This window comes from Meriones unguiculatus, chromosome 15 (genome assembly GCF_030254825.1).
Source record: "Meriones unguiculatus strain TT.TT164.6M chromosome 15, Bangor_MerUng_6.1, whole genome shotgun sequence".
In the NCBI taxonomy this organism is placed as follows: domain Eukaryota; kingdom Metazoa; phylum Chordata; class Mammalia; order Rodentia; family Muridae; genus Meriones; species Meriones unguiculatus.
Window position 1 is genome coordinate 66,013,438 of NC_083362.1, and position 144,179 is coordinate 66,157,616.

A 144,179-nucleotide genomic window follows, 5' to 3' on the forward strand; every position below is an offset into this window, starting at 1 on the left:
TTGTTTTCATGTGTCAGGAGGCTGATGAAAGATTTCCTAAGCCGGGAACATGAAGAAGAGATGGATGTGGGATTCAGTTTTCAACAGGAAAATGTCTGACGCTGTCTATTGGGTCTTCAAATGAAGGTGACAAGTAGACAAACAGGAGTTCTTCACACAGTGTGGAAGAGTGGCAGCAGGCCCTGCACTGCAGATGCCCTTCAGAAGGTCAAGGCATGCCGATGGAGTGTGTCTTGCAGACACTGGCAGCACCACAGGTGCTCAGAGGCTGGCAGCAAAGGGGAGGAAGCAAGTTCATTCTTGTTCTGAAGGCAGCAAGGTGGTTGAAAATAAGCAAGAAGGGTAATCTATAAAGAGTTGTTCAGAAATTCTGGTTTGGGGATGTAGTTTGGGTAATAGAGTTCTTGAGTAGTGTGCATGAGGCCCGGGACCACACAAAATGAGTGTGCTGGCGAACACGCCTGTAATCCCAGCTGTAGAGAAAGAAAGGTTAGAAGTTCAAGATCATTCTTAGCTACATCGTGAGTCTGAATCCTGCCTGGGCTACATGAGACCAGTGTCTACTCGAGCCTGAAGGATACTGGAGCACACAAAGCCAGCTCACCCACATCAGAGAACTTAACCCTTCTGGATTTGTAAACATGACTGAAACCTAACTTGACCCATTTCTTGTAAATGTCTGTAGCAAAGGAAAACAAAACTTAAGCTCAGCCTATCAGAAGCTGTCAGCAAGAGCTTAATTATACAACTAGAATTTTCCCAGTGGGACAGATCAAACAAGGCCACTTAAGAGCTGTGACTAACCTTTTTTTTATTTTAATTTTTTTTTTATTTTAATTTTTTTTTTTTTTTTTTTTTTTTATGATTTGTTGGCACTCACACTTTAAAAGCCTCTCTTCAGTGGATGCCTCCAAACCACTTTGGGTCCAAAGCTCCCTGATTTATTTTTGTTTCCTCAGATATACTCTTTATATGTCCTTAAGCCATTTTAGCTATACCTTGAAGGCAGTTTATAAAAACAAAATAAGTTCCAATTTTAGCTCCCCCTTATAAAAATCAGTGTTCAACTGCACACTAATTTTTAAGTATGTATCTTGTTCCTAAAATATGAGAATATAATTAAGTTCAGAAAAAAAATTATGTTTTATATATGTGTAAGTCAATGGTTCTCACCTTGTGAGTCCCAACCAATTGGAGTGTCAAACAACCCTCTCACAGGGGTCACATATGAGACATCTTGCATGTCAGATATTTCCATTAGGGTTCATTACAGTGGAAAAATTACAGTTCTGAACAATCAACAAAATGATTTTATGGTTGGAGGTCACTGCACTGTGAGGAACAGCAGCATTAGGAAGGCTGAGAACCACTGAGGAAGACAGAGTCCTTGTATATGTCAACATTTATAGGTTATCAAGAGAAAGACATCCCAATAAGAGGACAGAGGAGGAAGCCCCGTGAATTAGGAGAAAACTAGGCTAAGCATGTGCTGTTTTGGAGCCCATGGGAGAAGATATTTAGTTTAAGGAGGAGGGAACGGTCGGCTGTGGCGAATGATGATTACATAGAGAAGGTAGCTGGAAGCCTCTGGAAACGTCGAGGCAAAACCTGAAGAAAATGGATCCAAGCAGTGGCAATAGGCAATAATTAACAGGCTCTTGAAACTGACAGACTCCAGATACACAAGGAGAATTGATTTCTCAGTTGCCCCGATGAGTTAGCAGAGTCTGTTAATAATATTCCATTATTGATGGCCAGCCATGAGCTCTCAGCTGTCAATTTATCCCAGAGACAAAAGAGGGAGATCTTTAGAATCAGATCTGCTATTAAGTGGAAAGACATCTTCAGCAAGCAAGATAGCCTTTCTCGGAATCACATCTCTGCAGTGAAAATAGTATTAACTTTTTTTGGTGATGTAGGGAACAGAAGTCATGACTGACATTGGACCTCACCATTAATCATCCATTTTGTCATCACTTTTCCTAATTTTTTTTTTTTTTGTGTGTGTAATTCTCTTCTAACTCCTTGTGTCTAACACTGGATTTCCTGTGGGAATGCCTTTATAGTTTTACTGAAACGATAATAGTAATGGGTATAATTATTACTAATTGCTAGTTTTAAAGAGTTTCTACATTCAACATTTGGATGAATTAAAAGTATGTTAGCTTAATAGGTCAGCATTTTAATTTGGAGTTGAACTTTCACTCTTCACATCTTTGCTTCTTGAATGTAAAACCCTGCTAGTTATTCTCCTGTTTGCCATCCACCGTTTCCCAGCTCACTCTGTTGTAACAGGCTTAGTTCTGTAAACAGCCGTCCTAGGCTCTTACTAATTTGCTTCCTGATATGTCTGTACAGTGGGAAGCAGGTGTAGAAGACTAGACGGCAGGAAGAAAAGGGAAACCAGAATATTTCACCAGCTTTCTCTGTTCAGGGAGCAAAGTCATTCCCCAGCATCTCCAGTTCCCTCTTTTGTGGTAGCTCTTGTCAGGCAGTCTTGGCTAGGTTTCTGGGCTCTCTACTGAGATGCCATCTTTCCAGTCCCATCTTATTTAATCTCTAGTTTTCCTCCGTGACACCCTGCAGACCTTTCAGTGCTTTCAACGCCTTGTAACCAGCTCTTTTTATTTACTTCCTCCAAGGAGCCATCTGATATGGGTCCCATTTTCATGACTAGCATCAACTGATACAGTTACTGTGATGGTATGGGCATAGTAGTTCACACAGTAATATCAGCACAGGGAAGCTGAGGCACGAGGAAAGCCATGAGTCTGAGCCAACTGGAGTTAGAAAGTAAGCTCAAGAAAACACAAAAGACACTGTAGGGGGAAGGACGGACAGACCAAAAACAAAACAAAACAAAAACCAACAGTGTGATACTAATGAATTACCAATAGCATCATGAGGACTCTGTGGTGAAACCACTGAACTATGACAACATGTATTCACATTTAATACATTAAATATTAAAGTCTGTATAAACAATATAATTCATATAAATGATAAGCACCTAAAGAAAGGCTTATTTGCATAAAGCATTGAGGTTGTTTACAATTTTAGTGGCTAAAATCTGGTTAACTAAGAGAAAATGTTTAACATCTCTCTGCATTTCTTATATATACTAATAAATGCTTATCTGTCCAAGGCATGTTAAATCTGTAGCATAGATTGAAAATAGAATCTCAATATCATCTTGTCCCTGGGCTAACTCCTCTTAGCCTTGGTTTCTTCTGCCCGTTTTGCCTGTTCATGAACTGTTCTCTGAATAAAGCTCAAACCACCACTACATGCTTATTTACACAAAACAGAAACAACACACATGGAGTTGGGAGTTTTGAGATTATAGTCAACGTGGTTTGACATCTCCATGTCTCTCTCACCATCCACCTGTTTTTGCTTCTTGCTAATATTCCTGTTCCCACCATGGTCATCCTTCTTACTCAAGTACAAGTCCTACTCAGTTTTTAAAAGTTTTAAGAAGGTGGAGACACTGCACGCAACATCCCTATTTCTCTGTCTTTAGAGTTTGTTTCTTGAATGTTTCTAATAATAAGAAATAGAATCTGTAACTATGGGGGTTGAAGGGCAGGACTAATATCACTAGATGGAGGGAAATTTACTAATAATCCAAGGACTGTCATCTCAAATCCACTCTGCAATACCAAGAGAGCAAGAGAGTGCAGCAATACATGCTGGGAAGGACTGCTCGAATATGTCCTTGTCTAGCTAAAATCTCAACCTCCAATGACGTAAATAATCACCTTTTATCCCTTCGATGAGCTTCTATTAGCTGAACTCCTACCGCTGGGGGAAGCTGAAGTTTGATAACACACCTGGACAGGCATATCTTGTAGGTCATTGTCTTTGAGGGCATCACCCATTCTTCTCCAGAGAGCCACTTGCAATCTCTCGTCTGCATTTCCTGCCCAGGAAACTTCGCCCTGTGCCATCATGCTTCTCTAAGCCCAGTAAATTCCCCTACAAAACACCTAAACTTCCCTAAAGCTGTCTATATTCCCCTATATGTGAGAGGTAAGTACAGTCTGACTCATGATAATGGGGAACCATGCTTCATGATTTGCTTCTGTGAACATAATAAATCTGCATGTCATCTCAATTTGTGAATTCCTACTATCAGGGTTTAGTGAACTTTAGTGAACACTCCTTTCAGCCTTACAAAGTCTTAATAGTTCTTGCCTTTGTGACTTTGTACAAACTGCAAAGCATTAGTTTATTTTCTCATCTCCTCCACATTTAGCAAACCTGCATCCATCTAGACCCCGCCTTCCAATATATTTCTGGAATGTTACCATTCCACCCAATTGATTTGATCCCCAAGTAACAAATTGTTCTAAAACTCAGTGTCTGAAAGCCTAGCCTCCAAAAGCCCAGGATATGAAAGCAGAGTATCTGTTCCTGGGATTGCACTCAAGGTAAAATGCCTGGGACTGTTCACCCCACTTCTAGAAAGGCAACAGAGCTGTTTCAGGCAGAAGGTCTCTGTTGATGACTACTTCCACATCAAGACTTCTGTCGTATAATCATATGTTAAAGTGCTTACATCAGATTTACACTGACATTTATAGGTTTTTAAAGATTTACTTATTATTTTATGTGCATTGTATACCTACACTTCTGCCTGCAGAGGCCAGAAGAGGGCATCGGATCTCCTAGAAATGGAGTTTCCAATGGTTTGTGAGCTTTACTAGTTTTCAACTTTGACTATTTACAGTCAACTCTCCCAAAACTAGATTTTACAAATAAAACTTCAGTAGAGTGGATTTAATTCTTTATCAAGACTTAGGTACTCCAGTTTTTAAACAGTTTTAACTCTAGAAGTTTTATTTTTATGAAAATTATTTCTGTCTGCTGTTTCCTTCATGTAGTAATTTAAAGAACATTAAAGTAGTTAAAACTGGATCTAAGTCTTCAGGTAATACATGCCATTGACTAACTTCAAATGATTGAGATTGCTGGTGTGTAGACAAGGCTATTCCAGACCTCACCACCTTTGTTATTTTTCATTTTTTTGTGCACTGTGTTCCAACTGCCCATACCATCCCTAAAGGATTGCTTTAAGCCAGGTCCCCAATATAAAAACATCAAGGGTTAAAGTATTCACCAATAGTTAAAGTGAACTTCTATTACCTCACCTTCTCTTCTTCCTAAATATGACTGCCCACTGTTCACCGGATGTTGACCAATTGGAAACCAAAACGTTCACACTTGTAGAGCTTTGATCAAATTGGTATGGCTCAGCAGTTAAATTCTTCTGGATGTCCTAAATTCAATTCCCAGCACCCACATGGTGGCTCACAACCATCTATAACTATAGTCCCATGGGATCCAATTCCCTCTTCTGATGTGCAAATGTACATACAGACAAAACACTCATATACATACAATACATAAGTAAATATATATATATACATATATATATATATATCTTTAAAAGAATTAGGAATAACAGTAGATTAAAGGAAAATAGAGTTCTTAAGAGAAAAATACAACAAAAATGATTTTTCTTCCCTTCAAGTTTTTGGGCCTGGATCCTGCATCCAAGTATTCATCTTCTTATTATGTTCATTGAAACGTAACTTAAAAACAGCAAGTTTCCTATACTGAAATTTGTAATCCTTTCAAAGCCTACGTGGTAAAAGTTTGGTCCCCAGCCCACTGTCCTCCTAGGAGAAAGTGCAACCTTTATTACTTGTGGCCTAGTTAGAGGTTGTCAGTCGTTGGGGATGAGCCCTTGAGGGGATTCTGGTTCACAATTGACTCTCTCTTATGTCCTAAGCATGAAATGAACAGGCTTTGTGCTTTTATATACCCTGCCATAATGTATTACTGCCTTACCATGGGCTCAAGAGCAATGGCTGTGCGTGATCATGAACTGAAATATTGAAAACAAAACAAAACAACAACAACAACAAAAAAAAACCCTGAAAACTGTTATGAACCCAAATGTATTTCTCAAGGTTCTCTATGAGAACAGAACATCATACGAATCTATCTATATATAGAGAGCAGGGGATTATTAGAGTGGCTGACAGGCTCGTCCAGCTAGTCCAGCTAGTCCAGCAATGGCGGCCTACAAACAGAAGGTCCAAGAACCCAAAAGTGCTCAATCCACAAGGCCAGATGTCTCATTTTGTCTTCAGCATATGCTGAAATCCTGAAGAAGTAGGCTCTTATTCCAGTGAAGGTATCGACTTGCCAGCAAGAGCTACAGCAAGCAAAGAGAGGACGTTTCCTTCCTTCTTCCATGTTCTTTATATAGGCTGCCAGCAGAAGTTATGGTCCAGATTGAAGGTGGATCTTCCAATTTAAAATAATTTGATTAAGGAAAAAAAAAACCTCACAGATGTGCCTAGTCATTTGGGTTTTGGTTAATTCCAGATGTATTCAAGTTGACATCCAAGAATAGCCACCACACCAAGTAAACCTTTCATTGTTTTGAAGTGATTATACTGTCAGAACCTCAGAAAGAAGAACACAAACATAACTCTTGAGGTCTATGTAGGTCTATTAGTGGGAAAAGTTGCTTGAGACCTTACAGGTTTTTTAAATTTGAAAACCATGTTTTAGTTGTTTTTGCTGGGAGCCTCTGTGCATTACTTTAGTTTTACTAAGCTTGAGGTTACTGTTAATCCCACAAGATGTCAGGAGAAAGACCACTGACCCAAATCACCATTAATTAAAGAAAGCAATTTATTAATGCAAACTCTTTTTCTGTGTACATTGGCTGTCTCCTCCTAAAGGTGGGATTAAGGAGATCAGCATTAGACAGGAAAAATGGTCTTTTAAGTCTAGGAGTAGGGGGTTTCCAAATGAAGTATTTGACAGGCAAATAGGCAGGTTTACAAAAGCAGAGCACAGGCACAACAAGTTGGTCATAATAACCTCCTAAAACAAAGATATGATTGCAAAGTGGTCATAACAAGATAGTCTTAACAACAGGCGGTCATAATAACCTATTCAAACAAAGGCATGGTTATCATTTCCTAGAAGAGGCAGTAGAGAACCATTTGTAGTTAGGGTTACAGGTGGGGGATAGCCCGAAACAGAGATTTAATCATAAACAGATATGAAACTAGTTTATTTTTACTATGTCTTTCAAGCCCAAGATGGAAGCAGGTTGGTTCATCAGTTACATCAAACAGATTTAGGTTAATCCTCCCAGTAAATGAAATATTGCAGAAAAAGAAAATTCCCTGTAATTTCTTTAAATCCACTTATCTGATGGCCCACGGATTTTCAATACTTTTAATACCAACTGGATCTATTTTTATAGAATTTGCTTCAAGCACATATCTATTTGAAGCCCTTTTGTAAGTTTGAACATTCAGACTCTCCATCTTGAAGAGTTAATCTAAGAAGCTCAAACTGAGCTGCAGAATTCTAGTGCTGAAGATTCTCTCACTAGGCAGTAACATGTCTTGGTCTGTATTTCAAGAAGAGAGATACTAGTTTTCTTTGGAGGCCAATTACAATAGCCAGAAAGAAGCCGGAGATACCTGCCGTGAAAATAAATTGAAAAACAATTTAGTAACCAGAACAAGCTGTTTCTGAAAGCAGGCACAATTAAAGATCCAGGAGTCTAATCTGGGTGTCTGCAGGGGCATTGTTGCCTTAGAATGGTACCTCTAAGGGTCAAGATGTTAATCACAAAACTAAAAGCACTGAGGCAGAGACACTTCCCTTTGAGACTTCAGGCCTTCCATTTATTTATTTATTTTTTTAGGAAAGCTGAAAACATTGTTTTTTTTTTTTTTTTTTTTAAACACTCATAATTTCACTGTTAATATTTTGACACAACCCCCCTCCAAGTCTTTCCCCATAGTTAAAAAAAAGGTGGTTGTTTTAAGATACAAGTTTCAATTTTGGTTAAGTTATACACACTTCTAAACATAGGGCTTTTGAGAACCAGACTTTTTTGGAAAAGGGTGGGGTGAAATCTTGAACTTCGTAAACATTTACTCAGTAGTAGCTGGATTGATGTTCTGTGACTTTATTTTTATTTATTTTACAACGTATTCATTATATATCCCGGTTAAAGCTCCCTCCCTCAGCTCTTCCCAGTCCCTTCCTCCCTCTCTCTCCCCCACTATTTCTTTCCCCCAGTCCCCTGAAAGAAGGAGTTCTCATTTGCCATCTGCCCATGGCTTATCAAGTCTCATTACGAGTGCCTGGATCCTCTTCCTCCGTGGTCTGGCAAGGTCACACTGCCAGGGACAAGTGATTTTAAGGCTGAATGTAAACAAGAAATGTTTTCCCTTTTGAGAATTAAAAAAAAAAAAAAAAAAAAATTATTACGTTTTCAGTATTCTGCCTGCATGCCAGAAGAGGGCACCAGATCTCAGTATAGATGGTTGTGAGCCACCATGTGGTAGCTGAGAATTGAACTCAGAACCTCCAGAGCTCTTAGCCATCTCTCCAACCCTCCTTTTCAGAATTTAAGGGTTTTCTTTAAACCGAAAGTAAAACTAACTTTTACTTTACTTCAATGAGAAATAAATACAAATGAGACTGAAAGGGCGACCCAACTTCTTTCCACTAATTTCGGCACTCACAGTCGCAGACCGTGCAGACACAAGCACTTACGCATGCGCAGCTCTCTCGTGTGTCCTCTAATTCTCAGCCCTCCCTCTGCTGCACAGTTCCGGGGGAACTGTGTTCCGGATACACCGGTCCGGCTGACCTTCTTCCGCCCTCCATTGCCCGGTTCCTACCATGGCTTCTGCTGTGTTCCGGCTGCTGCAGCAGGGCTCCGGCCGCCTTTTGGCTCCGGCCGCCCCGACGCTGGCTCCTCCGGTTCGGGGAGTGAAGAAGGGATTCCGTGCCGCCTTCCGCTTCCAGAAGGAGCTGGAGCGCTGGCGCCTGCTGCGTTGCCCGCCGCCGCCTGTGCGACGGTAGGCGTCTCTCCGTAGACGAGCGGCCGAGGTGGCCGTGAGGATTTTGGGCTGCAGCTACCTGCCAGCAGCAGCGGTGGGGACGTGGCCGCACGTGGCCCGAGACAGGGTAAAAGGACAACAGAGGCCGTGCTGTCCCCTGCAGAATCTCACTAGCCGAAAATGGACAAGTGGGACCTGCTAGAGGCTGACCGCTTGGGATTTGGAATCGGCCCAAGTTTGTTTCTGTCCTGTGTCAGGGTTGGTTGTCCAACCTGAAATTGTTTGGGCACCTTTAAGAGGGGTAGGAGCCCTATAGTATTGCGAACCAGGGCAGAAGAATTCAATTCCCTGTAGAACTGTGTGTCCACTGTCCAGAGTAAGAGGGGGAAAGTTTAGTTGTTGTTGTTTTTAATCTAATTAATCTGTTGCTGACTGGTAACAAAATCATCAACAACAAAGAAACCACAAGTTTTTATAAAGTGCATCGTGCTTATGTGTAATCCTGTACGTTGCATTTTCTGTTTACTGTGTCTTTGTGAACAAAGATACACGTAATTGGACTTCATTCTTACCGTTGCACTGACATTTGGCCTCCTCCACATTGTTAGTACACCCCAAGAAGCGGGAACTGTCCGTAGTTAATTCTTTGGGAACTTATTCCTGATATGAAATTTTGATTATCACTTTAATATTGCTGTCCAGGAGAATATTGATCCCGTTTACACTTAATACCGGTGATGCACTAATACGCCTTCTGTTACAAATTTTTTTTTGTCATGATAAGCAAAAATAAGAACTCGTGCCTTAATTTACATTTCCTCGCTTATTGGACAGGTGTGCATTTTAAGATTTATGAATTAAAATTGGAAAAAACTATGGATTACAAATGTAGATTTATGAGTTTCAACCTAGATTGTGGTTGTTTTTTTTGTTTGTTTGTTTTGTTTTGTTTTCACTTAAAAGGGTTTTATTCTGGCATTATCTTTCTCCAGGAAAAGACATTTTAATTCTTGGAATTGTGTTTTTTATTCACCAGTTGTCCCTTGTGTCTGCCAGGCAGGCACTCTGTTACTGAATTAGAACAACTTCAACCCTCACCTATGGTTATGAAATTTTAACATGCCCATAATACTGATACTAGCCTATGTAGCTGGTACTTTAAGGGGACATTTCTGAACTTTAAATAAATTGGATACAAACTAAATATAATATACTTTTAGTTGGTGGCCTGACACTACATAGCTATAATTTGATCATATTTAGGTAGAAAGTATAATTTCATTGTGAAAGCAGAAAGAAGGAACTTAACCTAGAACAATATCCTGATCTGATATAAACCATCTCTTTAATATGGCAGTTAAGCCAAAGGGGGAAAAAAATTAATCCTAACCCTATATGGAGAATGTAACAAAGGACTGCCAGTGTCCATCTGCATTAGTTTTTGTATTTAAACTGTTAGACCCTGACATTAAGAGAAACACTTTATTTTGTTCTTTTATGTAAGTTCCTTTATAATAATAAAGTTTGAGCACAGTTATACATGGTAACATGCTATTCTCCTTACTATCTCTACATCCTCAGCTCAGAGAAGCCAAACTGGGATTACCATGCAGAAGTACAAGCCTTTGGATCTCGGTTACAAGAAACCTTTTCGTTGGACCTTCTCAAAACTGCCTTTGTCAATAGCTGCTATATTAAAAGTGAAGAGGCAAAACGTGATAAACTTGGGGTAGAGAAAGAAGCTGTTCTTCTGAATATTAAGGACAATCAAGAACTGTTTGAGCAAGGGCTGTCTTTTTCACATAAGTGTCTCACAAAATGTCTTGAAGATGAGTTCCCAGAATTGCCCACAGAAGGCACTGAAGGTGTAGTTAACTTTCTTACTGGTGAGGCAGTTGTCTGTCACGTGGCTCGGAACTTGGCGGTGGAGCAGCTGACCCTCAGTGCGGAATTTCCTGTCCCACCACCCGTATTACATCGGACTTTCTTTGCAGTGATTGGAGCCCTGCTACAAAGCAGTGGACCAGAAAGAGCTGCACTTTTCATCAGGGTGGGTAACTGTTACACTTGTTCAAACATGCTCAGTGTGGACAGAAGGAAAAATTTCTGTTTCTCATTCATTCTTTTGATATAGCTTTGTAGAACTGCCGCCCCCCCCAAACGACAAAGACTTAAACTATTTTTATGGTAATTTTGTTGTAATTATTTCAGTTTTATTTATTTATATTTATTATGGTGCAATATTCTGTCTGCGTTATGTGCCTGTATATCAGAAGAGGGCCCAATTATAGATGGTTGGGAGCCACTATGTGGTTGCTGGGAATTGAACTCAGGAACTCTGGAAGAGCAGACAATGCTCTTAACCTCTGAGCCATCTCTCCAGCCCAATTTCAGGTTGGTTTTTTTTTTTTTTTGTTGTTGTTGTTGTTTTTCTTTTGCGGATACCATGAAAAGCAAATAATAAATGCTTGGTTACAAGTTCTGAAGATTTATTTTTTTAAGCTTTTAGGTTTGTTTGTTTGTTTTTTAAAAGGAAAAGTTTATTTTTAAATCAAGGTCTAAAAAGGGATGTTGTCCCCCATGATGGAAAGCTGTGGCCTATGGGTGTGTCCTTAGTAAATAGACAGACACATGCTTGTCTTCTACTTTGAATTTCAGTAATTTGGTAATTGAATTGTAAGGTAGGAGTTTATCTTCCATATAATTTTGATATGTTATATTGCTTTGTATTGTTTCCTCGGGTTTAAAATTGAAAAAACTTAAATTTGTAATAAAAAGTTAAAAACACAAACAAACAACAGCCTATGGGGACATGAGGGTTTAAATCAGGTAGAGTGTTTGCCTGCCTTGCGTGTGTGAACCCCAAGGGGAGAAGATCAAACTGAAATTCCAAAGCCTAAAGGTGAAAATGCTCGATAATCTTAACTTTTGTAACCAACGCTTTGGTGCAGAAGATTTCAGATTTTGGAGGATTTCAGATTTTCAGCCTATAGATGATTACCATGTCCATTTGCCATTCATTTCCTATCAGTTTTTATGGTAAAGAAATGGATTTTGAATTCTGGTTGTAATATTCTTTGTTCTATTCTGATTTAAATGTGTAAATGTTATGCACAGGACTTTTTAGTAACGCAAATGACCGGGAAAGAGCTCTTCGAGATGTGGACCGTCATAAACCCCATGGGACTGCTCGTAGAGGAGCTAAAGAAGAGAAATATTCCAGCTCCCGAGCCGAGACTCACCAGGCAGTCCGGAAGCACAACTGCTTTGCCTCTGTACTTCGTCGGCTTATACTGGTTAGTAAAGACTTACTCTTCACTTCTGAACTTTGATTGGAAGCCTTCAGGATAGACTTCCAGTTTTCAAGTGTTACTTCTAACAGCATTAAAATTGTCTCTCTGAGCTGGCCATGGTTGGTGCATGCCTTTAATCCTAGCTGATCTCTGTAGGTTTGAGGCAAGACTTGCCTATAGCCAGGCCAGCCAGAGCTACACAGTGAGACCCTGGGGTGAGAGGGAGTTCAGTGGGCTCATCTCTAATTATCTGAAGCAACCCCCCCCCCCGAGATTAGTGGAAGACAAGTTTGTCTTTTGCTAATGCTAACTTTTGAAGAGTTTATGTGTGTGAGTGCTCACCTGTATGTCTGTCTGCACCACATGCATGTGGAGGCTACAAGAAAGTGACAGTTCTGGAACTGGAGTTAGAGATGGTTGTTAGCTGCCGTGTTGGTGCTAGGAACCAAACCTGGGCTCTCCACAAGATAACAGTTTATTTCTATCTGGTAGAAGTTCTACCTTAATTTATTCTTGGCAGAGCTTCAATTGAGCCTCAGAGTGAGTGGAAGAAAGGAGCTTTGATATTTTACTAAAGTGTCCATTTAGAGCCTTTTAGTCTTTTTAGAAATGGACCTGACTGAAACTGATTTCAGGTTTTAAGAGTAAAGTGGTAGAGAGGTGGAGCTCAGTGCTAGAATGCTTTTCTAACAGAGAGAGAGAGTGTGTGTGTGTTCAGTTAGAGGACTAGTTGTGAACACTGAGTAGCATAAGATAACTAGATTAAGTTTTCTGCAAAATTTTTTCAATCTTTGTATGAAGATTTTCTAATCTAAGGAACTTGTCATGTAAACCTAGCTGGTTCAGACTCAGAGATCTGCCTCCCTTTGCCTTCCAAATGCTGGTATAAAGGAGTGCACCACCACACCCAGCTTTAATCTCTGAATTCCTGATCCTTTTGTCACTTTGTGCTTTGACTTGGAAAATACTGGGCCTCCTAGGTTTTTATATTTATAGAGAATGGAAAGGAAAGTAGTGGAATGGAATCACATACTCTGTCTTTCTGTCACTGAGGACCACTGTCGGTTTTCTTTCTAGTGATAAAAAGCTGATTGGAGAAGGACCTGGGGAAACAATACTAGTTGCAGAGGAAGAAGCTGCGCGAGTAGCACTTAGGAAACTCTATGGATTCACTGAGAACAGACGGCCCTGGGACTATTCCAAGCCCAAAGAGAGCGCGAGAGCAGAGAAAACCAGCATTGCCAACTAGACAGCTCACGTCTGTGAGAAAAGCAGTGAGACAGTGTCACAGGCATTCCTGGGTGAACAGCATTCGTGGGAGGAACATGCCTCATTGTCCTCACTGTGTTCCTACAATTAAACAACAGTTTATCAGATGACGGGCATTTGTTTCATTTTTTTTGTTTCTCACATATTGGTTTATTATTGTGTATAATTTGTATACCTAGGTGTATTTATTCCCCTCCAGCTTTAGAGTACAATCAGGTGCCAGGTCTGGGGACCACTGTAGCACTAAGTGTCTGCCTCTTCTAGGATCCAGGTGAGTGCTTTTGGGCTTGAAGTTGATTTTGGCATGTGGAGCCCTAGAAGAGCAAAAGAGTAATGAGATCAGATTTTTCTTTGCCTACTGCCCTCCTTGCCTATGCATCATGAGCTAGCTGCCTCTACCCAAGGTAGTAAATCCTGCTGGCTGGCCGTTTTCCTCGGTCTAGTGTGTTATCAGTAGTCCAGGTTGTTGTTTGGACTGGCTCTTTCCTGGTTCTAGTGTTCACTAATGAAATAAAAACCCACCCTGATCGCAAAGTTCTAAAAAATTTTACTTAAAACAATAAAAAAGTCCAAAATAACCTGTAGGGAGCAGCAGGCCACATGAGGGGAGACACTTGGAGGTCATGATTATTGCTTGGGGTTTCCCATTAAGGGGCCCAAGAGAAGGAGGAGCTGACTTGCTAAGGGGCGTGCTTGGGCATATTGTATGGAGAGGGGTGGGTATACACAGTACATAGGTAAAGGGGCTAGACATCGAAGTGCACTATTAGGAGAGAAAGTTCTTCATGACCCACCTAAGTGGAGTCCCAGGATGCCTTTCTATCTCGTGTCCAGTAAGTTCCTGGGTCTGGTTTCCCTGGCGGGATTTTAATGTGCCAATGTGCCCCTGTTGTCTTAATTCACTCCCAATAAATTATACAGTGGTGACTTCTGTTCACAGGAATAAACTTCTGTGTTCTTGGAGGTGCCAGAGGGATGGTGCCATTCATGTGTCCACACAGGAGTACAGTCATACTCCATCCTCAAAATGGAGCCAAAATCTGATGGTGAAATAGTCTCTCGGGAGCTGGAGAGATGGCTCTGCAGTTAAGCGCACTTACTGCTCTTGTAGAGGACCCACACTGGGTTTCCAGCACCCACGTAGTGGCTCGCAACCTTCTGAAACTCCAATTCCAGGGGGTCTGACACCCTCTTCCGGCCTCCTTGAGCAGTGCATCATGTGCACATGCGCATGTCTTCATACATGAGTGAATAAATCTTTTGAAACAATCGAGTCTCTCAAGACCTGGCAGGCTTTGCAACTTTTACGCAGTAAGAGTGGGGTAGTTTACAGCAAGACCCCTGCTTCATCACCAGCTTCCGGGCCCATCTCTAGCAGTACAAGGTTTGTGTGAGAAAATCTGAGAGGTGAGGAGGGAAGGAAATAATAGCTTTCAAGTGCTCTAGAGGAAAGGAAGGGAGGAAGGTTGAAGTTTTGGTGCTTTGTTGGAGACCACGGAGGGAAATCCATTTCCACCTGACAAAGTCTAGTAGCTTTAGAACCTTGTGTTTTAATCTGCCCTGTTACTTCTGGAATCAGTCTGTGTGGAGACATGACTTTCTGAACTGCCCTAAATGTCTATCAGGGAACTCTCCAAGGACAAAGAGACCATATTTCCCATTCCTGACCCTTTTGCCCCCTTAAGAGTTAATTCAAAAGGGCCTGTTAATGATGTGGACTGGAAGATATGCCTCAGGAAAACTGTTCCTGACACTAGAAAATACAGTATCTAGCAACTTAGGCATGAAGGTCAGCATAGTGGTCTAATTAGGCAACCGTCTGTGAGAGTACTTTTCTCCACAGCAGCCCCTTTGGTCACTTTCACCCTTGACAGTGTCTCATGTCATTCTGTAATGATCCCTGTCAGTCTTCTACATGAAGCCCTTTGTTTCTTCTGAGTTAATGTGACAGATCACAAGGGTAGGGGATAACTGCAGGCCAGTGACAGACTGTACTACCATTCGGACCCTGAGTCATAAAGCTTTCTGGTATCTAAAGCTCTGCCCCCACCCTTTGAAAACAAGAGCAAGAGTCCCCAGGCCTATGACAGTCTACACAGCATTCATTTTGAAGCTAGAAAGATAAATACCTCTATGAGGCCCAAGATACTCTGAGATGAGAGAGAATATATCCTGAACCCTCGGTCTGTTTAGAGTAAGAGAGCTCTCAAAATGAGTGCAGAAGGAAGCTACCTCAGCAGCTTCACCCTCTGCCCAGTCACAGCTCAGCCCACCCAGAAAACAAGCCTCATGCTAAGACTGGCCAGAAAGGTGGAACTTGTGTCTTGTGTAACACAGGATCACAGGTGACAAGACTGTTTCCAGAGAGCATTTGAGAAGTATCTGGTTGGCTATATCAGTAGGTTTAATAAAAACCTTTCTTTTTTACTGGTTGACTCTCGTTAGTAGGTGAGGCTAGCCTGGAACTCATCTTCCTGCTCCACTGTTTCCGTTTTCCTTTAATTTTTAGTTTTTTGAGCTTTAACTTCAGTTTCAATTAACCACAAAGATAACAGCAGCACAAATTCCATGTGCTTGTTCTTCATGAGTAAGCCTCGTGTAAGGATCCCGGTAGCACTGTGGACTCAGATAATGAAACTCAAGACAAGTGTGTCCAGCACCCACCCAGCATGTGCAAAACGCCAGACTCTGGCTAGAATCTGTTGCATGTTTGAGGTGAGCATTCCTTCTAGTCCTTGGTGAACTCACTGGCAAACTCAGTAATCCTTTTCTCCCTCCCAGAATTCTGTGGAAAAAGCACTATCTCACTTCTTGTTTCGAGCAGTTTGCAAGACGTTAGCCTGCAAGGCTGATTGGGAACTCTCCTTCTGTTACCTACAGCAGTGCCTAGTGACCTAGCTGAATGTCTACCCATACTCACCTTGATTATCTTTAAGAATAAGATCCCTGTTTACTTAGGCTGGAATGACTACCTATCTCTTAACTCCATTATGACCTCATCTGCATACTAAACAGCGTGCCTTCCAGTGGGTCACGACCCTTTTGGCAATCCTCTATCTCCAAAAATATTCATATTACAATTTATAATGGTATCATAACTACTGTTATGAAGTAGCAATGAAAATAATTTTATAGTTGGGGTCACCACAACATCAGGAACTATATCAAAGTGTCACAGTATTAGGAAGATTGAGAACCACTCAGTCTGTAACCTTCCAGGCCCTGAGGGATGAAAAGTTGATTTTCTAGTTTACTTCCACTTGCTTGCTGTTGGCTGAATTCAGAGAAAGACAAAAGGAACCAGTTTGGGGGCAAAAACTGGCTTGTGACACTTCCCTTCAGCTTTCAAGCTTCTAAATCATGTATATGGATTGATTTACCTAAGGAACAAATGTAGATTTAGTACATAAAATAGCCTGCAATTTAAAAGATCCATTTTTTTCATAAGGAATATACTTTCAACACACTTCTAAGTAAATCTTTGAACTCAAATTGTTAGGCTATGTTTATTTTAAGTCTTTTTTAAAAAACCCACTGAAATGTGATGATGGGCTGGAATGTAGGAAAATCAGCATATTTCTATGGTTCCATATGTAATAGCTTAAAATTTGGAATCACTCTCTGCCCAACTCTTACTGGTCCCATAAAAATAAACTTTATCCATGCAGCCCACATGTTCAACTGAATGTGAGACTAAACTAATCCAACGGTCATCTGGAGTGCTAGCTATGTGACAAATGCCTTATCCACGTTGTATAGGCAATCATAAGAACATAAGGGAAGCAGGGCGATGGTGCCACGTCTTTAATTCCAGCACTTGGGAGGCAGAGGCAGGCCGACCTCTTTGAGTTTGAAGTTAGCCTGGTCTACAGAGTGAGCTCCAGAACAGCCAGAGATGCACTGAGAAACCGTGTCTTGAAAAACCTGGATAGATAGATAGATAGATAGATAGATAGATAGATAAGAATGTAATAGAATTATTGAGCTATAATGGCCATTGCTAGTTTGGCTTGACTCTTTCTCCTGTCTTTTCTCACTCTATTTTGTAAAGGTCCTTCACCAAAAATAGAAGACTGAACATTTAAGGATAGCATAAGTCATGCTATTTTAAATTTAGCCTATGTTTTACTATATGTGTACATAAAAGGGAGAAAAATTCTCTCAAAATCTTATGTGGCCACAAGAGAATGTACTAGGAATTACAGTTCTGGTTAAGAAGCTATGGGCAGATGGCAATAGTGGACAACTCCCCCTTTCAGTGGACTAGGGGAAAGGGATGAGGGGAAGGAGGAGGGAGGGTGGGACTGGGGGGAGTTGAGGGAGGGGGCTTCAATCGGGATATATAAGGAATAAATTGTGAAGAAAATAAAGAAGAATATAAATAGATAAAAATTTTGAAAGAAAGGAAAGAAAGAGAGAGAGAGAGAGAAAGAAAGGAAGGAAGGAAGGAAGGAAGGAAGGAAGGAAGGAAGAAAGGAAGAAAGAAAGAAAGAAAGAAAGAAAGAAAGAAAGAAAGAAAGAAAGAAAGAAAGAAAGAAAGAAAGAAAGAAAGAAAGAAAAAGAAAAAGAAAGGCACTTTTGTAGTCCTGGCCTGATCCTGACCACAAGATGGCGCTCCAGCCTTACTGCACAGCCTAGGATGTATCAAACCTGGTGGGGACCACTGTCTTCCTCCTACACGCACTTGATTGTGATGTGGCTTCTCCAGGCTCCACGCAGCTTTGCAGTTCGATGAAAGTGTCTGCCCAAGCTGCCCACTTCCTGCTTCCCATCAGGATGCTGTAGCTGGGAATCTGATGTGTGCATACTTCAGCTTCGTCTCTGATATGAGTGTTTGGTTTTTCATTCCCTCTTTCACTAGGAAAAAAAAAAGCACAGATGCTGAAAATTTAAAAAAGAAAACAAAAGATTTTCTATTTACTCTTCTACTTGAAAACCCACTCAAACCTCCTGCAGTTGGCAGCGTGCCATCCAGGCGCTGATGTCCACTCTTTCCAGTCCCTTTCAGATAGCTTGTGCCATCTGTCTAATCTGCAGTTTGTAGCTGCAGACCTGAGCTCTTGACTGTGGGTACGAGGACATAGGAAGTCTATGGTTCTCAGTAGAATAGGGAGGATGGCTTGATTTAGGCTCATCTTGCAAACTAAAACCACCTCTCACTCCTTCCCCCCAACCCCGCCAACCACCAGAAGAAAATCCATGCAATCAAAAGCTTCAAGCCAGGAATGGTAGTGTATGACTATCACCACAGCATCTAGGAGGAAAAGGATCAGAGTTCAAGGCCAGCAATGGCAACACAAGTTGGAGGACTCCCTCCCCATTCCTTATCCTGACCCACTTCCAAAGTCTCAATCACAGACCACAAACTTTGTGTGGTGAATGTAATCTCAGCCCTGAGAATGAGAAATGCTGAGGCCATAAGATCACAAGTTCAAGGCCACCTGGGCTACTTAGTGAGACCACATTTCAAAACGCAAAACAACACCAACACTAAATTAAACAATTACAGAAGGCACAGACTTTTACAAACAATTATGCAGGCACAGACTTCTGAAAAAAGAATGCTTAATTGGTATTTGCATTTCTCCCGACACTTGTATATTCAGCTGTCTGTCACTCACTAACAATGATACAAAGCTAATGATTTAAGAAACATGTTCTCGGTCAGTGTCTGCCTAGCCAAGGTCACTGAGAGCGACAGCTTCAGGCTGAGCCCTGGCTACTGAGTCTAGGAATCTTCCCATTGCCCTATGTGTGCCATCTGTTAGAGCAAGCTAGTGTTTCCATCCGGTTAAGCCTGATCAAGATGACAGCCTCTCAAAAGCACCAACTTCATGGCAGAGGCCATAAGGGAAAAGCCAGTGAGGATTCTGGCCGGGATTGGTGATGTCCTGGGCAAGAAGCTGGAAGAAAGGCATTGACAATGCTTATGTGGTCCTTGGCCAGTTTCTGGTGCTAAAGAAGATGAAGACCTCTTACAAGAATGGCTGAAAGACCCATTTGTTGCCAATGCCAAGGAGTTCCAGGACTGCTCTGGGTGCCTTCAGTAACAGTGTGATGCTTTCTTGCAACGTTCCCTGGGGATCCGCAGCCCCCAGCTACATCATAGTCTCCAGCATCTGCAGCCGAGTGGGCTCCTCCCTGTCCTCCATGAAGGGAAAGATTGCTGTTGTCGCACTTGCCTTCTATACTCCAGGGTCTTTCGGGCGTTCACTCCCCTCAGCATTTTAACCTTTTTGGAATTTTTGTCCTTACATGGCCTTGTTCTCTCTCCTCTCCCTGTAGTTTCATGGCAGCAGTTACCATGAATGGATTCCTGGTCCCCTTCTCCCTCCTTCAAGATCTGTTGGATGCCCTTTGACTCTTCTTTCTTTCTTTCTTTCTTTCTTTCTTTCTTTCTTTCTTTCTTTCTTTCTTTTCTTCCTTCTCTCCTGTCCTTCTTTCTTTCTTTCGTTTTTTTTTTTTTTGGCAAAAACAGTCACTGTCATTATAAAGATATTTAGATAAAGTCAGTGGCCTTCAAAAAACAAAAGAAAGAAAAAAGAAAAGAAAGAAAAGAAATATATTCTTGGAGAAAAAAAATAATTGAGCAAACTAAAAGTCCTAAATTCACTGTCACTGGCACTGACGAAAGACCTACATGGCTTGATTGTTCTCTGGGTCATACACATGAATGGCAAAATGTTCTAATAAGTTTAATCTATTCTCATCTTCTGTCTGAAGAAGAGATGAGTCATCATTCTCTCTCTGAGGAAAAGGTCATCCACACATGGAGAAGGTTTTTTGTTTTTTTTTTCCCTAAACCTGAGAACAGCTTGGTGAAGATGATTCCCCTACACAAGCACCTTCACCTCAAGACAGCACATCACCAAGGGCCTGAAGACATTTAACAGAGGTGAACAGCTTATAAGAAAAAGGTAGCAAGTGTTCAGGTGACTGCCTCCTGTGAACTGACTGGATAGAGATGTTTCTGGGGAGCCTGGTGGGTGACCACTAGCATTCCATTCTTGACTCTAAGACAGTCACCACACCCAGGAAGGGCTGTTCCTAAGCTTGCCAGGCCTCTTACCTCACTGACTCCAGATGGAGACCGGGCTGCTAAGTTTAAAAGTTCATGTCTATTTTGCAGCAAGATATTCAGTTAATCACATTTGCAAGCATCAATCAACAGCATTCTTGGTGTGTTGGAGAATTTTGATTTCTATTTGGCATGCATCTCATTTAAAACATAGCTGTATCTCTCCCCAAGATTCAAGAGACAAGACAAAAGTAGCTTAGCAAATGCTGGAGAGGATGTGGGTCAGTGAGATTGCAAATGAATTCTCAAAAACTTAACATAAATTTACTACATGACTGAGTCAGACCATTCTTGGACACATGCCCAAAAGACTCAATGCCTTACTCCACAGACTCTTGCTCAGCCACATTCACTGCTGCTCTGTCCATTATAGCTAAGAAATGAAGACAATGGCCTTCACCCAATGAACAGACAGTTAAAATGTAGTACAGATACACTATGGACACAGTTGACTACCACTCAGCTGTAAAGAAAATGAACTCCTGGACAGGAAACTGCATGTAAATGGATGGAACCAGAAAGTCAGACTGATTGAGGAAACCCAGAGAGAACATTCTGAGGCTCCTAGGTCCAACTATTCAGACCTGAATATAGAACCTGGAGTAACTGCAGAAACCAGGAAAGGAAAACGAGATCATTGTGTGGGTAGGGGGAGCAATGGAGAGGGAGAATAGCAGGGATCTGTGACCTAAAGTGGGAAACGGGGACAATGGGGTAGCAGGGTAGTTAGGGACAGAAGAGGGAGATGAGTACAGAGGGAGGAAGGTAAAATAGCAGTCTGAGAAGGTTATGAGGAATCCTAGTGTTATCTATCTGCCTAAAAATACCTATAGCACATCTAAGTCGACATACATACATACGTACATCCATATGTAATATACACATTTCTTTATTTACCTATGTATTTTCGAGACAGTGTTTCTCTGTGTAGCTTTGGCTGTCCTGGAGTCCTCTCTGCATACCAGGCTGGCCTCAAACTCGGAGGTCCGTCGCGACCGCCTCGACCAGCAAGGAAGATGCAACCACCAGCTCTTCCTCAAGCAGTTTATTCAGGCCTTTGTAAGCTTCTTCTCCCCCCCCCCCCATACCCCGGGCACTTCCCAATTATATAGGCAACCGCATCAGCCAATCACAGCCAACCACGCTCACTCATCAGACCTGCAGCAGGCAGCCAATGGGCCAGTGCCACGCTCGCCTTGACCAAATATGGACTTGTTTATCAGCAGTCTGTACATCCGGCAGGCGCCATCTTTTAGGCACGGCAACTTAATAGCCTAATAGCCATGGCTTGCCACAGAGATCCATCTGCATCTGCCTCCCAAGTGCTGGGATTAAAGCCCTAGGCCACTCCAGCCAGCTACATATATAGTTTAAATAAAATGTTCCCAGGAAGGCATTCCTTGGCAATGGCCAGTGGCTCTCTAATTGGACTTAAGACCCACCCAATAAGAGGCATATTATGCCTGGTTCTGGAAACTTAGCCAACTACCTAGGGTTAGTGAAGTTGTGGATCTTGGAGAACCAACAACTGCCACTTTACTAAACCATCACAATCTACAACTATACTCTAAATTTTATCCTAATACCCACAGACAAGGGGAGACCTCACCCCTCGTCAAGGGAACTTCTCTTTGCAGCAGAGGGAGCCCACTACAGAAAAAAAAAGCCCACAACCCAACAGAATGCAGAGCCATGGAACCTAATCATAACTGATACATCTACAACACAACTGCACCAAAGATGCCAAGACCAATATGGAAGATAGAGCAGAAAGATTAAGAACCAGAGGAACAGAAAGTTTGCTATGATGGTGTGTCTCTTAGAGGTGAAGATTCAACACCGCGGTTGCCTAAACATGACCTGAGCAAAGAAAACATCAATAGACCTGCTAAGTGTAGGAGAAAAGCTAATAAGGTCTCAATTGCATACAAAGACCTACAGGCATCAGAAGGAATGCTGAGAGTGGGAGGACGTCTCCGCGAAGAAAGACCATACCAACTGGTTATCCAATACCAACCAGTCAGTACTGAAACATACATGCACATAATATTATACAGACCAAACAGGTTGTATTTACCTATGTAGGAATATACACACACACTCACACACACTTAAAGAAAAAGAGGTAATAAATTTGAAAGATGACAGCAAGGATGGTTTAAAGGGAGGAAATGACATAATTATACCATCAAAAATTTAAAAATAGTTTTAAAAGACCAGTAGTTTAGGAGTCTTCAGAGAAGGCTTTGTGGGCTGAAAATGTAACTGGAGAATGTCTCCCAGTGTGCACAAAGCCCCTCGTACCACATAAGTTGAGCAAGATGACATGGGGTTATAATCCCAGCACTTGTGAGGTAGAGGCAATAGGGCCAGAAGTTCAAAGTTATCCTCAACTACAATAGATTTTGAGGCTACACGAGATCCTGCCTCAAAAGAAACAGCAATGGGGCTATTCACTCTATGGCATCTTCTAGCAGATTCTCAGCAGGTCGGAGACACACTCTGTCAACCCTCACAGGAACTGAGGACACAGTCATCACCCACAGCTTAGCCAGATCTCATCTCTCCCCAAAGGCACATGGTGGGTCCTTGAAGGCAGTGTTCAGTGCTCTGTTGACTACCTAGTCCCTGCAGTTCTTCAGACCCCTTCATATGAAGCTCAGGAGCCACTCAGTTCTTCATTTTCAGAACACACACACACACACACACACACACTGACAGACATAAAGGACACTCCTTTGACCCCTTTTGTAAAGTTCTGGATGATTGGAATCTTTTTTCTGGGTCACCTATCAGTGCTTCCTTTATGGGACAAACACTTGATAAGATATCAGAGCATGTAGCATATCTGGGTCAGCGTCTGCTCTCATTTTCCAGTGTCTCGGGCAAAATTGAAAGTACCCATCTCATTATTTGACAGAAGATGATTTCACTGGTAGTTGTCTCCATTTTCCCCATAGGTCCACCATTTTGTTACTTTAAGAAAATTGCAGCCTGCCTCCTGCTCAAACTCAGTGTGGCATCTAATCTGTGGCAAATAATTTGCCCATCCATGTCTACAGAGTGAAAGTAGGCTCCCACAGGCCTGTAATTTTCCTAGCAGTCTCCATATCTTACATTTATCCCAGTTTCCCACCAGGAAAAGAGCTTTCAGAAAATTGATATTTTTGAAGACAAGGCATGCAGACTCATTGGCTTAAATACATCACAAGGGAAAAGGTTAGACATTAAAAAAAGATGAGAGGAACATTTCCCCTCTGGCCCAGGGATTGCAGATGTGATTCCAAAAACCAGCTAGGAGCAGAGTGTGGGTGTTGAAGGATGGTAGAGATGGCAGGGTTGGGAGAACAAGGAGAAGGAGAATAGCCTGGTACCTTGATACCATGACTTTCCAAGTTCTGTGCATCACTGAACGTTAAGATTTACCAGGCACTTTAAATTTTAAATATAACCAGCGAACTGTGGCCAGCACACTCTTGGAGAACATCCCATCTCTATACTACACACTAGGACCACTCCAGCATCCAACAAACTCTCCGATCTTTTTTGGAGGGAGCACGGATAGGGAGAGTTGGGAGTCCAAGGACTGTTTGACTCTGTAGACACCTGACCGTCTTCTCTCTTGGACTCATTTCCATATTGTCCTGCTTCTGTATCTCTCACAAAGGCACTTGAAACAGGCAAGTACATTGCTTTGCCAAGACTGTGTCTGCCCATCTGCAGATTCATTAACACCCCCCCCCCCCCAGCATTTGACACCTGGTAGACACTTGTGAGGTTTGATTTTAGGTGTTGCCATGCCTGGAAGAAAGGCCGGACGCCCATGTAAGTTGTGAAGCATTGCTTTTGGGTTTGTCTCTGAGGGTTCTTCCAGAGTACTGGCACTTGCGTTAGTGGACAAAGATACCTTCACTTGGGTGGAGGGGTGTGTGTGGGTATCATCCCATCCACTGAGAGCAAGCTAGAGCAATATAGGAAAGGCAACATTTCCTCTCTACTGGAGGTTGAGACACCCATCTCCTGACTGTTCGAGCACCAGGTTCCCGAGGCCTTGGCCTCTGATAAAGTTACATCATGGTTCCTCCGCTGCTCAGACCTCAGGATTCAGACTGAGCTGTGTTGCTTTCCTGTTTGGTTTCCCAGCTTACAGATGGTGGTGCTCTTCAGGAGTCCTGGCCTCCATCATCACAGGAGACAATTCCTGCACATAAACTCCCTCTCATGTGTCTCTCCTGGCATCACACTAGTTCTTTCCCCCAGAAGCTCCAAACAGTTCAGCAATTAATGGCACGTGGCTGAAGTCAGGTAACTAACTAATTCTCACTTCACAGCCACTGGCACTGCAGTTGTAAGTAATTCACAATATATTCCTGACTCAGGGCAGAGTAAAACCCACCAAGACTGGCTCTAATGGGCATTACTAACAAGGGGCATGTTTGCTAGAATGTATGTGGCGTGAGGGAACCATTCAAAACGGGCTTTGGCATTCACTTCCCTCTCTTCTGTGGTTGTGAGTACACATAATTCAGTAGCTGCAAACAACAGGGTTTAGTCCATTTAACAAGCAACAATTACAGTAACCGACAAGGTCAAGTAGTGCTGAATATTGACATTTTGATGTAGCACAAAGGGTGAAGCTTCTGGGTTTAAAAAAATAACTAATTCTTAGGTCTTGACAAGAAGTGCTTAAATGATCTTGAATTTTTAAAAAATTACCCTTGTTAATCAGTGCATGCACGTGCACTTGTGTGTGTGTGTGTGAAGGTCAGAGAACAACCTGTGGAAATCAATTCTCTTTTCCCTCAGGTGGGTCCTGGAGATTGAACTCAGGTCATCAGGCTTGGCAGTTGAGCCATCTTGCTGTTCCAATGTTTTCAACTATTCTGATGGTAGGCGATACAAATCTTCCAGAAACTAATTTTAAAATGCCCCGTAAATGGCAACATAAACACCATGTTTAAATCCTATGTGAAAAATTATCCCCCTACAAGAAGCAAAAATTATCAGTTCAAGAACAACCGTTCTAGCCAGTCACCAGAGACAAACTGATCACTGTGGCTTGGATTTTCAAAATACACAAGTCTCCAGAAATTTCTTTCTGTACTTTATGGAGAGTAAAGTCTGTGGAGAATCCTTAGCTACTGCTCAAGTGAACTGAAGCTGAGATTAGAGCTGCGATTACCATAACAGTCACTGCTGGAAGAGCTTTGTAAACTAAGAAGCGCTGAGGCAAGAAACAGCAATTGCTTGTCAGGTTGCAAGAAAAAGAACAGAAAAATTCCAGGGGCTTTGAAGCTGCCTAAGTACAAAGGCTTACCCTAAGAGGTTGAGGTAAGGCTTTAGAAAAGGCTGGTTCTTTTGATGTCATTTTTTTTTTTCAAACAAAGAAATGGCTTTCTTTTAAATTTTTACTACTTGTAACACTTTATTTTTTTTTTACTTTATACAAAATACAAAAATGCCGATCCAAAGAGCACAGACCAGTAGTGACAGGCACGTGGCTTGACAGCAAATTGTGTCCAGCAAGACGTTAGTTCTCAAACTTTATTTTAGTGAATACATGCATTATATAAAACAACAATAGCAACAACAACAGAAACAACACACGAAGAGGCTACAGCTTTTGCTAGCTCCACCCCTCACCACCTTCAAGCCTTTGGGTGGAAGTGAGAGAAAAAGAATTAAAAAGGCAAATGATATTTTTTCCCATAAAACTACTATAAAAGGTCAGATTTTTTTTTTCTCCTGTCACACTGATTAAACTTCTCCTGGAAAGTCACACGTATAAACGAGAATGAAACAAAAATCCTGAACTGGACAGACAGCAAATACTCAAGAGGGTTGTTAACCTAGGTAACTGATCAGTAGTTTAAAGAAATCTTTTAGATATCCTGAAGCCCTCCTGTTCAGCCTTCAGTACAGCAGCCCAGCCTTCCTGCCCTTTCTTCTGACACAGCCCTGACCAGAAACACTTGCGTCACTGAACTGTTGCTATGAACCAGTTTCAAAAAAGAAAGCAGTGTACAAAAATATTTAACAGAACTATGAAAGATGTGGGGAAAGGAGTCTTTCTTTACAGCAAAGTCGTCTTTGCTTTGCATGGGTTTCTTTCATCCGTTCTTCAGGGCTTGTTTATCTGCCCCAGGAACAAGACAGCACCTAGAGGAGAAAGAGAGATAATGTTGGACTTCATAAAATGAATTCATGGTGCAAGATGAAAGGTGCTGTGAGGTGAGGAGGGAAGCAGCCATCGTTAACCTCTTGCTCAGCTGTGCCATTCTGCAGAACTCTCTCCAAAGGCAGAAACTGTCCCCACCTTCACTGGGCAATCATATGGTATCTACTACTTAAGTGTGGCAGCTGAGTTGAGGACAGTGTGACTAAGGAGTATCATTTTAATAAAGTTTCGGTTAAATAGCCACAAGTGACTAGAAGCTTAAGTGTTGGGTGGATCATCTCTGATACACTAAGGAGGACATATAAAACAAGAGGTAAGAGAATAAGGAACTATGCCTTCTGATTAAAATAATAGCAAAAATAAAACCTGTTGCAAAATTTAAGGTACTTTTAAAACTATATAAAAAAATTCAATAGATGTTAAGAGTTTCAAAGGGCATGCTGAACCTTTTCATATGTTAAAAACTACCACCTCCCTCCCAACTACAATCGGGGTAATATTTAAAAGCTCCCATCAAACTCCATAACACAGACTCGATTTTCCTCCCTCTTTAAAGTGGGTGCTTGGAGTATCCATAGTGTTTCCTATAGTTGACAGTGAAGAAAACGGATTGAGGGCCACACTAATGGGTACAATTCTGGCTGGAGGGCACCTTTCTGAACATGAACAGCCAGCGATGAAATGGAAGAACCACTCACCTGTGGGATTATGTCGGATGAAAAACAGGAAAGGCCTGTCTACTATGAACCATGGAGGCGATGACCTTGCAATTAGGATTGCAGCTATGGACAGAAGAAGTGATGTGTTATCCACTCAGTACCAGGCCAGCCAATGACAGCACTCCCAGATGCTGCTGTCTGAGGCTACAGTTGCTTTGTTTTGTACATTGGCATGCTATAGTGGTCTCAACAATCACCATTTATTGAACACTGGGCCAGGCTTTTCACAGTTACTGTCCTGCTTATTCTGTAGAAGCCCCGTCTTGGCAATAAAACAACTTAGTCCTCATAGATTTATGAGGACTGGATGACATAAAACACACTATAGCTCTCAGGACAGAGACTGCCACCAAATGAGCATACAGTGCATATTTGCTGTTATTATAAGCTATTTTTATGCACACCATCTGCTGTGCTGGTGAAGCCTCTGGACCTCTTTAACCTACCCACATCCCTTCCCACAGCTCAGAGGCCAGCTCACAAGGCTTAACTGTTGGTTCTGTGCCTTCCCTTTCGGTATATCATTTAGATGCCCTTTGCCACGGCAACATGGGCTGCTCGTCTGCACCTGCTACAGTGCACGGCTGCTCAACTCACTAGCTGCAGATATCTCACTTAGAAAACAACTTTTTGTTATTCTTGTAATGCTGGGGATAAAACCCAGGACAGCTAAACAAGTCCTTTGCCACTGAACTACACCCTAGCCTCAAAGAAAACTTCTTTAGACACAAAGGTCTTAGATCTGCCTACTTTGACTAATGGCTGGCCCCTTTAACAAGACCATGGAAAAGCTAGGGGAAGGGAGTAGGGTGGTTTAACTCCCAGGGTCTGGTACAATGCCTCAGCACTTTCCTCAGTCTTCTGAAAGACATGAATGACATAGGCTTGCTCTTTGAAAGGGAATACTCGAAAGTTATACTGGGAAAACCACTTCATCCAGAATTATAATTAGACAGCAGGCAGTATAGATCAACTTAGGTACCCCTGAAATAACTATGTTGGGGAACTAAGCTCCTAATATGATTACACTTGGAGATAGGGCCTTTTGGGGGGGCTTTTAAGGACACACACACACACACACACACACACACACACACACAAAACCCATACAGGTGAGGCCTTACCTAATAGGACTGACATCTTTATTAAGATGGGGAAGAGCACCAGGGATGTCACAAAACCATTCGCACACAAGCCTCATGAGCACACAAAGACCTCGAGAGGAGCCAGGCCTATTGACACTCTGACCCTGGACTTCTGGCCTTACGAACTATAGGAAAATAAACATCTCTTGTTTAAGTTCTCCTTACGGTCTCTGGCATTGTCATGGGAGCCTATGCTGACTAATTACGCAGCCACAGGTTGGTGACAGAGAGCCTCAGACTTGGCTTAGTACTCTGCGTAGTGGTCTTGAAATCCCTAGTACAACTTAGAACAAGGGAGTATATATTTGTATTCATACAGGGCTCCTCTACAGAGCACGTTGCTGGCCCTGACTGGACATACTGCTAGTTGGCAAAACAGACAAATCACTTTGGTCAAATTTAACATATAGCAATCACCCAAAGAGGACAAACAATATTTTAAAAAGTACCAAACCTTGTATTCTAGGTCTTTATCTTAAGTGCTATTTTCAAACGGACAGAAAAAAAGTGCATTTATTTGAGAGGTTATAGGTTGATTCTATAGAATAAATGACAACTTTGTTTCATGACTAGAAATAGTTGAGCAACCAGCAGGATGTGCGGTGGAAGTTATTCTATGAGCTTACAATGTCCTAGCCCAATCTCCTCATCTCATTGCGTATGGATGACTGATGACCGTGACGGTGCTGGTGGGGACAAACTTAACTCTTCTTCCTTGTAAGCTGCCCAGAGGACAGCTGCAGATGTTCTAACAATCAAGGAAGGCTGCACAACAACCCTGGTGCAGTCCTGTCGATGATGCTGACTCTTCACCCTGTGCTGGGGAGACCCAAGGAGCTATGCTCCTGGATTTGCTAACATGTCTCAATCTATAGTTGAGACTTTACTGCAGGTAAATCAGCCAGATGTGCTCTGTCCCCTGAGAGCAGGGACTAGCACACACGACGCTTGGGTGAAGTCTGGTTTGATAAACAAAGCTTTATTAAAAGACTGAGGGAGTCACACCCACTCAGTTGCACACCTGTGATTGCTTTCTTGTTGTATATGCAGAATTGAGGAGTTGTGCAGAAGACAGTGAGGCCCACAAGGCTGAAATCCTTGCTATCTGGCTCTGGGGAATGCTGATTCCCTTCCTATATGAAATTCCTACACAAACATGAGTTTTCCTTTCTCGGTGTTAGTGTTCAAATACAAGGCCTTGTGCCTGCTAGGCAAGTACTTTCCTACTGAGCTATACCTCTGTAATTAACATTGTTGTCATCATTATCATTGTTGTCATCATTATCATTGTTGTCATTATCATCATCAATCATCACCATCAATCAATCAATCATCATCATCATCCTTATCATCATGAAATACTTCATTTACCCATACTCACTGCTTCCAAGGGTCAAACCCCACTTTCTGTGTCATCACCATCATGAAATACTTCATCTACCTATATTCACTGTTGTATCCCAAGGGTTGTTCCTCCCTTCCCACCTCCCCAGTGCTCAGTGAGGAACAAGAATCCCTAGAATTGTGCTAAGATGGTGAGTGAACTGGAGTGTGTCTCCTTTCCTACTGGAAGTGGTCTTGCCACGCGGCCCACCACTCACTTGTTGCTGCTGAAGCTTTGGTCCCGTCTTCACTGACTTCAATTTTTGCTTTTTGCAAGATGTGAGAGACGTGAAGGCTTTCTGACCCTGTTCCCAGAAAACACAAAAATTAGCACTTCTTCGATGGGCCTGCCATCTACAGTGTTGGAAGTAACCTCAAAGCCATGGCGAATTCTAATTGATATAAAGGGTCAGACATAACCCCTGATAGTCCTGCTGATTGAAGGCTGCGGGTGGCTGTCACTTGCAGTAGATTTCAATTTCCGCCAAATGATCTGCAGTTGTTACTTCTGGGAGGGATTCTCAGAGCCCAAGTGTGTTAGAACCTCTACTCCTTCATTTCAGACCACTCTTAATTTTATACCAAAAATGAAAAGGACAGAAATTTGTAAAGATGTCATTTTTTTTTTCCAGAAGAAAAAAAAGACATTAATATTGTCAATTTTAGACTGTCCACCCTAGAGAGGATCTCAGGTGGGAAAACTGCTGCTCACAAGGATGAGAAATATGCCCGTAGTTACCTGGTTGGCTGGGCACAGGGAAGTGCTGGCTTTCATAGCCCCAGCCACTCACCCACCAGCACAGCAGAAGGAGAGGGAAACTGCTGGGAAGGGCAAGGCACAGAGCTGCAGCTGTAGCTTGGGGATCCTCCAGTGAACTCATTCCCCATCTCACCAGAGTCCAAAAAAACCAGACAATTCTCAGTGGGAGGCATTGTCCAAGAGTACACCAACTCTAGTCAGCATGGGACACAGGCCCGGATGAAGAGATCGAGAGAGCTTTTGGGGGTCACCTGATTTTGCCCTGTCTGTACAAATACCCAGCTCTAATATGGCTCGTTGTGACCAGGTGCATGCTCATACGGCTTGGGTCACTCTCGAGGTAAAAGAGAATAGCTCACAGAGATTCAGGGCCCCTGCTCCTCCTGTTTAGCATTCAGACCATAGTAGCTGATTCTGAACAAGAAGTGCATCTTTCTCAAACTTTAGGAGGCCAAGGATCCCATTAAAATAAAGGTGTGACTCAGGAGGTCTGGATCTGAACCACGATAACCATTTCTAACAGGTCATGCTGGGGACCAGGCAGGAAAGGGGAATGGGAAGATCAGAGGAGCTACGGTTTCAGTGAAGGTGTATGCATGTGTATGTGGGGGGGGGGTTCACGATAATGTAGAAGGTGCCTAGCCCACAGGAGATACTCAGATATTCTTGAGCATGCAACTGGAGTTGGTAACGAAACAAATTCTCTACCACTGGATAAAATGCACACTGGAGTACTTCGCGTATCCACGCTATAGCTTTTCATTGGAAATTGTGTTCTAAATGTAGAAGCCAGAGATCTGACCCATTCAAACAACTCCAGGAAGAGTTGCATCAGATGGCAAATACAGGGACATGATACTAAGCATGTCTTAGTCATGCTTACTCATGGGAGAAGGACAGTCTTATTCAGACGTATTGAAGTAGTTATTTCAGACATGGCAAAATACATTTCTGGATACAAGGCAAGCCCACAGTTGCTCTATGGAAGTAAGCTAAAGTTTGAGAATTCAAAAAAATCTTCAGTTTTTTTTTTTTCAAACCTAAGAGAAAATTTGTATTCGAAAATAAAGAGCAACCAAGTCCTAACTAAGAGCAAGTTTTTGGGTAATAGGCAATCATGTAGTCCTTTCCCTTGTAGTCTCTCGGGCCTCATATGAAATGTGGGAGCAAATGATGAAAGCTGATTGATTGACACGTTCGCAATCAACAGCATCCTTCGGCCATGCATTGAGCTAAACTTTGCATAGGTTTAGGGCAACATACTCCCGATTTTGACTTTTCTTTTTGCGCAAATAAAGACCTGGAACATTTTCTTGAAGTTGAAGTTTTAAACTCGACATACTTGTTATTTTTGCAAAGTTTGCCTTTGATGGCTCAAACATCTCAGTAATGCCAAGGGCTTTCAGTGGCTCCTTCAAATCAGTTTGTGCCACAGCTGTGAACCTACATGAAAACAGAAAACATAGGAGAGGATCAGGATCAAAATGCTGTAAATGACTCAAATATGACAAAAATAGTACATATTTACAAGTAGATTTTTTTTCCAAGATGGGGTTTCTTTATGTAGACGTGGCTGTTTTGGCTGGCTTTGAACTCACAGAGATCCACCTGTCTCTGCCTCCCTGAGTATTGGGATTATACGCGGCTACAAATAGATTCTTTAAGTAAGACCCCTTCACCACTCTGAACTGTAGCCTGACTTCTAAGCCTAACAACTTTTTATAGAGTGTGTATGGATGCATTTAAGATCATCCCACACAAACAGGCACGGCAGGGTCTCAGAGAAGGCTTTCAGGAAACACTGCCTCGTTTTCTCCAAAACGCACGTCCTAGGAAACCATCCTAGTGCCTTCTTTTTACTATGCAGTCTGACTGATATCCCCTGAGCAGTGCATCCTTTCTTTTAAGAAAAGGGGCACTTACTTGGGCAGGACCAGCTGCATCCTCTTGGGCACCATGGTGTTCATCCAGCTATCAATGGTCTTGGTGCTGATGTGGGGGATGATGGCAGACAGCGGGGTGGAGCTCTCCGTTGGCAGGGCGATCAGCATGCTGATGCTTTCACCATGGTAGGGCAGCTCAATGAAGTTGTACCATAAGCCATTCGGGGTGCTGGTAGACCCTAAAGAAATCAGAGGCAGACTTAGTGTGTGCCTGATGATGGGGCACAAGTAGCTGGCAGTCACCAGAGAAGCCACAGGGGGAAGACAGTAATTCAGCCTGTAATGCTCCCTTTGCTACAAATAGCTTCCTCAGAAGGACGAAGATAAGGACAATGACTTCTTTCTTCCCTGGGGCTGAATTCTCAGTCTCCAGTCTAGACAGAATGCCTCTGGGCATCGGGAGACTCACTTTAACTCTGCTGAATAGAATGTAAGTAGATCATTAGGTACTCAGCACACAGTGCTTTAGAAGAAGTTAACCTTTATGTAGGTAAAAGAATAAATTAAAGGTACTTTTTGAGGTGTTTTTTTAAATTTTTTTTACATGTTACCTTGTTTTAGAAAATACGTTATATTGTGTTTAAGGTGTACAATACAATGGCATAGGCAAGACACAGCAAAATCATTTCTATAGTGAAGCCAGTTAGCACATCCATCATTTCACATAGTTACTGATTTAAAAAAAAAAAAAAAAAAAAAAGGAGCAAGCTAGCTGATTTCATCAGATTTCACCTCTGTTCCCCAAGTGCAAACGCAGTATGACCGGCTGCCTCATGCTACTGCCACTGTTAATGTCCCACTATAATGGACTATACCCTCAAGCCGTGAGCTGAAAGAAACCCTTCCCATCTTCAGCTGCCTTTGTCAGGTGTTTTTTAAAAGAGCAACAAGAAAAGTAACTAATACAGCAACAGAGAATGGATTAAGGCAGCGACCGCACAGTACAACCGAGCAGTGAAAAGGTCTCTGCTTGCGTTTCTAAATTGATCGGGGTTTCTAAAGTGTTGGCTGAACACCAAACCTTTAAAGAGGAGCTCTGTGAGCCTGATGAGGGGTCACGGCATCCCCGTGCCATCCCTCCATATAGATGGAAATATCAGCATATTAAAGTACGGACCTTGCAAGGTTGTGGAGATGACAAAATGAGAAAAAAAAATATATATATCCTATGCAGTAGCAAGGCAGGTGCTTATAGGGTCCTCTGCTTCCTCCTCTACATGAAGCACAACATAAGAAAAAAGAAGAAAAAAGCTCCTGTGGTTTTCACTGGATCTTTCTTGGTGGATGGCCTGTTTTGTTTGTTTGTTTGTTTGTTTGTTTTCTAGACAGGGTTTCTCTGTGGAGCCCTGGCTATCCTGAAACTCATTCTGTAGACCCGGCTGGCCTTGAACTCACAGAGATCCACTTGACTCTGCCTCCTGAGTGCTGGGATTTAAGGGCATGCAACCCCACGGAGTTGAACAGGCCACAGCTCCAGAGAAGGAGGGCAGGAGGTCAACGAAAGAAAAAGACAGAAAGAGAGCAAGCTTTGTTCTGTCACAAGCACTTTCATCCATAAAATATAAACAGTTAAAGGTGCTAGGATACCTGATATCATAGAAATTGCTGGTATATCTTTCTCTTCCTAACCATAGGCTGCAGCGGATGTAGCAGGATATAGCCTAGGAATCCAGTGTGGTCCGACTCAGCTTGGAATTGCTATAAGCTCACAGCAGCCTGGATTCTGGGTTGGGACTACCCATGAATCAAAGTTAATATTCTTTATTTTTAGCCTGAGTAATAAAACGGTCTCAGTAGAAACTGAAAAATCAACGAGAAAGTGAGGAAAAAAAATTACTTCCTAATGAACCCTTTAATCCTTGAAGAAAACATCAAGTGTCTAGCTCTAATGGGGCTAATTTTTAGAAACTGTGAAATGCAGGAAACGGTTACTAAATTACTGCTCTGGGGCCGAAAACAAAGACCTGGAGAGATTAATTGCTACAGAGGTGGGTATAATTCAGCTAAGGAGGGCTGAAGCTATGAATGATGAGAAGTATGAGTTGGAGTGTGTGGGAAGTGGGGGGGTAGGCAGGCTCCCAGGTTAACCCAACCTTGACTGGATACACCACTATTAACCAGTAGAACCAGAACGCCTTAACCATTCTGTGTAGTCACACATCTGCTGGAGGTTTGACCTCTTTCCACCTGTGCGCTGGACCCCAGGACTGGGTAATTATGGCTAGTAGGCAGGCTGCATCTGTCCATACCTACGCTGTACTTGGCAGCTTGAGAAGTAGGGAGACGGATGGACACCTCTGTTCTCTCTTTCCTCCCAGGGACTTCCTTACTGCCACCACCCCACCCCCTACAGCCTTTTACTCAGGGCAAATGTGAGGTTTGAGAACACAGGCTGGAGTCCTAGAACCCGGATTCAAAGCCAATCTGAATAGCTAACTCAGTCAATGACTTCAGTAAAACCCTGCCAGACAGTATACATACCTAACACTCAGCTCAAGTTGGCAGACGGCACAAACGTTCATACTGATGGGGGGCAGCTTTGTAACCGCCCAACCTACTTTTGAAGCAAGATCTTGCCATAGATTCCAGGCTGACCTCAAGGGCAAGATCCTTCTGTCTCAGCCAGATACAGGGATCACAGACCACAAGCCGGGGTGATACCCAGCTGCCTTACTTCTCTAACAACTGGTTTCTCCTCAGAGCTTAGACACAGAGCTGAGTTACATGAGAAACCACACCTGAGGGAGTGGGTATGATACCTGCCCATTAGGACAAGTCACACAGGAAAGGATATTTGGGAGCTGGGGTCAGGGCATGGGGCCTCTGGTTTCAACTGTCATATCCTAAGCCACCTAAAACTCAGCGCCTGCAAAGTACATTGTGTGCTCTTCTGTGAGGAAGCTATCTGCAGTGTATAACACAGGAAGCAGGAAGCCTTTTCTATTAGATGAATGACATAATTAGTCAAGAGTCAAGTATGAAAAAAAATGTGAAGATTGGAGACCTTTTAGAGTGAGAGCTTTTATTCTGGAAAGGCCTTTGTAATAATCATTCCTGGGGTAAGTCCTACAAGGAAGGACATCACTAAACTCACTGAAATGCTACAAATGCTTTATGGTCTGTAAAACCAAGGAGAATATTCTAAATACTATCCGGAAAGAGTTATAGACAGCTGTCCTTGTAATGACATTTAGCTTACAGTCAAAGAGGATTTCCTGATCCCACTTGAATTGAAACCGAAAAAAAAATGTGGGTGGAAACAACAAATAGATCCTCTTGAGTTTGGTTGTCTACATTACAGACTGAAGTCCAAAGTAGGCTTGGAGACAACTGGTGGGGAAGAAAGGAGGCCTAAGCAACTGGGTGAGTCAATAAAACTTCTGTGTCAGGAGAACTGGCAGGCAAGGACAAGAATAAAAATAGTCTTGGGAACTACAACCAAGCAGACAGCCAAAGGGGAAGAACAGTGTTGAATAAATAGGAGTTGGACACAGAGAAGAAAGGAAACTAGAGACAGGTGGACTGTGCTACACAGGCATGGGGACCCCAGGCTCAATTCCCAGTAGCCATATACAAATCCAGATATGGTGGCAAACTTGCAATTCCACCTGTGGAAGCAGAGACGGGGGGGGGGTGTTCCTGGAGGTTCAGTGGCCAGCCATCCTAGATGAATCAGTGAGCACCAGGTTCAGTGAGAGACCCTGCCTCAAAAAATAAGGTGGAGAGTAACTGAGGATTATTGCCAACGGGGACTTCTGGATTCCATACACACCCTTGGACACAGATGCTCCTGCATACATATGAGCATGTACACACATATACACACAGAGCAGTCTGGTTATCTGTTGGGCCCCTCCCCCCACCAGGGTAAAGTCTCCACCGTATAAATTCAAACATTTACTCTGAACATTTATAGCAACTTTGATCAGCAATTCCTATTTAAGCAAATTTCCTCTAGGAATAGTGATAAAAGCTTTCACAAATTTATGCATAAGAAAACTCAGTGATTATTTATTAGAGGAAAAAAAAGTAACTGACTAGCCGGAAAATATTATGTAAGTTTATATTATGAAATAATGTGTAGCTAAAAAAAGGTCTTGTATATTCTAGCAAATTGATAAAAAAAAAATGTTCCTTGATATGAATAATGAATAAAACAGTTTATGGAATAAACATTGCAGTGTAATCCTATGTATGCAAAAGCCTTCAAATATATTCTATATATTCATAGAATAGGTCAAAAATTATATGTCTAGCACTTAATAGTGGTTTTTATCCCTGGAAGTCGGATTACTGGAATGTGTTTTCTTTCTGCTTTTATATGTGGCAGCTGGCTTTGCAGTGAGCCTGAGATGCCTTTCCACTAGAGAACACTTCAAAGCTCTTCCTAAATAAGTAAATAAATAAGTCTAACCTTGAAGGATAGACCAGGCAGGCCTCAAACTCACAGAGATCCACCTGTGTCGGCCTCCATGAGTTCTGGATTAAAGTTGTGCACCACCATGCCTGGCTGCAGGCTTATTCTTTAGGAGGCACAAGTCAGAAGCATTTCTCTTCCTCTTTTTTTTCCACTATCTTGCCTTGACGTGACCAAGTGGGTCTCCTCAGAGATGCCAATGACATAACATTCCAGAGATGCCACATAATCCAGAAAGAAGCCAGACGCCAGGCTCCGGGATTCCAGGTAGACCCGATGACGGGCACGGAAAGGAGGATGAGAAGGATGCGTGCATGCTGCTGGCTGTAATGACTTGTAAGGAAATGGGATAGAGGAATGAGGAACACTTACATGCTCTGTCCAGAGCCCAGCACAGCAGTCACAGTGCGCACAAAGCAGGCGTGCCATCAGACTGGTCATGGAAGCAGAGCTTAATGAAGGCATAGAAAGCATGGGAGGAACACAGGGAAACAGGTACAGATAGGATGTGAACAGTGGTCACCATTCCCAGCCTTAGAGGGTGGGGTGACCTGGAGAGAAAGTGCACCTGATCACATGATCACACTCAGGAGCTGAGACTCTATAGGGTAAGAAAGCTGCAGCCGTGGTGTCACTGTGAGAGACGGAGGGGGGATTAATGTCCCAGTCCTTCTCTCCTCCCTCACCTGCTGTTCCTACACTGGCCACTCCCTTCAAGCCAGGGAGCAAGAGGCCTCCAAAAGAAGGCAGTGCCCGTTGCAGACAGGATGAAGGAGGTGGAAAAGGAGAGAGTGAATTAGGGAAGGCAGAGGGGGTTATTCTCCCAGCCTTCTTTCATTCTTTACATGATTCTCATAGTCTGTCAATGTGTGTGTGTGTGTGTGTGTGTGTGTGTGTGTGTGTGTGTCTGTCTGTCTGTCTGTCTGTCTTGTCTCTCCCCCCCTCTAACCTCACTAATAAAAAATTTATTTATATCAAGGATGCAGTTCAATAGTAGACTGTCAAATCTGCCCAAGGCCCTGGGTTTGATCCTCAGCACCACAAAAGATGCACAAAAAGTAGGCACCTGAGGTAAAGCACACATGTATGTTCTTGGACAAAACAATTCTGAACTCAGAACAGGCCCTCAGGTGTTTCTCTCTGAGGATACACTATATACTCAGGAAGAGCCTATAAAACCTTGCATGTCTGAATCTTCCAGAGGGGTATCTAAAGAATCTTTGCATCTTAACCTTCTGTTTTGTTTCTAATAGAATGCAGACTGTATACAGATCCATCTAAACTAAAACATTTCTGTTTGAATCCGCTCTGGGGGTGCTGCCAGCATCTCAAGGGTGTTCCCGAGCAGCACAGCCCAGGAGGGGGAGGTCAGTGGGACTGGAATGACTTTCAGGCGAAAGGAGCTATTTACCATGCTCAGGCACTTGCAATGACTCCCTGTGGTGTTCTAAGTACACACTACTTCTCAGTGAACATTTATCGAATAGTAAATTTGGAAAATTTGCTCCTACAAGACTGGTGACTGACAAGATAAAGTGTTCTGATGGGACATTCAGGCGCCATGACTGAACTACAGCAGGGTCTCCTGTATAGAGGATCACATCTAAACAGGCGACTGAATCTGAAAAGGGGGTATTTAGGGGCTGGAGAGATGGCTCAGTGGTTCAGAGTGTCTCCTGTCCTAGGAGAGGATGGGAGCTCAGACACTCCAGCTCCAGGGTATCTGATGCCCTCTTCCGGCCTCTGTGGGCACCTGCACACCGGCATACACAGAATTTAAAAAGAAATAAAAGTCTCCAGAGCCTGACATACAGACAGGAAAAAGAGATTTAAGGTGGATCAAGAAAGCGCTGATGAAGTGAAATGTTAACAACAGTCATAGTTATCTGCGCCACGGAAAAAATGCTATATATGTGAGACTCTTCGCTCTGGCTTTAAGGTTGATAATACGTGCTCACTAAAAAGAAAATTCAGGGGCTGGAGCGAGGGGAGGAGAGCATGAGGACCTAAGTTCCAATCCCCAGCAACCATATAAAAACTGGGAGACAGGAAGTTTGTTGGAGTTTTTCGGCCATCTCTCCAGGCTCAGTGAGAGATCTTGTTTCAAAAGAATGAAGTGGAGTGTGACAGAGCAGCCCTTGCTGTCCTCCTCTGCCATCCACAGGTAGGCACACCTGTTCACACACACACCACACTGACATGCATACATCCACACACAGGAAATTTCAATTTTAAGTAAGGAAATCAATGTGAAGTCCTACCACTGCGAACATTTACCGAACGTTCTCCAAGACATATCTGTATAGACAAATGGACAGAAAGTATTTGGGTAACCATTGTTCATCAGCATCTACTGTTTTATAACCTGCCTTTGGAAATCAGACACACTCCACATCATCTTGCTATTTATGTTGATCTAAATCTAATTATCACCTGTGTTCCAGAGCATAGACAGGTCTCAGGGTCTACAGTGTTCGACATGCCAAAACCCCTCATACTCAATGTAGTCTTTCCATGTAGCCTATATCAATTCTACTGAATATTTTAAACCATCTGTTACTTAAAATACTCAATGCAATGTGAATTGCTGTTTTGTTATACTATTTAGGGACAGTGACAAGAAAAAAATATCTGTATGTTTGATCTGCAGCAAACTTTCCTCTTTTTAGTATTTTTCCATCTGAGGTAGCTTAAATCTGAAGATGCAGAACCAAGGGCTCTGAAAGTAGCTTTGTGCCGGGCTTGTGTTCATTTGCCAGTCTGTGATTATCTTCGTAAAGTAAGTTCTCTGGAGTGGGGCTGCTGGGATAATGACATAGACAGAGCCCTTCAGATAACAGGTCCACCCCACCAGCACTGCTCAAGAGGCACGACCATCCCATGAGTGGACATAAGTGGGTTTTATTAGCCTTCCTAATTTCTGATAACATGAGAAGTGAAAAAGAAATAATTTTTACTTAGTAATGTAAGTTTGCTAATGGTGACTTGACAGGTCCTTTCATATGCTTAATGTCCATTTGTATTGGTTTTTGTTAATTATCTTTTCATGCTACATTTTTATCCCAGAATCCTATGTAGGTCACATGTTAATACTTTTTTCTTTCCTTTCCTTCTTTCTTTCTTTTTCTCTTTTCTTCTTTTTTTTGAACGGTACAAAGACTTATCACATGCTTTCAGAACTCTTGCCTCCTAGAAACCTCCCATGCTCTTGCATCCTGGCATTCCAGGTGTGAGTCACCTCTAGCAGCTTTTATTTTCCCCTCAGCATAGATCTGCTTTTGAGGAGAGAACACTTGAGAGTCTTGCCTTTCTGCTACTAGCACGTTCTAGAATAGACTTCACCCAATGCGCACTCACCAGAGCGGAACACAGAGAGCTGGGCCAGCATGGGCACTTGGTAGGGCTTCCCATCACCTGCCACGAATGTCCGCTTCTTCGTGCTCTCGGGTTGAAACCGGGATTTCCACAAACCCTTGAAATACACTGCATTGATGAGGACCAGTCTGGTAAGGGTACTATCGATCAGATTTGGGGAAAGCAGGTTGTCAATCATACCTGTGAAGAACACGGGAAAATATCAGCAATGGAAAGTGCATTGAGGGCAAATGGCTGCTAGCTGCAGAGTCATGGTGAAAAAAAAAAAAAAAACAACTAAATTTTTAAAAGAGACTTAAATCATTCAGAAGGGCAAACAGAACAGACACCAGCAGTGTTGCAAAGAAGGAACAGGACAGGAGCCTACCAAGAGTACCTCTGAAAGACTCCACCCAGCAGGGGATCGAAGCAGATGCTGAGACTCATAGCCCAACTTTGGACAGAGTGCAGGGAATCTTATGGAAGAAGGGGGAGAGAGAAGGACCCAGAGGGAGCTCCATAAGGAGACCAACAGAGCCAACAAATCTGGGCCTGGGGTGGGGGGTTCAGTGGAGACTGATGCACCAACCAAGGTCCATGCTTGGGGAGGACCTAGGCCCCCTTCTCAGATGTAACAGCTCAGATAAGCAGCTCACTCTCCATGTGGGTACCCTAGTAAGGGGAACACGAGCTGTCTCTGACATAGACTCTGCTCCCTGCTCTTTGATCACTTTCCCCTCTGGCAGGGTGGCCTTGCCAGGTTACAAAAGAAGAGGATGCAGGCAGTCCTGATGATGCTTGATAGGCTGGGGTCAGTTGGTAGGGGAGGAGGGCTCCCTCTTTCTGAAAACTAGGAGGTGATAAGGAAACAGGGAGGGAGAGTGGGACTGGGAGGGGAGATGGGAGGGAGTTATGACCAGGATGTAAAGTGAATAAATTAAAAAAAATTAAAATTTTAAAACAGAAAAAAGTACTTCAATTTTACAATTATAATAAATGTAAAAAATAAAATAGATTAATGTTTTCATCGAATGCAAAAGAACAAATAAACAAACAAACTTAAATGAGACATCTGGACTCCTATAGCTTCAATCTAGCCTCAAACTCCCTACGTAGCTGAGACTGCCTACCTTTTGACTCTCCTGCCTCCACCTCCTAAGTGGTGGGATTTCAATGTGTGGCACCACATCCACTTTGGGTGGCACTGGAAGCAAACACCCTACCAACGATCCTGTAAACCCCTTGTTTTAGAAAACTTTCATACATCTAAAATAAGCTATATTTAATTAAAAACTCTTAGATTTTTTTTTAACTGATACTGTCATGTGGCTGCTGCTGCGGGTCCTTGGTGCTCAAGAGATGAGCAGTTTTTGCCTTTGTCTGTCTTTAAGCCACTAGGTTCATGCAGTCTCTATCAAAGTGCACACTCCAGCTTGTGGAATGTCAGAGCTAAACTTCATTTCTTCTAAGGCTTCAGAAACACTTGGAATCAATCCCTGAGCATCATAAGCCTCCTACTGCCTCCAACAAGATCGGGAACTGAATAGCATGTCCTCATTTAGGAGCTAGGCACCAAGCTAGGCTCCAAGAGCGCAGAGATGAGAAGAAATGGAGTTAGCCTACAGTAGATTACTTTGAAGGCAGTGTTCCCTTGCTGGAATGCCAGAATGCTCCATCTCATTCACATCAGTAGTGAAGGAACAAAAAGGCTCTTCTCACTTCAGAGTATTGGAGGGATCCTCCAAAAGCTTCCTGCATGAAGCTCAGGGTCCTTTGTGTTTGGTCTTGGATGCATGGTTTAAAGGTGTGTGTGTGTGTGTGTGTGTGTGTGTGTGTGTGTTTAAAAAGGGTTCCTTACCTAATACTCTGAAACGAGCTGGTAATTAGCATAGCACAGGGGAAGTTTTGGGTACCTGACATGTAGTGTCTTCAGTACTCTTCCACAAGAGGGCATCAAAGCCACCAAGCCTGGTCCTGGAACAAATCTACAGGCTATAAATAGCCATCATTCATTCAGTTCAGTACAAGGCTGGATTCTGCAAAAAGGCTCCTCCACCAGCACTCCTTGGAGCTAATGCTCAGGACTTAGGGTGCTGTTTCTGCCCCATGCAGAGAGCACTACACAACTGAATCCATCCCTCTCTTTTCTAACCCATGCCCCTTGCCCCTCCTCTTTCTCTCCACCTTGCCCCTCACTTTCCACAGAACCTGAGGGTTAGTGTCCCCAGTCATCATGATGGTATTTATTTTAGCCAGTTAGAATACGTCTGCTCACCCCCCCCCCCAAAAAAAAAAGCCTGTATTTCTTTTTCTCTTAACACTAACATCATGTAGTCAGGGGCTCAAGAGGCAGAAGAAACCTCAGCCCATTTTACAGAGATAAATAGTGATTCAGGGCTGGGTGTTGGGTATCACAGTACAAACCTGTAATCCAGGCACTCTCAGGAATTGGAGGCAAAAGAAATCAGGAGTTCAAGGCAAGCCTCTGCTAGATAACAAGTTCAATACTACCCTAGAGTACATGAAACCTTGTCTTGAGAAAAAGTAAAAACAAACACAGAAATATATTGCCTTATATCACCACATGCAAGGTGATTATGTGTTAGGATGACAAGATGAAATAAAAAGAGAAACGACAAAGAAAAAGCAGCAAGAAATAGGTTAGAGGTAAGAGGACACATGAGAGACTTGTTGTTGGTGTTGCCATAAATATATATTGATTATCCTCCATCCATCTACTCAGCATGCACCAGGTGTACTCCTTAATAAGAAAACAAATTTCTCCCTCAAAGACCTCAGCATTACAACTAGATGCCAAAAGGATTTGGAAAAGCATAAAGCTTCGATTTTAACAGACACCCTGAAGTGAAAGCACTGAAGTCTGTGGCAGCAAATACAAGTTACATCTGAACTGACAGACAGACGGCCTCCAGCAAGCAGGACTTCCCAGCGGTTCTCAGCCTCTGGGCTGCAACCCCACGGGGGTGAAACTACCCAGTCACAGGGGTCACCCAAGACCATCGGAAAACACAGATATTTACACTACGATTCGTAACAGTAGCAACATTACAGTTATGAGGTAGCAAACAAAATAATTTTATGGTTGGGGGTCACCACAGCATGAGGAGCTGTGTATTAAGAGGTCACAGCATCAGGAAGGTTGAGAACCACTGAGCTAGCCACTGTGAAAACAGCTCACGCTTTGTGAAGGGGCCAGACCCTATGCTCAATGCTTCCTATGTCTCACTCAAAACAGCTGTCATGGAACTTTCCTCCTGGCACTTATAACTAATATATCAACGGCCACAAAATCAGGAGCTGGGGCATGGGGTTGAGGGGACACGGGGTGTGAAGACACCTTGCCAAGGTAACACCGCTGATTCGTAAATGGCGGAACAGAACATTGGTTGAGAATGAACGGAGTGGAGCCTGCAGCACAGACGCGTACAGGGGCTGTGTAGGGAACCAGGATGGGAAGCATTCCAGACTGCTGTACGCATGGTGGAGTGGGGAGAGGGTCTGTGATGGCTGGATGAGAGAAGCCTTTGTGGCAGGGAGAAGCCGAGGCTGCAGAGACCCCCACGTCAGACCTGTCACAGAGTGAGCAGAGGACCCTGGTGCTAGCTCTCTCTCTCTCTCTCTCTCTCTCTCTCTCTCTCTCTCTCTCTCTTCTGCAGAAAGCTCATCTTCTCAGACGAGCTGGGCAACTTGAAGACAGAGGTTGTTTGTCTGGGGCTCTGTGGGAGTGTTTTGGGTGAGCTGGCAGTGGCCAGGCACGCCACATGTTTTGTGCTGTTCAAAACAGCCCTGAGTAATGAGGAACGCCTCACTTAGAGAAAAGATGGACTTTTACTATTTTAAATCACGTCTACACGTTTATGTGTCTGTTCGGGAACGTGCACATGCATGTAGGTACCTGTGGTAGCCTGCGGCTGCTGGATTGCCCTGGACCTGAAGTCACAGGCAGTTGTGAGCCACCCAGCATGGTTGCTGAACTCTGGTCCTCTGCAAGAGCAGCGAGTGCACTGCTGAGCCACCTTTTCAGCTCTCACCTCTAACTATTTCCATTTTTGTTTGCTATGAGACAAGTTCGGAAATCTACCAAGAATTTTACACCATTATTTTAAAAAATTGCATCAGGTAATGATGACAGTGGTAGCTAAGAGCTGGGAGTCACCGTCTTCGCTGAGCCTTGTGTGGTTCACTGATTCTCAGTTATGTCATGATAATTGCCAATGACAAGAAGTGAAAGATCGGTCTGTTTGTTATTAAAGCAGAAAAGTCCGGGTAACAGCCTGTTTGGGCTTATTATAATTGTGAGATACATAATGCTTTGTGCCTAATTCTTTAAAAATTGCTTCAGCAATGGTGACAGCTTGTGTTTCCTTATGTCATGGAATAACATACCTGACTTAGTCCACTACTGCCAGATCACACTTACCATGAGAACTCGGCAAAAATAGCAAAATAAAAAATATGTATCATGCATTCACGTGAACTTGAACCCAAATGTATAGCTATTTAACCACAACTATAAATTCCTTTTGTTTTCCTTTATATTACTTTTTAATTTTTTAACAAAAAATTGTTTATGTGTGTAATGGGAATACACACACACACACACACACACATATATATATACATGTGTGTATACATGCATATAAAATCTATGAAATTCATCTCAAGCTAGGAGGAGGGAGTCAAAGGCTGAGGACGTAGCGTATTGGTTGAGCATTTGTTTAGCACGGTGCAAAGCCAGTTTTCCATCAGGAATGCTGCCAATAAACCATGAGCAAACTACTGTAGGGATCTGGGTTTGACAGAGATGAAAAACCCTGCTTGAGGTTCCCAGAACAGGTGGTCAGGGGCCCCATCAGATGGTACACCCACAGGATGCAACGTTATCTTTTCACAGGTAAAGAAGGCCACAGGATACAAAGACATGATGTCACACAGCCAGCATCAGGACCAGGAGCCATTCCTGTGTGTATCTGTTGCCAGCTGCTGCCACCAGAAGTGCAGGATCCAGCACCCCAAAACTAGCCCCAGGCACACACGCTATCACTCTTCTGATAGCAGTGTGGGTTTTGGGGTAGACTCCAGTTGCAGAACAGTTGAGAAAGTCTTTGCTTCTCTTCCACTTCCTACACACCTTTCTTCCCGCTCTCCATTAGCTCTTCTGAGATGATCAGTTACATAGGTGTAAGCAGGATGATGGGTGATCAAGCCCGACTAGAGGTACCTTGTGTTGGTATTTAAAAAAAAAATGATGCCACGTATATGCAACAGTTATGATATTAAACAGTTTATTGAATGAGGATGGAGAGAGAGACAGAGAGACAGACAGATAGACGTGGGCGGAGAGGGTGCCCTGACAGAAGAAGGGGTGAGAGCAGAGAGGAGAGAGACATACAGACAGTGAGAGAGAGACATGGTGGGGGGAGGGGATGCCCCGACAGAGAAAAAGGAGAGAGCAGAGAGAGACAGACAGATAGCGAGTGAGAGAGCAGACAGGAGAGAGACAGACTGAGAGAGAGAGAGAGTCGCAGTGGCCAGACTGGTTATACCTGAAGTACCTGGCCCAGATGATGTCATAGGACCCTAAAGGCCCCTGAGGGCAGGCCAGTAGAACTGCCTGCACACAACATAACACCCTGCCCCTCCCTCAGAGATTCTTCCCCAGTAAGTCAGGGCCCAGGGAACTCTACTCTAAACATGCCCTTGGGTAATGCTAGTTCAGGTGCTCCAGCAACTAGCTTCAGAGACGCTTGTTCCCCAAAGACAAGAGTTTACCCTACTGAGTCTCTGACTCTTTTATGACTCTAACTCTGAGAGCACATTTCCTCTCTCACCATCTGTGAGTTTAACTGACAGCTGAACACACCATAGAATCATAGAATCATCTGGGAAGAATGAATCAAGAAAGGACCGTCTTGACAGCTTTAATTGATGCAGGAGGACCCAGTGTGAAAACGAACAGCGCCATTTCCTGGTTTTATGGCTCCAGACTGCGGGAGCTGAGTACTGAGCATGCGTGCATTTATTTCTCTTTGCTCAAGAGAGTAGCCGGGATATGACTAGCTACTTTAAATGTTGGCCCCGTCATCCATGCAATGATGGTCTGTAATCTGGAATTGTGAGCTAAAATAAATCCTTTCTTCCCTAAGCTGCTTTCTATCAGGATATTTTATCACAGCAACAGAAACGAAGCCAGAACAGCTTTGCTTTGTTGTGATAGGCCCTAAGCTCCAGCTTGATGTCCCTGAGACTTCCGGCTAATAAGTCAGCAGGTTTGAAACACCAAATCCTGGAAAACTCCATTTAATGAGAAGAGACATAAAAACAAGTAGTCATTTTGTGACGTTGAAAATGGAGGGGTTCAAAACAATGTAACCACAGGCCTAACAAAGCCAGTGAGGGGCACCTACAGCTTAGCCATCACAAACAAGGCCGGAGTCACAAGGAAATAATGCCCAAGCCTAAGAAGGCTGTTCCAGGGGCTGGAGAGATGGCTCAGAGGTTAAGAGCACTACCTGCTCTTCCAGAGGTCCTGAATTCAATACCCAGCACCCACATGGTGGCTCACAACCATCTATAATAAGATCTGGTACCCTCTTCTGGTGTGCAGGCATACATGTAGGCAGAACACTCTATACATGACAAATAAAAAAAAAATCTTAAAAAAACATTAAAAAAAAAAGAAAAAAAAAGGAAGGCTGTTTCAGGTCAAGGGAACACTGGGTGCAAAAACAGGGGATGCAAGTAGTGAAACCTGTTGAACAGATAAGAACCTGTGGGTAACAGCTCTGGAGGCAGGGTATGGCAGGCAAAGGAAAGAAGCTGAGGGCTGTGTTCTTACACACTGTTCGTCCTGCAGGAGAAAACCCCTAGAGCGTGAGCATCAACTGTGAAGTGGGGAAGGCAGGCAGACTGAGACCTGGCCCACGGTGAAAGCCTGCCTAGGTCCAGCTGGTTCCTAAGGTCCACTGGTCTTGAGGACTACAGCCACAGCCCCTGCATCTCACCCTTTCATTCACAAAATGTGAACCCACACGAAATAGGAGAGCCACTCACCCCTGGTTTCATTTTTAACCCAAAAATTGATGGAGTCACAGGCAGAGACGGGGTCCTGAAAGTTCACATTCTGCACTTCGCACTGAAACACCTCCTTGTTCCTAGCTGCAAAGGGCGCTTCCATTTTAAAGCCATTCTTGACGAACACAGCATTGGCTACAGTCACAATGTCTTTATTCTTCTTGGAGACAATGGCCTTGTTGATCTTCTTCAGCACTTTACCAACTCCTGAAGGAGAAATCAGAAAACATGGCAATATTTTATGACAATTTACATATTAAAAAAAAAAAAACAAACCTCTTGTTGGGCATAGAGGCTCGTACTTGTAATTCTAGGAATTAGGAGCTGAGGCACGAGGCATGAGTTTACGTTGAGATCACCCTAGGCTACAAAGCAAGACCCTGTTCAGATAACAAGGCTCCTTGGAGATGGCTTAGCAGGTCAAGTGCTTGTCCTGCAATCCACAAGGACTAGCGTTCAGATCCCCAGCACCCACAGAAATGCTGGGCAGGCTCGGCAGCCCACCTAAAATTCCAGCACCCGGAAAGAGGTGGAGACAGGAGATTCACTAAGAAGAGCTGGCTGGCTAGACAGGCCAATTTGGTGAGCTTCGGGTTCAAGTGGGAGACGCTGCCTCAATATTTACAGTTGGGAACAAGCAAGGAAGAAACTCTGTATCAGCTCCTAATCTTCATATGGATGCACATGTGTGCTTTTTTTTAATTAAATTTTTATTTTTTTACGTTAATTACAGTTTATTCACTTTGTATCCCAGCTGTAGCCCCCTCCCTCATTCCTTCCCAACCCCACCCTCCCTCTCTCTTCTCCTCCCATGTCCCTCTCCAAGTCCGCTGATAGGGGAGGGCCTCCTCCCCTTCCATCTGACCCTAGTCTATCAGGTCTCATCAGGACTGGCTGCATTGTCTTCCTCTGTGGCCTGGTAAGGCTGCTCCCCCCTCAGGCAGAGGTGATCAGAGAGCCAGCCACTGAGTTCATGTCAGAGGCAGTCCCTGTTCCCCTTACTAGGGAACTCACTTGGAGACTGAGCTGCCGAGGACATGTGTGCTCTTAAACTCTCACAGACAAGTAGACATAGTGCACCAAAAAAAAATCTTATCATTTGTACCACAGCATATACAAAACAACAAGACAGGAGTTACGAGAAACTAATTTGCCTTGAAAGGGGCCTCTATCTCTGGGGGCTCGGACAGTGCTAAAATAAACCATGAAAGTTCTTTGAAGAACCAAGCAGGTATGTCACGATGTTGTTCTTATGGTCAGCATGAATGCTGGTCTCCCCTGGACTCCCCTCCTCCATGGACTGGCAGCCATGGAAGAAACGAATGGCAGCCTCCTCATCCAGACCCCTTTGCCTAGCATTCTGAAGCACTATTTCCTTTCTTGCCAAGGATTTAACAATGTGATTTTTTTTTTTCTTTTCTATTTGGAGAAAAGAAAATGAATAAAATAAACATTAGGAAGACTATTACAAATTGTCATGTGCTGCCAACCAGAACACTGTGATTTTTACTTGATATTGAGCTTGGAAAGTAAAGAAATTAATTTTATGGCAACATAAGCTTTATTTTACATGGGCCATTCATTCATGCTCCATTTAGTTTGGGGGCATGAAAAAGAGAAAAAAAAATATGCCATAAGGATGAGACGGATTTCCACAGGGAGCTGAATTCCAGGACTATACTAATTATCTGGGGTCTTTTCAAAATCATATTGCCCTAAAGCACCCTGCAGAGTCACCTTGATGGTGCCAGAGGGCTGCCTTGTCATTCTTAATGTGCTCATCCCTCAGATTCCATGAGTGCCAGGGCCAGGGCAGCCCCTGGTCCACAAGGAAGGCTTTACATTGTGGATGGGGCTTCAGAACCTTCACTCAGCTCCGCTCCATGCTACAGGGAAGCCGTTTTATGCAGAACAGCAGGCTTTGGGGGACCAAAAGACACCTCCAAGTGCCAGCCTTGGCACTACAAGTACAGTGTCTCCTTGTGATAACCAACTACCAACTTGGCAGGTTCTAGATTTACCTAAGAGCCAAACCTCAGGGCTTGTTTGTGGAGGAGTTTCCAGATTAGGTTAACGGAGGTGGTAAGACTTACTCTATACCCAGAAGATACCTGCACCTGGGAGGTACCGTCATGCAAGCTGGGGTCCCAGGCATAATAAAACAGGACAAAGTGACCTGAGCACCAGGTATTTCTTCTTTACTTCCTGACCAGCTACCTCCAGTTTCTGCTGCCATCATTTTCTCTCCAAATTGCGACCTGAGATAAATCCTGCCTTCGTTGAGTTGCTCTTTTCAGGCTGTTTTATCCCAGCAACGAGTAAGAGTAATGACTACACTACACATTTCCCACACCCCCATATGTACCCCCATAGGCTCACTTCTTCCTAGGTGAACATCACCACAGTGAATCCTTACAGCCCCAAACATGGCCTCCAGCCTGAATGAGTATATCATGAAACCTGACATCACATTCTACATATGACTGTTGGCAGTTCTGGAGAAGAGGTGGAGGTGGATTGGAAGCCAACAGGCCAACGTCATGAAGGTGCAGATCTAAAATCATAGTGGAGCAACATTAAAACCAGACTAACACAGAGCAAGGCAAACAACAAGACACAACCCCAGTTGCTATTTTGGAACTGTGCTGGCTGACAGGGCAGCTGGATGGGCTGACAGGGCTGGATGGCAGCAAGAAAGGACATAAATTTAAGCAGTGACTCATAGAGGTGGTATAAATCACCAACAGCCCTGAACTTCCCGGGCAGGGACAGAACACCATGTCCCAAGAACTCAGCCCTTCCTCACATCTAACAGGGAGGCAAACTACAAAAGCAGGCAAAATTCACCCCTGCTGACAGAGGGCACCACTGGGCGCATGGGGATCTCAGCCCTGGTGAGGGTCACACTAAAACACAAAGGAAGTGAAAACAGCTAGAGCCAAGGAAAAGTCTTTCTCCACCACCCATTTAGCTATTTCTTGGCCACAGGAGCCAATGTAGTCAAGAGCCTTAGAATTTCATCACTAGAAGAGAGAGGAAGGATATGGTGAGAAATCTCCCTCACTTTCCAATGAGGTAACTGCCACCTTCATGTCAAACATGACTTGCTCTCACTCGGTGTGCCTGACAGCAAAGAAGAGCCCAGAAGCAGTCAGTCCTGTTCCCTCAGGTGCTACGGCTGTGGAAAGGGAGAGAAGGCTGGTAAGAGCTAACCTACAGGGAAATACTGCCTGCAAACGCGGCTAAACAGGTGATTCAAAACAAGCTTTCTTTCAATCACACCAAGCCTTTCTCACAGTGCCTTATCTGTATTTGTTAATATTTTGTTTGTTTGTTTGGGCTTTTGTGGAACTAAATATCAAACCAGGCCCCCTAGCACTGAGCTATGAAGTTCATTTCACTGTTTCGAGATAGGCTATAGCCAGACTGGTCTTGAAGTCTTGATCCCTCTGTTTTGCTTCCCAAGTGCTATGACAACAAGCATATGTTAGTTACCACGTCTAGTGACTGGGCCTTAGATTGTTTGTTTGTGTGCTTTGTTTAAAGTCATTTAGCTTTCCACTTCAGATTTACAAGTGGCTTTAGATCAGCAGACAGGGTAGTTTGGGATGATGACTCAGTCAGTAAAGTGCTTCTTGCCACATAAGCACAAGATCCCTAGCATCTATATAAAACCAGGGTGGTGGTAAATACCTGTGATCCTAGCACTGGGGAGGCAGAGGCAGGGGGAATCCCAGGGCTCAGGGGCCAGCTAGTCTCACTGCATTGGTAAACTCAAAAAATAAGAAACATGATGGAGAAAGATGCCCCACATGTGCCTCTGGTCTCCACACATTTCTGCACCCACATACACACGAACTTATGCATGCCACCCCCCAAAATTAATGAGTTTTTAAAAATTAAAAAACACAGAAAAGGGATATTCCTTGTGCCCTTAATCAAGTTTTTCCCAATGTCATGGTGACCACATCAGGAAACTAATGGTACAGTCTACAGAGCTCATTCTGATTTGACTCACTTTTCATATATGCTTGGTGCATGTTCACGCATACGTGTGTGAGCAATTCTGTACACTTTTATCACACATAAAGACTCACATCACCCCATCACCACCAGTACAGGGCAGCTGTGCCACCAAAAGTGTCCCACACTGCCACACTCTAGTGTGGACCTGTTTCATAAGGACGCTTATAACACAAAAGATTTCCCCCAAGGGATGAGAAAACAGTAGTGCTAGCAGACAGAGGGAGCACAAAACCCAGCAGCTACAGAACCAAAAGCACAATGCCTAACATCGGGCATGCCATCTTTCCTTTAGAAGACCCTGGCTCTGTGTTCCAGATGGCAGGGCATGACTCCTCTTGGCTGTCCTGCTTTTCAGATTAAGCAGAGACCAAGCTATGTCCCTTGGCATGCAGGACGGCTGGCAAGGCCTCAGGAATGAAGGAATCGGGCACACTCACCATTCACGCTGTATCTCATTACTGTCGTGAGCTGCTTCTTCGTCCTGCCATCGGCCCCCAGCTGCAACATGCCCAGGATGGATGCGATCCCGTGTGGGGAGACAACGATGTTTTCATGAGGCCGTGACTTAACGATCTGATTGAAAACCTGGATCCCTGTGTCAGAGCCTAGTTCCTCCAGCGACAGAGAGTTGAATTGGGAGTACACGGAGGACAAAGTCACTGTGGTCAAGACGAAGAAGGGGAAATGCCAATTCATGGTGCCTTCCAACAAGGACAGCCTATTTTAAAATAAAAAAAAAAAATCAGAAATAGATCACTCTTTTGTGAACACAAAGGGGTGTGTACTCTGTACTCAACTAGACCTGAATTTTTGTGCTCATGATCACTGAATGCTGTGTTAAGTCAGCCTCTAAAGCATGGACAAGGCTGGAGAGAAGTAAAACTTCCATCTGCTAGGTCCTTAGTATATACCAGACATTGGGCTACAACCATTATTTAATTCTTATGGACTGTCAATCATTTAAAGCATCATCTCCAAGGGTCTTCTGTGTGCCAAGCTACTTTATAAGTACTAGACAGACAACTGTAAAGCTTGTGGGTAAATCTGATGGGCATGACCCTGGCCTTCTCAACATGTCCTTCTAGAGACATGGAGAAAAGAAGCGAGCAAACTATTAGGTAACTTCAGAGAAGACCAAAAGCCAGGATCATAAAGCAAAGCAATGTGGGTGAATGAGGGACCAGGGGAGGGAATCACAGGGAATGTCACCTCTGCGTTAGGAACATAGACGAGGACAACTGAAGATTAAAAAAAGAACCAGCCCTGCATGGATGAGGGAAGAGCACGCCAAGCAAAAAGAAAGCAGTACAAAGGGACTGGGTTGACAGAGGCCAGGAAGACCCACAGCAAGGGACACAAGACACCACTTGGAGGGTTTTAAACAGAGGGAATGGGTCAGGTTGTCGGGATTTTCTTATAACCACACAGACTTGATTCTTTCACTGTACCACATACAACTTTTTTTTTTTTTTTTTAATCACAGGCCTGTTAATTAAAACAAATTTCAGTGGCAGCTTTAAAACTATAACAGGGCAGAACAATTGGTAAATCCATAAACTGTGCCTGTGGCATTGCTTACACTGAGAATTTCAATTACAGCCATTTGCTTTAAATATGCTTCATTCCTTGATTGCCACTGACTGAGCTTTCTCTGGCTATGACAAGAGGTAAGAGTTTACACGTATTTATGGGAAAGCAAACACTTCCATTAAGTTAGAACTCAACAGCAGCACTTAGCAAAAACAAAGGCAGGATTTGTGATGTTACTAATTTGATCCCTACTTTAGAAGCCTGAGGTCTCACTAGGCACAAATCTCCCAGGGAGCCATTCTGACCCCTTTGTCATCTGTGGAAGGTTACAGAGGGAAGCACTGAAAGAGACAGGTGACCTGGAGAGAGGAAATCCGTGCCCACACGGGAAAAGAATGAAGTGTAGGCAGGGCTGGGCAAACTGTGTCTTCTTGACTACCCTTCCCTGTTTTGGGAACTTCCCACATCAGGTCATGCATGCATGACTGATGCTCAAAAACTGTTTGTGAGACTGAGGCCCCGGGGTTATGAGCTCCAATTTCCAATTTTATTATTTTTCATTGCATCAAACTAGAGTTTACTGAATGTGGTTGAGGAAGTGCTTGTGTCCTGGGTGTCACAGTGAACTCCAAAATTTGCCCAAGAAAATGCCAGCATCCGTGTAAAGCAAGGAGTGTCAGCACAAATGGAATTCCCCACCTGGCTATCCAGGTGCAATGAGAGCCACTGAGGACATACCATTTTAAAGCACATGCTGTGATTTCCTTACACGTTGTGAAATAGGTGACTTCAAAACATTCAGAACATTTGGGGTTTCTCCAGAGCTTAGTTGTAAAATAATTGTGTAAACTCAGCCCGTCTAAATTCAAAATGTGTAAGTGACCTACATACACTCCCACGTGGCCGTTTGCTGTGGTCACTGGTGGCCCTTATTTTGACTCTGGCACCTTGGACTGCCTCTAATACCATGACAATTGCCCGAGTTTCCTGGAGCCTGTTGGACCTTTGGAGGACTTCCAAGTCCTGACCATGGGAGCTTTCCTCACTCCTCCTACGAGTGAGCTCTGATTCTCCTCCTCTTTCTCCCTCAGGAAATGCATTTCTCCTTTGAAACTTAACATACCACGAAGTGATCGAAAATACAAAGATTGTTTAGAATCTTTGTACCCATCGACCTCATCAATTTCAGTTAATGACTCCTCAGCAACTCTGCTGGGTGAGGGGATATTTGAATAAGTAGCTGGATTTGTACACTCAAAAGGCACAAAAGGACATCATGTTGTCTTGCCAATGGTAGCTGAAAGCTGGAGAGAGAGAGAGAGGGGAGGAGGAGGACAAATGAAAGTAAAAACCTTAACAGCCCTAATATCTTGCATCAGTCTCCCAAAGTTACTTTAGTTACCAGAATGTTGCTCAGTTATGATCCCTCACCCCCACCCCACCCCCCAAAAAAAGAAAAGGGCAGTGTTTTTCTTGGTTTCTTTGCCTGGGGAAGTTTTTGAGAGATGTCCATGCTTGGCTTCATAAAAGCACACTGGGCAGTCTCCAGGCTGTGTGGAACTTGGAATCAGGACTATTTTTGATGAATGTTTTGGGCTAACTTCTGCTTGGCCAAATTCTCTCAAATATAAACTCACCTGGCTTGTACACACATCTAAGAATAAGCTCATGAGCATGAAGAACAGCTGTGGATCCATAAATCACTTCTGGCTTGAGTGAGTCCAAATAATGAAATATACTCATACCCCAATAGACAGTATTTTACATGAAATAAGTGTGGCTGGTTTTAAAATGCTTTGTCTCTAGAACAAGCAGAATCCTGCAATGGGAAGAATATAGCATCTCTTTCTTTTTTTCTCTTTTTAAGAAATCACTCTTCAAACTTTGGGATGAGAGAAAGAATAAATGTTTGGCCCAAATGTATTGGGGAACGTAGATATACAGGTTCATAAATCTGTTCGAGTGTTTCAATTTCGTGAATAACATTTTTTTCAACAATAAAAAGCAATTCGCGTGCTTTAGGCCATCATTGAGGGAGATCATAAGCCTACCAATAAAGCTACCGCCACAGGCACAGCCTTCCAAATGTTGGCTTTCTCCTGCTCCAAGCCCTTTGAGTTTCCAGCGAGGGGAATGTTCCTGAAGTAATTGGGTACTGCTCTGAGCGCTGAGCATGGTTTAGCGTAGTAAATAATGGGCTGCTAGTTTTGCAAACGCCAAATTCAAAATGCATACTCAAAAATGTGTCACTTGCTGATGGCAGACGGGAGAGAAACACATGCCACAGACCCAATGGCTTCAACTGTCACTTTTACACGGGCAAAGCTGCAATTTCTGCTAATTTCACTGTCAGGCTTTCCACCTGATTGTTCCTGACACTCTTTTGGTCTTTAAAAAAAAAAAAAAAATTCTCCTTTGGTGGGCTTTGGAGACCATTCCCCTGCAAGATTTCCCAGTTCTCCTCCTTCAGGGCTGTTTTCTATTGATGGCCCTGGCCTTCCCTTTGCTTTTCTATCGTTTACTTGGTGACCATCAGAGCTTTCCCAGATCTTCTGGATAGCGTCTTAAGCCTTTCCAGATTGCCTCCAATGGGTTCTTCACTCCCTTCTCTGAAGATATCATCCCTCTCTGCACCTCTCATTTGGCTTATTTTCAAATTATCCCACCCGCTTCCTACTAGACAGGAAGCTCACAGAAAATAGAACCAGGGGCCTTTAGAGCCCTGGAGCCCACAGGGTCTATTTAGAGCCTTACCAACGGGTACACACTATATCAGAGGCAGAAAGCAAGCGAGGGCCTAATCCCACTGCTCAGGGTTTTGTGTTCCAAAAATACTTGAGGAAACTGAAATTCAGGAAAGAGCACACGCAAGTCTGGGTTTAGAGTTATTCACAGGAAATGTGGAAAAAAAAAGTGCTGGTGCTTTGGGCGTCAGTCTCACCACACATGTCCTGCTTCAGTGCCAACCCTCTGGGGGCTGGTCATGGGCAGCTCTGCAGCTCTCTCTGCCTCTCACCTGAGAAGCTCATGTCCGTCACTAGTTTGCACTGCATAAGGACTTGCAAACAGACCCCTAGAAGGACTCATTGCCGACTGACTAAATAACAGAAAATGAAATAGCCCTGCAAACAGCGGCATTTTTTTTCTACTTAACAAGCTATTTTTATATAAAATATACCTCATCTACAGCACAGGCAAGATGATAAATGCCATGTCCACATGCTCTCTTCAATACTGCAAGTTGTATGTAAATGTGTTGGTGTGAATGGACCATGACAGAAGTCCACAGGTTTGAGTGAGACTTTACAGTTGTTTCTTATCTGCTCTGAGGGACCCAAGAGTGTCTAAAGAAAGGACATTAGTCTGTCCTCCATCACTCACTAAAATATGTTGGAAGAGCCAACAATGTAAGCTACATGTGTGTATGCCTACACACAAGTATACACACCATATCATGGAAGATCTCAAATATACATAAAATATATAGAAAATGTAAGTCCATAGTATTCAACATTTAGCAATGATAATGACCAACAATTTGTGGCTTGTCTTTTGCAAGTCAAAAATTATTCTGAAACAAATTATAGGCATCATATAACAGCATCCAGGATAATTCTAATATACATCCTAGGTAGGATATAAAGCCACAATATCCTTATCAACTAGCAAAAATCAGTAACTCTTCACTCTGCCAATTATCCAGTGTTCACACTGTCCTAATTGTATTCTGTCATATGTATCATTTTATTTGATTCAAGATGGCCATGAGCTCCAGCAATTACAAGTTAATAACGCTCCAGATTTTTCAGAAAAAAAAAATTGTTAAGTTGCTTTCTTTTTAACTTTGGTCCTCATTACCCACTGGATAACTGCATTCCTCTATCTCAGATAAAGTTGGTAGAGTCAGACAGTATGGCCTGAAGAAGAGAAACATTATTTCCTGGGAGGTTATCAACAACCCCTGATCAGCTCTACTGATTCAGTTCTTCTGAAGACCATGCTGTAACAACACAGTATAAAGTATTAGGGTCGGGAGACTGGTTAATCGTTCTGCTTTTGTGTCATGATCATTGCACGAACACATTTCTGTTTGTTTGGCCTTTGGTTTTTCAAGACAGTATTTCTTTGTGTAAAGCTGGCTGTCCTGGACTTGTTTGTAGACCAGGCTGGCCTCCAACTCACACAGATCTGCCTGCCTCTGCCTCCCTAAGTACTGGGATTACAGGTGTGGACCACTGCTCCGGGTACAGGTACCTTTTTTTTTTTATAAGGGGGTCCAACATGGTAGGTGCTATAATAACTAAGTTCCTTCATTCACTAGTAGGATAAAATACAGATAAAAAAAGAGGTTTTCTACCTCTTTTTTTCTAGCTCAGGTAGTTGACTACCCTGCAATTCAGTGTGTGTGGGGGGGGGGGAAGGTGGGACAAACATGCAGAACAGTCCTCAATTCTAAATGACTTTGTTATACATTCAGAGTTTACCAGAGTGTTCTGTTTTGTTTTCTTGTCATTAAAAATTCATGTTCTTAAAAAAATATCTTCTAGGGGCTTGATCCACTGTAAATATTAATCTTGTTGAGACTCAAAATAAGTCACTTCAAGTTGATTCTTGAAACATTCAATTTAATTGTGTAGTGTCCTCAGCTTCCTTGTCTTCTGATTTGACAAGATGTCCCTAGGTTCATCTGCACATTTCCTGTACCACATACAGCCAGTTACTTCTCTGGCTCCTTTTAGAGTAAACAGTATTTAAAGATCACATCTGAATGCCCCATCTCATAAATCCTAAGAAAACTGCAGCAATACTGGGAGACAGAGACAATGAAGAGCCCACGTTTATTATATCATTCTCTAGGGTGTATCCAAGTCCTGAAAGCAGACTGCTTGCACGTAAATTGGCTTGTCTCCCAAGGCTAAACAAGCCATAGGAGGTCATTGGATGAAGCCAGGCTGGGGAATCAGCTGATATTAAAAATTGGTGAACTGATTAAAGTATAGCACTGATGGGTAGAATCAAAGAGTCTCTTTAACTGTGCCTATCATAAAAAGGAGGGTTACAACAACGCCAGGACTGAGCAGGTAACAGTACTGAAGGTGTCCCACCTCTCTGCCCTCCGTTTCTCTCCATAACGTCTTCTCAGTCCAACAAACAGCCAACTGTGAAGGCTCTGGGGTTCTTCTGTTTCTAGCATGTTGCCTCCTCAAACCTACATGCTCCCTTATTGATCTCCCCTTATACCCATTCTTCTAAAGGGGCCGTGATTGGTAAGAACACACCTGCAAATCACACTGCAGGAGAAAGGATCCCCTCTTCCAACAGCTTTCATGGAGGCTTCCGTAAAGGAGAAGTTGTAGTTTCCCAAAGGAAAAGCTAAAACTTTTACACAGGTCTCTGATGTTCAGTTGTCAGACCAAATACTTCCCACCAATGTTCTCTGTCTGTGGAGAAGCATTTCCAACTCTCAAGAGCATGTCTCAAGAGGCATTCCAGGGACCCTTCAGGAGCTGGTTGGTGAAGGTGTGAAGCTCCCTACAAAGCAGTGTTAACTGCTCATTCACATGTAGCTGGGATTAAGATCATGAAACCCAGAGGCTGGCTTTAAAGATGGTCCCACTGAAGCATGAAGACTAGATTTGAAACCTTTGCAAGCCATTCCTGGGAGCATGTCCCTCAGGCTCTGTCTTCGTTTTCCAAACAAGACCACATTTCCTTAAGATAACTAAACCTGAACAGCAAGCAAGCTAGAGCACATCAGGGTGTGCATCTCTGATAAGTGCGCAGCCTCCGTGTGATTCAGCAGCTCTAGGGAGAATCAAACAGGAGTCAGTAGCTGGAGCTGATGTGCCTTTAAAATGCTTTTCTGGGTTACCGTAAAGAAACCTAAGTCCTCTGAAGTTCTTCAGAATTTTTTTTTTTTTAATCTGAATCCAACAGGTATGCATGTGCGTTCCATCTATGACACCAATTAACTGGGTTAAGAACCAACGCAAAAACTCTCAGGAAAGACATTTCCAACCATTGAAATGTAGAGCAACCATGCTTAAATGAAAAAAAGAACTGGCTTCATTGATGAAGTGTACTCTGACAACCTAGTGCCTTTTACCCACGTTTTTCATTCCGAATTTTTTCGCATTTGTGACTGTTTGTACGTGTGTGTGTGTGTGTGTGTGTGTGTGTGTGTGTATGAGTGTGGAAGGGGGGCTAAATAAGAAGATAGTGGGAATTTGTTCATTGTCTACTTCCAAAAAATACTAGCTCAGGAACATTTCCCCCCCCCATTTCCTTCAAGGTTTCAGACACATCTTGCTTAGGACTCAACTCTAACTTCTCTCATCCGCTCCCCGGCAGATGCAGAGTGAGGGACCCTCTCCCACAAGCTTGCTCCTCCTCTGGTACTTCTGTGCATGCCTTTACAGTTTCCTTGGTTGATTTGACGTAAGAAATAGAGTTGGGTGACGTATTTTTAAATGAGGTATAAAAAAGAATAAAGTTGTAGATAATGGTGCGTTGATGGAGGGGGTGTATCTTCTCCCCTCCCCACTGGAAAGAAACAATCATAAAGGGAAGCTATGCCTTTCAGTATGTGGACTTAGGTCATTAAATCTTTAATGCTTTAGACGGGCAAGGTCCATAGTACCTAAGAGAGGACTCCAGTACTACAGCAATACAGACCAGTGACTCACAGTCTTTAACAAACAGGAAAACAACTTTGTTTCATAAGAAGAAAATAAAAAAAAAAATAAAGTAAAAAAAAAAAAACGTGTAACAGAAGCCATATTTGGGGAGATACAAAATAATCATAGATTCACGAATACCTTAATAAAAAAGCTTCACATTTCAATTATTTGTGTGAGAAGGGTGTGCCATGACATGCTAGTGGAGATCAGAGGGCGATTTACAAGAATCAGTTTTTTCCTTCTGCCATGTGGTTCTGGGGTTGGACTTAGGTCATCATACTTGGTGACAAGTGCCTGGCTGAGCCTAAAACATGTTTGTTTGTTTGTTTGTTTGTTTGTTTTGCCCCCTGCCCCATCTCCTACTGAGACATTATTTATTTAGTCTATACTCAAAGCCAGACTATGAACATAACTTCACTGGTCCTTTGAAATAATACTGATGCTGTCTATAGGTCTGCTATCCACTGATGAGAAACCAGTGCTCTTTAAGTTGATCCTGGCAAACTATGAAGGCCAAGGGCTTTAAGAAAAAATTGATTTAAAAATATTTCTGAAATAAAGATGTATTCTTAAAAAAAAAAAAGCATTTACCAGTTAAACAGCAAACTCCATCAACCAACGGAAGAGAATAAAAGAAGATCTGGGTCCAAAACTGATTATTTCTAGAAGCATAATCATTGCAATAAATTGCTATACTGGCAATTTTAATTGCAACCTGAATCTCCGATGGAAGCAGCACTGTGGGTAGCCTTTTAGCAGCTCCGCATACTCGCCCTCGAGCTTTTGTGTGCTGTTGCTAACTGTTTGCACCTGCTACCATTGGACAACTGCCAGGGGGAAGCAAAGCCCACTTCTCTTAGTGGGCCTTAAGTGTTTACAGACACCATTTCCTCCCAGAAGGCTAATAGCCATTGACTCCTGGTCTCGCTGTAAATGACTCCAAAATGCCCAGGAGCTCTGTAGTGGGACTTGGCCCTGAAACCATCTCTTGCTTAGCTTCTTCCTTTTCTAGTACCTTCTTGTCCCATTCGGCTTCTGGGGTTGCCTGGCAGGGTTTTTATTTTTATTTTTATTTTTTATTTTTATTATTTTTTTAACCAAACCATCTTGTTGCTTCTGGGAGAACAGGACCTGGGAGAACTATCACTGAGTGATCGTTAATGGCATCCACCCAACAGTGTCACTCACTGTGAAGAAAACTAAGTAGTAATATATCAGCAGTAATTGATTCTGTTTATTTTTGTTGCTGAGACACTTTTGCTTAACAGCCGAAGCTGGATTCAAAATGCTCACTCCTGAGGCTCAGCCTTCCTAATGTTGGAAGAGACATATTTCAACTGACAACAAAAACTATTCATGAGATATCAGCTGTGCAAAAATTATACTTACATGCAAAAAGACTAATGAACATTATACTGAGTTAGCATTATTCAACTGTTTTTGATGACAATTTTACTCTGCATGTTGTTGAGTATTTTGAAAAGTTTCAGGAAAGAAACAGGATCTTTTTTTCTGCTTATAAAGGCATGCATGACAGGAGCTTGGATTTCAGCTGCATGGTGAAAGCTGGGTGGAAAGAGCATAGAAAGCTGCAGAGCACAGGGACAGTAAGTCAGAAGACCATGAAAACTGTAATAACGTGTTATCTACAGGAACGAGAAATGTGGGGCACATAACACAGCCAGCCCCTTTCTCATCCACTAAGGCGAATGCTCACACAGGCTGCTCTTGTTCTTCTGTCAATAAACAGTGGCTCTGCTCTGATGAGCAACTTGATCTATCTGCCTCTCTATCCCCACATCAGACATTTAAAGACAGAGATGATTATTTATTAATATCTTTTGCCATGTATTTAGTACAGTGCCTAGATTATAGAAGGAATTCAATACATGCTTATGAAACAAATTGTAATTCAATAGAAGTTAACTGTTCCATTCCTATTATATGTGACAGCGGCAATTAAATTCTTCTCCCCAGTTCTAACTTGCTTAAAATCTATAGAACACACTCTTAAAGTACTTGAGAATAACAGCCATCATTAACTGGATACAGACTGCTATGGTCTGAATGTTTGTATCCTCCCAAAATTCACTTATCGAAGCACCTGCAATGTGATGTCATTGGGAGTTGGTTCTTGATAGGCATGGTAGTACACACCTTTAGTCCCAGCCACTCCTGGGAGAGCCATCTCTCTAATGAATTCAAGGCCAGTCTCATCTACATGGTGAATTCCAGGTCAGCCAAGGATATACAGTGAGATAATCATTATTATTATTAAAAAGATTATATCTTTGAGAGATGATTAGAGCTTCAGAGTAGAGTTTCACAAATATTAGTGCCATTATAAAGGAGACCTCAGAGATAGCTAATTCTGCTTGACATATGAGGACTCAGCTAGAAGGTACCTTCCACAAACCAAAAGCAAGCCCTTACTAGGCACTATATACGCCAGTGTCTTCATCTTAGACTTCCCCTGACTCTAGAACTGTAAGAAATAAATTCCTGTTGTTTATAAGCTCTCCTGTTATTGGTATTTAATTACAGCAGATTAAACACACAAGACAGCCACTAAGTGCCAGACACAGGACTCTGTATTGAAAATGCAATTTAATCCTCCACGTAGGAAGTAGGAATTAGTTGTCCTGTGTACCAAATGGTAGAAACAGGGGATCAGAAAAAAAAACAAACAAACAAAAAAAAAAAAAAAACAAAGCAAAACAAAAAACCTGAATGCCATGGCTAGAGTACACCGCTCATACTCGGTGGAGAGATCGGAGGTTGAGAGCCTGTGCTCTTGGCTCATGTGCCACACTGCTTCCTTTGGTGCAGTTTAAAGGCCGGTGGAGTAAAGACGAAGAAACACTGTGTTCCTCCACCTGGGCCTACCTCAGCAAACACTTGGAGCAAACAAGTGACCACAGCTCTCAAGAGTGCCAACCTGAACATAATGTTTGTTACTCTAGGGCGGTAGCCTTCATCCAGGGTGGGGGTGACTCTGTCCCTAGGGGGTATTTGGGGACACTCTGTTGTCACACTTGGGTAAGTGGTGTTATGCCACGTGGTGGGAAGAGAGCAGGGATACAGCTTCTTAGAGATACAGGCTTCTCAGGGCATGGGTCAGCTCCTCGCGCCTCAGGATTCCAAGAGAACCTATGCTCTGAATGCATAGAACACACATTCCCCCTCTGCCCAGGTCACTGCACGGTGCCGCTGGCGCATAGAACACACATTCCCCCTCTGCCCAGGTCACTGCACGGTGCCGCTGGCTTCTCGTCACTTAGAGTCACAGCCGAAGCCATGGCAGCGCTGACACCAGGTTACATCACGACTCTCTCTGGAATTTCTAACTTGCAACTGGAAGAGGAAGAGAATCCAGCCAATTACTTGTGTGCATCCTAGAAGGGAAGGCATCTTAGGACCTTATTGCGGCTTAAGCCTGACTGCTCACCCCATCCATCCAGTGTGTCAGTTTCAGTTTGCTGAGGCCTGTGGAGGAGCTCTGAGGCTGCAAGCAGGGGCAGAGGCGTCCTAATGAGCTTCTGCTTCCAGCCAGAAGCACCGGGAGGTGATAAGACCAGGGCGAGTCACTGGGCAGTTATTTCCAAAGAGCAGCAGCAGGGAGCCAACTGGTACCACTTCTGCCCTTGGTCTGTCCTCCTGCCCACCAACTGTCAGTTCTCTCCCCACGGCTGCCTGTTTTCGCTAAACCAAAGCGACTCTCATTCAAGTTCGGGAATCGGAACTGCCAAGCCCGGAGAGAAGAACCCGAGCACCCACACATACCCTACGCTCTGTTCCCCACCTGGGGACTTAGTTCCTGGTGCTTTCTGAACCACGTCTATCCAGTACCTGCTGAGCCCCACACCCTACTTCCCTCCCTCCTTCATCTGAGGGGACCTGTCTGGCTAGCCAGCAAAGGTTGGCCAGTAGGTTCTGAATTAGGTCTCAACATCCTCGTGCCAAATTACCCTAAAAAGTGAAGTTGTTTTTTTTTTTTTTTTTTTTGGGGGGGGTCCATCACAGAGAGGGATGGAGAAGGAGAGACCAGTGCGTGGCTAGGTTACAGCTGAGCCCTGCAGAGCACAAGGATACTTTTACTGGGCCCTGAGGCACAGCTCTGAGGGCACTAATAGAGGATGTGGGCTTTAATCAGTCAGGAACAAGAAGGCCCTCGTGCTCCTATTTCGGTCTGTGGGGGTAGTGGGCAAGGAAACCGACATTCTGCAGAGAGGAATTCAGACTGCTGGGGCTCAGTTCCACAGCTAAAGCCTCCTGGCTCCCCTAAAGTCAAGTAGTATTAAGAATTTTTTGGATATTAAGCACAGCCATCTACAGTTCTGTTCTACAAACACGAAGGTAGTGAGGGGGAGGGTTCCCTCAGTGCTGGGCTGCCTGGTGTGACCGCTCTTTATTGGCATGTGATAACGGCACTAATGAGGCGCAGTTGCTGCTTCAACACGCATACCAAATCGCTGATCAAGTGGGGAAAATTAGCATCTCCCCTCGTTGTTCTCAACCCATGTGGTCTGGACGCTTGCACATCATCGTTGAAGACATCTGTGTTTTTCGGAAACGTATAAGGGTAGGGAGAGGAGTGGCGTGGCATCCTCGGGAAGGAGGCGGGGGCCACTGGTGGCCACGAAAAGGTCCCTTTCCCCTGACAATCAGGAACTGCACGGTCCAGTCTGTCAGTAGAAATGAGGCCGGGATGGGCAGCTTTTAGAAACAGACTTTAACCAAACCCTCATGTTACTGAGGCAATACTTGAATTCATTCTTACCTATCCTTGGCACTGTGCTGTACTGGTACTGTGCTGAAAGCAAGGTTGTACAGCAAAGGAAGCCAAGGCTCAGTCACGCAGAGAAGGGGGTGTGGCAGTCGGAGGAAAGCCCCGCCCTCCTAAACTGAGACTGGAGAATGAGCTGCCTGGGGCACGGGAGAGGTTGGAAAGTCCTTCCTTTAAGAACGCCAGAGGGTAAAATGCCTTCCAAGGTTTAGGAAGTTTTGTTTCTTTAGTTTCATGCCGTCATCATTTCTCTGTCTTTACTAGGCACAGGCGACCCTGGGGCAGAAACCCTGCTGAACAGGCAGTTCCCAGGCAGCACACCCCAGAGCCCAAAGCAGAGGGGAGCTGAAAGAACCTCTCATCCTGGTGTCCACCTTCCTGTAGTGCCCTTTCATGGTCATCTGCCATTGCACATTGTAAGCAGGAGGACCAAAATCCCAGTCTTCCTCAAAGTCCACACTAAAACTATCCATTATCAATAAAAGGTTAAACTGATAAACTGAAAAATTAATCAATATTAAAAACTTTTGTTCTGGAAAAAAAAAAGATCCTGTAAAGATGCTGGGAGATAGCTCAGCTGCGAAAACATAAGGACCTGAGTTGGCTCCCTAGCATTCCCATAAAAAGCTGGGTATGATGGTGTGGGCTTGTAATCATACTGTGTTTGCTGGCCCCCCCAGTTAGCCTAGCCCATGTGGTGAGCCCCAGACCAGTAAAATACAAGCTCCTGAGGAATGACACCTGTGGTTGACCTCTGGCCTCCACACACACACAGACCTCTCTGTAAAAAAAAAAATAATAAATAAATAAAAAAATAAAAAAAAAATAATAATAATAAAACAGGAGAAAACTGATATAATATGAATGAGGTACTAGACTGCACATATCAATGTCAGTTTGCTGGTTACACTGTTGCTCCATTGTTATGCAAAGTATCAGTTTTGTATACACCTGGTAAAGGTTTATGAGATATTGTAGTAATAAGGAAACAATGTGTCTTGGGTTCACAGGCTAGCTCTTTTTTTTTTTTTAGTAAAATTAAGTTTAATTTTTATTTTATATGGATGTTTTGCCTGCATTCATATCTGTGCTCTACTTGGATGTCTGGTTCCCACAGAGGCCAAAAGAAGGCATTGGATCCTCTGGACCTGGAGTTACGGGTGGTTATGAGCTGCTAGGTCAGTGCTGGGAATAAAACCCACATTCTCTGGAAGAACAACCTGTACATTTAACTACTGGGCCATCTCTCCAGCGTAGGCCAGTTCTCAAGGACTATAATGAAAGATGGCTTCTGCCAGCACTACTGTTTATCACCACGACCACCACAGAGAGGATTCATTCTCCGAGGTGTCTCCACAGCAGACCACCTTACCCTGAACTACAGAACACTCACACTGGGATTCCTGAGAACGAAAAGAAAGTTACTCTATTTGCTGTTGTCTTACTTTTCCATCGCGGATACATTTCCTATACTTCTTCAATGCAAGAGGGTTTCGAAAGTGCAGGGTGTGACATTATGAGACCTTTGAATTTGGGCACGGACCTCTAGGATGATAACATGAGGGCCTTTGTCCTTCCTGGGGTGGCATCATGCTGTGCTGCTCCATCTACCACAGTCCCCATGACAGGGTTAGAAATGACCCCTGGTACCTGGTCATCTTGGGAAACGGGCATCAGGATCTGGCAATTTTCCTTGTGTTTTTTTCCAAGGCTGCCAAGCACATGAATACGAAGTGTTTTCCTACCAGCCTGAAACTGAAATAGTGTGCTATTAGGCTCAAGCGATTTTTGAAGGTTTTAGACAAACCCAGTCTGAGTGGTCACGAGATTTAATGGCAGCCGTCTGGATTTTAAGATGACTCTCAGAACTGTTTTGTTTGTTTAGATGGGTGGAATAACACGAAACAGGAAATGCTTGATTACTATCCAAAGAGAACACTTACAAATAATGTGGAACCACACTAAAAAGCCTCTTAGGGTGACCCCAGAAGAACAAGCAATCTGGGAGAAAAGGCTTTAAGTGTTTGTGAGGCAGACCCCCAAAACAATGTTCCTGCATACAGTCCCTTAGCAATTTTCAGGGAAGTTCCAGGAAGGGGGAGGGGCTAGTCCTACCTGCTAAATAGGAGGCACCACCCACTACCTTCTCCCCACCCAAGGATCCAAGCCAAAAGTCTGGGTATTTTTCCCCCTTATCCTATTAGAATCATCAACAAATTCATCCTCCCACTGTAATACATCTCAAATATTCTCTCCCTCTCCTTGTCCTCAGTCTTAGCCACCAACTTCTCTGGAAGAGAGCACTGACTTCCCGTACCCAAGTCACCAACCACACTGCTCTTGGCTATGGAGAAGGAAAGCGGTCCATGGCCTTTTGCACAGGATCTGCACCAAACTCTCCAATGGCTTTCCAAAAAGTCCTGTTAGCAACTGCAGGTCTGTCTTGAGGCCTGGGTCTTTCTCCAGATAAACTGAACCTGCAAGTCAGTTTTCCGTATCAGTTTTCCATGTTAACGTTCTTCCCAAGTGAAACATTTATCTTCTTGTTCTTCCCAAGTGAAACATTTATCTTCTTGTTTCCTCCTGGTTCCTTTATCTGCCCTGTCCATCACTGTAGCCTAGCATCCAGAATGGCACATGGATACCCAGGTGTCCAATATACAAACAAGGCATTAAAGAAACGGTGAGGCCTCTAAAGACCAATTTAATTCAGTGGTACTCAAGGACCATTTAATACAGTCTAACATATTTGAAAAGTGCTTGGCAATCTGCCTGTGCTAGGCTGGATGATTCTTGGCTGTAAGGGGCTGTGGATTATACACTGTTAAGGAGCATCTCTAGGCTTTACTCAAGTGATGCTTGTTGCATCCCCCCCACCATGTAGCTGTGATAACTACATTCCTAGACACATAGACAGGCATCCCTGGAAGAGGGAGGGAGGATTGGCAATCACTACTGTAAAGGTTAGAAATAAATGCATAACATTTCCATTCTGGGCACAAAACACCTAATTCAAACATTGGCATTGTTTGAATCAGAATAATGATGGGTTTTAGTACAATGTGGCTGAACGACCATCCACACCGTTACTTATTTCAGTAGGAGCATTTGTCATAACCCCGTAGGAGATGTGTGTGAACAACCATGGAAGGGTAGGTTAGTCCATCCCGACAGCCTCACCTTGCCTTCTGCATCACTGTTCTGGGTGGTCCCTGAAGTGAGATGGTGCTCACAACAGGAAGGTGTGGGGCAGGACTCAGAACGAGTTGTACTTCTTCATATCCCATCCGACTTTTATTGTGTTTGGCACATTTTTTTTTTTTAAAGGAGAAAATGACTAACACCTTAGAGTGTCGGGTTCTTGTTGAAAGTAACATATCACAGCTAATCATTCTCCTTTCTGTAGTGGCGCAAAACCTAGGTAGGTATGAAACATGAAGGACCAAGTCTCTGTTGACACAGCTCCCCATCCAGCCCACTCTAAAAGGCACCATTGAGCCCACAGCTACCTCTTCTGGAATGCAAAATGACTTCCTGGTTTCACCTGCCACCCTGCAACAATATTTTCAATTATTGGTTAAATTGCAAACACCCCAAGAGTCATTTAAATAAATCTCACATATATAAAATAGTCAATTGAGCTCTGAGCAATTCCCAGTTGTAAAAATAGAGCCATACTAAAGGATTTTTTTTCTGCAGCTAATTGAAAATACCGCACATATAATGCATGATTTAAAGCACCCAGGAGGAATTTCAATTTGCATTCCCTATTTTAAATGTACAATCAAGTGCTGTCTTAAAGTGCTCTACACATTTAATTCAATATAGCTTGTCTCCAGTCCCAGCCACACTCCTAAATTTTAGCACTGTGAATTAATGATTGGAGGTTTTTAAGGCTCCAAGTGACTTTTTAAAACAATGGCTTGAAAAGGGCTCTTTTTCTTGAGAAAACAAACATTTCATAGATATGACAGGTTCAAACCTGTGAGACCCAGAGAAGAAAGCTGAAAATGGCAACAGGATGGATGCCTGAGAGGAGGAAGGTACCGGATATAAGAACATCCTCACCAAGGAGGGAAAACTGAGTTCTCAAGAGTGCCCAGAGCTATATGATTCAAGATACAAAAGCCTGGTGTGTGTGTGTGTGTGTGTGTGTGTGTGTGTGTGTGTGTGTGTGTGTGTAGGGGGGCATTCCAGATCAAGGTGGCTGATGGCAACACATATAGGGATGAAACTGGAGGTTGGGGACTTAAAATGTGCTATTGGGAGAAGGGCGTGATCACCTTCCACTTCTGAGAGCTTTGCAGGTGCACTTCCCAAGCTAACAATGCAGTTATTGAAGTCCTACACCAAGAGAGGATGAATGACAGAAGTCCTTAAAGGGAAAAGAAGCAAGACAAAAAGTGACAGGTGGTAAGAAGAGCTTCAGGCCAACAAGCTACTTCCCTTTAAAAAATGGTCACACTGTTTGATTATCAGTGTCTCGCTACGCAGTAGAGAAGACCGTGAGAGCAGGAGGGGAAGCCATTGCCCTCCTTAAGCAGGAGGGACCAGTCGTGGTGGCAACTGGTAACTAATAACGACCAGCATAATAACAATCATTAGAATCTAAAGTCGGAAACCCAAGGGACGTCACATCTACATCTACCGAAGGCATGGAAGTTACAGTCACACTCCGAACCCTCATCTTCACTCTACAAAACAAGAAACGAAATTGGGATGAAAGAACTCAAAACCTAGGCACTTCGATGACCTGTCCCCAGGCGCAAGGCTCTCACATCATCTACAGCTGTGTATAAAAATGTGTGTAACTTTTCATAACCTGTGCCCGCTGACTAGGAAACAGTGTACATGGAGCTACGTTGGGTTTTTAGTTCTATGAATCGGGCCACTAACGTGCACCATCTCTTTTATTTTATTTTCTGATGTAGCCTTGGCTGTCCTGGATTTTGCTGTATCAGTCAGAATGCCCTTCCAGATCTGCCTGACTCAGGTGCTGAGAATAAAGGTGTGAGCCAACACAGCCGGCAACTTGCACAAACTCCCCAATCACTCCTAAAAACAAGTAGCTCCTCCTAGAGATTCCATGTTGTTTTGCTTTGGTTTGTGTTTGAATTTTTTAGATAGGTCTTGCCATGCAGCCCTGGCCTGTTTGCAAGCCAGCAATAGGCCAGGCTAACCTTAAATGTATGGCGATCCTCCTGCCTCTATCTGGGAACCATCACACCATGGGGTATGCATGCTATTCAGCCAAAGGACCCTGTTGGTGGGTCGTCTGTCATTGAACTGTTGTTTGTTAGTCCCTCTAACTCTAAAAACACTGGGTCCTGACAAACTCTGAGCTTCTATTCCATACCTCATGCTGCGGACCCCAGTAGGAAACGTCACCTAAGAAGCCACTTTTTCTGACATGCAGGGAAAATGGAGCACCATTTGATCGTTTACCGCACGCCTTTTCCTACCCCCGGCACCAGAGAGTACACATAATCTTTTCCCCAGGGTGAACTCAAGGAACATAAGCAAAAGCTGAGCCTGTAATGAAGCTGAGGGGGGCGAGAGGAAAGAAAGGATCCTTGTAGCTAAATTAGACTCCTAAGACACCCATGTTCCAGAACAGACACAGACACGAAAATTCAGGTATTGAAGAAAATGCTCTCTAACTTCATTAATGACGTCACACTAAAACCAAACAACCAAACAAACAAAAAATCAATTCCACCAGGAAACACGAGCCAGTGTTTCCCACTTGTTATTGTGACTGCAATGGCACTGACTGATGTGACCATGTGACATTCAGAGTCTCCTTTTTTTCTTTTTTTCTTTTTCAGGGTAGTTCTCATAACAAAGTCTCCTGTCCACCCACCCAGGTTTGTTACAGCCAAACTTCCTGAGCAGAACTTTCTGGTGAGTTCCAGTAAACAAAACACTTGGGAAGAAAGTATTACCAACATATAAGTAGGTGGAAGCAAATTATATGAGCCACCTTCCAAAAATGAATTAAACACATAAGTAAATACATATGTGTTCAAGGGCAAGGATCTGGAAATATTTCTAAATAAAGAAAGGGGGTAAGCAAGGGGACGGGGTGTGTTTCCTGTGGGTATGAGGACATAGTTCAGTGGTAGAGAGCTTACCCCTGTGTGGGAATTTGCCCTGGTGCTACAAAAGGGTAAAGGAAGGTTTTCATCTCTTACTTCCAAGACTCACATTACAAAGAATATGTGAACAAATAAATTAGAATAATGGTAAGAAAAAGAAGGGTTAGAAGCATGGGAGGAGGAGGATATGCTTTGGTTGTTTGAATGAGGATGGCCTCTCCCAGGCTCATATATTTGAATGTTTGGTCCCCGGTTGGTGGAACTGTTTGGGAAGGATTAGGATGTGTGGCCTTGTTGGAGGGGGTGTCTCACTGAGGTTTTAAAAGATTGGTGGTTTGTATCATTCCTAGACTTTCCCCCTCTGCCTTCTACTTGTAAGATCCTAGCTCTCAGCTCTACCCCCTGGCATGCCTTTGTTCCCCATCCTGGACTCCTAACCCTCCAAGACTGTAATCTCCAAAGCAAAATGCTTTCTTTTCTGAGTTTCCTTGGTCTCCTGGCTTAATCAAAGTGCTAGAAAAGTAACTAAGACAACATTCATTGTATAATAAATACTTGTATGAAAAATAAAAACAAATCTGGACAGAATATATATATATATATGTATATATATATATATATATATATACACAAACATAGTTCTATATTTACAAGTTATCCCCACTATGAAACCAAATAATTCTCCAAAGTTTAGAAACCACCCGAAGTGATAGGAATCATGGTCTCAGACTCAGTTTCTTCCCTTTACTTGTCTCAACTTCCCTTGCTAAGGTGGATGCTTACACCTTCTGAAGGTATCTTGGAGGAAATCAACAAGCAAGCTATCCTACAAGAAGTCTAAGTTCACTTAATACAAATGTGGGAACAGAGCAGCTGCCTCATCTTTGCCTGTTTTCACAGATCACACACCTGCTCAGTGACTCAGTTTCCCTGCTTCATAGTGAGTGCTAACCCTCCCTCTCCACCCTATACCTCAGAGAACTGCCATAGTAGGAAATGATGACATAAATCTGAGAGCTTTTCCTCATAGTATTGGCCACTTCTCTCTGCCACATCCAACCTATGGCAGAAGAACGAAGATTTCTAAAAACAAACAAACAAACAAACAAACAAACAACTTGTAAAATAGTGCACTAGGGAATGGGTAGGGTAGACAGACTGGCTGAGCTTCCTTTCATAGCTGCATGTTATAAAGAAAGGATATTCCTCAACAATGAAGAAAGGGATGGTTTCACTGGAGACTACAAAGTCCCTATGGGGTACACAGCCTTGCTGACACATTATGTCACACATGAGATGTGCAGATGATACAAACCCTGACCATGGCACACAGCCAGAGAGACAGATGTAAGGGAACATGTAGGGTGTGTCTCCCTGAAGGCTGGCATTGCCAGCGCATCTTCCAGAAAGGGTGACCTGTCTCCACCCATCTAACTCCCCCTGGTCCTTTCCCAGTCCTCAGATGGAAAGAGTACACGTGGCTGGGTGAAGATGCCACTCCTAAGCGTTGTCTCTAATTTCCCTCCTAGATAGCCCAGGTGCAGAGCTGAATCTCCAGCACACTGAACACCCTTTCCCACACTGTTCAGAATGCGGGTCCTCCTTCCAGAAGATGCACTATTCCATGAATGCACTTTTAACTACTAAGTGTAGATAACCTAACTCAGTTCCATCTTTTCCCAGTGAGAAGAACCTTGCTGTCCTCACAAGTTTGGGTCAACCAGACTAAACAAACTTTATGACTAAGACATGAAATCACCCCAACTGAGAAAATGCCTCCATAATATTGACCTGTAGAATTTTTTTTTTAATTAGTGATTGGTGGGGGAGGGTCCAGCCTAGTGTGGGTTGGACTACCTCTGGGCTGGTGGTCCTGGGTTCTATAAGAAAGCAGGCTGAGCAAGCGATGAGGAACAAGCCAGTGAGCAGCACTCTTCCATGGCCTCTGCCTCAGTTCCTCTCTCCAGGTTCCTGTCCTGTTGAAGTTCCTGTCCGGACTTTCCTCAGTGATGGACTGTTACCTAGAAGTGTAAGCTGAAATAAATCCTGTCCTTCTAAGTTGCCTTGGTCATGGTGTTTTATCACAGCAATAGCAACTTTAACGACTGTATCAGCAAATCCATTTTCTCATCATCACAGCCCCAGGGCTGGATGGCATATCTTGGCCTATGATGAAGGTGTAAGTGAACTGAAGACTAAATATTTAGCAAAAAGGGAGAGATGATATATTCTGTTCCCAGACCTGCCCCAACCCACTATCCTCCCTGATCTGTGTCTTGCCACCGTCTCAAAACCGACCAACACAATGACTGACCAGCACAGGTTAATAAAGTGAAGCCATGAAGTGTTAGAAGGCTGAGTTTCACATAGCTATTCCCACTCTGCACTTCAGGCGTGTGGAAAGCAACCTTCCAAGGCATTTGAACGATGCTGCATGTTTGGGCATATCTGTCACAGCAGTGAACATGACCATAGGTAACAGCATTCAATTACTTGGCAATTGTGGTCCTACGACGTTAGTGATCTCACTGCCTTCTCTAAAAAGAAAATAACCGCCCCCCCTTTCATCATGCAAACTTCAACAATTCTTCACAGTAAGTGATGACTGGCAGAATGTCTGGCTGATGGGTCTCTCTCCTCTGTTCTCAACCAGTTGCTCATGAGTTTTACCCAGCTAGCTCTCTCTGTAAACACTGAACAGCGCGCTCAGCGTTGAGCACAACACTGTGACGGGCTGCACTGGACAGTCACCCCCTTTTCTCTGCGGAACAATCTTGGGGAAGCCCTCCACATCCCACCCAGGCATGGCCCTTAAGTTTCCCTTGCATTGCCTTTGGATGGCTTACGGTGACACTGGTTAGGTGTGATCTGCTGCCTGTACACCCTGCCCGGAGATAGGCCTTCTGAGTGTGCTCCCAGTTTCACATGTTCTTGGAACCATGCATACTGAGGGGAAGTACAAGCTCCCCACGAACAATGGCTCATACTTTCCAAACTCATCCGCTAAAACATTCATCTTCTGTGTGCAAACTAATTTCTCCTCTGTAAAGGAGTTGTCTGCTTATAGTCAGCCACAGAGAGCCCAAAAAGCTATCTTGGCAGAAACAAATCAATTAAAACAAAAACAAAAACAAGACTAACTCTACAAAGTTTATGGCACGTGGAATTTTTTGTGGGCATACAAGTAAAATAAGCAAAGACCGTATTATCCACAGGGCGTCTAGATGCACATCCGTCAGCTACATCCTCACCCTTCACCTGTGCATAGACTTACCTCACAGGCATCCTTGTGACATTTAAGTCACTTCTCTGCATGATGGGTTTCTCATAAGCACCACGAGGCCTCCCAGCCAGCTGCCTAAGAACTGGCTATCACTGCCCTCACGCCACAGAGGAAATCCTGTCACTTGCCTGTATTTTTCAGTGGGGAGTTTGGGCTCCTCATCTACAGAACCACCCTCAACCACAATCCCCTCCAGACCACTGGACAGATGCAGCAAGACCCTCCCAGCCTATGGCTCCCAGGGATACCAATAGGCTTTTCTTCTTCTCAAGGTCACCAACTACCTTTTTAGACTCCTTTTATAAGAGACATAGGAGGGAGAGGCTGCAGTATAGCCTTCTCAACAATCCAATCCACACTCAGCACTAACCAGTCTGATCTGGTTATGGTACCTCATCAGTTCTGGCAGCTTATGATCGACCCAGTGAAAGACTAGGGACCAGAGGTCTGCCCTGGTGAGGGAATACTGATCACCACAGTACATGTTGACAAAAAGCAAAAACCACTCTATGGGACATCACAGTCTTTTGAGCACAGGCATCTGTATATACTCGTGTATGTTTTTGTGTGGTGTACATGTGTGAATGTGTAGCCATGCTTGCCTATGGGTCTACGTGTAGAGATCAGAGATCAATGTCAGAAGTCCTCCTCTCTTGCTTGCTATCTTATTTTTTGGTACAGAGTCTCCTATTGAACCTGAACCTTAACCATTTCAGCTAGAAGGGGTAGCCAGCTAACCCCAAGGATCTGCCTATCTGTCTCCCCAATTCTGGGAAGAGAGACACCCACTGCAGATTTTGCATGAACACCGGGGATCCAAACCCAGGTCCTTGCACTTCGGCAGCTTCACTGACTGAGCTATCTCTCTGGCCCCTTCACTGTCGCATTAGTACCCTCTACAGCACTCTGTGGTTGTTTCCCTTCTACCACTGTGAGATGCCACTGTTGTAGGTTAACCCGAACACAGAAATGTTTAAACAGAAGAGGATGAGAACCTCCAAGGCTGATGCCAGTCCTATCCACACATACCAACAGGGACTTCCAAGCACCTATTACAGAGTAGGTGCTCAAAACTGAGCTCTTAAATGGAATTTAAGCGACAGCACTGTCATTCTATTTCTGGATGTTACCGGAGGGGCACACACATCAAGAGCTACTTTGTAGAACCTCTTCCACTCTTAAGACAAATTTCTCTTCAGGATGATGGGAGTGATTACAGACAGCGGGGACATGAGTTGGCCATATTGCTTTTTTTTAAAAAAAATATATATATTTTTTACAATTTATTCGTTTTATATCCTGATTATAGTCCCCTCCTTCATCTCTTCCCGGTCCCACCCTCCCTCCCCCTTCCTCCCTATCCCCTTCCCCTAGTCCACTGATAGGGGGTGTTCTCCTCCCTTGCCATCTGCCCCTAGCTTATCATCTCATCAGGTCTGTCTGGATCCTCTTCCTCTGTGTCCTGGCAAGGCTGTATAGCCTGGGGGAAGTGATCAACGAACAGGCAACTGAGTTCATGACAGAGGCAGCCCCTGCTCCCCTTACTCAGGGACCCACATGGAGACTGAGCTGCCTATGGACTACATCTGAGCAGGGAGTCTAGGTCCTCTCCATGCATGGTCCTTGGTTGGTGCATCAGTCTCTGCAGGGGACCCTGGGCTCAGATATTTTTTAGCTTTGTTGGTCTCCTTGTGGAGCTCCTGTCTCCTCCGGGTCCTCCTATCTCCAGTGAGATGGCCATATTTCTAGGGAATACAAGCAAAGGGGTAGGAAGCAGGCAGGGCACACTGTTGAAAATCTGTGCCCAGACTTGACATACGGAGAGCAGCAGGTGAGAGTAATGAGAAAAGGGGAGTTCCGTCACAACCCTCACCATGACATGGAGTTAAACGCCTGCATTTCCCAGCTCCATCAGTGTGCAATGGGACAGACACGATACGAAGAGGGGAAGATCCGCACCACATGTACTTGCCACCGTGGAAGTGGAGCACAGAGATGTACTGAATATTTGACGTGGGCTGCACCCGCACAGCAATTACATGTGGAGCTGGGATTTAAACCCAAGTTCATCTGACTCCCAAGGTGACTCCCTGCCCAGCAAAGTCCTGACCGTTTATCCTAATGGCCTTGCCTTGCTGCTCAACCACTGAAAACAGTGATTCCGAATAAAAAGTTTCCTCCAAGGGGACACATGGTCCTAATATCTTTGATCCATGCAAACTGCTCTGCACATATAAGTCTCATGATTTCTCACCATAAACTGTGACCCTCTCCCACCTTATGATAAGTGTCATTAAGGTTCATCAAAGTAAGGATAAAAAGTGCCTAACAGCACTTGACATACTGATTATCTGCAATTTTTCACTTTCTTCTTCTCCTCGACCCCTCTTTTCAGCTCCTCTATGCCAGGCACAGTAAAAGGAACTCAGAAGGCCATGATAGATTTGTGGGTTCTCTCAGGATAGATAAGATACCCACAACTGGAACAAGAAAGGAGGATATATCATAACATCACACACAGAAAGGATGTACTTGTCTTATGAAAAAAAAAATCTAGTCAAATAAGTGATGCATGCCCGTAGGAACAACTGTCTTCAGCACAGTTCAACTATGTTGAATTAATTCACATTTGTACAATCAGCACTCTGATATTCATAATTTACCACCTTGCTGCACAAGAATAGGTTTGTTATGAATACCTGAGCAGCTGTGGCCAATCTTCTAAATTGCTATCTTAACCAGTATGTTGTATTCAGAAACTAACATAGATTTGGCAGAAGGTGATGTGAATCTCCTAGTAAATTAATTTCAGAAAGAAAATTCTTGTCCTTAGGAAAAAAAAATCTCTTTTTATAATTAAGTTAGCCACTACACCAAATCTCCATGGCATCTTACATGCCATTGTCAGAGCAACAACTCAGATGCAGGCACATACTCAGAGTGTTCTATTAAGTCTCAAATGGCTAAGTGCCAGCAAAAGCCCAAGACAGCTCTATCAACTACAGCAGAAAATGCATGTCTGATCTAGGAACACTTGCAAGCTAAACGTTCTTAGAACTCTCGTATATTTAGGGACTCCAATCATAATTAAATGACAGCATGATCTAAATATATTTGGCACATCTCTAATATGGTCATTTCTCAGTTGGGTAGATAATTGCCGCAGAAGTGTGGACTACAGTTGAGATCCCCAGAACCCTCTTAAAAGCCTACAAGAGGTGGTCCACATGCCATCTCAGCACTCACTCGGGCTACACACTTACAGCATCCCTGGGGCAAGCTGCCTAGCTGGATGAGCCACAGTCAGGTGCAGCGAGACACTCCACCACAGGAAAGTGGAGAGAAATGGAGGAAGACGCTTTGGTTGACTTGAGGCTGACCACAAGGAGCGCTGCCCACTAAGCATCACAGGATGGAAGACTAGAGAGAAAGGGGTATCAAATACACAGAGCGAGTAATGCATTGGGTCAGAGACACATAGAAATCTTGGGGAAGTCAAACACTCACCTACACCCCTGTGGCAAATGCAATGAAAAACTAAGACCATGGTCACCTCTTGTCCTGTTAAGAGTCCATTCCTACTGCTATGTACTGCACCAACCTACAACATTGTCTCCACTCTGTCCTCTCAACACTCAAGAGCTTCATGCCCAACTCAGACAAAGCTGGGGCATAGAGAAGCTTAGAAACCTAGCTATGTTCTCCTGCTTGCAACCGTTGGGATCTAGACTCAAACCAAAGTCTACCAGGCTCCAAATCTAGAGGAGGAAGATGAGGAAAAGTAGGAGAAAGAGCAGAGGAAGGAGGGAGGGCAAATCTGTGCTATGCAGAAGGGACAAGTTTTGAATAAAGTATAAAGTGAAATCCCAAACAGAGTTGAATTTAAAGAAATCACATTATCCTCATTCTTTGGTTCTGTGAAAATTTTATCCAGCTCAGGCTAAATTGGTCCTTAGGACTGTGTGTAAATGTATTCTACCTTTTCCATCCAAAGGTCAGCACTAATTTTAGACTCAAGTCTCAGGGTAAGTGGGGGTTGGGGCCCATGTCTAAGGAAAAAACTTGGAGGCCAACTGACATCAACACATTACTTCAAACAACATCAAAGTGTGGGCCTCTTCCTGCTTTATGCACATGAGCTGTCATGCCCCGTGGGAAAGAAGGCAGCAGCCTGAAAGGAAGGGTGCGATTTGGAAGATTTTCTTTTGGAGAAGACAAAACGCAGCTGAGAAGTGATCTAAGTCTTTGTGACCCATGCTATCAGCTCACAGTTCCCTTACAGAGCTCACTCTGTCATGGATGAACACAGGCTGCATGACTACGAACATATCAGCTTTTCCACTTTTCTTCCAAAACTGGAGGAGTGGAAGCGACAGTTGCACCTACTCTAGTGGTAGATAGCAAGATCAAGGAGCCCACAGAGCCTCTTCCATCTGAAGATAACTGCTTAGCACAGCCTATGCAAGCCTGACCAGTAGCATTGGACAGCTGACTCAGAATCAAACACTTTAAAGAGGCCCATATCCGTAACTGCAGCCATTGGTGCAGAGAAAGGCACGTGATCAAAACCGAGCCAATCAGATTTTCTCCCAGTGATTTTTCCTGTCCTCAACTAGAACTGGCAGGAAAGCGCCTTCCGTCTTCATCAAGAGGCTCTGAAGAGAAAAGCCTGGGGCTAGATGCAGTCATGGTAGGTGAGGAAAAGAAGAGAGAAGAGTGAGGAGAACAGAGGCAAGAGGTGAAGAGGGAAGAGGCACTGAGTCTCTGGTTCCAACTTTAGTGTCAGATCTGAGGGTCAGGAAAGAAAAGGAGAAACCCTTGTGGAATACATTTCTGCTGGAGTTGATTAGGGTTTTGCACTATGAAGAAAAAATAATGCGGGTGTTAATTGCAACTTATACGATCTGAACAGAGACCAAATCCTCAATAAAAGAACTTCTCCAGTGAATCCATATTCAGAATATGAAGAAAAAACAAACAAAAAGATAAATTTTACCAGAAAACATCTCCATTATTCCTTACCGGGCCCTCCTGGAAGGAAGATGTAACCACTTGCCTTTGTAGTCACCTAAAATGCTTTTAAGTCTCTCCTTTGGTGTTTGCTAGGGCTCAGTAGGCTAGATTTGCTGCATTCCACAGAGGAGGCTTGGCAGAAGGGTGGCAGGGTCCTGATGCTCTTTTTGGTATGCTCGCGAGAGAAATTTGTTAAGTAACCAAAATTCTCATTTGGTGCTGCCGGGGAACACAGAGGCAGATGTATAAAAACCAAGTGTCTCTACCCAGGTTTCCAGCCACAACAAGAAATGCCTGTAGCTTTTTCATTGTGTGTGTGTGTGTGTGTGTGTTTTAATGTTAAATTTTTGACTGTGTTTTCTTACAAGAATCGGCTGATAAGAACAGAATGGCACAGTGGAGTCCCATTCTCCAGTTATCTTCCAAAGTAAAGATAAAGGCTAAGGTCAAACAGTAGCATGGGTCTGGGTGTTCCTGATCTGATCATGAACTAGGGTGCTCACCCAATCCTGAGAGAGATTCAGAGATGAAACAGAGTACGTGCTTGTCAGAATACACAACTATACCCACAGGATTACAAATGAGGAGGTTGCTCAGGCTTGGTGGCCATTCCTGGCAAAATGGAATTCAGGAGGAGTCCTGACTTCTCCAGCCTGGGCTTAAATCCAGACCTAAAAAACCACACAGGAAAAACAAAGCAGAGACTTGTGGGCTATGTAAAAGATCCCGCCTATTCAGTAGAAAATGGCGCTTCTCTAAAGAATAATAAAATAGCACTGAGCTTTCAGCATCCTTAGACAAATTGGGAACTTACAGATAAGAAATAACCTTAAGATGCAGTTTGCTGTGCTTGACTCCATTTGGTCCCCAAGGGTATTTTTTTTTTAACCGACATTGATTTCCTCCTCAGGCACGCAATCTATTCATGAAGAAAGATGGTTTGGAAGAGAGAACTGGGAACATTTATATATGAGGGGCAGGCTCACAAAGAAGATCCAAGCTTAGGGGTCCTAATTCATTTAACAATTTCATAACTGCCTCCGAGTAGAAACATCAACTAAATCTTCGCTATTTCTAAGTTCTAATGCTAAATGATGACTTCACAACACTATAAAAGAAGGAGATAGAAGGGAACTTCATGGTGTGTAGGCACAGAATAATATGCTCAAGGAAAATAAAAGTCATCCAGACTTGATAGTTATGAGAAAGCTAGATTAGAAGGGAAAGCCATGAAGTTATAGATTTTCTAAAATCCATAAGACATTTCATAAGACACCATGGGTGTCGTTTATTTCAGTGGCAGCCACTGTATACAGAAGGACACTGAGTTCTACATAGCTAGACTATTAGCAGCGCAACCCAGATCCTCTACAGCCCAGGGGTCCTTTTCACCAAATTTGGCTGAAGAGAAACAGCACCATGACAAAATAAGCTAAAAAAAAAAAAAAAAAAGCTACCAGGAAGGCACGCATCATCATCATCATCATTACCACTGAGGATCATGGAAGTAAACCATTATGCATCCTCCCACCTTATACAAGCCACGAGAGGCAGAGCGCAGCTCAGCCCGTGGATCTCAAGGAAGACCAAGAACAATCAGGAGGGTAATCAGGAGTGGACACAGGGCAGGGCAGCACTTTTGTATGGACTGTGTTCCCTAAAGCTCTACCTCAAAACACACAGTCGCTCAGAACATTGTTTGAAATGTGGAAACAGGGGTGTTGCTCTGCAAGCTTAAGGACCCAGGTTCAACGCTCCAGAGCACATGGTTAAAAAAAAAAAAAGCCAAGCATGGTGGCATATACCTGTAGTACCACTTAGGGAGGTGGAGACAATCGGATCCTTAGGGCTCTCTGGCCAGGCAGTCTTGCCTAACTGATTATCTCCACGTCAATGAGAGACTCTCAAAAAGCTGGCTACCACCAAAGAAACATCTGAGGTTGTCCTCTGGCCGTCACACACACAAGCACATGTACACACGTATCCACACAGAAAAGTATGAAGACATATGTTAAAAGTAGGAGGACCACAACCAGAAGCTGGGGTCTTGTGAAGAGGTCCCTTTAAGCTTGAACAGCCACTGTTCCACGTAGCGTATGAAGCAAGCGGGCTTCTTAAAACATGACGATGGTTTAGTTCACACATCTGTTGAATGCCATTAGGTTGCACACCCTTACTGGTACAAATACAACTAAAATAAGGGGCAGGTAAAGCATTTGACTACACACACACATACACACACACACACACACACACACACACACACGTGTGTGTGTGTCCCCAAAGACTGTAAACAGTGATTACCAAGAGTGGCTTTTGGAACAGGAGATAACCAGATCTGGGTTTGAAAAAAAGGTGAAATTATCCAGACAGTGAGAATGGAGGAAGAGAACTAAAGGCAAAGGTACAGTAAGACCAGGGCAGGAGGACTGTGCGTGTCCTGGTGTGTGGACCCATGCAGCCCCGTTCGTGGAAGAAACACTGTTCTAGAAGAGGATGTAGCAGGGAGGCAGGAAGGCCAGCAGAGAGCACAGATGTGGTCAGGTAACCGGCTGGCTACCAGCCTAGCGAGTTCCTGGAATGTTATGGGAAGTTCCCTGAGCGCCACGGCATGGAAAAAGGTTCTGGCTTGGACAAGTGAAAGGTCTGCATGACCGTGGGAACTGCATGTCTCTGGGACTGTGTGTCCATACTTAGTCTCTCCAGTATGGCCTGAGGTATGAGTTGACCAAACCCTATGTCCTCCTGAAATGTGTGTGTGTGTGTGTGTGTATCCGTGTCTGTGTGTGTACATGTGGAGGGGTTACATAGAACGGCGAAGGGGTGATATATGTGGAAACAGCAGAAGCTGCAGTGTGGACACAGGGAGGGTGATACCAGAATTCTGTAGCGGCCACAGTGAAAGCGTTCTGAGATGCTCAGGGGTAACGCTGAAAAACTTACCACTCACTGAGCGCTCACCTTTCAACCTGAGGAATCTCCCCACACAACACCACCACTCCAGAGGGCTGTTCAACTCCATCTCAAGAGGGAGGGACCGGCAGGCAGTTGGAGGGAGGCTACAGTGATCTGAGCCAGTAAGAACGTGGAAGGCAGACAGGATGCAAGGCTTGATGCAGGAAACTTGCAATAAGCCCCCGAGACTTCCAGGCTGCCAATGGCTGTCCCAGCCCAGTTAGTTACTCGTGCCAAAGCCACAAAGCTGATGTCAGTGTGGGGGTGGGGAGGGCACAGTTCCATGAGGACCAGAAAGCAGCTCTCCATCACAGGCAGGTGCTAGGACCTTAGCACCTGCTGATGGGTTCTAAATTCAATGGAAACCTCATGGTGTTCCACATCTTCTGCCTTTAAGAAGCAGTACAGCCAAGGTACCTCCAGATTTCCAAGTATTAGTTCATTTTCTGTATATTTCATTCAGGGCAATAAAGGTTTGCCAGGCGAAAGTGGTGCACTGGCCACCATTTTGTCATCTCTACACACTAAAGCAAAATAGAGGCAAGCAAATAGATTGCAATCTCATGAGACCCCAAAGCACAGAGAAGTACCAAGTCTGTCTCTCGTCAGAGCACGATATGCAGAAACTAGGAATCACCTATATGCCTTGGGGGATTACGGAGTCATTTAAAAAAAGAGATACTAATGAGATAGTAATGGCTAATGAGGTACATATGAGGTGCACATAAAAACTAAAGTCAGGGGCTGAGGAGCTAGCTTAGATCAGCACTTCTCAACCCATGGGTTGCGACCCCTTGGAGGGTCAAACAACCCTTTGACAGGGGCCACATATCAGATACCCTGCATATCTGATAGTTTCATTACAATTCATAAGAGTAGCACAACTGCAGTTATGAAGTAGCAATGGAAATAATTTTATGGTTGGGGGGATTACCACAACACGAAGAACTGTACTAAAGGGCCGAAGGTTGAGGAAGGTTGAGAAGCTCTGGCTTTGAAGATAAAGTGCTTGCCACCCAAGCACAGGTATGGGGATGTGAGTTCAATGCCCAGACCAACACACACACAAAACAAGAGCATGATAGTGTGTTATTTGTAATTGCAGAGCTGAAGAGGGAGAGATAAGAGGATCCTTGAGGCTTACTGGTCAGCCAGCCTAGTCTGCTTTGTGGAGCTCCAAGCCAGTGAGAAAGCTTATCTCAAACAAAACAAAATAAACAACAAAAGCAAGATGGCCAGTATCTGAGGAATGACACTGGAGGCTGTTCCCTGGCCTCCACACGCATGCAAACACCTACATGGATGCCTGCATGCCACAAACAAATGCATGAAGTTGGCCCCAGGCCTCCAGGCTGATAAGTAGCTCAAATGCAGGAGAATGCTTTTAGCTCAGATGGTAACCTGGGACTCACTGCATAGCAGTGATAAGTGAAACTGGGAGACTGGTTCAGTCAAAGATTCTACAGGTCGCTTGACCGGGGAGAGGCAGAGTATTGGGAAACCCCAGAAGGTAGATGAGATGACAAAAAGAAAGCCAGAAGGGAAGAAAGCTAGCTACAGAAGGGCACGAAAGAAAATGCCTAGGATCAAATGCCACAGAGGTTAGCTGAGCACCCAGGAGATGGCAGAGGCCAGCTGAGCACCTAGGAGATGATAGAGGCCTGCTGAGCACCTAGGAGATGATAGAGGCCTGCTGAGCACCTAGGAGATGCCAGAGGCCAGCTGAGCACCTAGGAGATGCCAGAGGCCAGCTGAGCACCTAGGAGACACCTCATACAGGAACCCAGAGGCTTTTCTGTTCTGGAGAGACTTGCAGGGATTGAAATGGAAAAGTGGAGAAGTGGCAACTAATTTTAGAAGAATGGAGCAATCTGGTGATCACCAAGGGTATGGTGAAAATGCCAAACAAGGGAAGTTAGAGTAATGCAAAATTACTGCTGAGGTAGATAGGGTTGCTAGTGAGAGAATGAATAGGCAGCAAGAGCAAGGAGATTCCCCGAGCAGAGGGAGGCTTGGGATTCATGATACAGCTGGGGACATTAGTCACTGACACAAGGAGCCTTCTCTCACATCTTCAACAAATTCCCAGTTCATCTTGATTATTTTCTCTGCCTTTCTACACCACAGTATTTACCATAGATACGCTTTTCTGCCTGTCTCTCTCCCCACCCCCTCCACCACCATAAGAATGATAATCTTAGGAATGCAAGAATCTGTTATATTCAGCAAAGGTGAAAAATGTCCCAAGGAAATTTAAGGTGCACACAGGCCTGGGGACACTGAGAGGATAAGTGGGTGAATAAGGAAATGCTTATAGGTTGGCCCATGGAACACATCTGGTGGCCTTTATTTCCTCTGGAGCGTGGGTCATTGGGTCACCTGTAGAACCTGAGGCATGGAAGGCACAGGGAAAAACCCTTCCTGTTGAAGACCACAATGGGAGAGGCAGTTTGCAACCTGGGGCAAGGGGAGGAGCCTAGGGTTTAAAGATAATGGATAGTGTGTTTCAGAGAGGGTGTTTCTATGTAGCCCTGGCTGATCTGGAGCTCACCACGCGCAGGTCAGGGTTACAGGGATCCCCCTGCTCCAGCTTCCCACACGCTGGGATTTTGAGCCAGGTGAAGGCAAGTCTCCAACATGTTTAGAGGCCTGTGTAGACGGAGTGGGTGGAAACCCCTGGACCCCAGATGGCCACGGAGGTGAGAGCCCGCAGCACTGCAGCCACAGGAGGGAAAAGAGGCCAAAGACCCGGACCATGCGAGAGAAGAACTGGCTAGATGAGGGCAGCAATATGGAGGGCGGCCAGGAGCCTGGGCAGGTCACCAACTCACTTCCAACTCTTCCATCTTAACCCATCTCTGACTACTGTCAAATCACCTATGTGTGAAGTTGAAAATCAACATCCTTTGGAGATCCAGCAATTTCCGTCTTTTCAAATTTGTGCTAAGATGTCAAGTTTATGGGAGGGATTTTTTTTTCTGCATAGATTCTTTTAAAGAGAGAGAGAGAGAAAAAAAAAAGAATGATGACATCCTCTCCTGACCTTCAGGAGTCACCCTTCACTGAACAAAAATTTCAAACCCTATTTTGAAAAACAGCCAAAACTCCAGAGATGATGGTCACATAGCTCGAGAATTTTTTGCTTAAATGTTGCCAACAGCGTATACTTACTGTTTTAAAGCCACAGAAAGTGTTGAAAGCACCTTCAATTTTTAAGTGTGCTTTAGATACACAAATCGGCAATGCTGACATTTCTCCCAGCTATCTGGATTCCCATTCCGATACAAGATCTCCAAAGTACAAAATTATCAGATTAATCGTACTAGAACGGTTCAGAGAAATAAACTGCTTTTCCCAGCTTGAAAGAGAAAGTCAAACCTCCAAACACCTTTTTATATTCATGCTAAATATAAGAACGTTCTCTGCAAAGTAGTCAAAGCAAGATCCAGCCGCGTTTGGAGATTTCTCAAGAGAGACACGCGGAGACTCTGTTTTGTTCATTAAAACACTAAAAATCCTCAACAGCACCTTCTCTAATACCTGAAGGTGGAGTGCTGTCTTATGTAATAGCAGCTTTCCCTCTCTGCTCATCTTGGGGGCAAATTAAATACCTAATGCCGCCCAGGATTTCTGAGTACTTTCACCTTACCTGGAGTCACTCAGCGGCCTCGCAATTCCCTAGTCTACAGATGATAAAAATAAATAATAAACAGCATAGGGCTGCTACCGCATACGAGGGATATGCCTGTTGCAAAGGCCAGTGTGAACTGAAACCCTCCCCCAAATCGCTGCCCACCTCCACACCGATCAGGCAAAGGTAACAAGTGAGAGCCGGTCTCCTGCTCCCTGTCCCGGGCGCGCACTAGCAAAGTAAGGGGTCGGGGGATACTCGTGAGTGCCCAGACGCCTCAGGTTCAGGGTCACGGTTGGCAGCCCTGCCGGACCCACCGCAGCTACGCCAAGCTCCGCGAGCGTTCCTCCAGCTTCGAGCACACCTGGACGCCCGAGCCCTCCGGGATGGGGACGCGGGAGCCAGGCGCGCTCGCAGCGTTGGCCCGGGCGGTCGAAGAAAGTTCCCGCCCTGGCGCAGCCCGGGGGACAGTCCCCGGCTCCCCTCCCAGCGGCGGGGACCGTGTAGCCGGTACTCACCCGCCCTCGCTTTGATCCCCAGGTGGCGGCCAGAGCCGGGAGTGAGGTCCGCTCGGCGGTAGGGGGACAGGCGGCGGGGACGCGTGCAGCCTGCGCTCCCGAGCAACCACAGCACTAGCCGGCCCGGTGCCGCGGGGGCTTTATCGCCGCCGCCACCGCCGCCGCCGCCGCCGCCCCCGCCCCTTCCTGCCTCCCCCGCCCCCGGCCCGCCCCGCCCCGCCTTCCCGCCGCCGCCTTTGTGTGAGCCGGCCGCAAGGTCCCTGCACCGCAGGGAGCTCCGGGACGCCCCCCACCCCCCGCCCGACGCGCGGTCGCCCTCTCGCGGGGGGGTCCGGGTCCCCTGAAAGCGCCGGCCAGACGCGCCGGGCCCGAGGTGCGGCGCCAACCTCGGGTCGAGCTGCACGTGGGTCGTCCGGATGGGCGTGTGGGGAGTGGAAAGGAGTGGGCTACAGCGAATCCAGGGGTGTGTCCCCGGGACGCAGGACGCGTCGTCTTGGCTGCCCTCGACCTGGGGGGCGGGGGGAAGGCCGGGGGCGGGGCCGACAGTGTGCAGTCCTGCAGATGATGGGGGTGAGAGTGCCAGGGCGCGGGGGTCTACAACAGGTCCTCACTCTCCAGGTGCCCCAGAGCCAACTTATCCTGCTTAGGGGACGAGCCTGCGTAGGACTCCTAGGGACATGACAAGCAAGGGCATCATCCAGAAAACTGACCCCTTGCTTGTGGTGACAGCATGAGGTACTCTTACAGCTCTGGGAATCCGGGTCTTCTGAACCTAGTCCTTCAGCTCCTGAGACCTCATCAGTAGGAGACTGCTGCAGACCCGGCATCAGCAACACATGGCCGTTCTGCCCCACGGCCTGTCCCTTGGGTCTCCCTTTCTGCCTTCTTCGGTCTTCCTCTGTTCAAGTTAGGTTTTTAGGGACTTTCATGGTAATTTCTGTTGCCTTTGGTTCAACGCCTCCCCAGCAGGCCCCACGTTTGGCCCCTGTGGAGAATAAAAGGTGGCATATCTTCCTGGGAGCCTGAAATAACCTGCATCCGCTCTTAAAGCAACTCAGAAGATCCCAGTGTGGCCGCCTTGACACAGCTATGTCCCTGACAGACTCCTCTCTCTCTCTTTACCTCTCTGTCTCTCTCGCTGTGGTGTGTGTGTGTGTGTGTGTGTGTTGTGTTTCACAGTTCCTCATCTAGGAACGAATGCTATGGAAGGTTTGTTCCCCGGAACAAGGAAATGCAATCTACAAAAAAGACACCCACCCCACCCTCACCCCCGCGCATTGCTCTACAGTCATGACAGTTTACAAATCCCATTCATTTTTCTTGCTCCCTGGGTCGCAAATGCTCCTGAGAGACTGCCCTCTCATTCTTCAGGCCACAAGTCAAATCTTACCTCCTCTGGGACCCCTTCTTTGACTATTGGGTTAAAGTCACTTCCTTCCCCGTTAGTTTCCTCATAAACCTCATTATGATTTGATTTTCCCCCTTCTCTATTTGCTTCTTGCTGTTTTTCTTCTCTCTCTCTCTTTTTTTCTCTCTCTCTACCCCCCCTCACGATATGTCACCAGAGAGCAGCAGAGAGAGAGATCAGTGTCACATGGTTCCTGGCTCAGGGCATCCCCAGTGTCCAGACTGCTGTTCCACACTCGGCAGTTGCTCAGAAATGTGTGTGGACAAGGTAAACAGATGCAAGGAGACTCTCCGAAGTGGCAATGCCAGGGTGGTAGCTTGGTTGCACTGGGAGGTTGGGCTGTGGGTACGGAGAATTCACATGGAGGCTGGGGATGAGGGAGGTGAGAGAAGAAAGCCCAGTAGTACCCCAACCCCCGTGCGTGCGTGCGTGCGTGCGTGCGTGCGTGCGTGTGTGTGTGTGTGTGTGTGTGTGTGTGTGATTTGAAAATCTGAGAGCTACTTTCCTGATGAGGGCATTAGGGGCTGAGGGTGTAGCTAGGTGGTGGAGCACTCACCTCCTGAGACCCTTCAGTGCAGTCCCTCAGGCTGTGGTGACCTCCCCTCCAATCATAAAATTATTTTCCTCGCCACGTCACAGCTGTAGTTTTGCTACTGTTGTGAACTGTACTGTAAATACAGGTGTTTTCCGACGGTCTTACGTGACCCCTGTAAAAATGTCCTTTCACCCCCAAAGGGATCGCAACCCCCAGGTTGAGACCCACTGTGCTAGAGAGACAAGCTAGAAGTGTGAGTGAAGAAGGTGGGGATAAGAAGGGGGGTTCTCTCATCCATGTCTGCCTCTCTGTCTTCACACTGACATTGCTGATTGAGACAGTTTTAGGTGTACACTTCTTCCAGTTTCGTTTTTGTCCAGTGATGGTTTTTTGCAAAGTGATTTCATAATATCGCTCTCATGATGTTAACATGGATACAGTGGTTCGTATCTCAAACACTATTTGCAGCTCTAAATTTTCAGGGAAGTTCCCCAAAGTGAGCTGTTTTGGGAGAAATGCACAAACCTTGAAGGATTTGGGTGTCTTGTAATGCAGCTGACGCGGTTCTGAAGGGGAAACCCTCTTCTTTTCCCAGTGAGCATAAGCAGGGTCTGGCCGTTCTCACCTTGTGGGCTGTGAACCCTTTGGGGGTAAATGACCCTTTCACGGGAGTTGCATATCAGATATCCTGCATATCAGGTAATTACATTCCAATTCCTAACAGTAGAAAAATTACAGTTATGGAGCAGCAACGAAAATAATTTTATGGTTGGGGGTCACCACAACATGAGGAACTGTATTAAAGGGTCACTGCATTAGGAAGGTTGAGGACCACTGCTCTGGCTGGACAAATTATTCAGGAGTCTTTAGGATTTGCCTCTTTTGTTTACATTTTCACTTCCCTATTCTCCCCAGTGGTGTCAAAGGAACATTTTGAGCAATACTGTACTTGACTTGTCAGTTCTGAAATCAGGCATGAGGCAGTGTTAACTAATATACTAAAATAAACCCAGGCACGAATGCTCCTTTCTCTCTCCTTGGCCATTGGACGGGATGGATTGTGAACTTCCCCCAGAGGAAAGGATACCAAACAAAGCCTCATTCTGCCAGTGGGATCTGCTAGGAATACCAACGACATTCATTACTGAGTGTGCGTGGCTGCTTGTTGGCCCACCTTCCTCATGCCCACAAGGCAGGACAGAGGCAAAAAGCCAGGGTACACTTTGTATGCCATTCACACAGCCAGGCACTTTGCATCACCAGTGCATCTTTGCACAGGTCCAGAGAAGGTGTGTGCCTACCTCTGCTGGAGGGCTCAGGCTGCAGGTTTGCCTCTCAGCATCCGAGCCTTCTTGCAAGTATATTTCTCGAAGACGTGTGCTTCCATGTGCTACGGCCTTCCCGCCTCTGTCTCTGCTTTGTTTGAGCAATACAAATCACTTAAACTCTACCTGGCTTTTCCTTCCCAGCTTCACATTCACAGTAGAATTTCATTTCATCCTTCAATTGTGTGCCTTGCCTTAATCTGCAGCTACAGCTTCAAGCTGTTTAGTCCATATATATATATATTGACCTGGAAGTTAGCCAGCTCCAGTCAGGGCTCTGACTTTGGCTTTGTGTTCATAAGCTGCAGTTGGGAGGGATGCAAGAAATTCCCAAACAGAATAAAACAAATGATCTATTTAGTCTCGTTTCGTCTCTTGGATGCGGTCCAGTGCTGAGTACCATGGAATAAATGTGAATCCCCCCACCCCACCTCCACTGCTCCCCTGTGGACCCACATAAAGTGACCTTGTATTTGAGTAAAAGCTGTCCTCAGCTCCCGGCTGGGTATAGTGTTTTGTCTGGAAGACTGAGGGAGATTATGGTAGTAAGATGGCAGTTACCTCTCTTCTATCTACCCTCTGTTTAAAAGATATTAGACCACAAAGCTGCTTGTTACACAACATTACAGATGCAAATCCTGTTTTGTAAGACTGTTCCAACCCAGAGAAAGGAGACCGGTTATAACAGTTCACTTATACAATTACCTTCTGCAGCTCTTGCACCGCTGTTTTGTCCCTGTTGTGCTTATAAAAGACATTTGTCTTTTTATTTCCCTTTAAAGTTGGCTTTCAAGTAAATCCAATTTCCTCTTTCTGTAACTTCTGAAACTGATTAAGCCAGAAAGTCGATTTGTTCTTTGTTATTGTCTACTTTTCACCGACAGCTTTGGAGCGCAGGCATTACTAAGTGCTAGGCTAGGTATTACTTTCTGCTTAGATCTCTATGAAACACAATAGAACGCACAGGTTTTAAGAATCACGTGGCCCCCAACACTTCAAGGAACCTAGCACTTCTTTAATCACAGCTCAATGGATGCTGCCTGCCTACTTCCATGAGTTTAATCTAGCCACTCAGACCCATCACTGGTCTCTCCTCTCTCTCCTCCCTCTCCACCAGCCGCTCACTCCATCTTTATCTTCCCGGAGTTACCGGCAGCATTGCTAAACCCAGTAGATTTTTATCATTCCTCACGATCTTCCAGCAGTATTAAATTCTCGGGCCTTGCCCGTCTTTTGCAACTCTTCTAATTCCTTTGCTTTCCTGTACCTTTCTCTCATCATCTTCTTCCCACTGGCGGAGCTGCTTGCCCTTGGCTACACCTTTTCTACTCTCTCAGAGTGGGATGCACAGTGATGAGTACGTAGCCAGCCATTACCCATTCTCCCCATCTCTCCCTTCCAGTGAAGCGCTTCTCCTGTTGCATGTACCATTTTGTTGGGAATAGAACTCAAACTGTCCCTGCTTCCCTTAACTTAGGGGTGGGCATACAACCGAGTTAACTGGATTCCTTCCCAGTACTTTGAGTCTTCCAAAGATTGGAAAGAGTGGTTAGGGGATTGCTCAACCCAGCTTAATGAGATGGGAGTTCTCACCTGGATCTCAGCACTGGCTTTGTCTTTGCCCTTCTGAGTAGAAGCTCCAGAATGTGTGTTTCTGTGAGCTCTTCCTACATTATAGGATCTTTCACTGCCTTACTGGATACCTGTGAGTTGGTTAGATCTGGATGAATTCTAAAACATGTATTTATAGCTAGTTTGGATCATTGTCCTGAGGGGATATAGATATAGATATAGATATAGTCACTAAAAAACCTCCACTTACTATTTCACCATCACACCCCACCTAAAAAATCTAAACACACATGCTCTCTCCACCCATGTTTTATTATTTATCTTGCTGCTGTGACAAAACGTTAATGGAAACAAGGAAAGGAAGGGTATTTTGTTTTGTTTTGTTTTGTTTTGTTTTCTCACCGATCAAAGCTACAGCCCACCATGGCAGGGAAGTCATAGCAGCAGGAGCCCAAGGCAAGCTGGTCACATTGCCTTTGCACTCAGGAGGCAGAGAGCAATGAATGTTGTTGCTCTGGCAGTCTTCTCTATTTTATTAAGCCTGGTTCCCTAAGCGCATGGAATGATGCCACCCACATTTAGGATGAATCTTTGTACCTCAATTAACCTATTCTAGACAGTCTTTTACAGGCATGTGTAGAAGTCTGTTGCCACGGTGACTCGAAATCTCATTAAGCTGACTATCAAGACTGGTTTGGATCCCCAAACCAGTTCCCCATCGCATGCTTGCTAATAGGAATGACTGAAGCCATAAAGAAAAGAATGAGGGGGCTTCAGAGATGGCTCAGAGGTTAAGAGCACTGGATGCTCTTCCAAAGTTCCTGAGTTCAGTTCCCAGCAACCACATGGAGGCTCACAACCATCTATAATGAGATCTGGTGCCCTCTTCTGGCGTGCAGGCGCACACACAGGCAGAATACTGTATAAATAATAAATAATTCTTAAAAGAAAAGAATGGTTCTCACTCCCTCTTGGCCTTCTCGTCACCTGATACTCTGCTAGTCCTTGGGTGCTGTTTCTTCCCCAAATCTGACTTGTTCATTTCCTTTCCATATTTTTTCCCTATTACATAACATCTAGACCACACCATGACCCCTGTCCTAATCTTGCAGCTTCCAGAATCTGTCTACAGCTGCTTAGACTTTCTAAGGCGTTGCATCTGTTATTTGCTGAGACAGCACCTTGTTGTCCAATCCTTGCACAAACAATCTTCTGCAGAGGTGATGTGTGCGTCACCTGGAAGCTGAATGCCTGTGCTCAGCTCTTAGCTTCATAGCTAAGTAACTGTAACTTAATTTCTGCGCTTTTTTTTTTTTTTTTTGGAATAATGTGGAATAACTAGAGAATGGATAGGTTCAGGTGATGACGAGTTAACCCACGGAGAGGGTTTAGCGGAGTACCTGACACATCCTAACTGCACAGAATAAAAAGGGCGGTGAAAGCCCGCAGTCTATCCTCGCCCACCTTTCTAGTATCACCTTTTTGGTTTTTTTTTTTTTTCTCTACTATATTCTTTGAAGCCTTATCAATCATAATTATTTACCTATACTTACATTACTTTTTTTTTTCTATCAGTGTGCCATTGTTCAAATCATTTTCTCTGTCCTAAATGGCCCATTTTCTCACTCATGAAATCTGGTGTTGCTTTGCCAGTTAGCCCAAACCTCCATAGGTCACGTGCTGGTACAGGTGCAAGTTGAAGGTGGCTTCCTTCACATGCTCCTCGGTGGAGATAAATGGAACTCTATCTTCTGTCTTCTCTACTACTGTTTCTCATCTTTGTGTTCCTTTTTCCATCCAGTCACACTTTACATTCAAAGGCATATCCTTTCCTGTGGTTCTCACAGTCATAATTAGACTTTGTGTTATGGTTCAAACCCCCAGATGGTGAAAACCAAAGCTGAAAGTTCTCTTAAACACTTGTCTTGAATTTGGCACAGTGCCTCAATTCAAAGCAAGCCATGAGCTATCTAAGATCTGTAGAGGAAAAGTTGATTTTACCTTTTGCTTAGAGGTCTGTCCATCTGTTCATGCTATAGAGTGAGTGGCATAAGAATGGACATTCATTTTTGGTAGCTGGAAATCTAAGAACAAAGCATTAGACATTCAAAATTTTCTGGACTGTGTACTTTACAAGTGGCTGCTTTCTCATTGTGTTCTCACCTGTCAGAAAGGGAGGGGGAGGGGAAAGGGGGAAAAAGAGAGAGGGAAGGAAGGAAGTAGGGAAGGAGGGAGGAAGGGGAGAGACACAGAGAGAGAGAGAGAGAGAGAGAGAAAGAGAGAAAGAGAGAGACAGAGACAGAGACAGTGATTAGAAACAAGTTGAGGTAGGAAAAGTTTCTTTTGGCTCTTGGTCTGCCATGGCAAGGGAGGCGTGGGCGTGTTCATTTCATTGAAACCATCTGCCTGTTGAATCTTCTCACATCTCAGCAAGACAGAAAGCAGAGCTCTCAAGCTAGAAACGGGGCTGGTCCTAATCCTCACAGGTCCACACTCAGTGACCCAACTCCATCAGCCATGCCTTCTTCCCCAGAAGTTGCAACATAGCTGCCCAAGAAAGCCTGTACTACCAACAGGGAACAAAGTATGCAAGCAAAAAAGTATGCAAGCACATGATCCTGGGAGGGCCCATGTCTCATGCAAACTGTAGGACCACTATTTCTGGGTTAAGGGCTAACACTTATGCCTCATTTAGCTTTAATTACCTTCTTAAATGTTCTATCTTCAAGAGCAGTCACATTAGTGAGTTTAGGGCTTCAACATATGAAATTTGGGGGGACCAGAAATTGAGTTTATAATAAGGTGAATCACAAAATCACATTTCAAGAGGATATGTGGCATGAAACAAGCAGGTGACTTTAACCATTTGGGGGCACAATCCACCACCTTTCACTCACTAAAACCATCACAACCTTTCTTTCTCAGCCAGTAGCAATCACTGCTTACTCAACAGTCCCATAGCTCTGAACATCAGCCACACAACCATATCCTGTCTTCAGTTCAAAGATTTGCTTCTAGATATCTCCACTTTTTCATACAGTTCCTTCAACTGAGAAGAGTGTAATAATTTTTCTTCTATTCTTTATTTCTTTTTTTTTTTTTTTTTTTTTTTTTTGAGACAGGGATTCTCTGTGTAGCCTTGGCTATCCTGGGCTCACTTTGTATACCAGATTGGACTCAAACTCACAGAGATCTACTTGACCCTGACTCCTTGAGTGCTGGAATTACAAGTGTGTGTCACTGCGACCAGCAAGTATAATAATTTATTATGAAATAATATTGTTACAAAAGACTATAACATGATTATTGAATGAATGGGGACAATCCAATTAATTTCACTGTTCTGAAGGGGGACAGCCACTCAGTGACCAAGTGAGGCTTGGCACCTGTGTTATTTGCATATTTTTGTTCCCTCTTTTATACTTTAAGTCTTCCACCTTTGTAGCATTGAATTATGGAAAGAACTCAAAAGACTAGACACATGGATGCAGAAGATCCAGATTTCTGTCTATTTCTGTTACTTTCTTGTGATCATCTGGAAGCCATTTAATGTCTCTGGGCTGCTGTTTTCTTAAGTCTGAAAGAAGAATAACAGAAGGTCTTTCATGAGCTTAGATGAAACATACTGTAAACTCCAAAGCATCATGTATTATTATTATTATTACTATTATTATTATTATTATTACTATTATTATTAATTATCCAAAAATACACAGTTGTCTTTCCTAACCCAAATGACTTTTTGTTAGATCTGTTCTACACCAACTTTTATGGTCTGTTTATTTGTGTTCCTTTAAAGTTCGCATGCTGAAACTTGATGACCAATGGATGCTATTAAGAGGTAATGTCTTGCCAGGTGGTGATGGTACACACCTTGAATCCCAGCACTTGGGAGGCAGAAGCAGGTGAATCTCTGTGTTCAAGGTCAACCTGGTCTACAGAGCGAGTTCCAAGACAGCTAGAACTACACAAAGAAATCCTGTCTCAAACAAACAAACAAACTCAAACAAACAGACAAACAAAGAAATGAGGTCTTTAGGACATGATTAGACCATGAGGATTCTTCAGAAATGGACTTATATGCCCTTGTACAAGAGGCCCGAGAAAGACCTTTCTTTATTCATCTGCCCTTTGCAGCTATAGACTCTATAGTATAGCGAGGAGATGAAGATGGACATCTGTGAGGCAGGAAATGGACCCTTACCAGACACTGACTCAACTGGGACCTTGCTCTTAGATCTCAGCCTCAAGAACTGTAAGGAATAAATTTCTCTTCTTCAAAGGTCATTTAGTCTAGGGTATTTTGTAATAGCTTCCCAAGCCAACCCTTCACGTGCACCTCCTATCATGTCTGAAACACTGAAGAGTAACAAATGATAACATTTATAATGGTTTTCTCCAGATCCTATTGACAGTTGCCAGAGAGGGGAATTATGATGAAGACAAGTGTCGTGAGATGAGACGTCTAGTTCTTTACAGAAAGAAAGAATTAGCCTCTTAAGTTCTTGACTGTGTCATGCCAGACAAGAAAAGCTTCCTAAGAACTATGTTGTTTCATAAATAGATGTTTGGGCAGACCCCATGGACCCTCAGATTTCATTCAGGTCAAACAGAGAAGACAACCTAATCACCAATACAGCTTCTGAGTTAAGAACACTCATCATCGACGTAAATGAGTCAGTCTTTGATGATGAAGCTCTTACGCAGCTCTAGCAGGCCACAGATCACAGCTGGTCTGTGCTGTTAGTCTTGTGGCACTGCCGTGCAGCAGCTCTTACTTTTCCAGGCCACCAGAGTCTCAACTGTGAGAAGGTACCCGGCTTCCACTTATCACCTCTACTTGAACACCATTTTGGCTTTAATGAGGGTAACATTGACCCCATGTTTATGAAGCTCTGAGGAAAGACTGGCTCCTATTAAGGAATAGAAGCCAATTATTGTTATACCAGACATAGGAAGCCATGGTGACGTTTAAAGCAATGATCACATAAAGAGCCATCTAAAGGACCCTTTTCAGCCTCTACAATCTATTTTGGAGACTTTTGCCCTAAAGGGCTTAGGGATAAATAACTAAGCATCAAGAATGCCAGTGAGAATCATGGAGTAGCTGTATCTATAGCATCTGAACAATGAGTATATCTTCAAAGACTTCTAGAATGAGGAAGGAGCCTTACAGATGACTCAACCTACCGGGTTAGCATGTACTCCATAGGGAGTCTGCAGGATCATCTTTGAGATTCTCGTTGAAGGATGCGCTTGGGAATCCATTCTTCACATCTACTCACGAGACGGTCCTATGATCTGAACCTGTTAACAAGCCTGTTGCTCAGGCGTACTAACCCAAATTGATGTGGTTCCAGGCCTCTGCTCCTAAAGATGTGCATCCCAGGCTATCAGCCTCAGAAATGTGCCTCCTAGGTGACATCTCAGATCCTGCCACACCCACTGTATTCTAAACCTTTTTTTTTTTTTTTCCTTCTGGAGATAGGGATCTTATTAACAGCCTTGGCTGGCCTGGAACTCACTAGGTACACCAGACTAGTGGCGAATTCACAGAGATGCACCAGCTTCTGTCACCTGATTACTGGGATTAAAAGTGTGAACCACTACTCTGGGCCAACAGCCTATTTCTTTCTTTCTTTCTTTCTCTCTTTCTCTCTCTCTCTTTCTTTCTTTCTTTCTTTCTTTCTTTCTTTCTTTCTTTCTTTCTTTCTTTCTTTCTTTCTTTCAGACTTCAGTTGAGCCAGGTGTACACTACAGTTTAAGAAGACTGATCTCACTTGCTAAGGGCCAAAACCTAACTGACTTCTGCTAGGATGTGGGTAAGCCAAGAAGAGGCTGAGGAGATGAGATAAGAGCCTGTGCCTAGAGCCAGGAGGATAGTGCTCACATCCAAGCTCTCTTCTTTCCTAGGCTGCAGTCTTAGGCAATTCCCGAATAACTCTCCATCTCCCATTATTTGTTGTTGAAAGAGCAGTCGTACTACCTCACAGGCTCACAGATGAGTTGGAATGAAATTATGTAAAACAAACAAACAAAAAAAATCCCCAAAAACCAACCAAACAAACAAAAAGCTCTCAATCAGCAGTTATTATGACCATTATTCTAACTTACATTTCCTGATTCTGCACTGCCTCCTAAATCGCAGGCGACAAATGAGAAATGGTGCTTTAGATGAATCTGGTCTTTTTGAGGCTATTATAGCTCATTTAGAGTCTATAGTTTGAAAGAATGGGGACCAGAGAGGGAGTGTCCCGAGGAAGTAAACAGACTGTGGAGCAGCAAGCTTTTCAGGCTCTTGTTCTGTGTCTCTCCTTTGCTTGGCTGGTCCACAATAGTTTGCAGAATCAACCAGCTGCCTGACCAGGGACAGTCCAGGTGGGCGAGGCTCCTACCCACAGCCCAGTTTCCTCAATTTCCCAGTGCTGCTCACTGCTGGGAGCCTCCTCTCTGCCCCAGCCTTATGCAGGCTCCTTCAAAACAGTCTCCCAGGAGCCCTGAGAAGTGCTGGGCTTCCACCCATCAAGCCATCCAAATTGAGGCTTCTTCTAGAAGCCTGCCCAGCTGAGGTGATAAATGAGGTTTAACGCTGGCTACACTTCCCTTCAAATGATATTTGCATTCTAATGATATCCTTTCTTGCCTTAAACCCTAAAGAATGAATAATGTGTCTTTCAACGGTGCAGATTGTTTTTTGAGTGGGGATGAGTATAGAACCTTTTGCCATTTTTTTTTTTTTAAATTTCAAATCCTTAGGTTGTAAATAACAGAAAATACCATCTTATGTTTACATTAAACTATCTCTCCCTTCTTTCCTCTTTTTTCCTTCCCTATTACTTTCTCTCACCTACCCCCTGTTATTTGGCTTTCCAAGCTTAAAAATACTGGTTTCGGAGTCAGATTTTGTGGGTTCCAATCCAAGCTCTGTCACTCATTCCTTCTGTGACATGGACAGTTTGTATAACTCTCCTCCCTCATGCTCACTTACCTGACCTATGAAATGAAGAGACAAGCACTCACAGTGTTATCAGCCTGCTTTGAAGTTTGTAAACCCTTGCCAGTTTGTCGAATGTTTGAAGGGTACGTACAAAGTGTGCGATAAACAATATATGAGTGGCTGCCTGGGCCAGATGCCAAGCTGGGCACTGAGGTTACAGAGAGAAAGAGCCCCATTTCTGTGTGTGGAGATTTTATAGAGGGAAGAGAAAGAGAAGATGGCCACAGTAAGCTCGGAAAGGGAATTGTTACAGGGTCTGTGCCTAGAGTCCTAAATCTCCTGGAGGTGTGTGGCAGATTTGGCTTTAAGCTTCTGAGCAACTAAGGTCTAAGCCAAGTGAGAGAATCATGACTGTCGTTGGTGCTAAATCTAAAAAAGCATCCCCTGTGGATCTTCAGGGAGATGACACTGTTGGATGACAGGTAGTAGATCAAATTTATGTTATGATGTCATGAGGCCCTCTACGAGCTGATAACATTATACCCAGGAATGAAAGCAGGATGGTGGTACCGTTTGGGGAACTCAGGAAGCTCAGGGCTCTAATATTGTTGCTAAACGGAGGACAGATATTTGTTTATCTTAATCATGTAAATGTGCATCTGTGGTTGGGGCTCAGGGGTGGGGCAAAGGAAGGCGGTTCTGTGCGCTTCAGTGTGGGAGCCTGTGAAGGCCAGATGATCCCCTGGAGCTAGATTTATGGAGGATTGTGGGTTGCCCAACACGGGTCCTGGGAACTCTTAACTGCTGAGTCACCTCTCCAGCCTCCTAAACATGAATTTTAGAACATTAGTTCCTGGCCATTTTTTTTTTTTTATGGTCAGCAATTAAAAAAAAAAAAACAAAAAAAAAACACCACATTTTGAGATAGTTTTTAGGCTTATGACAAAGTTGAACAGGTAATATGGAGTGTCCATCATTTGTCTGTCATGGTTTAGAAATTAATCATGCCACCCCATCAGGAGCTAACCTTCGCCAGACTGATTTGGATGTCACCAGTATTTCCTCCAATGTTTCCTTGCAACTGCAGGTTCCCATAAAATGTACCCATTGCATTTAGTCACGGTATTTCTTTAGTCTCCTCTCATCTGTGACACGCTGTGACAAGTTCTTAACCTTGTCCTGTTTCTACGATCTTGACAGTGATGAGCTAGTAGCTGCACAGTGTATGATATCTTTCAGTTTGTGTTTATCTCATGTCCTACATAACTAGTTGGGGAGCGCAAGACTCAGAGAAGAAGACCGCAGAGGTAAGCCTCCCACTTCATCCCCTCACTTCATCTATATGAGGTCGGTGTGGTTCATTTTGGGAGTTCACTTGCTCATTTGGCTCAGGCCGTGTCTGTTGTTTTTCTTCACCGGAAGCCACTATATCCCCCTTTCTATCCTCTATAATTTTAAAAGAATTTTAATACTTTTCTTTTAAAGATTGCATCTATGTCAGTCCTGCCCCTTTCTCTCCCCTTCCAGCTCTGCCCCATTCTTCCAAATTCATGATCTCTTCTTTAGCTATTAGTGTTATGTAGCCCATATGTGCACATGTATGTGTAAATACTAAGTTCATTTAAATCTGTTCGCATGTACATGTGTCCCGGGTTGACCGCCAGGGACAGGACAACCTTATGTGGGAGCTTCTCCCTGGAGGAGACTGCTTCTCCCTCCCTCAGCAGGCATTGGCAGCCAGTACACGGCTCTTCCTCTAGGGCTGGGCCCCTTTCCACATTGGCGTGTCAACGAGTGCTGTCATTATCCCCTGATCTCTTGATGCACACATTCTCTTGAAGTGCACCTCACAGGGAAGGATAAGCCTCGCCTTCTACAGGTGAGAATTCCTGCTTCTACTAAATAGAATTATTCTGTGGTAAAGATGTGTTTCTTTTCACCTATTTAGTACAGTCATATATTTATAACAATATGGATTCATGTATGTTTACACCTTGAGTTGTGGTATATTAGCACAATATCACACTTTGTTACTCACTAATTTCCAGAGTCAGCCACTAGGGCCACTTCCCGTATTCCTTTCATGTGTCCTTAACCCTTTTCCTATTGCCCATATTTTGCCGTTTAGACCAAAATGTATCAGGCTCACCTATATTTTATCTTTCCATCCCCAACAAGAATCTCTGGTTCCTTTCATTGGTAAAAAGGTATTTAGAAGCCCAGATCTGGACACTGTGTGTGCTTGTTGCTACTGAGACACACAACAGTATGGCGTGGTTTTATGGCATGTGTCATGTTGACAGGTGTGTTGGTGAATTGTTTTCTAGCTATGGCAAAACAGCCAACAAGAGTGACCTAAAGGAAACAGAGGCTTATTTGGGATCATGGATTGGGGCATACAGTCCATCATGGGGAGAAGGAAGAAGGAATGCCTCCTAGCCACATTTGAGTAGACCAGGAAGTAGGAAAAAGGAACATCAGTGCTCAGCTGCCTCTTCCCTCTTCCCCATCTCTTTTATTTAGTCCCAGACTCCATCTCATGAGACAGGGCCTCAGGGTGAGCTCCTACTCCTTAATATGATTGTAGGCGAAGACAGGACATTTAAGAAGTCTAAATGAGGCCTTAACATGGCAGCACTGGTGCTATGGTTTGCATATGAATTGTCCCCTCCCCAGGCTCATGTGCTGGCATACCTGGTCTCTAGATGGTAGGACTTTCTGAATAGGCTAGACACCTTTTGGGGACAGGAGCCATGGCTGGTAGTATAAAGCCATCGAGGCTGAACATTTGGGAGTTAGAGCCAGCCCTGAGTCCAACATGAGCAATGTATTTTCTGGTTCACTAAAATGTGAGGAGGCTCTGACATGTTCCCATGGCCACAGACACCACTATGTCTTCTCTGCCAGGAACTGTGGGCCTCAGACCAGCTTTTCTTCCTTAAGCCATTTCCATCTGGTATTATACTCCAATGGTGTCTTCTTAAGAAGACAGAGATGTCAGATCTTGGTAGCTCAGGTCTTTCCCCCATCATCAATCTTTCCAGGAAGTGTTGTCACAGGCGCACCCAAATGTGTGCATGACTAATGCACCAGATGTTTGATAAGCTAATCCAGCTGACAATGAAAACTATCCATTATCAAATAATTATCTTGGTACCTCTTCAGCCCCACGTCTCCAGTGTCCACAATGCATAATTGCATTCTTAGTGGGAAGAGTTTTCATAAATCCGAGCAGCCACATCTCAGTGAACTTTCACGCTTCCTGCTTCTTGTTCGTGGAGACATATACCCTCTACCACACCACAAGAGTATTATCAGCTCAAGAATATTCTAGCTAATGCATTCCTCTTAACATATCAAAATGGGAAAAAAGATTAGATAAATTAATAAAAATTAAAAAAACATATGGGTATTCATATACTAAATTATGCACACAGATAAAAATCTGACAGTATTTCCTTGAGAGCTTGTGACAGCCTGCATTGCACTGGGATTCAACTAGGCAAAGTAGGGGTAGTTATCTGTAGTTAACACCTCCTTTCTACTAGTAGACTCTGTATTCTGTTCAGGAATCTGTCTACCTCTCAGGCTCTCTGTTTTAGTATACAATCCTGGTGAACCTTGACCAGTCATGATAATTATGTCGCTAATTTCCAGAATTTATTCACTAATTGGTTTTGAGAAACATTTACTAAGATACGGTAGCAAAAGAAAGGCTGGTCAAACAATTGCACATACGTGTGTAATAAAGAAGGGAAAATGTAAAGAGCTGCATGAGAATGAGTGAGGACCACAACTCAGCGTTGGTCTGGAATGATCAAGGTAAGTCTTCACTTAGTGATGTGTGAACCAGGTCTCAAATCAAGTTGGGGTGGATGAAGGTGGTCTTGGAATCTAGGGTGGCAGGTCAAGCGTCCCAGGTGGGAGGCATTGGAGGAAGCTGAAGATAGTCTGTGGAGCAAAGAGAGCAGTCGAGTCAAGAAGAAAAAGAATGGAGCCTCTAACATTCAAGGGGTTGTCAGAGTCCATGTGACATGAGCTAGAGCCTGAAGCCCATGGTAAGAATTGCTCTCTCCATCCTTAATAAGAGAAAGAATATAACAAAGGCCTTTGACCTGGGAATGGTAGGTTAATATAGCGTACTCTCTCCCTTCTGATGTTTTAGGGTTCAGTTTTGCAATGTAGAGTGTTTAAGTGCAAAAAAGTACCAAGGAAATGCAATTAAATATCTTATCATTATGCGTGACTTTTAAAGGGACCACTCCCAAAGAATATTACGAGTCCTTCAATCTCTGGTGCTTCTCTGCACTTCCCAGTCTTCCTTGCAATTGACTAAAGCAATGGGAGTGAATTTGGGTAGTGAAGATGTAAGCCATTTTCAAATCTGGTTGTTCTTTCTCTTATTCTTTTTTAGATGCATTAATTTTATTTTATGAGTGTTTTGTCTACATGCATGTATATGCACCATGTACATGCTTGGTGCCCACAGAGGTTAGAAGAGGGTTACAGATGGTCGTAAGCTGCCATGTGCCATGGTGCTGGGAGTGGAACCCAGTAGGAAGTACTCCTAACCCTGCTGCATCTCTTTACCCTATTAAGTCTGGTTCTTTAAACACTCTGTTACCCACAATGACCTTAGAGGTTATCTTTCTGAATGATATAACTATAAGATGTTGGTTTTGTGTGAGAATAATAATCTCTTCACCTTTTAAAACTGTATTTTAATTCCTATTAAGAACCCCAAATGAAACATTTTATCCTGGTAATAATGACTTGCAATATAATTTTCCAGTCGTAAGATCCAACGGAATTAATTGATATTAAATAAATTTACATCAGGGCAAGAAATACATAAGAAAAAATAAAGGGCAGGAGAGATGGCTCAGTGCTTATGAGCACTTGCTGGTCTTGCAGAGGACCCATGTTCAGTTTCAACCACTTACAACCATTGTAATTCCAGTTCCAGGGGATCTGACGCTTTCTTCCGGCCTCTGTGGGCTGCAAGCACACACGTGGTACACACACATACGTACAGCGAGACACTTACACACATGAAATAAAATAAGTCTTTAAAATTAAAAGAAAATGAAGAAGATGTGATTTTTCCTTTCTATTCTATTACTGCCAGAAACATGAAGAGCCGTAGGAAAACAAAACCCAGACAGTAGATGTTATGTGGAACAGCTTGTGTACTCTTTGCAGAGGCATAACCTCTAATTGAATTTTACGGTAAACTTACCTACCTCATCCTCCCCCACGACATAATGACAAAACAATGGTGGAAATCCAAAATGTATAGAGAAACATCAATGCCGGACGTCCACATTGGGTGACAGTCAATCACCTGCAACTCCAGCTACAGGAGATCAGAGATCCTCTTCAGGCCCTTGTGGTCACCTACACACATGTGCACATGCCCACATGCAGGTACACAGGCATGTTCACTCGTGATTGAAAAGTAATAGGGGCAAATGTTTAAGGAACCGGAGAGGTGGTTTAGAGTTAAAATGGTTTATTGAGACTTTGGTTCCCTTCGCAGCACCCGTAAGGTCTCTCACAACTAACTATCTGTAACCCCAGTTCCAGGGGATCTGATGCTTTTTTCTGGCCTTTAAGGGAAACAGGCACACAGGTGGTACATATGCACACACAAACGCAAAACACTCAAACACATAAAATTAGGAAAAAAAAAAAAAGCTTCCTGTCAGTATTTTGCATTCTGCTACATCATGGTCCTCTCTGCCAATACCACAACTAGCAAGGCCTCTCTGGGCCAGGATATAGCACACGGCCAATGTACCACAGGAAGGACGAGGGAAGGAAAGAGCCTATTAAACTGTGGGCCTTCCTTTCGGGAAATGCCTATCCACAAATTCTTGTATCAGTCCATTGATGCCTCATTGTACATGCCTTCAAATCCCTTCTCTGTCCCGAGGTTCATAGCTCTGGTTATCAAATAATCATCCAGGTCCGTGAAGACACTGAGTCTCTCATCCAAGCTTCTGATGGCTCCTGGCTAGAGTGAGGCTAATTCTTAACAAGTATGAGCTGTAGTGGTTTGGCATTCTTCAAAATGAGTGAAGCCCTCAGCATAAGAGGCGGTGTCTGAGAGAGCAATGAAGTTACGTGAAGCTTGTGCATCTGGGCTGCTGTGAAAAGGGTGGTCGCACCCGTGTTTCCCCAAAACAATAGACAGAGGACACGCAATTTCAAAATGAGACCGAGAGCCAGTGGAGCCAGAGGCAGAAACAGGGGAAGGCAGAACCTCAGAAACAAATCTGCAGACGTGCTGCAGATGCTGAGAAGTGGAGGGGCGTAGACGCGGGACTCGGGTGTATCCATCCTCTTATCCCTCAGCCCTGAGTGGGTGCAGTCACATGGAGCTCTGCACCCTGGTGCCTGCTGTCACTCTACGTGAATACTTCCTGCAGCCTGCCCCACATTACCTAAGGCCAGTCAATAAAGCAAGCTGCTTTAATATCTGAGTCATAATGAAATGCTCACTCAGCCGTCTACTGTTCGAGAATTCCAAAACCCACAAACAAGAAAAGGTGAGGAAAAACACCAATTCTGTTAGCAAAGGAGCTGTGGACGGTGATGCAATTGGGAGCAGCCATGTGAAGGAGCCTGCCTGAGCATATAGGAATATAATATCGTGCATGTAAAGCACTGGTGACCTGATGTCCTAATACCAGGTAAGATTAATCTGGCCTGGCATCAGAACCCAAGTGGTTCAGTTTGGTGGCTGAGGGGGGAAAATCTGTGTTGTCATGGCAGCCAGCATGAATGAATACTATAATTTTAATGCAATATTACTATTGATACAAGTTGAGGGATGGGGTTAAGCCCACTGGACAGATAAAGAGGCAGACCTAAAGAGGCTGAATGTTATTTTTAGGCTTCTGGCTCATCAGGTGATAGACAGAGAAACCCTGTCTTGAAAAACAAAACAAAACAAACAAAAAAATAACTTTTTAATGCATTTATATTAGTGCTCTATCTGCATGTGCACCTGCATGCTAGAAGAGAGCATTTGAGGGTATAGATGGTTGTGGGCCACCATGTGGTTGCTGGGAATTGAACTCAGGACCTCTGGAAGAGCAGACAGTGCTCTTAACCACTGAGCCATCTCTCCAATGATAGAGGACCATTGGGATACTGGAAGGACAGTGATTGGCCACAGAGTATGAATGGGGCTATAGTTCATAGGTAGGGAGTACATAAGAGACACACAGATTCTCTGGTGATTTTCTTTGTCTTTGGACCAGCTTTGGAGTTTGGCTCTAGGGTTCAGGGGCTGCAGCATCATTGCCAGGCTTATTTATATTGGCTTGTAAGCTTTGGCTGAATATCAACAGTTAACAGCAGGTTGCTTGTCTTCACAGTGGGCACATCTCAACCTGCTGAGGTTTGAGACAAGACTCAGGTCCCTTCAGGCTTGAGTAGATTCCCAATGTTCTTTCTGGGTCTCCACCCTTCCACCTTCCTGCAGGAAACCAGGAAGCTGCTCCACAGACTAAGGAGTCTTTCTCTACCTCTAGTGTTGGGTTTTATTGTCCTTGAGAGTATTATGATTTCATCCTGGACTCTGGAGCCACACCACCTCATCTGCTCTGATGCCTCCTGTAAATGTAATTATGTAATGTCTTTACCCTCTGAGCTCTAGTTTCTTCATATATAGCAAAAAATTAGTAACTATAAAGCCATGGAGGAAAAAACATCATATAAGATCATGCATGTAAAGCACTCGATTGATATAGCACCAGCACATATAAATTTTACTTGATATCATTGCTATATTTTTTATTTATTATAATTTATTCACTTTAAATCCTCCCCCCCTTCTCTTCCCATGCCCCTCTCTAAGTCCACTGATAGGGGAGGTCCTCCTCCCCTTCCATCTGACCCTAGCCTATCACGTCTTATCAGGACTGTCAGCACTGTCTTCCTCTGTGGCCTAGTAAGGCTGCTCTGCCTTCAGGGGGAGGTGATCAAAGAGCTGGCCCCTGAATTCATGTCAGATACAGCCCCTGTTCCCATTACTAGGGAACACACTTGGACACTGAGCTGCCATGGGCTACAGCTGTGCAGTGGTTCTAGGTTATTTCTATGAATGACCTTTGGTTAGAGTATCAGAATCAGAAAAGACCCCTGGGCCTACCCTAAAAAAGCTAATCAAGAAGGAGGATCTTGGGTGAGATGCTCAATCCTCATTCAGAAAGGCAAATAGGACAGACATCAGAAGAGGGAGAAAACAGGGAACAGGACCAGAGCCTACCACAGAGGGACTCTGAAAGACTCTACCCAGCAAGGTATTAAAGCAGATGCTGTGACTCATAGTCAAACTTTGGGCAGAGTGCAGTGAATCTTATGAAAGAAGAAGGAGATAGGGAACAGGAGCTCCATAAGGAGAGCAACAGAACCAAAAAATTTATTGCTCTATTTTATGATTAAATGATTTTGTTGAAATCTTGTCCAATAGCTGGGGCTGTTATCCTGCCTTGCCCTAATTACTTTTTTGTAGGCACTTCTGGCTCTTCCTCACCCACTCAGGGATGCATGCATGATTCTAACATCTCTCCAGGAAGAGAAGCTCTGGCATAACCCAGGGAAACTCAGCCTTTGACACTCGTGTGAAAGAGCATGCCCAGGCACGCTTCTTCATGGAATGGAGAGGACTCTATGAGTTACAGCAGCATGATTCTCCCTCTTTTTATCATGTCCACTCTCAATAGAGAGCAAATAGACTCTTGACTTGCCAGGGCAGACAGCCTGGTGACATTTCTTTCATTTTCTGACAAGCTTTTTGCTTGTTAAAAGCTCAGTAAACAGAAGTGATGGAGGAGGTTGTTTAATTGTTCCCCTTGATTCATAGCAAGCTCAGGAACAGGTTGAATGTCTGCAAGCATATGAAAGCTATTTATAGGAGGGGTAGTGACATGTTGTTCTCCACCACTAATGATAGTACATGATTCAATTAAATAAATTATAGGAGTAAAGAGTCAGTTTAGGGGGCTGCAGTGATGGCTCAGTGATTTAGAACAGGTACTGCTTTTTCAGAGAACCTTAGTTCAATTCCCACACCCATGCTGGGTAGCGCACAGCTACTTGTAAGCCTAGTTCAGGAGCATCCAATGTCTGTGGCCTCTCAAAGCTTTCCTTGCATTCACAGTTGCACGCATATACCTGCACGCGCGTGTGTGTGCGCGCGCGCACACACACACACACACACACACACGTAAAAATAAATCTTTATTTTTAAAAAGTCAGTTTAGTTTCCAACCAGAAATAAATATAGATTTTACCCAACTAGAGAGCAACCAACTTCCAAAATACAAAAACTGATGTGGTGCATACCTTTAATGCTATCACTGGAGGGGCAGAGGCAGGTGGATCTCTGAGTTTGAGGTCAGCCTGATCTATAAAAACAGTTCCCTGTCTTATAAGGGGAGGTGGGGGAATAGGGAGAGAGAGAGAGAAACAGACAGACAGACAGAAAGAAAGACAAAGAGACAGCGAGGCAGAGAGAGACAGAGAGACAGAGACAGAGAAACAGAGATTTGGATATCACTAGGCTTACGGGAAGGTTCATTCATGACATAGGATGGAGGAATATAAATATGGGAAAGCATCCATTCTAGGCCTGCAGATCTGGCTTTCCAGAGAAATAATAATCAGTAAGGCATTTTCGCATGTTGTTTTTCCGTCCTTCCTTTGATTATAAAATCCATCCTATGCCATTCTAATAAGTTCCTTTTTTGCTAGTTTAGTAACAATTTATTTCTGCTCTATAAACAAAGGACCCTCAAAGATACTCTGTCCTATACACGACTGTCACAGCCTACCAAAGAATTTCCCTACGTTCTTTAAGAACGGATTTCTTGCTCGGAGGCACTAATGAAATCAGCACGGACAGCTGCCACACGCTGGGGGAGTCACCATATGGTGACATTACTTACAATTTCCTAATACAGTTTATCTCAAGGTGTGTGTTTGTTGACTCGTTAGCAGACGCTTCGTCATCGGCCTCATGCTATAGCGCTGTCTTTTAAAAGCCAAGTTATGAAAGATCTTGTGGGAATAGACTTTGGATGCGATCAAAGTAGTTCCTTTGGCAGTGACTCAGAGGCACACTCGCTAACTTCAGAACAATTTATGTGCAAAATGGCTGAAGCCAAACAAATACCCTCAGAAGGGGAATATTTTCTAAGTGGATGCAGCCAGCATGAAGATTTCATTGCAGCCCCATCAGGAGCCCGTGACTTACACACTGCTGTTGCTTATACATAAACCTATCATAGATTATGACCGGCACTTCTTTGATGCCCTAGGCACCATGCTCAGCAAAACCCTTTCGAAGTAGGCTCCAACCAGGAGCCATGTGAGAGGTAGAGAGAAAAATTTGCTTTAGATTTGATGGACAATTGCAGATTAAATTATTTTACGTGAGGGAAAAGAGTTCTACATTTGTTATAGGAAGTGTCTGAGCAGGTTTTGCATTTTGATCCCTTATTTTGGTAGTTCGATCAAAAGAAGGAAATAGTAGCACAATTAACCTCGGCACTGCTGTTAAAAATACTTAACTTAGAAATACCTCTACCAAATGGAATCTTATGAATAGCCTCTACCAAAGGAAAACAAGAATTTATTCATAAGTATTCACGATTTCCCCTTTGCTTCCAGCTCTCGTTCTATTTCACTAATGTGTCGGTTACCTCGTGGTGTGTAACAAACCGCTGCCAGTGTAGTAATCCAACCTACCAAATTAACCTTTCCTTTACTTATTTCTCCATTTGCAGGCTACTTTGTTCACATGACCATGTCAGGGTTCAGAGAAACAACGGGAGGAAAGGAACAAGAACAAAGTGGAGAGGAGGGGAGAGACAGAAAGAGACCAAGTGATAGAGACAGAGCTAAGAACTAGTACAATGCCATATCCAGGGCCTCACAAGGCACTGAAAAGTGATTAGAGAAAGACATAGGACAGCAAGTATGGTCTCACACTTAAGAATGTTACAGCCGTTGGTGTTCTGTTCAGGAAGTTGTCTCCTGTGTTCAAGAGTTCAAGACTCTTACTCACTTTCTCCTCTAGCAGATTTCGTGTATCTGGTTTCATGTTGAGGTCTTTGATGCACTTGGGCTTGAGTTTAGTGCAGGACGATAAATATGGATCATTAATAAATGGGACCTCTTGAAACTGAAAAGCTTCTGTATAGCAAAGGACACTATCAATAGAACAAAATGACAATCTACAGATTAGGAAAAGATCTTCACCAACCCTATATCAGATAGAGGACTAATATATAGAATATATAAAGAACTCAAGAAATTAAATATCAACAAACCAAATAATCCAATTTAAAAATAGGGTACAGAGCTAAACAGAGAATTCTCAAGAAAGGAATTTTAAATAGTGGAGAAGCACTTGAAGAAATGTTCAACGTCCTTAGTCATCAGAGAAATGCAAATCAAAATGACTCTGAGATTCATCTTACACCTGTCAGAATGGACAAGATCAAAAACTCGAGTGACAGCACTATTGAGGATGTGGAGAAAGGGGAACACTCCTCCATTGCTGGTGGGAGTGCAAACTTGTACAAGTACTTTGGAAATCAATCTGGCACTTTCTTAGAAAACAGGGAATAGCTGTACCAAAAGACCCAGCTAAACCACTCCTGGGTATATTATACCCAGTTCGCGAGCCCCCAAAAGATCTCTAGGAATCGACTCCGTTGCAAAACACATGAGGGTCTTTTTATTGAAAATTACAAGCTGCAGCTTGGGCTACACAGCCCCACCGCCGAAGCGGTGGTAGCTGAGCGCACCACCCCAGGTTAGTTGGGTGATTTATAGATTCCCGTCCCTCCCAGCATGCCCAAGGCAGGGGCGATTCCTGCCTGGCAAGCATCTATTGGTCAAAATGCTACATTTTGAATTGATTGGCTATAGGAAGGTCCCCAGACCATAATGACCCTAGAAGGATGGGCCAGTTTCCTAGCAACTGTTATCTCTAGTAGGTGGGGAAAGAATGCAGTAAGGCGGTCCTTCCCCTCAGGGCATCAACAGACTTCTCCACCCACATAGTTCAGCCCTTAATCTTGAAAGACTGCCATGAGCCTATCTAGACGGGGAGACCCCGCTTCCCAAGGAACAGCGAGACCAGCCTTCGGATGCAAGCCGCAAGAGGTTTATTTTGATACACGGGTACCCGGGGCGACCAAGCCTATCGGAGGACTTGCGCGCCTCTCGGTTAGGGTGACGGGTTTTTATAGGGCTCGGGAGCAGGAGGCGCGGTTACAGAAGCGAGAAGCAGTTACAGGGTTCTGATTGGGTGGTTTGAACAAAGCCGTAGTTAAGTCACGTACCCAGAACAGGGAAGGCGGGAAGGCAGATTGTGAGCAGGGTCACGTACCCACCCGGAACCGGAAGGCGGGAAAGAATGCAGCGGAGGTAGCTATCCCCTCAGGGAACTTACCGCTATACTGCGCCTACTCTACATAACAATCGCTGCTTATCTTTGGTCTTTCATTTCCCCCTTTCCTATGATCATTTGAAGACCCAATCTTGGGTCTTCCAGATATGACCCCTTGTATCTTATAGATTATTTTTTTTTATAATGGGATCTGGGGTCCCTTCAGGGTGGATATAGGGGTAGTAAGCCAAGGAGATTACAGGATCTCTCGAGGCTTTTAGCCCAGTTGCTGCAATATTAGTGTCCATTTCAGCTAAGCAGATGTCCAAGACAATAGCTAATGCCAGGGAGCCCCTTTTGACTTAGCATTTCAGCCTGCTAGGGGGGATTTGGGCGTAGATCCGTCTTCTGGAGCTTCTTCGAGCTGACCATTGGACCGTAGGCATCAGGGGCTAGGAAGGCTGAAATGCCAGTCAAAGGCTGGGCAATGGGGAAGTCCCAAGCATCTGGTTCGTTGATCCACCCGAAGAGGCAGGGAGCAATCATGTCAGTTTCCAGGAAGTACAGATCTCAGCTTGCAGTCCACAGCTGATCCCGGACAGAGTTAAACAGGTGAAGATCTGCTGAGACAAATTCAGACTGGAGACAGGAGTTAAAATTTGTCTATTAAATGGGAAAGATCAGGGAAAATCTCATCTGCGATCCTTTTGAGCTATGCCAGATCCAGGTCACATCCCTGAAACTCATATGAAATTTTAGTACACAAAAGGAAATATACATAATTTTAAATACTCAGAAAAGTAACATCAGCAAATCAAACATTTTGAGAGGAACAGGTAAAACTGCATCCCACTGAATGAGTATCAGTTAGCTGTTTGTTTTATAACCTTTATACACAACCTAAGTGTGTCCACAGTAACATTTTTTGTGGGCATAGCTGTTTGTAATTAGTCACGAATGAAGCTTGGCCATTTTTATACACTCAGCATATACTTTTAGTTTTCACTTTTACTTTATGTTTACACTGGAAAGTTAGGCAGAAATACATTACTGGCTTTTAGTGCTAAACCCTGGATGCTTGGACTTTCCTTAACAAAGCAACTAGAAGGAATAGGTTTAGGATATTTCTGTGTCAAAATCTACCCCAGAAATGGCAGATATTAAGAATACCATACTAAAAGCTATGACTTTTGGGTCAGATACACACATTAAACAGATGTTTTTAAAATAACGAGAAGCACCTTTAGTCTATCTTTAGAAGCCAACAAAGGAAATTAAAATCTTAACCTGGTGACTGAATAATAAGCAGTTATTGCTCCATCAACTTATCAGAACTCTATTGATCAATGTCAACACTCTGAACTTTTAAAATTTTATAAAATAAGCACAACAGTAGCAAAGGGGGGAGAAATTTATAATATTTCCCATTTTTAATCTGCTTTAAAATATTTTTATCTCTTTATAATTTATAATTATATACCTAAAAAAAACTACTTAGACTCTCCAATCTTTTGTATTTATCAACCCTGAAACATTTTTTTAAACTAAATAATAACACTCTAGATTTTTACAACCTAAACTCCTATATTCTCAGACCCTATATAAGCTCCACTTATTTATCTTAAGACATGAGTCCTGTGAGCAAGGCAAACCTGTCTTTTTTTCTAAATAAGGTATCTAGTACTCTGTGGTTCTAGCCAATGAGCTGATCAATGAGCTAATAGTCGATCTAATTGTCTTTTCTCTAGCTGCAAAGCTACCGTAAGCTTAGCATAGCCGTCAAGGTGTTCAGAGACCTGAGAAGGATAAATTATAAGCTAAATAAATACCAATCCATGTGCCAATCAAAATGACAGGGATGACTAGTTAGCCCATTACCTAGGCAGTGTCCCTGGCTCCTGTGTTTCAGCATCCTGAACAGACGCAGTTCTGCCAGGCACATAAGATGAGAGACTGTTTCTGTGGAGAAAGAAACGAGAGAATGGCCTCACCTCGCCCTTAGCAACGTGAAACATTGACTCCAGGTGTCCACAGTTTTGGCTGGGCCTTAGCAGTGGGCCAGTTGAGGCAATATTGCCCAGTGGTTAGCATACCACAATCCAGAGTAGCATTCATCTGTCGTTGTGCCCAAATCTTCTCGGAGACCTTGGGGGACCTACTGCCAGGATTGTGGGACTTCCTGTCACAATAAGCTTACACATGTTAAAATGCCTAATTCAGATTTCTGACAAGCTTGAGGGCCAGCATATCCGAGTTACTCTGTTTTTATCATCTGCTCTAAACTGTGTCCTATAAAACAGAATGCTATGATCTCTGATTCTAGCATTTTTCGAGATGCATGTCCTAGAAGTATATATTTTAAGACAAATAGATAAGAGACTAGGTAAGGCTCAACTGCAGTATTTAGCATAACTTTAAATCTGTTCTTTCTGAACTAAAATCAAAGCAAACCTTTTAATCGGATACAGTTTATAGAGAGGCTAGCTAATCTTGCTGCTCCTACCACTTGCATTAAAATTGAACATTAAAAAGCTTTGCATTTAGCACTAATGACTAAACATATCTCCGGACCAGCATGGCGGCTGGCCATGTGTAACCGAACTGAGCTGGAATCCCTAAACAAACATGGCAGCCAAACTACAGCTTCACGCATTCTCTATTGCTGAACCATCATGGCGGCTGGCCACGTGTAACTGAACTCAGCTGGAAGTCTCAAACAAATATGGCAGCCAAACTACAGCTTTACGAGCTCTCCATTGCTGAACCATCATGGCAGCTGGCCATGTGCTAGCATTAGCACAGGCTGTGACTGACAATACCAAACATGGCCATTAGGTGCTGATGATACAGCAAACACTTCGGAGCTTCCATAATCCCCCACAACTAAAAGTTCCCAGTAATCGAACAAGCTTTAGAACCAACTGCATAACAGAACAATTTTAAACTGTAATTATTTTAGCCATACCAAATCTATCAGCTAGAATTTTTTTCTTAAAAGAGCATAAAAAAACATTTTGTAATGAGGAATCACCAGCCTTTTAAATGAAGTATAACATTTTAAAATACAGTTTTTCTTTAAATCATATTAACTCTCTGGCTTTTTTATAACACATCCACTAACCTTCTGCGACATGCTATATACATTCAGATTTCTAGCTTTTCTTTTCTGGCTTAACCAGACATGCTTACTTTTTTGCTCTCGCTCTCTTTCTTGCTTTTCAGACGACATAAAAACTCTCACTAAAATCCTTTCCATTCTGACATGATCCTGCTGAAGCCCAGAGTCTACGTACAATTTGCTTTTTATAGGCAAAGCAAAAGCAAGTTACATTACTATAAAGAGGAGTTCTGAAACTGCCAAATTTTTTTAAAATAACCTTCCTGCATCTGATAACATAAAGGTAACAACCAAACTCTAAGGAACTTAGAACAAGTTTTAAGGAACTCGGTGAAACTTCCCCTTTTCTTTGTCTCAAGATAAAGAACAGGGTGTAAACATGTTTTTTATAAACAAAGCAGCTTATCAAACAAACAGCTCTCCATAAGATACATTTCAAAAACTGCAATTTTCTCAGTCATTGTCATACCCAAATGTCTGATAAACTTTAAACAATTTTTTAAAACCCGTTTTTGCAATATTAAAACAAAGTACCTCTTTTGTAGAAGTCACAAGGCATAAACATAATCTTTAAAATTAAAACCAGATTTTAAAACCAGAATTTACCAGTGCAAGCAATTTTTAAAACCAATACCAATTTAAAATAAGCTATCCTTTTAACCTAGAAGGAAATGAGAATTATTTGACCAAGGTTTTTCTTTTTTTTTTTTTCCCATACCAAGATGGCGGTTACATTATAAAATCACATGGTGAAGTCAAGATGGCGGCGAGACACTGAGACACTTTAGACCACGTGGCAGCCTATACAATATGCGCTTATGGATCTAATAAGGCGCATAGGCACACATTTTAAACAAATTTCGTGAGACCTTTCAGAACAGAAAACAAAAGGTAGACAGACAAACAACACTCACTACACTTATGACAAAAATCAAGCAGACAGCAGACAACACAAACCGCGCGGTACGAGATCGGCGCCAAAGCGAACACAAACATTCAGATGGAGACCTTGTCGGAGGTCCGGTTCCTCCGTCTCCCAGATGAAGCACGTAGCCTTCTCTCAGGGGCGTCGCCCCAAAGAGTCCCACTCGGCTCGTGTTTCCAGACAGAAGGGAACCCAAGAAGGGTTACCCTTACCAGGCACTCCTGAGACGTCTCCCAGGAGGCACGGAATAGAAGTACGAGCCCGTCGGCTCCTTCTAGTTTCCGTCTAATTTTTAATCTTTTTGGTCTCTCAGGTATATAACCCAAAAGATGCTCCATCACACCAACAAAGACATTTGTTCAACCAGGTTTATAGCAGCTTTATCTGCAATAGCCAGAATCTGGAAACAACTTAGATGTCTCTCAACCGAAGAATAGATAAAGGAACTGTGGTACATTTACACAATGGAATACTACTCAGCCATTAAAAACAAGATAATTATAAAATTTATAAAATTATAAAATTTGCAGGCAAGTGTATGGAGCTAAAAAAGATTATTTTGAGTGATGTAACACAGACCCAGAAAGACACACATGGTATTTACTCATTTATAAGCAGATTTTGTTCATATACTTCTGGATAGACACTACAGTGCACAGATGCCTAGAAGGTAAGTCTGATGGACATTTTAGGCTTCCTGTCAACCCACTAGTTAGGGGATTGGGGCATGTCTCTGACATGGACTATGTTGCCTGCTTTTTTTTTTCCTCTTTTAATTTTTTTCATAATTTATTCATTATATATCTCAGTTGAAATTTCCTTCAACTCTCCCCAGACCCACCTTCCCTCCCTCTTCTCCCCACCCCCTTCCCCTAGTTCACTGAAAGGGGCAATTCTCCACTATTGCCATCTGCCCATAGCTTGTCAAGTCTCATCTAGACTGCCTGGATCCTCTTCCATGGCCTGGCAAGGCCGAATCACCAGAAGCTGAAAGACTGCCATGAGCCTATCTAGACGGGGAGACCCCGCTTCCCAAGGAACAGCGAGACCAGCCTTCGGATGCAAGCCGCAAGAGGTTTATTTTGATACACGGGTACCCGGGGCGACCAAGCCTATCGGAGGACTTGCGCGCCTCTCGGTTAGGGTGACGGGTTTTTATAGGGCTCGGGAGCAGGAGGCGCGGTTACAGAAGCGAGAAGCAGTTACAGGGTTCTGATTGGGTGGTTTGAACAAAGCCGTAGTTAAGTCACGTACCCAGAACAGGGAAGGCGGGAAGGCAGATTGTGAGCAGGGTCACGTACCCACCCGGAACCGGAAGGCGGGAAAGAATGCAGCGGAGGTAGCTATCCCCTCAGGGAACTTACCGCTATACTGCGCCTACTCTACATAACAATCGCTGCTTATCTTTGGTCTTTCAATCTGCTAATTTTTAATCTTTTTGGTCTCTCAGGTATATAACCCAAAAGATGCTCCATCACACCAACAAAGACATTTGTTCAACCAGGTTTATAGCAGCTTTATCTGCAATAGCCAGAATCTGGAAACAACTTAGATGTCTCTCAACCGAAGAATAGATAAAGGAACTGTGGTACATTTACACAATGGAATACTACTCAGCCATTAAAAACAAGATAATTATAAAATTTATAAAATTATAAAATTTGCAGGCAAGTGTATGGAGCTAAAAAAGATTATTTTGAGTGATGTAACACAGACCCAGAAAGACACACATGGTATTTACTCATTTATAAGCAGATTTTGTTCATATACTTCTGGATAGACACTACAGTGCACAGATGCCTAGAAGGTAAGTCTGATGGACATTTTAGGCTTCCTGTCAACCCACTAGTTAGGGGATTGGGGCATGTCTCTGACATGGACTATGTTGCCTGCTTTTTTTTTTCCTCTTTTAATTTTTTTCATAATTTATTCATTATATATCTCAGTTGAAATTTCCTTCAACTCTCCCCAGACCCACCTTCCCTCCCTCTTCTCCCCACCCCCTTCCCCTAGTTCACTGAAAGGGGCAATTCTCCACTATTGCCATCTGCCCATAGCTTGTCAAGTCTCATCTAGACTGCCTGGATCCTCTTCCATGGCCTGGCAAGGCCGAATCACCAGAAGCAAGTGATCAAAGAGCAGGCAACCGCGTTCATGGCAGAGGCAGCCCCTGCTCCCCTCACTCGGAGATCCACAAGGAGATTCGCCACATCTGAGCAGGAGGTCTAGGTCTTCTCCATGCATGGTCCTCCGTTGATGCATCAGGCTCTGCAGAAACCGCTGGGCTCTTTGACCAAGTAGGCTTCATCCCAGGTATGCAGGGGTACAGGGGTGATTTAATATATGGAAATCCAGCAATGTAATCCACCATATAAACAAACTGAAAGAAAAAAAAGACACTTGATAATCTCCTTAGATGCTGAAAAAGCATTTAACAAAATCTAACACTTGTTCATGGAGAGATCAGGGATACAAGGCACTTACCTAAGCATAGTAAAGGCAATATACAGCAAGCCTATAGCCAACATCAAACTAAATGGAGAGAAACTTAAATCAATCCTACTGAAATCAGGGACAAGGCAAGGCTGCCCACTTTCTCTGTATCTCTTCAACATAGTACTTAAAGTCTTAGCTAGAGCAATTAGACAATTAATGGGGATCAAGGAGATTCAAATAGGAACATGTTGCCTGCTTTTTGATCCCTTCCCCAAAGAGACTTCTCTACCAGGCCACAGGGGAGGAGGATGAACTCGGTCCTCATATGAATAGATGAGCTGGGGTGTCTTGGTAGGGGGGTTCCCCTATTCTATGGAATAGGGGAAAGGGGATGTGGGAGGGAAGGTGGGACTGGGAGGGGAGGAGGAAGGGGCCTATGACAGAGATGTAAATTGAATTAAAAAAAAAAAAGAATGTTGCAGCTTTGCTATTCCTGTTCCTAGGTGTAATGTCAAAGAAGATGGGGAGTGGTAGTGAACCAGGAAGGAAATATTGGGGAGCTAAGAATTCCTGCAGAGCATCATAAAGAATTGTGGGGATTTGGCCCAAGAGAAATATGGGTGCGATTTTGGCATAGGGAAGAAATGGCCGTGAGAGGAAGCTGGTTTGGAGCAGAGTCTTTCAATTTAGGAATTTTATCCCTTTTGATATTCTATGAGCAATGCAGGCAAAGAATGAAATTTCAATTAAGTTACTTTTTGGCTACTGGGCCATGCATTTTTAAACACAGCTGTGCAAGAAGGAGCTGTGTGGAGTCCCAGGACTTATTTAAATTAAGCATTTAAATTTCTAAAGGAAGTCAGTTAACACACACAAAAAGCTCTGCTAAACTGGAGGAAAAGCAACACATTGATTCCTTTTCCCCCTCAGGAAAAGAATCCATCATACTTAGTTGTTTCACACTCTTGAATTCAGCTTTTCGAAGGGCTTTAACATTTGTGGTGTTCTTTGAAAACTTAGTGAATTTAGATTTTTTTTTTCATAGAAAAAGAAATAGAATAGAGATTTCAAAAGATATTCTATTGACTACTCCTTGGTGGGAAATGCTGCCAGTTTGTGCACTTCACAGCTCCTCTCTGAGTCCATACTCACTGATAAGGTGCACTTGCAGATCATATCAATGCCTGATTCTAGAATGTCTCTGGAATGAATGGAAGCATGCTTGGAGGCTCAAGTTCAAGGCTCAGTAGGCAGCCCCGTTTGAATTCACATCCCAGTGACTCTTGTTATTTTGACATGAGTTGTCCCTATGCATCCCGGTTGGCCTAGAAATTTCTATGTCCATTAGACTGGCCACAGACTTGCAGCAATCCTGCCTCTACCTCCCACGCGCTGCCACAACTGGCCTGATGTCCCTCTTGAGCAACTACGTGAAATGAACTTTGACTTATTTTCTTGTCTGACTAAACTTGCTTTTAGTAATAAAATGGAATAATAATTCCTTAGCATAAGATTGTAGAAAGACTTCAAGATAATGTATAATCAGTGTGAAGCACATGTTTTCTTTCCATGCCTCAAAAGACACAGTAGGCTGCTCTTTACTGAGCCGGTGTCAAGATAGTTTGTTTGTTTAATATACAGTCAATAGGTTTGTTTAATATACAGGGGCAGGAAGCCTCTGAGCCAGAGGAGATGTCTTTTATTCTTATTGCCATTAGGAGAAAACCAAGTGAATAGCAATCAACATAGGTGGGACACTAACTGTGCCATTGGGGCCATTTAAAAACAAATCAGTCATCAAATACAGTTTTTGTTTTCCATATTTTATTCCATATCTCAAGGCATTTGCAATTTAGTTGAGGGGAAAAGACAACAGGAATCAATAAAAGCATCAGGTTCTATCTATAATAGCTAAGATATGAAGCAGCCTTGCTGTCCATAAACAGATAAATGGATGAGAAAATGTAGTAGCTATGTACAATGGAATTTTGATCAGGTGTAAGGAATGAAATTACAATGGATGGAACTGCAGATCATTATGTTCAGAGAAATGAGCCAGACTCAGAGTCTAGTGCATGTTTTCTCTTATATGTAGACTTGATTTAAATGGTTTCATATAATAAGGCATAGAAATAGAAAGGGATGACGAGAGGAGAGGAAAGGGCATAAATGGAATGAGAAATTGAAGCAAGAGAAGGTGATGGAACTTATATGACACAAAAGCAGAAGGGAAGACTGCAGGAATAAAAAGGGACTGATAAGAGGAAGTAAATGGGAGATGGAAAAGGAGGAAAGCAGCAGGAAATGAACAAATTATAATTATATGTATATATGTGTGTATATACACAAAATATCTCAATAAAATTTACTAATTTGCATGCTAACTAAAAATGATGACGATGTGAGAAAAAGAAAATAAGTTTAAGATGTATATTCAAATATATTCAAATCTATAAATACAGATTTTTAAGACTGATAGAAATAAAATCCAGTCCAGGTATAAGCCAAACTTGAAAATTAGCAGGTATGCAAGACATAAAGACAACAACAAAGAACACTTTTTGAAAGGTGCCTGCAAGTGGATACACACCAGAAAATAGGGTTAGAATAAGAAAAGGGATGGTTCAGACAGGGAGAAGGCAGATGGCGCAGGACTCTGAAATCCAGGCAGAAGATCCTGGGTGAGGCAGAAACCTGGAGTATCAGCAACCATTTCTTAACAAGTGAAGAGATAAGGCAAACAGAGAATGATGATACAAGCTAACCTTATATTCACGGGAGCTAACCTCATGTAGAGGCAGTGACGGAAGAGGAAAAGGAAGAGGAGGAGAAGCAACGGGAGGAGGCGGAGTCAAAGACTCCACTATTATGATAGCGGACAATAACCCCACTTTATCCAGACTGACCACCACTATTCTAGGTCAAGCAATGGCTGGGGATGGAGTTTTAGAGAGCAAATGCTTCCCTGTTGGATACTAGCTGACTTTCCTGTTGACAGCTCCCCTCCCACCCTACCAAGTTAGACTGCTGCCTATAGTTGCTTAGGCACAGCGTCTCTTCGTCAAGTTCCTCAGAGGCAGAAATGGAAGCAGTGCGCCTCCTCTGGAAGACTGTACAGTGGCTGCAATTCCTCTTACACCCGATCGCTGTAATCAAACAGAGGAACAGAGGACAGTTTCTCTCCCTGTTCTTGGGCAAGGGCCAGCTAGGAAAGTGGAAGGCGGGATGGAGCAGCACAGGTCGTCCCCTCAATAACCGACGTTCATTTTTGCCTTCCCCAGACTGTCAGTTACAGAGAAACCAGCCTTGCACCATTGCAGGGGAAACTCAAGGGCAAGCAGGATTTCTGATTTAAGCGGCAGCGAACTTGCCGTGTTGGGCTATTTTTCAGGCAAGGATGAAAACCCCGATATTTGTTTTCTTTGCATTCTAAGTGAGTGACAAAAAGCAGTAGAGTCTGAGGAAAATTCTTTTTATTTAAGGTCTTTCCTCACTACACAAAAGCTCTGTTGGGCTGGGGAGGTAGTTCCGTGGTTAGGGGCACTGGCTGCCCTTCCAGAGGACTCAAGTTCTGTTCCCAGCACCTATGTCATGTGACTCACAACTACATGTAATTGCAGTTCCAAGTGATTCAACACCCTCTTCTAGCCTCCTCAGGCATCTGTACCACCACGCGCGCACAGACACACACACACACACACACACATAATAAAATAAATATTAAAAAACAAAAGGTCTGGGCCAGGCGCGGTGGCACGCACTTGTAATCTAGCACTTAGCGAGGCCCAGAGGCAGGTGGATCACTCTGAGTTCGAGGCCAGCCTGGTCCAGGACAGTCAATGCTACCCAGAGAAACCCTGTTTCAAAAAACCAAAAACCAAAGCAAACACCAAGAAACCCTCTGTCATGGTTGGGAACTGAGGGAGGTGAGAGGGAATTCAGAAGTGCCCCTTTATCCACGGGGGACACGTATCAAGACCCCCACTGGATGTTTGAAACTGCAGACACTGCCAAGCTTTGCATAGGCTGCATTTATCCCTACGTATACACACTTATAATGAAGTTAAATTTGTAAGTGAAGGATAGTGAGATGTTAGAGCTAACAATAAAACAACTGTGACGATTGTGCTGTTCCATACTGTATGCTGCTGTATACCATAACAAAAGTTACGTGAAAGTGGTCCTTTCCTCTCCAAAGGATCAAGACAAATAATAATTTTGCCTCATAGTTAACCAAGGATAAGTAAGACTGTGCAAAGCGAAGCCAAGAATAAGGGCGGAGAGCTAGAATAATGGCTCAGCCATTAGATGCCAGGCTCACAAACAAACTGTCAAGAAATAAGAGTGGACTACTGTGTTACCCCTGAAAGACACTGGCACTAATAAGGAGAATGGAAAAAATGGCCTGAAAACGCCCGATTTTTCTGTACGAATCATCATTTTACATAAACAACTCTATATAAAGCAAATTATAATTGATTCCGTTTTATTTATTGAAGAGAAGTTATTAAGGGCCTGCCTCAAGCCAGACTATTGTCTTCTAGTCTCAGGGAAATAAACACATCAACCAATGATATAACGATGAGTGGGGGCTCATCTGGAATTGTCATGAGAGTGGGAGAAGGTGAACGGCAAGCCCACGAGAAATGCCCTGTCAGGATACCAAAGTGCTACAAAGAACAGGGGAGTGAGATGGAGAGGGACAGAGCTAGAGGTTGTGGGGTGCTCTTGGGAGACTTAGGACTACGGGCACACCTCTTCAGGATGGTGATGTCAGAGAGAAGCAAGGATTTGAGGGACCGGTCAGGATTCCTATCAAAGGTGTTCTGTGCGGAGAGACTAGGACATAGGATGGTAAGCTCAAGCTGAAATCCGCACAAGAACAAGTGTTTTCCATCTATGTCTATTCTAAACATTACCCGGGATGTTTGTTGCTGGGTGCTTAAAGCCACCAGTGTGTGCGGACTTCAGCTGGAGCTGGGTGTGCTGTGACTTTATCTGTGGAGTCTGGCAGCCCTGGCTAGTCTCGTGGAAGGAGTATGTGAGGTGTGGACTAGAAACAGTGAGAAGGACAGTGAGCGAGCAGGGGGAGGCTGATAGGAGGTGCTATTGAAGACTGCAGGTGCTGTGTCACAGGGGTCCCTGGAACTGCCTTTTCCTTTGAGGGTGATGGGGAGTTGGTGGGAGGGGTTCATGTTCATTCATTTAACTGTCTAATCAACTGTGTTCAATACTCAGTCATTCAAACGTTATTGACCACCTAGTGTATCTACCGCACAGTACTAGGAACCTATTTCCAGGTCCACACTCACTATGTGAGGAGCACTTAGCAAAGCACTAAGCAGTAACAGAAACATCTGGGGCAGCCAGGGAAGCTCAATACCATAGGTGGATGGATCACTTGGGCCAGAGAAGTGTGCAAGGCATTTTGGAGGAAGAAGAACTAACTGACCGGTGAAGGCTAGATGGGAGCGATCCTCTCTTCCTTCTGTGTTAAGTGTACAGATACCATCCTCTAAGACATAAAGAGTATCTAAGAGTTCATTTCAGATTCTGCATCTGGTCCGCACTGATTTTCTGGTGCAATGAACGGCGAGGTGAAGATGAATACTCCCAAGAAGGGGTCAGCAAGCTGAAACTCTGTAGACAGAGTCAAAGTAGACCTTTTTCCTTGTACACCACACACACAGCTCCTGCCTGCAGCAGGAGTGTGAGGACGTGAGTAAATGTGCATGGAATAAGGCAGCCATTGCTTTTCCATCAGGATTCCTGCCTCTGAGAAGTCAGCACCCGGAAAAAATTCTTGGCAAACTACAGGAGTTGATAAATGTCGGCGGAATAAATAGCCGCCTTGTGCATAGATGTGAAGAAAGTGTCACGGTGTGCTTCTGAGCAATCAGAATGTGCTTCTGATTGAGTAATCAGCTCCATCAGTCAGCTCTAACATACGCTGTTGGAGAAGGTCCAGGAGAGACTTAATACCTACTACATTTCTGAAATGGCCAGGGAGTATGATATGATGGTGGGGTATTCCTGTGATCTGGACCAGGGGACCAGGATCTAGCATCTTCTGGGTCTTAAGACAGTTCAAAGAAGTAGTACACAGAGGTTCCTCAAGCCCGATTATGACTGGGTTTGTCTGTGTTCTGATTAGTCCAGAAAAGTTAAATTAGTGAAAAGGCAGCTGGCAATCTCAGAGGAAGTGGAAGAAACAAATGTCCAGAAATTGCTTAGGGCTTTTGTGGAAACTGACACCTGAGAGTGTTAAAGCAATAGAGATTACCCTCTGACAGGACTAGAGGCTAGATCCAGATAGGAGCAGTATCATAGCCATTCTTTCCTTCCAGGGTTGACCATGGATCCCTTCTTGCTGCTTCCAGTAGGTCCAGGATCTCTTCGGCTTTGAGGCACAGGAATCTGAACTCTGTTTCTGTGGTCCCATTGTACTTTAACAGTCTCCATGATCACACCTGTTCACTCTCATTAGGATTTTGACATTGGGCTTAGGGTCCACCCAGGTGCTCTTACTAGACTCCTCAATTATACCTTCAAAGACCTTGTCTCTAAACCAGCTTATCCTCACAGTTGACAGATGTTAAGGCATGGAGCTATTTTGGCACTGGGGAGATCAAGTGCTCATTATGCTCCACCCCCCCCCCCCATAAGACAGTGAGAGAATCAAGAACAGAGGAAAGTTTGTGAATAAACTTCTGAGAAGATTGTTGGTGGTTTGTGCTTTGTACAAACACACACTACTGAGAATACTATCCTTACCCCAGCCATATTCCCTCAGGACGCACTATTCTCAAACACATCTGTGGCATCTACCTCCTTGTCCCTCTCACCTTCTAACTGAATGGTTTCACTGGTTAGCAAATTGCATTTTTTTCCCAAATAGCAGGTAAGTCAGACTAAAAATATATAATATTCAATATCACAGTGGGGAAAAGAATCTGGTGGGTAAGAGTTGAGGGTACCAGAGTTTAGAATTTCAGAGTTTAAAATATCCCTCCAGTTTTCTTTCTTTGGTGTTGTAGTGGAGAAAAGCAGGTTCTACTTAGATTTTTCAATGTCTCTTTTAGGTTTCAGCCCTAACTGATCTCAGAAATAACTTCTCATTGACCAAATAGTATTGTCTTCCCTTCTCTACACATATTTAACTAGGATTAACTTCCCAGTAAATGGATAGCTATATCCATTTACTTGAATCAAGGATTGCCTTAGGGAAGCTTGCAATAGAAGATAAAATCATATGCACAAACTTCTTACTGAATACTTATTATTCCAAGTGTCATGGTAAGGACTTTGTCACAATGCATTTATTCATTAATGATACCCATTTGACTCCACATTGTTATCGTATCACTGAACCAAAAGTGCAGAGAATGGATTGCCTAGCTTAAGGATGAGAGCTGGCCTTCGCACTGTCTCCAAAGGAGTCATAAAAGCGTGCCCTTATCATCCCTGTTATGGCATCTTCCTGTACTAAGTCCCTCATGGTCACCAAGAAATGGGCTCCGATACAGATGGCTGCATAGAAAGTACATTTTGGAGCACTGCCAATATCAATATTCATGGGGTAATGGACAAAGCGTGAATGGTCAGAGGGAGAAGTTAGACTGTGATACAGTCACGAAATCCTCATCTTATTTCAAAAGAAGGTCAGAAACAAGAATATCCCTTTATATTTTTTTCTGTGTGAGACAAAAGGGCAGGTTCCTTGTAGGTTCCTGTCATTAATGGTCAGGTAAATGTTTCTTACCACTGAGAGGAGAACTTGACAGTGCGTTTGGTGACTTTGCTTAGCATAGGATGAATTCTGGAGTAAGACTGAGCTGTAAACCTTCACCTATCACTACTGCAAATACTTAGGTGAGAGGACAGAAGGCTCTGGGTGGCCCACTTTAGAGACATCACTGCATTCCATCCTATATAGTTCCTAGAGCTGTTGTTTTATTTCTTGTAATAATCTGCAGGAACCAACTCTTTCATATGCCTGGTTGATTTTTTTTTTTTCAAGAAAAGAGCTTAATGAGATGAAATACAAACCTCACCCTTATTGGTCCTGAAGCTGCAGCTTATTTACTCATTACAGATTTTCCTCATCCTCAGCTGTATCTTCTGCTAGCTAAATTTACTTATGGTACAATTTAGACTCTGAGCCCCAAAGATTCTAAACACTGGTCAATATTCTCTTCTCAGGCTGTGTATGGCTACCACATTTATCTGCTTACTACCAGTGTTAGGCAGGAGAGCACCAAAAGCTAGATGTTTAATGCATCATATAAATTCCAAGCATATTCTCCTCCATCTCCACTATATAACAAAGCCACAATATCTCCTGATGGTCATGATTACTTCTGTCAAGAAGAAGGCAGTTTACTTTGCTTCTTGTTGGCAAAAAATGCCTTAAGTATCTGGGTATAACCCATGTCTTAGTTTGGGTTTTATTGTTGTAAAGAGATACCATGACCATGGCAACTCCTATAAAACAAAACAAAACAAAACATTTAACTGGGGCTGGCTTACAGTTTTAGAGGTTTAGTCCATTACCATCATGGCAGGGAGCAGGGCAGAATGTAGGCAGACATGGCTCTGGAGATGAAGCTGAGAGTTCTACATTTTGATCTGAAGACAGCAGCAGGAGACCGTGTGCCACATTGGGCATAGCTTGAACATAGAAGACCTCAAAGACTACACCCACAATGACACACCGCCTCCAACAAGGCCACGACTCATAATGCTGCTGTTTCCTATGGGCCAATCATTCAAACACATGAGTCTATTGGAGCCATATCTGTTAAAAACCCCCACGGTCCAGTAGCTTAAAGGTTAACTGAGTTCTCTGTAAACTTATGGTGAAAGTGTTCATTCTGGTAATAAGGACCTTTAAATCTATACTGGAGTTATAGGGACCAAAATACATTCCCTGGGCATGATAATGTGTGTGTTAGGTGAGGAAGGGGTACTTCTGCTTCTACCCCTTTGTGGTAATTTGATTGAGAATGTCCTCCATAGACTCTTATGTTTGAATATGTATACAGTTGGTGGAACTGTTGGGGAAGGATTAGGAGGTGTGGCCTGTTGAAGAAGGTGTATCATTGGGAGTAGGCTTTGAGGTTTTCAAAAGTATTTTGAAAAGTACTTCCAGATAGTTCTCTCTGCCTTTGTTTCTGGATAAGGATGTAAGTTGCTCAGCACCATGCCTACCTGCCAACTGCCATGCTCCCTGCCATGATGGTCATGAATTCACCCTCAGAAATTATAAACTCCCAATAAATTGTTTCTTCTATAAGTTGCCTTGGTCATGGTGTCTTATCACAGCAATAAAAAAGTAATAAAGAGACCAAGTAATTAGGATACTTAATTCTGGATTTATGCACTTTATATACTAGAAATCCAATAGCATACTGTAGTAACTGCTCTAGACTTTATGTTAAATCTTGGGGGAGAGGCATTCTTGTTAGGGAACCATATTCAAGTTAGGACTATAATTAATCTTTAAAAGTCCTCTCCATTACTCTGTCAAGTCAATCATTTCTACATAATGCAGTCATAAATGATACCAATATGCCATGATCATGTGACCAATGTCACACCACTATGTTGTAAAGTGAATTCTTTATCCAATGTGATTTCAGTGGACTAGATGTTCTGTAAGCCTTTTGATATTACTGCTGGTTGAGGCACAGTGGGAGGGAAGGACAAAGCCATGTACATTGAAATGTATCTTTAATATCTACTAGAAAAAAAAAACTACTAACATTTTATGGTGAAAAAGCCCAGTTCGGTACTCTGCTACACTGTGACAAGTGTTCTCAATAGATGGTATCGTATCAAGGCAGTACAACAAAGCTTTCATTTGATCTTATGGAGAGCCTCAGAGATACTAGGATTCTCTTGATTTAAGCAAGAGGATTGAAGGTTTATATCTATGCTCAACAACCAGTCATTGAACTCTAGCTGTGCCCAGTAATAATTTGAGAGTGACAGCCATGACTTCCATCAGCAACTCAGAAGAAAGCTTTCACCCTTGCCTATTCTGGCGCAGGTGGAGAGGTGGCTTCTGGAGGCATAGCATTGACTAGGGGTCATTTATCTCCCCAAAAGTTTGTTCTCTTCCCCCCCCGAAGAAAAGGATTGGATGTGAATGGTCCCCACTCAGGAGAGTTAGAAGATAGCTGTTGTGTTTAGTAGGTGATGGGGAGGAAGGAGGGATTCGCAGAGTTAAACAACTGAAGTGGCAAATAAATGTAAACCTCTCCAATAATCTTTCCCGGGAAGAAGAGGGATTATGTGGAGTTTAGAGGGGATGACATAGACCACCCTTCTTTTCCCCAGTGAGTGCCCTTATAAAATAGGAGGCTCAGGCTATGAGGGAAATTTGGAAGAATTTTCTTTGCGTGTGAAGCTAATTAGTCCCCAGGGGAGCTGAATCTATAGCCTTGGCTTCATTAGTACCATCCCAGCTGAACCAACTGGCTGGAGAAGAACCAAGCTTCAGGCAAGCATTAGCAATCAAATCCTAGATTACTGGAGGGGTCAAGTTATTTACTAAGTCAGACAGACAAGGTGGCTTTACGTTAACATTATATACAAAATGTTCTACCCTAGTGTGTGAGATCTGACACCAGAAAGTCGGAGGGTGGCTTAGCAGACGCTTCGAGAACACATTACTATCTGTGCTCCCAAAACATGACTTAAAAACAGTTGGATGAAGATGAGCATCAGGGCTCAGGGATATTTCGGTGGGATTGAAGTGAAAAAGGCCAGTAGATACACGTGTGTCATGTGTTCCTTGGCATCTGTCTTAGGGGTCTATTGCTGTGAAGAAGCATCATGACCACAACAACTCTCACAAAGGAAAGCATTTAAATGGGGCTGGCTTACAGTTCAGAGGTTTAATGCATTGTCATGGCGGGAAGTGTGGTGATAAGAGGGCGAATGTGTAGTGCTGGAGAGATTACCACGAGTTTTACGTGTGGATTGGCAGGCAGCAGGAAGAGAGATCAACACTGAACCTTGCTTGAGCTTTAAAGCCCACCCCCTTCGACACACTTCCTCCAGCAAGGCCACACCTCCTAATAGTGCCTAATAGTGCCACTCCCCATGGCCCTTTGGTGGCGTTTTAATTCAAACCACCACAGCATCAAATCATCAGGCCGTGAGTGATGGTCCTTTTTGAGCATGCTCTGTTCATACTGTGTAAAGTGTGGCATGGATGAGGGCAGATGGGGGGCTCATCAGCTCATAAAATATGTTAATTTCCAGCCCTGTGCTTTAAGTACGTTATTCTCTGGAATAGCACTATCTGTCCTCAGTTAATTTCAGAGGAATGAATTCCTTTAAGCAAGGTTGGTAATAAAACTCCACCCTTTTTGCGCTGTGAGTGTGGGAGAAGATGTGTGGGAGCACATTTCTCATTCCAAATAAGAGAAAGAGCTCTTTCTTGTGGCATAAGAAGCATTATGTGCTAGGCCTGGTGGAAGGCTGAGGCAGGAGGATTGCATGTTCAATGGATGTTGGGCTACAGAGTGCATTCAGAGTGAGAGCCTGTCGGTAAATCCTCTTTAAATCACACACACACACACACACACACACACACACACACACACACACACACCACACACACCATTCTCTTCCTTCAGAGAACCCAGGCAGAGACAGATACTTCCTTTTACTTTCTTTGCTTTGGTCATTTATTTTAGTTGCCCAAATTCGTGATGATGATGACAGCGCCAGCAGTGATGATAACCTATCTCATTTACTTGAATGTAAGCTCTACACAGACAGGGAAAGTGTTTGCATTATTTCACATTCAAGTCCCCATGCCTGGCTGGGACTTAGTCCCTATGTGTGCTAGCAGCTGAATAGACTTGATGAAATGGCTCATAAGGCAAGCATAATGCTTTAGTTGAGAGTCACTGTCTGGACCATGGTTCAGCTCCTCCTGTTAAGTATCTCTATGACTAAGACTTCCAACCACTCTGGATATCACTGTGTCACAGGATGTCAGAAGTTCATTCTAGTTCTAGAGTTCTGTGACAGAGCTGACTGCGCCTCCTGGCATTTTGTGGGTGTGTCTATCCAAAATTCATGGAACGTTCCTAACTGGTTTGTGTGCCTTAGTCTTCACAGAGCCTCTTGTTCTGACCTGAGGCATTTCTATGGCCAAATTTGAACAAGTTCTTATTGGAAAAATATGTCTGTGTAATTAAATTCTGGTAAGTCATGATTTTCCAAAACCACTTTACAGAGGAAATATAGCCAGTCAGTGTAGAAATCCCCAATACAAATTAAATTAAGCACCAGGGTCCATTTGAAATGTCAGAATGGTTACAAATGATAAAAGTAATCCAGAGCTTTTTGGTCCGTTAGAAATTCTTGAAGGAGTAAGAGTATTTACTGAGGTATCAAGTTGTTCTTTTGTGCTAACAGAGGTATTGAAAAGTTTAGAAATCTCCTTGGCAGACTCATTGCTGAAGACAAAGGTGTCATATCTCCATGATATTTGTTCTCTATGTGGAGATGCAGTGGGAAACTACAGAAAGAGGTCGCTGGGCCTCAAGGATATGCATGGCCCTTGGAGCAAAGGGCATGCTGATGCCATTTTCCTAAGTCATGTTGGATTTTCTGGGCGCCTGGGGTATCAGTAGGTCTTTGTGGGTATTAGGATGCTTTCCAGTATTTTTTCATCTTTTACTCTGTCAGTTACTTGCAGGAGTAAGTAAATAAGTAAGCAACTTTACTTAAATCTTAGGACCAATACTTTTTTTTTTTTATTTAGAATTACCAACGTTTTCCTAAGTGAGTTGAAATCAAACACCTAATGGACAGAATAGCATGAAGACAGCTCACAGCACAGAACTGGTGAGCTGGAGGCAAAGGTGACAGGATGCAAATGACCATAAGTGCAAGGACACAGGACTTGATCATCTGAGAAGGGCTGGTTCAGTGATGAGGGTCACACAAAGTAGCCAGGCTTCCATGCATGGCTGTGGATACCCGCTGCATTTTTTTTCCCAAAGGGCATCGTGACTCAGCTTTTACTACCAGTAGAAGCCCACGTTCTGAGAGAGATGAAAAGTGCTTCTGTGTTTTGAGAGCTGACCAGAAACCTGGGAAGAGCAGAGTGTATATTAGGAAAGGCAGACTTCTTTAGAAAGCTGAGTTCCAGCACGGTTATTGAGACAGTTCTTTCAGCCAAGGTACAGTGAGTGGTTCAGGGTGGATTTACTAGGACCTCAGCATCAAACCTCAGGAAGAGCAAAGGGAAAAAGAAACACTCTACTTGTGAGTAATTGCATAAACTCCAGGTTTACCCACCCCAGGCACGAGTGTTTATTTCCATCCTCACCCTTAGACCTCGTCAGGATGAAGTGGTCCTCTGTCCCCCTCTTGGTTCTTCCTTCTTTGTGTCTTTCCACTCCTTCTGTTTTTATGAACTCTGTAGACTCTTATGAGAGTATAGCTAAGGTATTATATGACTTACCTGCCCTCTTTTCACTTCTATTCAGGATGAATCCATTTATCTAGATCCAGAATTTTCTATAAATGTATTAGATATTCATTTGTTTTATATGTATCGTATTTCTTATATATGTTACTTATTGTATATATGATAGGAAATATGCAGATAACAGGCAATATAGGCTATATGGTAAAGGCAGAAACCTAGATAACATGTTCTCTCCTCACAAATTGAGATTGTCCCGGCCAACACCATGAACATTTGTCTGACGGTGTGCTGTTCTCAGCCCAATACAGTACTGTCAAAGTGTTTTGGGGAAAGTAGGAAGAACTGGCCAGGTACATGAAGCCAAGGCCATGGTCTCCTGCCCCCAGCTCCAGCTCCACATATTCCCAGTTTCTATCAAAACACATTATGTGAGCCTGGAAGGTTAAACCTCATCTTGCTTTTCTCAGCCCAGTGAAGGACCAAGGAAGCATAGTTTTTTCTCTTTCTTTTGGTTTATTTCATTCTTTCAGCGTTTCACTTTCTATAGAGTGCAGACATCGTACTAGCTGTTAGGTGGGCAGCGGCTGATGATGCAGATCCCTTTCTTCACGGGGTCAAGAGTCTAGGGACAACAACAATAATACCCAAATGTGCTCTACTGAGATTGCTCTTCAAGGGAAGCCAGTAGGACCCTGAGACAGAATGTCTTCTTATTACAGCTCAGACTATAGAGCATGTCTGTGGAGGGGTCAAGACTGGAGAGAGAGGGACCTATCAGCAGGCAGCAGGACTTCCAGGCAGAGGTACCAGATGTGCAAGGGAACAGGTCAGGATGCAAAGAAAAATGTTAAACTCAAGACTGTTCACTTTACCTATCATTGGCCCAGGTTTTCAGTAACCGAGTACTCACAGTTTTATTCACTGACCCAGTGGCTTAAAGTCTAGTTTGAGGTGAGTTTTCACCTTTTACAACTAAGGAATAAGGATGAATGCTTTTGTTTTATTTTGTTTTTCATTTCTACTAAAGCCTTGCCAGAAAAATAAGCTATAATTTCACCAGGTGGTCTTTCCATCTACCCCCAAATGTCCATTTCTTTTGAGCAGCATCAAGGTAGCTCCCTGTAGTCATCGAACTACACAGCAGAAAACTTTGGACTCCTGAGTAGATTATCACTCGGAAGAAAAGCCAAGTTCATGTCTGCTTCTGTGCTGAGAACAAACTGCTAAGTGTGTTGCTTAATGGTAATTAATTTTCATTTTCAATGTGTTACAACTTCACTACCTAACTGGACATTTCTGGACAACTTTCTGTTCACATTCACAACAAAACCCCAAACAAATCAAAAGCAAAAATAAACAAACAAACAACAACAAACCAAACCTATACATACATTCTTTATAGGCTGAGAAACAAATAGAAACATACATGTATTTTTTTTCTTAGATTTCAAAAGTAGAATCCTATTCTGCCAGGAGTGGTGGCGGCCTGATTTATAACTTGTAGAAGCAACTGCCACTTCTTCCTGACCACCAGAAGAACATGGTGGGATTGCCATGACCAGGCCATTGAAGCGGAGCCCAGAGGTGGGATATTAGAATTTTCTGTAAGAGGAAGACTTACAGGAGAGAAGACAGTAGGGGCTCATAACGTCTGTCTTTGTCCTTCTTTACTGTGGCAAAAGAAAATATTACCATATGGTTAACTCGGCAGCCTTGGAGATCCTACCCTTCAGGCCTTCTTCTCCCAGTGTTAAGAGATTGAGTAGCAAAGCCGCTGAGTGGCTCTCAGCCTCCTCAGATCCTACCTTGGAGCCTTGGAGATCCTACCCTTCAGGCCTTCTTCTCCCAGTGTTAAGAGATTGAGTAGCAAAGCTGCTGAGTGGCTCTCAGCCTCTTCAGAAGTGACTACCCAAGGTTTCCCAGGATGCTCTACAAATGACGCAGCAGACTTTAACACTTAAAGTGCTACTTAAGGAAAATGCAAAGAGTTCTTGGGGGAACCATAACTTCTTTTCCATCTTTGCTGTCAGGTTGGTCTGGAATCACTGGAATAATGTGTATTGAATAGTATTTTTTTTTCACCTCCACCTCCATCATTAGGTGAAATAAATGATTATAATATTACAAATTTCTGGGGGCAAACCAGAGGCTATTGAAGCTTTAAGAATTAAAACTCAAATAATTTGCTTAATAGATGAAGAATCAGTGGTTTATAGCAGTTATGGGATGTGGTCAAGGGCTCATGAAAGTCTGGTAATCATTTGTGGTGGCTTAGTCACTGGGATGATGCTCAAGTATCCAGCATTTGTCACAAATTCTGCTCAGGAACCGGTAACAGCCTTTCTCAAAGTATGTACCTTGGAGTACAAAGAGATGTTTTGTACAAAAAGAATTAGCTGCATAAATGAGCTTAGGAAATAATGTGTGCTCTCAAAATCTTCTCAGAGACCCACGAATCCTGCACTATATGCCAAATGCAGGGATTGGGACATTTTAATATGTGCGATATATAATATACATATATGCACATGGTAATCGCTTTGTGTGTGTGTGTGTCTCTCTCTCTCTGTGTAATTTATGTATCTTATCAGAGTCAGCCCAATATGTTCCAAAACGTTTTAGGGGCACCGTTCTGACCAACAGTCAAAGTGGAAAAAATGTCAGAGAAGCTCAGAGAGTCTTTATTTTTTTTCCTGCCCAGCACAACTGCTAATAAAGATGCCCATAGTTAGGTCAGAGCTGTAGAATTTATTGGCCACACTTACGCCATTTAAACAAGCTCTTAGGTATAATTTTTTTCCCTTTTTACTTTCTCCTGCAATACTGGGCTAGATGAATTTTATTTAAAATACTTATTAAAAATTATATATTAGAGTGAGGGGAAATTCTGAGTACACTGTCTCTGTTATTTGTTTTTTCACAGACAAAAATGCCATCATTTACAAAATATTAAGTGTTACAGCTTAATGAAATTCAGCCTGTAGTTCTTCAAACCAACCAGACAGTTAGCTAATTGGGTAAGTTTGAAGCCTGATGTATGAGTCAGATGGCAAAGCCAGTTCTACAAGGGTGTGCCTAGCAAGCAAGGATTCATTACTAACCCTAGCTGGACCTGTTAGCCAACACTCTTGGGTGTTTTATGGTAAAACTGCTCAGCTTCTTCAGTTATAACCAGTTCTCATGAGTTCAGGAAACAAGCACATGAGAAAATTAGAACACAGAGCAGTATGGGTTATTTTGAGTCAGACGGCACCCCTAAAACAGTGAAAATAAATACTATATTGTCTAGATAAAGTACTTTTTTAAGCGTCCGCATTAGCCACACAGGCTGCTGGTGGGCAACATGTATATTGGTTTAGAAATAGAGGCAAGGGTTAAGAATTAGCACATGGGGAGATAGTTCAGTTGGTAAATCACTTGCCATGCAACCGTGAGAACCACAGTTCAATCTTTAGAAGCCACATAAAAAAGCTTGGCATGACACCATGTCCTTGTTGTCCTAGTGCCAGGATGCCCTGGGATAGGAAGACAGGTCTGTGGGACTCACTGGCCAGCCAACCTAGCACACGTGACATGTTCCAGATAGGCTCTCTTACATACACACCCTAACAGTGATAGTACTTGAGGCATGACACCCACGGTAGACCTCTGGTCTTCATGTGCTCATATTTGTGCCCATGTACTTACACAAACATGTACACACACACACACACACACACACACACACACACACTATGGTTCCAGAAAGTAGTGGCATCTTGCTATCTAGTAAGAGCAGGGAATAAAGTAATTGGCTTCTCAACGTGATTTATGATTCAGGATGACAATCTATGAGCTTTATTTTATAAATAATATGCAAATTTGTCCTTCCTGTGAAATTAGCAGGAAAGGAAATATATTTATCATCTAAACAAGCCTGATCGTTATCAATTCTCCTGATGGCTCAGAAAACTCCAAGGAAACCCAGCAATGCTTTTGAAACCTTTTTGTGACCAGTAGTCAAACTCTGTCCAAAAAAAGTAAAAAAAAAATCTTGAATTTGACAGTACATGAATCTTCTATGGCCAAGTTAGACCTGCAGATTTTTTTTCAGCCAAATCAAAATGCCACAACTCAAAGCAACTGAAGACTGATAAAAATGACTAGATGATTCAGTCATCATATGAAAGATAAGAAAATTATTTAAAAGAATATCCAGGGAGCTGATGTAGGCTGTAAGGGAAGAGAAGGTTGTCATGGGCAGGTATTTTCTTTTAGAAAGGTATATTAAATTAGAATGAATCTCCATCGTCACTAACAGTAAAAGTGTATGCTTCTAGACACAAAAGGCTGTGATCCATGCATTCTTATTCAAGGACATTTCTAAATTTCCTTCTGCTCAGAATTTTAAAATAGGAAAATGTACTCGTGGCTTCTCTATGGGTAATGATGTTTTTACTCTGTCTTTAGGAAAACTCCTACAAAGCTTGTCATTGTATCATGCATAGATTATACAGCATAGATATAATGTATCCTTTGGAAAAGCAATAGCACTGCTAGCATTGACTTTGCTCTTTCTGTAGACCAGGAGCATGGCATGACACAGAGCTTGGAGCTTTACATGCAAAGCATATATTGTATGTGTATATAGATGTATATATATATATATATACATACACACACACATGGCAAGTCTTACTGTATAGAGAAGCAGATTAAGCCTCACAAAGAATGGATATTCTTCCAAAGTTGTTACATGACAGAGTCATATGTGCTAGGATTTGGGTCTAAAACCCATGTTCTTTGCAGCACTCTCTGTAATTAAATATGAATTTGTGGACACGCAGATGTCTGAGGAACATGCAGGTTTGGGATTTTGGGGAACCAGTAGATTGTAACTGTAATTTGTATAGATAAGTTGAGAAGAACATTGAGGAAAGAATGAAAGTGGGCTGTTGAGCAAAGAGAGCACACTGCACACTAAAGAGGACTTCATGCGCTCATCCAGTCTGCACTTCAATAACACACAGTGATCAGAGCTGGTATCTAATAGGCAGCAGTCTACCGATAAAATACATAGGGAACGAATCCAGTCCTCAAAAAAGATGTGTCCATGCACTCTTCCCAAAATTTGGCTATAAATCTCAGAATCTGCTTTGATACCCTGCTGGATAGAGTCTTTCAGAGGCCCTCTGTGGTAGGCTCCTGTCCTGTTCCCTCTTTTCTCCCTCTTCCGCTGTCAATCTCGTTTGCCTTTCTGAATGAGAACTGAGCATCTTACCCAGGGTCCTCCTTCTTGCTTAGCTTCTTTAGGTGTACAGATTTTAGTATGATTATCCTATATTGCATGTCTAATATCCACTTAGAAGTGAGTATGTACCATGTGTGTCTTTCTGGTTCTGGGCTACCTCACTCAGGATGATCTTTTCTAGATCCCATCATTTGCCTGCAAATTTCATGATCTCCTTTTTTTTTTAAATTGCTGAGTAGTATTCCATTGTGTAAATGTACCACAATTTCTTTATCCATTTCTCAATTGAGGGACATCTGTGTTGTTTCCAGATTCCAGCTATTACAAATAAAGTTGCTACAAACGGAATCTTATGAAAGAAGGGGGAGATAGAAAGACCTGGAGGGGACTGGAGCTCCACATAGAACTCTACAAGAGAGCAACAGAACCATAAAATCTGGGCACAGTGGTCTTTTCTGAGACTGATACTCCAATGAAGGACCACGCATTTAGATAACCTAGAACCCCTAGAACCCCTGCACAGATGTAACCCATGGCAGCCCAGTCTCCAAGTGGGTTCCCTAGTAATGGGAACAGGAACTGTCTCTGACATGAACTCAGTGACTGGCTCTTTGATCAGCTCCCCCTGGGTGGGGGGCAGCCTTACCAGGTCACAGAGGAAGACAATGCAGACAGTCCTGATGAGAACTGATAGGCTAGGGTCAGATGGAAGGAAAGGAGGACCTCCCCTATCAGTGGACTTTGGGAGGGGAATGGGAGGAGAAGAGGGAGAGAGGGAAAGAGAGAGAGGGAGAGGAGAGAGGAGGGAAGGGGAGGAGAGGGGAAGAGAGAAGAGGAGAGGAGAGGAGAGAAAAGAGAAGAGAAGAGGCCATGTGAAGAGAGAGGGGGTTGCTTGAGTGTTGCATCCATAAGCCAAGGAGCACCAAAGATTGAAAACGGGCTCTCTCAACAGTTTGCAGAAGAAACTAACTTTGTTAATGCCTTAACTTTGAACATCTGCGCTCTGAATCCACGAGAGAACAACTTTTGCTTGTTTTACTACCAAGTTCATGGCAATTTGTTGTCGTAGTCCTTGGTGACAAATAGCAAGTTTCTTTCATAGTTGACTTTGAGGATCTACTCCCTTTAGCTCAGATTGCTCTCAGGACACTCTGATTTAGGTGATAGGAATACACACCCTAATTCTGGCTTGTGTGTATGTGTCTTCACATGTGTCTGCATATACGTAGCTATGAACACACATGTGTAGCTGTCTGTGTAGAGGACACAGGTTCAGGTCATTCCTTTTCTTTCATAGCTCTCCACCTTATGTCTTGAGGCATGGTACCTCACTTGTTCTGAGGATCTTGTTTCTGCCTTCTGAGAGCTGGGATGACTGGCAGGCTTATGTGCCCACCTGGTATTTACCTGCATGCTTGGGATTCAAACTCTGGTCCTCACACGTGCAAGACAAGCACCTTCCTCACTGAGCTATCTCCTTAGCTCCTATTGTACAACTCTCTCTCTCCAGTGATAGTTCTTATTTACTTGGTGTTAAATAGTTAAAACTACCATGAAAAAAAAACTTAAAAAAAAAAAAAACTTGCCATATCTTTGGATTCCTTACCAATTCATCACAACACCTATTTTAACTCATTGTGGGCTCTTAACTGTACATAATTTATTCAATCTTAGTTTCCTGGTTAGTGAACTGGGGCTGTGAGGATGGTTGTTTCACTGTAGCTGTTTGTTGCTGTTATTGTTGTTTTGGCTGTTAGACAAAAGAATGATTAGTACACATCTAAGAAATGTGAGGTGAACTCACCATGAGTAACAGGCATCCCATATACTTTGACATTCATTTCTACCACAATTGTTACAGATTTATTGTTTGGTGTTAAAGACATTGTAATGATCCACATAAAGGGTTAATGATCTGCCATGAAAATATCCTGGCTCAGACTCATGATGTAATGCCCTGTGGGCACATTCAGCAAGCCTGCTATGGAAACAAAGCCCAGAGCTCTTAGATAGACCTTTAGTGTTGCCACAGATTCAAAACACCCATCGTGGATCTGTAATGAGAACTGAACCACTTTTCCCCCGTGGATTGGACACCCCGGTCTAATCTACGTGGACAAGTTCCTTGGGGTGAGCGGCGCTTGAATGCCATGCATCAAATATGAGCAAATCAAAATGAAACACACCCACCCTAGCAGAGGTCCCATCTGTGCACTTTGAAAACCAACCTCATCCCTGCACATTTGTTTCCTGTTCCACTCTCTTCTTACAGGGTTTATGTTGTGATTTCTGCAACATTTTACCATTCATAATTTAGGGGATTACACAAGTGGGGTAAATGGGGTCATCTGGAATGATGTTGGGGACACCTTAGAATTGTGTAATGATATTCCACAGCTTGGTGGCTATCACTGTTTTAAAAGAGCTGGTCAAGTGATTGGGGGCTGAGACCTATTTGGTCAAACCGACACATGTGCTTTGTCAGTGAGTGTCGGGGTGAATGGGAACCATGCACCCCCTAGGTGTAAAACAGAAACCAGGAGATCTCAGAGGAAGCTTCATATGCATTGTGTCTCTTGAGGCCTGTAGTCAGTCACCAAGAGCGGAGGGCTTCCACTGCCCCACAGCTCTGCAATTTCACTTGCACACCAATTCAGCTTTGATATCCTGTGTAGAAGCTTCCGAAAAAAAGAGCCTATTTGGCTAGAACTCTGGGTCCTCAGAGCTGCAGAAGAATAGGAGTTGGCTGAAACAAAGTATCCTAGTCATACTTCTACTCTGGGGGGAAAATTTTAAGTGGATTCTTAATTTTTTTTTGTTTTAAATGAAATCTTAACATTTCATAAGAAATGTGGTATTTTAAAATCCGTGAATAAGAACGAGTATTATGGAGTTAACTTCAGTGTTACCGTGCCTTAGTTCTAGATAAGTTTTAATAATTTCTCTCCTAAAAACAGTGCAACAACATTCACAAGTTTCCTTTGTTTTTGATGCTGGCAACACACATCCACCAAGACACACTTTTCTATGTCTAGTTCATCATATTTTCTAATTCTCAGAACTCTTCTTGGTTATCGTCAGTAGCACTATAGCAGGCTGTCTCCTGGGTTCCAGGACCTTTATGGAGAACTCAATTACTTATTTCATTTTATAGCATGTCTGGACAGCAACAAATGATAATTAACTCAAGTTTGTGTTTATATGAGTATGTAGCACATAAAAGTAGGCATGAATGATTTTTACATCAGTGATGCCTGAGTCCATGATTTAACTATGCATTAATACAGAATTTGCTTCAAGATCATTATTTTCTGGAGAGATTTCCCTATCTCTTATCCCTCTTCTTCCTTATGAGAATGCTACCCTAATGCATGAATGCTACCTTTTGGGCAAGAGACTGAAAATGGGGAGTGTAACTTTGCCCAGCATCTAGGCAAAAGGCATATCGTAAAATGCACAGTGTGATGTGCATGAGCTTTCTCTCAGTTTCCCAAAGAACTCAAGCTTGCTTCTACATCAACATCTGTCCACACACACTATTCTCTTTGTGTGAAATGATCTTACCTATTTCTGAAGGGTTCAGAATGATGTCCATCATTCTGATGGTATGTGTTCATTTGCCTCCTCCTCACTGAGGCTGCTTTTGGCCCTGTCTTAACTGGTTCCTCGTCACTGTCATGCCTCTTAAGATCATCTTCTTCATACCATTTATAACCGAAATTATGGGGTTTATAAATTTCTTTTCATCACCTGAAAACTTTCATACTCCTTTTAATTAGCTGGCTTAGGACAGAATTGATGACAAATAAATTGTTTTTGCCCCAAACACTCTGGATATCTCTACAGAAAATTAGAGACAGGCTGCGCTCCTGAGCTTAACTAATTTGCATCTGTATGGCTGTGTCCCTCAGCAGACATGGGATGGGAGCAAGCGTATCCCAGAAGAAAATGGGGAGAGTCAGGGAGATAAGGAGTCAGAGACCACTATCCTTGCATAATGCCAGGTGCTGGTTTTCTCCATCCCCACCAGCATCCTACTCAACCAAATCCTCCTGGATCCTCTGTGGGAATTGCTCCTAGAATGGGGAGTTTTAGCTGAGAGAAGCTGCCATCTGTCTCATGAAGAGATGATTGATCAAGCTGCAAAAAGGAGAAGTTGGAAATGGTGCAGGCAGGAGGGTGGAGTGGGATGAGCCTTGCATGGATTCCAAAGGGCCTGGCTCATCAGGAAACACTGAGTGTTGCATACTACTCATTCTGCAATATCTAAAGTTGGGGAGCTTAATGGAAGAGATGAGACCAATGGGTGAGGCAGGCTGTGGCCTGATTCCTTGTAGGGCTTGTTCTCCCATAACCCTTAGTTAGTACTGGAGATTTCTGCTGCACAGGAAAAAGTACACAGAGTTAAGAAGAGCACACAAGATCAGGTGACATTGGAAGCTTGCCTACCTACCTGTGGAGAGTTTGAATGTGCTCATTTGTCCTAAACATATGCCCCTCATGAAAGCTGGCACATGCCAGGATCAAACAGCTTAGCAGATGTTATTCTAACAAAGACTTAAAGAACCAGTTCAGCCCAGCAGTGACATGGGATCACCACCAGAGACTTCAGCCCTTTCCAATTCACTTCAGTTAAGGCAGAGTATTTGGACAATTCATGGCACACTTTGATGACTATTTGTGCCAAAGGAAGTTTTGACATAGTAAGACATATATCAAAGATCCTGCAGATGCACATAATTTTTTGATGTGAAATAAGACTGTAGACAAGAGAATGGCTCTAGAGGAAATATTATTTCTAAAAAGTGCACAAGAAGAAGAAAAGAAAGAAAGAGAAAAAGGAAGAAAGGAAAGAGGAAAGGAAGGAAGGAAGGAAGGAAGGAAGGAAGGAAGGAAGAAAGAAAGAAAGAAAGAAAGAAAGAAAGAAAGAAAGTCTCTAGAATCTCCAAAGCCCTGCATAGAGCCCTCCAGTCAATGTGCATTGCAAATGTCAGGTGCCCAAAGCTGAAAGAACAAGACATGACTAACAATCAAATCAAGAGTACATTGGGAGCAGTAATGGCTGAGTACAATGAACATTTGTGAGAAACAGGAAAGCAAAGGCATTGTGTCTGCACTTAGTGCTTTGGCAAAAGGGTGCAACCCTTGCTAGGGAAAGATGAATCAGAATTTGTTTTATCTTATCTTCGTTTCATCTCTAGACAAACGTGGAAGTGCTTTTGGAAGGATATTTAATTTACATCAGTGGGAAGATCTTTCATGTTCTTGGAGGAAAAAAATAGGTGTTAAATTCTGGTCAAAGTTATAAAGTTAGTAAATGGCGCAATTAAGAGATTCATAGGTATAGCTCCCTCAAAAAACATGTCCGTGAATGTTCATGGCACAAGCTTACTAGGCAAGGGCTCTACCACTGAACTAAACCCTCACCCCCCACCCACTCACTTTTTAATATTTTTTATTTTGTTGTTGTTTTTCTTTTCTTTCTTTTTTTTGTAAAGATGTATTTACTTACTTATTCTTTTATTCTATGTAGATGAGTCCTCTATCTGCATGTACACCTGCATACCAGAAGAGGGCATCCTATACCTGTATAGATGGTTGTGAGCCACCAGTGGTTGCTGGGAATTCAACGCAGGACCTTTGGAGGAGCAGACAGTACTGAGAGACACTCTCAGACCAACTGAGATGAGTGGAGGAGCTAGAGACCAACCAAACTTCCTGGAAGAGGCGCAGATCAACTGAGCTTCCTGGAAAGGACATTCTTCAGCCTGTTGAGCTGCCTGCAGGCTGTGCAGTGTGCTCCCGGTGTCCAGCTTTTACGAACTGTCACTCATGCCTGGGGCGGGCTTTTGGTGATCCAGTTGTCTTGGAGTCATTTCTGTTCCTCCTGGAAACCTGATCAAACTCATTGATTCACTAAGTTGGACTTTGGCAATATCTATTCTTTGATCTGTCATCAGTTCCCTGCCTGAGGTGGGTAGACATTTGTTTATGTCTCACTAAGAACAATGTCAAACAACAAGAATTATCTTGATTGCATTAGTTGGAATGGGAAGACTTACCTTAATTGAGAATGGTACCGTTCCTGAACTGTGTAAAGTGGAGAAAAACAAGATGAGAACTATTTATGCATTTTCTCCTCTCTGGCCTGATTAAGGATACGATGTGGCCAGCTGCTTCAAGCTCCTGATGCCTCGACAGGATCATAACTTGGGACTGAGAGCTATTTAAAACCATCCAGAGAATTTTATTGACATGCTTTGTCTGCAGATTTCTTTGTCACCAATTTTCTTCTTAAGTAGTTGACTGTCCAGGAAATCAATGTTAACAATTCATGAACTAGTAGATAATTCTGTATTGCTATTTCTACTTCTAAGTGAAGTGGAAAACCAGGTGCACTGTAACTTCTGCCCGTGGGAAGGTTTTCTCTTCACCAGAAGGGGGCTGCAATGCTACAACCATCCATTTTTGTGTGACATCTATGTGTTATATGGACCCATATATAAATCAGGCTCAATATTCTCAGTTTGCTGGTGACAGAGGACTCTGTGAATCCATAGACGCAAGCCAGGAGGGAAAAATCAGTGCAATGAAGATGTGAGCCACTGCTACAAGCAACTTACTCATGCCTTCAGGGTTTGATCATGACCAGTTACATTTGATTGTACTGGATAAATCTGGTACATAATGAACAGTTCACTTTGCAAGATACTTCAGTGGCCTATGGTTAAAGACTTCTAAGCTATTTTTCAAAAGGAGAATAGTTAACAGAAAGACTGGTAGGGCTTTGTTCAATACTCCTGTGAGCTCATTCTTCTTTGGAGTTTGCCAAAAGGTTCCCAACAGCTTGCCTATCTTCAGTCACCATTGGATTTCCTGGGTCAAATGGCCCACATGACAGAGCAGCTTGCCAGCATTCTGAACCTGTGTCAGGGTTTTCTCTCATTCCAGTCTCCACACAGCAGGTTTTCAGGGCATCCAGAGAATTTTATTGACATGATTTGTCTGCAGATTTCTTTGTCTGCAGATTTCTTCTTTGAGGAGAAGAAACTTTAACCCACAGGTGGAAAGAGAAAAGTGTCTCCTGCATCCTGTCCCCTGACCTCTACGTGTGACACCACAGGAAAACAAAAGGACCAAGAGAGTCTACCATGAACAGACATTTACCAACAAGCTGGATAAACAAGAACAAATACATTCCTAAAATGTCACCTATCAAGAGCGAAGCATGAGAAAACAGAAACCCTGAAAAAGCTAAAAAAGAGCCAGGGAACTAAACCTAAGTAAGTGGGCAAAAGCGACATCCCAATGGGTAAATATGTTGCCTCCAAAATTTAAACAAGTCCTCTAGGGGCCATATTTTTCCTCTGTGTGTCAAAGAGACGGATTCAGCAGCTAACCCGTCACCTTAGGAAAGATCTCCTGCTCAGCATACCTCATCCCATGGAATCACTAAAAATTCCACTGACGTAGAAGGTCTGTGAATTTTTGGTGGCTTTATCTCTAGCTCTCTGATACACACATAGTTTACCAGTACAACAGGAATAGAAGCTATTCTGCGTACACCGAGTTCAATCGGTATAATTCCTCAACATGATAGACCAGGGCTGTATCTCATGGAAGGGAAGTTTAGTCTGCATCATGCAAACTAAATTATGGCAAAGGGCCAGGGAATCTATATATTCCTGAAGTAGGATGTTGCTGATACAGTGTCAAGACAATGGAGAGCCAGCTGCTTCTCTTGGCTCTTGTTGTCATGGATGGAGGGGAAGGCATTTGCTATATTAATTGCTTGCAATGCAGTAATGATGTGTTAATTTACTCAAGCTCCGAAATGACTCCTGATGCAGGAGCTGGGATTGGAGTCACCACCTGTGTGATCCGTCGTTCGCGAAGATCTAATCATTATCTCTATAATCAAGTGCGGTTGTTGTGGGAGTCACTGTTCCAGTGTCCCTTGAGTCCTCAGTCATAACATTGTCACTGTAGTCTCTCTAGCATGCGGTTTTGCCACTGATGTATTGTTTTCTAGATAGAGACACTTCCAGTAGATTCCACCCCTCTTTTCTCACCATAATGACAGCAGATTCACAGGCCAGGGAATCATTATGGAAACTGTGTCAGTTGTTAATGTTTTTTCATTTCAGTTATTCATTGTGGACCTTAGGGAATAACGAAGGGTAGAGCTTGGTGATCTCCTGTGCCCACTGTGATTCAGGTCGGAGATAAAGGTTTTCTTCTATAAGCCCTTGCTCTCACTGGTGGACAACACTAACATTTGTGGGTCTCTTCAAATAAGTATCAATTCAGAGATACTATCCAGTAGCTCACAGAGGCTGGATTTTTTTCCCTCAATGCAGAGTTATTCTGAAAAAAGTCATAGGTCCCTTTGGGAGGACTGAGAATAAGATTAACAATATACAGTTTTGGCAGTGGATCAGGCTCTTTTCTCAAGAACATTTGGCCTCTCCTTCATTCAGAGGATTCTACATCTGTGAGGTAGCTAGCTCAAGTCCAGAACTTGAGAGGCCAAACTCTGCTGTGCTGTTTTCTTCTCTTCCTCCTCCTTCCTCTTCTCCTTTTTTTTCTAATAGGATTTGTTTATCTATCTATTTATTTATTATTGTTTTTTATTTTTTGATTCAAGGTTTCTTCATGTAGCTCTGGTTGTCCTAGAACTAGTTCTGTAGAGCAGGCTGGCCTTGAACTCACAAAGATCCACCTGCCTCTGCTGGGATTAAAGACATGCTCCTGGCTCTCATTCACCTCTTATT

At 43.4% G+C, this 144,179-nt stretch overlaps 2 protein-coding genes and 1 pseudogene across 3 annotated transcripts; 2 read left to right on the forward strand and 1 right to left on the reverse strand.

Moving 5' to 3' along the window:
• The first annotated feature begins 8,628 nt into the window (after positions 1 to 8,628).
• Mrpl44 (mitochondrial ribosomal protein L44) lies at positions 8,629 to 13,563 on the forward strand. Its single transcript, XM_021644491.2, has 4 exons — positions 8,629 to 8,912; positions 10,476 to 10,944; positions 12,012 to 12,190; positions 13,265 to 13,563. The coding sequence occupies exons 1-4, from the start codon at positions 8,734 to 8,736 to the stop codon at positions 13,434 to 13,436; spliced, it is 999 nt and encodes a 332-aa protein (XP_021500166.1). The 5' UTR covers positions 8,629 to 8,733; the 3' UTR covers positions 13,437 to 13,563.
• A 5,699-nt stretch (positions 13,564 to 19,262) lies between these two features.
• LOC110552886 (barrier-to-autointegration factor-like) lies at positions 19,263 to 19,687 on the forward strand (annotated as a pseudogene).
• A 6,241-nt stretch (positions 19,688 to 25,928) lies between these two features.
• Serpine2 (serpin family E member 2) lies at positions 25,929 to 86,211 on the reverse strand. 2 transcript variants are annotated; one of them, XM_060368686.1, is made up of 10 exons: positions 86,049 to 86,211; positions 66,201 to 66,305; positions 51,992 to 52,272; positions 47,508 to 47,735; positions 40,437 to 40,634; positions 32,643 to 32,841; positions 32,062 to 32,162; positions 30,178 to 30,264; positions 27,411 to 27,494; positions 25,929 to 26,693 (listed from the first exon to the last, which is right to left on the reverse strand). In XM_060368686.1, exons 2-10 carry the CDS (start codon positions 66,206 to 66,208, stop codon positions 26,656 to 26,658), a joined length of 1,224 nt encoding a protein of 407 aa, XP_060224669.1. In that variant the 5' UTR covers positions 66,209 to 66,305; positions 86,049 to 86,211; the 3' UTR covers positions 25,929 to 26,655. The 2 variants fall into 2 exon arrangements, with proteins under 2 accessions (XP_060224669.1, XP_021500157.1); XM_021644482.2 differs by lacking the exon at positions 66,201 to 66,305 and having other exon boundaries at positions 86,049 to 86,210.
• Positions 86,212 to 144,179: the final 57,968 nt, after the last annotated feature.

Bases quoted from the DNA above. Each gene is read 5' to 3' on its own strand.
- Mrpl44 (XM_021644491.2), top strand. From the start codon at position 8,734: ATGGCTTCTGCTGTGTTCCGGCTGCTGCAGCAGGGCTCCGGCCGCCTT. The intron at 10,945-12,011 runs GTGGGTAACTGT...TGTTATGCACAG, and splicing joins GAGCTGCACTTTTCATCAGG to GACTTTTTAGTAACGCAAAT. The intron at 12,191-13,264 runs GTTAGTAAAGAC...TTTTCTTTCTAG, and splicing joins TACTTCGTCGGCTTATACTG to TGATAAAAAGCTGATTGGAG.
- Serpine2 (XM_060368686.1), bottom strand. The intron at 47,736-51,991 runs GTGAGTGTGCCC...TTTCTCCTTCAG, and splicing joins AATGAGATACAGCGTGAATG to GAGTTGGTAAAGTGCTGAAG. The intron at 32,163-32,642 runs GTAAGTGCCCCT...GTTTTCATGTAG, and splicing joins ATGCAGCTGGTCCTGCCCAA to GTTCACAGCTGTGGCACAAA.